This window comes from Microtus pennsylvanicus, chromosome 13 (assembly GCF_037038515.1).
Source record: "Microtus pennsylvanicus isolate mMicPen1 chromosome 13, mMicPen1.hap1, whole genome shotgun sequence".
Taxonomy (NCBI): Eukaryota; Metazoa; Chordata; class Mammalia; order Rodentia; family Cricetidae; genus Microtus; species Microtus pennsylvanicus.
Genome location: NC_134591.1, coordinates 43,745,623 through 43,887,590, shown reverse-complemented (window position 1 = coordinate 43,887,590; position 141,968 = coordinate 43,745,623). Strand labels below are relative to the sequence as shown.

General features: G+C 48.5%; 4 protein-coding genes across 15 annotated transcripts; 1 reads left to right on the top strand and 3 right to left on the bottom strand.

The window, feature by feature from the left end:
- The first annotated feature begins 20,905 nt into the window (after positions 1–20,905).
- On the top strand, positions 20,906–38,739 carry Cpt2 (carnitine palmitoyltransferase 2). Its single transcript, XM_075947204.1, has 5 exons — positions 20,906–21,226; positions 27,490–27,570; positions 29,659–29,765; positions 34,669–35,973; positions 38,146–38,739. The coding sequence occupies exons 1-5, from the start codon at positions 21,075–21,077 to the stop codon at positions 38,475–38,477; spliced, it is 1,977 nt and encodes a 658-aa protein (XP_075803319.1). The 5' UTR covers positions 20,906–21,074; the 3' UTR covers positions 38,478–38,739.
- A 9,515-nt stretch (positions 38,740–48,254) lies between these two features.
- Positions 48,255–54,631, bottom strand: Czib (CXXC motif containing zinc binding protein). Its single transcript, XM_075947202.1, has 8 exons — positions 54,437–54,631; positions 54,135–54,218; positions 52,792–52,848; positions 52,291–52,372; positions 52,093–52,124; positions 51,112–51,189; positions 49,496–49,561; positions 48,255–48,508 (listed from the first exon to the last, which is right to left on the bottom strand). Exons 1-8 carry the CDS (start codon positions 54,440–54,442, stop codon positions 48,431–48,433), a joined length of 483 nt encoding a protein of 160 aa, XP_075803317.1. The 5' UTR covers positions 54,443–54,631; the 3' UTR covers positions 48,255–48,430.
- Positions 54,632–56,522: 1,891 nt separating this feature from the next.
- Magoh (mago homolog, exon junction complex subunit) lies at positions 56,523–63,272 on the bottom strand. The gene is made up of 5 exons (XM_075946006.1): positions 63,095–63,272; positions 60,265–60,323; positions 59,615–59,725; positions 57,980–58,062; positions 56,523–56,742 (listed from the first exon to the last, which is right to left on the bottom strand). Exons 1-5 carry the CDS (start codon positions 63,180–63,182, stop codon positions 56,643–56,645), a joined length of 441 nt encoding a protein of 146 aa, XP_075802121.1. The 5' UTR covers positions 63,183–63,272; the 3' UTR covers positions 56,523–56,642.
- A 2,221-nt stretch (positions 63,273–65,493) lies between these two features.
- Positions 65,494–136,732, bottom strand: Lrp8 (LDL receptor related protein 8). 12 transcript variants are annotated; one of them, XM_075947167.1, is made up of 20 exons: positions 136,350–136,732; positions 135,523–135,642; positions 106,858–106,980; positions 98,689–98,817; positions 95,497–95,877; positions 94,593–94,718; positions 93,507–93,629; positions 90,347–90,466; positions 90,149–90,274; positions 87,364–87,538; positions 85,224–85,451; positions 84,008–84,126; positions 83,643–83,782; positions 82,143–82,284; positions 81,063–81,215; positions 79,842–80,066; positions 77,360–77,428; positions 73,177–73,349; positions 72,072–72,248; positions 65,500–70,025 (listed from the first exon to the last, which is right to left on the bottom strand). In XM_075947167.1, the coding sequence occupies exons 1-20, from the start codon at positions 136,459–136,461 to the stop codon at positions 69,987–69,989; spliced, it is 3,000 nt and encodes a 999-aa protein (XP_075803282.1). In that variant the 5' UTR covers positions 136,462–136,732; the 3' UTR covers positions 65,500–69,986. The 12 variants fall into 12 exon arrangements, with proteins under 12 accessions (XP_075803286.1, XP_075803289.1, XP_075803292.1 ...); XM_075947170.1 differs by having other exon boundaries at positions 72,072–72,132; XM_075947168.1 differs by lacking the exon at positions 93,507–93,629 and adding an exon at positions 91,623–91,661 and having other exon boundaries at positions 136,350–136,731.
- Positions 136,733–141,968: the final 5,236 nt, after the last annotated feature.

Below are 141,968 nucleotides of genomic sequence, written 5' to 3'. Positions count from 1 at the left end.
CTTCATGCTCCTGGAGATTAGTCAAGAATTGCTATCTGTATTCCAGAGACAGCTGGGAATAATTAGCCTACAAAATTTTTTTAAAATTACTATTAATTTTTATTTTCTGTGTATGAGTATTTGCCTACATGCATAACTGTGCACCATGTGTGTGCCTGGTGCCTGTGGAGGTCAGAAGAGGGAGTCAGATCCCCTGGAACTGGAGTTACAGATGGTTGTGGGCTATCATCTGGATGCTAGGGATTGAACCCTGGTCCTCTTCTATAACAGCCAGTGCTCTTAACCACTGAGAGACTTCTCTAGCCCCACATCACAAAATTTATATAGCAATAAAAAAATCACAATAAGTTAAATATTTGACTCCTCAGAGGACATAAATGTTACAACATATTGTTATATTTTCCTCACAAATAGTTCATTAATTCCTTCTAGCTTTTGGGCTTTTTGATTGGTTTGGTTGATGCTAGGAATTGAACCTAGGGCCTTCCTCAAGCTAAACAACTGAAATCCCTGAGCTACTTCCCAGATGCAGCCCACAAAGAAAGAAAGAAAGAAAGGAAGGAAGGAAGGAAGAAAGAAAGAAAAGATTAGTTTATTATGTATATAGTGCTCTTTCTGCAAGTATGCCTGCAAGTCAGAAAAGTGTACCAAATGTCATTACAGATGGTTGTGGGCCACCATGTGGTTGCTGGAAGTTGAACTCAGGACCTCTGGAAGAGCAGTCAATGCTCTTAAACACTAAGCCATCTCTCCAGCCCTGCTCTTAACTTCTGAGTCATCTCTCCAGCCCCAGACTATTGTTCATAATTGGCAAATAAAAATCATACGTAGGTATACACGGATGTTTAGTCTTGTTATTATTACTGCCATTGTTAAAGATTCCCATTGCTGTTTTACATAATAAGAGATATAATATTTCATTTCAAGTAAGGACCTTGCACTAGTTAGTTTTCTGTCATCTGAGCAGAGGGAACCTCAATGGAAGAAATGCTGCCAGAAGATCCATCTGGATGCAGGCAAGCCTGTAAGGCCTTTTTAAAATTAGCAATTCATGTGAGAGGACCACCCATGGGCCGTGAGGAGCAAGCCAGCAAGCAGTTCTCCTCCATGGCCTCTGCATTAGCACCTGCCTCCAGGTTCTTGTCTGATTTGAGTCCCTGCCTTGGCTTCCCAGGGTGGCTGTGATTCAGGATATGTAAGTCAAATAAACCCTTTTCTCCCCAAGTTGTTTTTGGGCATGGTGTTTCATCCCAGCAATGGAAGCCCTAAGACCCACCATTTTCATATGTCTGAGTTAAAGAAGTTACACACGCATACACAGGGAGTATATGGTGCGATAACAGCACACCTCATATTTGACACCGAGCCGAAATCGCTATCACCTTGTGACGGTACGCGCGGAGCCATTGTGCCCCAGCACAACACGTGACCTCGTGTTTGTGGTGGTGCGCCCCCTGCTGGTAGTGGAGAACTGCACCCAGCTCGGCACAGGGACTGATACCAGAGAACAGGTGCTGCTGTTGCCGGTTTACTTTTGCCCACAGTTCTCTACTATGTCATTATTTCAGAGTGAGCACACTCTACTTTCAAGACAATTGGTTGACTGTACATCAGCATGCCACGTGAGAGAGCCAGCAGCTTCAGTTCTCCTGAAGCATAGACACCCGTCCTTCCAGGTCAGAGAGCTCAGAGACATCCAGAAGCTTCTGAGGCAGCGGCGTGAAGCTGCAAGCCGCCACCACCCGGCCCTAGAGTCTTATCACTTGAAATTCTTTCTGCGTAGCTCAGAAAGCACCCTGTGATGCGATCTCACATTCCTTAGCAACTCTTTGAAGATACTAACTTCGGAACTCACCAGACTCCTCTGTATGATGGATGTGGAGAAAATGAACTGACTCTCCCCGAGAAGCCACACCCACGTCAGAGTATGACTTCCTGCCCTGAGTCGCTCTTTCTATTAGACCCTGGGCCTAGATAAAAACCTCGAACCGTGCTCCGAACTGGCTCATCCTGAAATTGTTCTCTGTGACAAAGCCAAGGCTTTGGCATTGCTTTAGTGGAAGTCTCTGGAAAGGGTGCTACAGGTTGTTTGGAAGTAGGGACAGTGTGGAGCTGTTTCTCTGACTGGTGCCCTGCCTTTGTTGACAAACAGTAGAACTGACCTCCAGTCCCTGCCAGCTCCACTGCAGTGGTCTGCAAGAACAGCCAGGAGTTGGGCACTGGCTGTCAGTGTTCTCCCCCACCCCCATCTCTTACTAAAGGCCATCTGGAGACAGCTAAAGATGTTCCCAAGCAATCACGTAAAGACACTGTTTCTAGTCTCACAGACTGTCTCTCTCTCCCTCTCTCCCTCTCTCCCTCTCCCCCTCCCTCCCTCCCTCCTTCCCTCTCCCTCCTTCCCCCCCCTCTCTCTCTCACACACACACACACAGAATGTGAGAGAGATTCCTGAAGGATGCCAAGACTCCACACCATGGGGTCTTTCTTCAGACTATAAAGGTTTCCTGCTCTGACTCACCTTTGAGTTTATGCCAAATATAAGCGATGGCGGGTGACTTCTTCGCTCTAGCAAGTTCTGGATCCATGTGTCCTCCCTTGGGTGGCCTTCACCTCTTCCCTGAGACTCGCTGCACTGCTCTGAATGCCCTAAGAGCCCTAGGCTCCCACCTCTCCCCCGCACCTACCAGTTGAAGGGCAGTGTCCTCCACGTACGTGCTACACAAACACCCTTCCAGTTTAAGGAGAAGTGTCCTGCTACAGGTCCAAGCTCATAGGGACAAAGAAACCCAGGACTACTGATGGAGGAAGGTCATTGGTTAAATAAAAAGAAACTGCTTGGTCCTCATTGGTTAGAAGATAGGTGGAAGGAGTAAACAGAACAGAACGCTGGGAGGAAGAAGAAGTGAGCTCAGACTCGACAGCTCTCCTCTCGGGAGCAGACGCCTCAGCAGAGACGCCATGCCCCGCTCCTGGGCAGATGCACGCGATGAAACAAGCCGCCAGGTCAGACATGCTGAGTCTTTCCCGGTAAGACCGGTGCACACAGATTATTAGAGATGGGTTGATTGGGATATCAGAATTAGCCAGTAAGGGCTAGAGCTAAAGGGCCAAGCAGTGATTAAATGAATACAGTTTGTGTGTTGTTATTTCGGGCATAAGCTAGCCGAGCAGGCGGCTGGGGTGTTGGGGACGCAGCCCCGCTGCCGCTCCAATTACTACAGACTACCTTGGCCCAGTTAACGCCAAGTTCTTCGGAATTCTCTGGAAAATGGAGTCTTCGAGGCTGGGGAGGTGGCTCCGTTGGGCAAATGCTCGAGAACATGACTTCCATATCCAGCCGTCATGTTAAAAAAAAGAATAAAAGAAAAAGCCAGGTTGTTTGTTTCTGTAGTCACAGAGCTGTGGACGTGGAGAATCCCTGGGGCTTGCTGACCACTAGTCTAGCGTCTGTTAGCTCCTGTTGCAGTGAGAGACCCTGTTCCAAACACTAAGATGGAGGAGCTAGACAGATGGCTCCACTGTTAAGAGCACAGGCTGTTCTTCCAGCGGACCCAGATGTGATTCCTAGTCTCTACATCTGTAACTCCAGTCCCAAGGAATGCAACTCCCTCCTCTGACCTCCTTGGGCATTGCATACATCTGATGCACAGATACACGTGCGGACAACACACTCGTGCACATAAAAATTTTAATGAAAAACAATGGTGGAAAAGATTGAGAAAGAACCCCCCAGCATCAACATCTGGACTCTACGCTCATGTCACACACACACACACACACACACACACACACACACTGGAGTTCACTAGTGATGTGGACTTTCTGACAGACACAATGTATTCTAATTTCACAAAGACCGTCATAGAAAACCAGAAGCAATAGCCAGATGGAATGTAATGGTCCACCCTGTAACCATAGCACAGGGAAAATCAGGAATTTGAGGCCAGCTTGGGCTAAATGGTGAACAAGACCCTGTCTCAAACCAAGTTGTAAGTAAGCTCTTAGGGACAGCGTGAGACATGCAGGCTACGCTGAAGTTGGCTGGCTATGGACAGGGTGGGGTGACCACTCCTGGCCTCTGGCTACTATAGAACTAGGAGCACATGGAAGCTTATTTTCTTACTATTTATTGCTCATAAAATTGGTTGCCACCAACCGTCATGCTCCTTGCCTGTCCCTGGATCTCCTGGTTGTTTAGATTATGGGATAAACAGACTGTGGGTGGGTACAGAGAGAGACGGAGGCATCAGAGACAGAGGAAGAGACCCCTCAGGAGTCCTTGAGGGGACCCCATCTTCCATCTCCTCCACTCTGTGAGGCACACACGTGCTTTTCAAGGCAGAGAGGAGCCTATTTTCTGAGCATTGTAGAAAGTTTTCTGCATCCGCTTTTTAAAAAAAAAAATTCCAAACATCCTTTTCAAACTCTGTTTAGTCTTTTTATAGCTGTGTTTGGATAAGTTGAACAAATGAAACGTAACATCCAACTTGGGACCTTTGCTTGATCACTGATGTTCTGTCTGGGTAAAATCTTAAAGCGCACTTGGCGAGTATTCTGAGAGTCTCAAGATTGCCCTTTCTGTATCCCCACTCTCTCACCTGCTGCCTCTTCTTGTTCCATCTACAGCAGACTTCTCATCTCTGCAGCCCGCTGTGCCCTTTCTGGAGCCTTCCCCATGCCCATTGTCTGGTGTGGCCCCTCCTACCAATACAGCTGGTGAACTCAGCAGTCCACTAAGATTCAGCGCGCTTGCAATCCAGTATCCAGGAAGTAGGATGTCTTAGTTAGGGTTTTCTGTCACCGTGATAAATACCATGACCCAAAGCAACTTGAGGAGGAAAGGGTTTATTTCAGCTTACACTTCCAGGTCACACTCCATCTCTGAGGGAACTTGAGCAGGGCGGGAACACAGACTGAAAACTGAAGCAGAGACCATGAAGGGGTGCTGCTTATGGGCTCGCTCCTTCTGGCTTCCTCGGCCTGCTTTCTTGTACAACCCAGGACCACCTTTCCACAGTGAGTGGGCTGTGCCCACACCTATCAATCATTAATCATATCAACCAGGAATCAAGAAAGTGTCCCACAGGCTTGCCTGCAGATCAATATGGTGCGGACATTTTCTCAGCTAAGGGTCTCTCTTCCCAAAAGACTTTGCCTGTCTCAGGTTGACGTAAAACTAGCCAGCGTAGGGAGGAGGGTGAGTTGTCCAAGGTCATCCTTGGTAGCACAACAAGTTCAAGGCCAGTCTGGTCTGCCAGAGGTCCTGTCTCAACTTCCACCCCTTGAAAAAAGACAATACCAACATTGCCGCTTTCACTGGGTCTTCATGGACACCTCAGAGAATGAAATATCTGTCTCCTCTGCACCCACACTGCCCTTCACTCCCCACACAGGCGATCACACTGGATATTCACTCACTCTGTCTCCACAAAAGACTGCAACTACCTCAGAGCAGGAACCTGTAGGCCACTATCTCCTGGGTTGTTTACATATTCAGAAGTAGAGACTTAATTTCCTCTGTAAAACAGGAGGAGCGCTGGCGAGAGACGCTGGGCAGCTCAATGGCTCAGTGGGAAAAGCACTTGTTGAACAAGATGGGGGACCCAAGTCTGGATCCTAGAACCCGTGTGAAATCCCAGAGAGTTCGGAGGAGAGTTGGGAGGTGGGACACAGGAGAAGCTCAAAACCTGGAAGGTGAACTCTCCTGGTATAGAAGACCAAAGTGAACAAGTGCCCCTTTCTCAAAGTGGAGTGGACCCAAGGTAAGTGCACACACACACACACACACACACACACACACACACACACACCATACAAACACACATACAAAAGTAAATTAAATACGCAGGAAATACTGCCGAAGAGATATGGAGGGATTTAGGGAACTGTGCTGTGCTGGGCGTCAGCAAACTCAGTTGGAATGAACTGGTATGGAGGATTTTAACTACGTTAGAAATCTATCATGATGGTACAGTTCTGTATGCTTAGTGAATGAAATACGTGAGTAAAGAAACCACAATAGCTGCTCCGTGGGCTAAAAAGTTAAAGCTGATAAACCCCTAAGGTTGTCTCTTAGGAAAGCAGAGAGAAGCAGAGTTCCAGAAGGGGAACTGCTACCTGGGAGCGGGGCGGGGGGGGGGGCGGGGGGGGGCATCTGTGAACCGGGATGGAGGACTTTGTAGTGTATAGCAGGTACTTGTTGAGTAGGGACTGAGAGCCTAGAAGCTAGCATAGGCCTTGTTACGCTAATAGGCACCACAGGCATAAATTAATGTCCCTTTCACCAGAGGTGAGAAGTCCTTTTAGCAGGTAGAAGCTATTTTCCCAAGTCCCTCTGGAGGTGCTGGCTTTTATCTAAATGCCAGACTTTGGGAAAAGGGATTTTTTTGGGGGGATCACGTACATAGCACTCAGAAGATTGAGGCAGGAGGATTCCAAATTCAAGGGCAGCCTGAGTTACTTTGTTAGACCTTGTGGCAAAACTCAGAAGAGGAGTAGGAGGGACAGGAGGGAGAGGAAGAGGAGAATACGGCGAACTGGGGGGGGGGGGGGAGGAGGAAAAGAAAATGACGGAGGAGGAAGGGGAGGAGGAGGAAGAGGAGGAGAAGGAGGGTGCTCTCCACTTCTGTGTGAAAGCAGCGATGTCTAAGCACACAGAGCATGTGTTGTTCCTTTGCGCAGGACACATTCCCAGAAGCCTTTGCATTCCTCGTTAAAAGGCGAGGATCGCCATAACCCCCTTCCCTTTTTCCCCGCCTCTCCTGTTGTCTCTGCACACCTGTACCTACCTGCTGTCACCCCTCCCCCATTAAAGTGCACCCACGTGGGACCACCGCATGTCTGTATCTCCTTTCCCCAAGTAATAACCCCGCAGACAAGAAAGCCAGTCCGAAAATAGGAACAACAGCATGTACTTCAGAGAGTGATGTAAAGAACAAGTGTCTGCCTTCCTCCCCATGCCAAGTTCTGAGGGAGTAAAGGGGAGCTCTATGCCACTGTCCCAATGGCTCCAGGGTACCAGTTCACCATCCCCTTTTGACCTTCTCCATCCTGCTCCTCACTCCAGGAAACTGACCTATGAACACACCCAGAGGCTGCTTCATCTTCTGCTTTTGGTGGGATGCAGGCCACAAGGGCAAGATTAAAACAAAGAAGAGAGAGGAAAGTGAGGGCCACCTAAGGCTGGGGTGTATTCTGAACAAGGTCATGTTATGCCCAAATCCGCGAAGTCCCCGCAAAAGCAAACAAGGAGACCGAGTCCCGTATGTAAAAGCAAAGAGCCTTTATTTTAATCAAGTTTGCAAACTCGGTCTTTCTGCATGTCCCACGTATTGGAATAAAGGAAGAGCCCTGAGCTCAGCTAGAGTTGGGTTTTTATAGTAGTAAAGGTGGGGGTGAGGGGCTTCTGAGGTTCAGGACCCCTGATTGGCTGACATTTGTCTAGGGGTGTTCTGGTGAGGGTGTGCTGGAAGGTGATCCTATCTACAGTGGTTGGAACGTTAGGCATTTCCTTTGGATGGTCTGTTTTTGGGTGGTGCTCGGGTAATCTGTTTGTGGTTCTTCCTGCAACCAGATATTGCTTCAGGGTAAACTACTGAGACTCAGGCCTCTTATTAAATTTGTCGATGGCCGAGTTCTACTCTGATAGGTAATAATGGTTGGAAGTAAAGAACTTCCTTTGGGTGACCTGCTCATACTTAGCTTATCATGGCTGGCCCCCCCAGTCACACATGCCCTTCCCATGCAAGTAGCCGCTGCAGAGGTGGCCGCAGGCTTTGGTAATGACAATGCCTGTGTTACTAGCCAGCTCAGGGACTCCCCATTCACAACTCTGACAGCTTCCCCTTTGTTCAAGGGTCCTTACATACACACTTTGAACACACACCTGTTCCCTGCCCACTCCACCCTCAGCCAAGAAGGCACACGTTAATGTCCTCCTTGAACTTGGTGGGAGGGGTTGGGGGAGGGAGGCAGCCAGAGAATTGATCCTGCTTATTCTGGGGGGCTTTTCATGAGTTTCTGCCTTACAAGCATGACTACGGAACTGTGAGAAGAACAGATCGGGTGGGAGATCTGTTCCTGGTGGAACAGGGCCGATGGGCCGCTGAAGTCTCCCTCAGTGGCGTGTGCGTGTGTGTGTGTGTGTGTGTGTATGTGTGTGCGTGTGTGTGCGCGCGTGCGTGTGTATATGTGCGTGTGCGTGTAGTGTGTGCATGCGTGTATGTGCGCGCACATGTGTGTATGTGTGTGCGTGTGTGCAAGCGCACGTGTGTGTATGTGTGTGTGCGCGCGCACGCACATGCGTGTGTATGTGTTAATATTGTCTAGGTGGAGAGACAGACAGGCACAGCATGTCTCCCGCAGATGGACTGTCTCACAGCAGGACTCAGCTGGATGAACCCTGGCTTGCTCTGATAGTTCATTTTATATGTCAGCTCGGCTGGGCCACAGTGCTCAGATACTTGATTAAATATCATTCTGGATTCTTCTGCAAAGGTGTTTGGGGTAAGGTTGGCCTTTAAATAGGTGGCCTTTGGGAAAAGCGATTCCATAAATCAGCTCGCCTGCCTCTGCTACAGGTTTTGGACTTGCCGGTTCCTTGTGAACATCAGCCTCTCTCTACACACAAGTGCATACTCTGTTAGTTCTGTTTCTCAGGGGAATCCTGACTAATACAACAGGAGATCAATTAATGATCTGATTAATCACAGTATAGTTAACCAGCCTGTCCTCTGCCCCAGGCCCAGTGTAGGGAGTGTCCAGTTAGCACTTGCTCAGCATCCATGGAACTGTGTGCTCTTACACCCCCCTTTTACGGCAGAGGAATGGGATGCAAAGAACTGAGGACCCGGCAAGACCACTGCTTACAAGTGACTGCATTCAGGATTTAAACCCACGCAGTTCCATTCCACGGCCTTTGAGTTTCCTTGCTGAACAAGCAGCTGACCCAGAGTCTCTTTAGAGCAAACAGCCAAGAACAATCCCTCACACAGACAGGAGGAAAGAGCACGTCGCTTAGTGTCCCTTCCCTCTGGGAGCGTTTCCTGTGGAAGTGCATCCGGGGGAATAGCCTTCTGCAAGCTCTTAGCATGTTTTCTGCTTTCTGCTTTAGGAAGCTTGAGGTGTCCAACCTCCCTTTGGCTGTGATGGATGGTACAGCTGCATTGTGAGCACTCAGTAGTCCCACTGCTCCTGGACTGTCTGGATGACATCAACACAAGATACTTAAAGAGAATTTAAATGCGCAAGGGCTAACTAAACTCCCACAAGCACTCACCAAGATTCTGGTGTGTATAAACAGCAGCTTGATGGGATACTGCTGGTGGCCCATTGCCCAGGATTTCTGTTTACCAGCTAAAGTGGTGCCACCTTGTGGCCAGACTGCAAACACTCTTTGCAAAGGGCTTGGCTAACCCCTTTGAAATTGCATCGTAATTAACTTCCATTTAAAATGGGAAGAGCGATATATTTTAAGGCTGAAGACACAACATCAGAATTTATTAGTATTTTATACCGCATAGTTTTCTATTTCAACAATTTAAATTTGAGTCAGTTGCCGATGCACGTGAGGGCCATGATTTGGATGGGTGCCATGCATTGGAGCTCAATGGGACTTTAGGAAGGAGAACCTAGGAGGCTCCCCAAAGGAGCACCGTGAGATCTGGACTTGGAAATAGTTTTCTAAATGAACACCCAGAATAGACAGCAGAAGCTGATGTGGTACCACACGGTCATAATCTCAGCACTCGGGAATTGAAGTTAGAGGTCATCTTTCACCACATAAGAAATTTGAGGCCAGCAGGAGCTATGAACTCTGTCCTGAAAAAAAAATAGACAGCAGAGAAAAAGGACGGTCCAGGTGCGTATGGAGATGCCAGGCCCCGAGAGCAGAGTGGACAGGAGAGTCAGGCAGGGCCAGGTCAAAGAGGGCCACTTGTACCATAGAGAGGACCATAGAATAGAGGGTGCTGAGTGATGGAAGGGCCTGTGTCTAGGATGACTGGGAAGTATGGTATCTGACCCAAGGAGAGAAGAAACCACAGGGAATAGAGACACTCGTTAGCAGACTGTTGCAGAAGCAGCTCGCTATTTTTCAGCTATTGACTGAGCCCCCACTCTGTTCCAGGCACCACTCTCAGTGTTACAGTCACAGACAGTAAAACAAAAGACCATGACTCTCGGGGAGTTCATGTTTCAGAGGATGCAGAGGGCAATGGCAACAACAAGGCAAGACCAGAGACCAGAGACCTTTCTATATGGTGATGGGGAAGGTGCTGGTGAGAAGGTGAGCAAAGGCCTAAGGGAGCAAGTCCAGGGATCCCAAGTCCTGGCCGGAGGCACGCTGGGCAGAGAGAACAGCAAGGGCAGAGCCCACCCGGTGCCAGGAGGCAAGGAGGCCAGTGTGACTGAAGCAGAATAAAGTCAGGTAAGGTGTGTGTGTGTGTGTGTGTGTGTGTGTGTGTGTGTGTGTGTGAGAGAGAGAGAGAGAGAGAGAGAGAGAGAGAGAGAGAGAGAGAGAGAGAGAATAGATTGTTAACATTTAGGCTTTGTGGACTTTGTGGTCTCCTGCAAATGACCATTTAACTTAGCCATCGTAGCACGGAAACAACCACAGATTATGTAAAAGAATGGGGGGAGGCTGCAGAGATGGCTCAGTGGTTAAGAGGGCTGCTGCTCTTCTAGAGGTCCATTTCAGCACGCGTGTCAGGTGGCTCACTACCACCAGTAACTCCAGTTCCAGGTGATCACATGCCTCACTCTGACCTGCATGAATGTGCACACACACATTTGCACGCACACACAAACTTATAAACACACACATCCACACACCCATATACACACTCATTATGAAAATGAAATGATTCTCTTTTTGTTTTGTTTTGTTTTTTTGACACAGGGTAGGTGGGTTTCTCTGCCCAGCTTTTTCTTTTCTTTTCTTTCTTTCTTTCTTTTTGTTTTGGTTTTTCAAGACAGGGTTTCTCTGTGGTTTTGGAGCCTGTCCTGGAACTAGCTCTTGTAGGCCAGGCTGGTCTTGAACTCACAGAGATCTGCCTGCCTCTGCCTCCCAAGTGCTAGGATTAAAGGCGTGCGCCACCACCGCCCGGCCAGCTTTTTTCTTTTTTTAAGAGTATGCAGAATGTGCCGGGTGGTGGCACGCACCTTTAATCCCAGCAGAGGCAGGCAGATCTCTGTGAGTTCAAGGCCAGCCTGTTCTACAGAGTAAGTTCCAGGACAGCCAGGAGTGTTATACAGAGAAACCCTGTCTCAAAAAAGCAAAAAATAAAATAAAAAAGAAGAGTGGGCAGGACTACATTCCAATACGACTTCATATTCAAACATGGCAAAGGAGCAGAGTGACCATTAATCCACAGGGTCCACATGGGAGCCATTGTAAGGATTTAGTGTTGCTGTGAGCTGGGGAGCCACTGATGACTCCAAGTAAAGACTGGACCTGCTCTGACATTTCATTCTTCACTTTGGGGGCTGGGTATGGGCAGATGGTTGGAGGGACAAGAAGGGGAGTTGGGAGTCCAGCTCCACTATTTCCTGTCTGAGTGGAAGTGGGGAAGCCATTGAGCACCTCAGGGCTTCTATTTTCCTCATTGTAAGCTGAGGAACTAGTAATAGCCATGTCACAGGGCTGGGGTGAAGAGGAAAAGAATTAATATATGTAAAACACATAGAAAGTGCCTGGCACACATGATATTACATAATGTCCCCTGCCTTTGTTGATGTACTAACTAACTAACTCAGACAAAGCCATTGTGATGGCCTGAACTGGTCAAAGGGATAAGAGATGACTTGAGGGGCTGGAGAGATGGCCCAGCACTGACTGCTCTTCTAAGGGACCTGGGCTTGATTCCCAGCACCCACATGGCAGCTCACAACTGCCTGTAACTCCAGTCTCAGGGGATCCAATGTCCTCTTCTGAACTCTATGGGCACTGTATGCACGTGGTGCATAGACACACATCAAAACCCGAACATGTATAAAAATAAATAAAGTTGGTGAGAATTCCTTTTTAAAAAGAGACTTAACTCTGGACATGATCCCATGGAACAGCAAATAGAACTTCCTAAAGTATTGTCTTTGAGATGAAAACAGGAATTCAAGACTCTAATGCTTTTACTTTTTTGCCTGAGTCACCGGGAAAATGGAGTCGCTGTTCTTGTTTTGTTTTTTAATCTGTGGGAAAATCAAGACAGTGGTGTCTATCAGTCTGGTTCAAAGGAGCACACACTGGGAGCTCAAGGAAGGGAGTCTGAACCCTTAGAGATGACTGTGGTGACATGGCCAGCGAAAGCTGACAATCAGGTCTGTCGTCTGAACAATCACTGAAAAGAGGAAGGGGGAGATGTACTCACTGGCAATGGATTTCATAGAGGAAGAACTCATTTCTGGGAGCTGGGCCCCACAAGCTGGTAATCCCAGCTACTTGGGAGGGTAAGACAGGAGAATCACAAGTACAAGGCCTGCCTGAGCTACAGACTGAGTTCCAGACTAGCCTAGGAAACTTAGTGAGAACCAGTCTCAAAATTAAAAAATAGGAGAGAAGCTGGGCGGTGGTGGCGCACGCCTTTAATCCCAGCACTCGGGAGGCAGAGGCAGGCGGATCTCTGTGAGTTCGAGACCAGCCTGGTCTACAGAGCTAGTTCCAGGACAGGCTCCAAAGCCACAGAGAAACCCTGTCTCGAAAAACCAAAAAAAAAAAAAAAAAAAAATAGGAGAGAACTTGCCTAGCATGAATAAAGTTGTTGGTTTAATCCCCCGTACTGTGTAATCGGAGCTTTTTGTCCCAATGACCTGGTCCCAAATAATCAACTAGAGACTGAATATGAATTATAAATGCTTGGCCGATAGCTCAGGCTTATTACCAACTAGCTCTTACAATTTAATCCATCCATGCCCCAAGGCTCATGCCCTTTACCTTTATCTCATTTTGTATGTCTGACTCATTCTTCATCTGGCTGGTGACTCCTCTCATTCTGCCCTTCTTCTTCCCATCATTCTCAGTTTGGCTTTCTTGCCTAACTTTATCCTATCCTGTTCAGCTGTTGGCCAGTCACTCTGTTTATTAAACCAATCACAGCACAAATCTTCACAGTGTACAAAGAGATTTTCCACAGTAGTAATGAAAGCAAAATTAGCAATGGCTTTTAGCAACACAGAGGACGGGGTGGGGGTGGGGGTGCAGGTATGAAAGCTTGGTGGAATCGGGCTGTACAGAGGATGGAAGGGCTGGGGCTATAGAGTATTTGCTTAGCCTGTGTGAGGCTTTGCGCTCAGTCCTTAGCACTGGGGTGGGGGAGGGAGAGGAGGAGGTGGAAGCAGAGATTGGCACACAAGGCATAGAGACCTTGAGAATGAGTGGCTGGAAGGGAAAGAGTAACAACAAAGCCACAGCTGGAACAAGGTGTGAGACCCAGAGAGAGCTGCAAGTGATAATGAAGTAAATGATTGCCAAGGGCCTGGCTAAGGCCTTTGAACCTGAGAGGAGATCAGGAGGGTCCAAGGGTGTTGCTGATGCACAGGTCTCTGAGACTGCTAAGGTCTGTGGAGGGCCGTGTGTCCCGAGTTCCTGCTCTGTGTCACTGAGGGATGCTGGGAGCAGCACCCATTCAATGACGCCCGAGGCATGCTGCTATTGCTGCAGACCTCCTGCTGCTGCACAGTTGGTTTTACATCCGCCTGGTGTCTGTGGACCGCACCACCTTCCACAGTCACGTCTGTGTGACTGGCGCAGAGTGAGGGTTTGGGAACACCTGAGGAAGTGAAAGCAGGCGAGCTACAGGAAGGCAGCAATTCCAGTCAGCTCGACAGGACGGCCATCTTTTCCTGTGCCGCGTTACAGAGCACACCCCTCCTGTTCGCCTTTCCCTTCCAGATGGACAGATTGCTAAAATGACTTCAGAACTCAACCATGTTTGATACAGAAGCCCAGGTGGTAGTCCGTCAGGATCCAGAACTCAATGTGACAATTCTCAAAGGCCATTAACTGTTTCAAAGTTGCAACGCCTGGGGTCTTCTGGAGGAGGTTGTCCAGTGATGGAGGAAGGTCATTGGCTAATAAAGGAACTGCCTTGGCCCATTTTATTGGTTAGAACATAGGTAGGTGGAGTAAACAGAACAGAACGCTGGGAGGAAGAGGAAGTGAGCTCAGACTCGACAGCTCTCCTCTCGGGAGCACACGCCTCAGAGAGACGCCATGCTCCCCGCTCCAGGGAAGATGCACGCATGAAGCTCCGACCCAGGATGGACTTAGGCTAGAATCTTCCCGGTAATGCTCACAGATTATTAGAGATGGGTTGATCGGGATATCAGAATTAGCCAGTAAGGGCTAGAGCTAAAGGGCCAAGCAGTGATTAAAAGAATACAGTGTCCGTGTAATTATTTCGGGGCATAAGCTAGCCTAGTAGGCGGCCGGGTGCCGGGGACACAGCCCTGCCGCTCCTTATTACTACAGTCCAGAATGGGTCACACATCCATATCTTTATACGGCTGACTCTGGAACCTTATAGAGTTTATTCAGCAGGGACTCAAAGCTCAGTCCCACCACTCCATGGTTGGTCTACTCCAGCACTATTCCATTTCCTGTCTTTCAATACGAGGCCAGTTGCTGAAGAACCAGAAAAACAGATTCTACATAGGGGAAAGGGACTTAATACTCCTTTCTGATGAGGGAAGCATCCTGGGAGGGTTGCTGCACAAGGATCCAGTTATATGAATATAGGTACAGTACTTAGCAAAGGTGGACAGTTGATACTTTTTACTTGCCTCTTAATACTTGAAATCACAAAATGGCCAATATTAGTTGTTAGTATGATATAGCATAATTAAAAGGGTAAATATTTCAGTGATTCTCAAATGGTAGTGCTCATGAGTCATACGGGAATCTTGGTCATCTGTGGATTCTGCAACAGTAGATCTGGAGAGAGTGATGCCTGGGGTTTTCTATGTATTTGTGTAAGACTGGATCTTACTCTGTGGCCTTGGCTAGCTTAGAACTCACTTGATTGTTTGTGACAGGGTTTCTCTCTGTACCATGTACTCCTGGCTGTCCTGGAACTCATTCTGTAGACCAGGTTGGCCTCGAACTCAGGGATCTGCCTTCCTCTGCCTCCCGAGTGTTGGATTAAAGTTGTGCGTCACCACTGCCAGGCCTGAAACTATTTTAACCAGACTGGCCTTGGCCTTGCTCGGACATTTCAGCCTCTACCTCTCAAGTGCTAAGATTGCGTGTGTCCCAGTCCCTTCCCAGGTGAAGGTCTGCAGTTCAAGCAAGTTCCCAGGTGACTCCAATCTACCAAAAGTACTGACTACCAAAGGTATGAGTCACAGAACCCTCAACGGGAGTATGCTGACACTCCTCCCCACCAGTGTGAACAAGTCTTCCCTAACTGCAAATGTTCACTAGGTCTCAGAAAGGGCTGGGGATACAGGTGGGAAGGACTGGTGGAAGGGGTTCCATCTACACAGTCAACGGAAAGTCGCTATCCATTCTGGTGCAAACCTTCCAGTGTGGCTACTTTAATGTCACCTGTGCTCCTTCTTCCTGTAAACACTCTGCCATTGCTCTGTCCGCAATCCTAATCAACTCATTTCCTGGGCCCCAAAGTGAACACTGGTGGAATCATACTTTGTTTCGTCTTTGGGACCATAGGAAGAGAGGGTAGACATTGTTTGTCTCCCGCTAGGAAGGGAGTTGAGCAACAACATCCTGGTTCTAGATCTACTGCTGAATCAGAATTTCCATGGTGCAGTGCAGGCATCTATGTTCGTAGGCAGCCCAGACAATTCGAGTCCTCTGAAGCTGAGAACCACTGGCCTGGGGCCCGGAATGCTTTCTAACTCTGATCTCTAGATAATTCCAATTTATTCACTAGCTGATGTTTGAGCTTTTACTCCCTGTCAGCCACTGACCACGGTGGGGACCAACGAGAGACACAGCGAAGGCAGGTGGCACGTGGGACAGACTTCCCAGGCACGTGCTGCCTGATGCGCGAGCCCAGGATGATTGGTCCAGAGCAGGAAGGAGAGCTGAGCACGGTGGTGTCCTAGTGATCCCAGAGCTGGGGAGGCAGGGGTGGGTGGATCCCTGGGCAAGCCCCAGGCCAGTGAGAGATCCTGCCTCAGAAACAGCACGGTGCATGGCTTCTGAGACAGGATATCTGAGGTGGACCTCTGGCCTCCATGTGCATCCACATACATGTGCGGATACAAACAGAAAAAGAAGAGCAGGAAGGTGTCTCTGTAGGAAGCGAAGGTGGGATGGAGTTAAAGAATCTATTAGCTCAGAACACAGAATAAAAGTGACCCAATGTTCTACACACTGGGATAGTCTCAAGTTCACTCAGGAAGGAGAGCATATTTGACAGAAGAAAATAAAAATGAGATCATGAAAGGCAGTAAGCTTAGATATGGAACCTCGTTTTCCATGTTAGGGTTTTAAGAAAACTAAATGCTGGCAGGGCATGGTGATGATGCAAGCCTTTATTCTCAGTACTCAGAGGCCAGCCTGGTCTACATAGCAAGTTCTAGGACATCCAGGACTACATAGAGAGATCCTGTCTCAAAAAACAAAACAAAACAAAACAAGTTAAATGCTGACCAATAGCAAGCACAGTAAACACTAGCTAGCCCTCACATTGCCATGATTTCATTATTATTGTTACTACTGTCAGGTTTATAATTTAGGACTATTATACAGACAAGATACAGAATGAGCTAGAAGGGGACCCCTGCCCGTGTGTGTGTGTGTATGTGTGTGTGTGTGTGTGTGTGTGCAATCCACATGTGTTCAGCTACTCAAGGAGGCCAGAAGAAGGTGCACCCAATCTCCTGAAACTGGTGGCTATAGGCCTCCTAATGTGCTTGCTGGGAATTGAACTCTGATCCTCTGGAAGAGCAGCAAGTTCTCTTAATCTTTAAGCCATCTCTCCCGGCCCAAGGATAGGATTTTGAAGGAAAGACAAGAGCTACACAAGAAAGAAGGGGACAGCAAGAGCGCTCTGGGGCATGAGACAAGTGTGCCTAAATTACAGAAGGAAGATTAGCTGGGGTACTTCAGGGACAGCCCAGCTGGAGGAAGTGAGTGAGGCTCCAAGGGTAGCTGGAGGACAGGGGTCTCCAGCCCTTTCACTATGTAAACAAACCCCAAACCATCCACATCAAGTCTGCTTTACATTTATCTGTCAACACCTCCGCCACTCATTTCCAGGTGACACATGGTCCCTCCCCCGTCTCCCAGCCATCTGCCTACTACACCATAGTGACAACCATGGGGCTGGAGATGTGCTCACTTTTGTTTTGGAAGAGCTCAGTTCATACACAAGTTCAGGAACCCACAGCCAGAGAGTCCTGCGAGGTGCCAGGGCCCTGGCCCCGAGGTCTTCTCACTTCCCTCACTGCCCTCTCGCCCCTCCCCACTTCCGTTCCCTGTGGTAGTCTAGGGTCAGACATTGGCCAGCTCAGAAGCACATACTCGATGTGCACATTGGGTCCCCTGGACGCTCTGTTTTCCACTGGAGCCCTGTAAACTGAGCTCCGCATGCTCCTGCTTTTATTCTCTAGCAGTTGCAGGAAGCATGGATGCCTGGTATCAAGCTCAGGTCTTCTGCAAGGGTAGCGAGTGCTCTTAACTGCCGAGCCATCTCTTCTGACAGTTCAGCATCTTCTGCAAAGGGTTGGAGTACAATACAGCAAATCCTGCCAAGGCAGAGAATGCTTTACCAACCAGACTGTCACCGCTTTGCTTTAAGCAGTATTTGCTCTAGGTGAAGCCTGGTGGAACCTGGAAACTCGGAAGTCCCGCAGATTCTAGGTGCCACTTCCTCTCATTTCTTTGACTACTTTTTTAAAATATTTTTATTTATTTATTATGTATACAATATTCTTTCTGCGTGTATGCCTGCAGGCCAGAAGAGGGCACCAGACCTCACTACAGATGGTTGTGAGCCACCATGTGGTTGTGGGAATTGAACTCAGGGCCTTTGGAAGAGCAGGCAATGCTCTTACCCTCTGAGCCACCTCTCCAGCCCCTTCTTTGACTACTTTTGAGTTCATTTATGCTGTGTTTGGTCGTACTTTGCCAGCTGAATCTTCTTGTTGAAATGTGAACTCTTTCTTCCCCTAGCCAGTTAAAGTCTGCTGTAAGAACTTTTTGTTGATGTTGTTTTTGTTGTTTGTATTTTTTTCGAGACAGGGTTTCTCTGTGTAGGTAGCTTTGGACCCTGCCCTGGAACTCACTCTGTAGACCATGCTGACCTCGAACTCACGGAGATCTGCCTGCCTCTGCCTCCCAAATGCTGGGATTAAAGGCATGTGCCACTACCACCAGGTTCAATACAAATACTTTATTCTTTGAGGTTTTTTTTCTCTAAGAAGATAAACTTTCTTGATCCTTACCCAGAAAAATGTGGTCTTCCTACCTCCCAGCTCATGGCATCCTTAATGCAGTACAGGGCCATCCCTAAGTAAAAGGTACACAATGCGTGCCCATAGAAGGGCCAAGGCTAGACCCAGGTACATAAATGCAAACGAGGACCCTGCCCTGGAGAAACTAAAAATCTACTGTAAAAAGTGGATAATGAAATAACTGATTATACGGCTATGCTTTGCCTACACCATAGAAGCGTGGGGAAAGCTGGAGAACCACAGAGGGGAGGAGTCACTCTTGCCAGATCAAGGGTGAGGGTGGAGGGGAGGAGTCACTCTTGCCAGATCAAGGGTGAGGGTGGAGGGGAGGAGTCACTCTTGCCAGATCAAGGGTGAGGGTGGAGAGGAGCTGCAGAGAGACTGTCTGAAATGGGGGGGGGGGGGGTGAAGACTAAGAGTGCATCAGGCAGTGATCTAGGAGAAGGAGGTTCCAGGCTACCTGACAGCTATAGAAAAAAGGGCACGGAGTAAGAACAGGGGTGGGAACGATGGGGGATCAGCGCTTCCACCGCAGAGGGCTCCCACAGATATGAGGGCCAGAGAAACACGCAGGGACAGAACACAAAGACCTGGGTAACAACCTCGGTTAGATTTGTTAGATTTGGCTAGCCAGGCACCTATGATTTTCAAACCCCTAGTTTAGTCATTTGATTCATTAGACTGCAGCCACTTCCTTCTACTAGGTCCTTTGTTTCTTCCTGGTCCTCTGATCCCCGTATCTCCACACAGGTCTGGATGTCTATCCCCCACAGTTTCCAAGGCTCTAAAAACGACAATCGATGCTTTTTAGAAAGGATTGCATTTTCTCCCCCACAACACGATATACTGAACACAGGGGAGGCTGATGCTTTGGACCTGCACCAGAAGGATCTGTTCTCTCCTCAAGGGGCAAAAATAGATGTTAAGCCTTTTTGAATTCTTTAAAAAACAATTACATTGTACTATTTTATGTATGGAGGTCAGAGGACACCTCTTCACAAATCAGTTTTCTTTTCCACTATGTGTGTCTCAGGGATCAAGCTCAGGTCATCAGATCCGTGGCAAGGACCTCTACTCACTGAGCCGTCTCACCAGTGTGACAGTGAATCGATCCTCCTGCCTCCATCTCCCCAGGGCTGGGATTACAGGCATGCACTATCACATCTGGTTGGTTTTAGTGATGCTGGGTATCGAACTCACAGCTTCATGTAGGCTAGGCAAGACTCTATCCACTGAGCTACATCCCCGGCTGCCATTATTTTTGAATTTTGTACTTATTCTTCAGTAGATGAGTGTGAAGCTGGTTAGTGTTCTTCCTGTTCAACTTGTGGTCTCTTAACTGAGGACAGAGCTGAGATACAAACTCAGGTCCCCTGAACTCCAAATCCAGCGCTCTTTTGGGTGTGTCCCAGCTCCTGGCTCCGCCTACCTACTTCTGGAGCAGACAAAGCTGCCTCGGATCTGCAGTGTCCTGGCCGAGGTCTGGAACAAAAGGAAGGCTGTGCTCCCGGGATAGATTTCTGCTGTAATTCAAGTCGAAATAATTCTGTATTCTGCTACCTCACTCTCCCTTTTTCCTGTAAAACAAACGGTAGCAGAACCAATTAATTCTTCAGCTACAGAGGAGATAGAGACCAGGGGGAGGGTATATGTTCCTTGTCTGTGATGGTTTAGTGACAGATGTTCAAATTGAGGACTCTTCGAGTCAAAGTTGGAAATTTCAGGATCCTCTCTTAAGGTGGGTTGAGCCTAGAAGACACCCAGAGCCAGAGAACTGGGGTTTCCTCTTGGAAGGGAGCTTGTTTTTGTTTTGTTGGGTTTTTTTTTTCCTTTGAAAAATTAGAGCTGAAAGGGATGTTTATTTCCCGTTTCTGCACATTCTTTTTCCACCCTTCCGTTGTTTTAAGACAGGGTCTCATGTAGCCCAGGGTGGCTTCAAACTCTCTGTGTAGCTGAATGTAGCCTAGAACTCCTAATTTTCTGCCACTGCCTCTCATGCAGATAGCAGGCGAGCACCCCCCAATGCTTGGCTGAATAGTCTCTAAAACGCCGCCCAGCGGGCAGGACAACAGAACACAATTCCGAAGCCACTCACTTTGAAGACTCCAAGCTCGGGCAACACAACGTGGACCTAGTATGAACGAAATATTTTGCCTACCAAATTACATTGGTGAAATAAGTACAGCTATTCGGTAAATCTAGAACCGTGGGGAATATGTTGATCGTGTTCTTAGGAGACATAAAGGTTTGGAATGTTCTCGGTCTCTGGAGATCAAGCCTTGACTAGTTTAGGTCTGCCAGATGAGAGGTTTCAGCGTTTCTTTTGCTCTGGCTCTGATTTCTATCCACTTCTGTGAAAGGAAAGGATTTCTTCCAAGCTGCCCCAGAACAAGAAGCCAGACTCGGTGTCTAGGGCCGGCTTCCAGCTCGGGTGGGCGGTGCCCGGTCGTGGGCGTGGTCACAATGTGGGCGGGCTCTGGGAGAGGGCAGCGTATTCGCGCCGCCTCCTGTCTGTGCCCGGAAGTGCCCGTGTGGGCCGAGATGAACTAACTGGACGTTAAGTCCCCGACCCTGTGTCACCGGCCTTGAGGGAAGCGGCCTGCTTGCTTAGGAACTCCCTCAGCCGCCGCGTTCCCGAGCCGCCGTTGCCGTCCGGGACGATGATGCCGCGCCTCCTGCTGCGTGCCTGGCCCCGCGGCCCCGCGCCTGTTCTGGGAGCCCCTAGTCGGGCCCTGAGTGCCAGCTCGGGGCCTGCCGAGTACCTGCAGCACAGCATCGTGCCCACCATGCACTACCAGGATAGCCTGCCCAGGTGAGCCCAGCCTCCTGGCCCCCGCCGCAGGCCTGACTCCTGGCACTTCGGACTTGCACTGAACTCTTCCTCCCTACCGCTCCCCCCACCCCCACCCCGCCCCCGCCGCCCCGACCTCCCGTCCTGTAGGCAGACACGTTCCCTGGTTTGGAAGGTCGGAGACTTTGAGAATTCCCTGGCTCAGAAGACTCAGAAACCTTAAGGTCCCCTCCGCAATTCTCCCGTCTACAAGTTTCAACTTAGATCCTACAAACTCCCTGGCCATTCATCTTTTAGATAGTTTTCCTGAGCCGCTCACACTTTACCGCCTAACAACTCGGGTAGCTAATTCCTAACACTGGTCACCCTCAGGTCAGTTTCCACTATTTGCCTTCTTTGCCCCTTGCTGAGACCTCTCTGCCCACTCCTCTTCCAGTACCCTGCGCTACACCTTTATCAATTTCCACTCCCCATCTTGACTTCGAAGGTCAGCCCTAACCTAGAAACTTTCCATCTCCACGGACCCTTCCTCAGCACCCCTTTGGGCGGTCCCCAATACCTCATCCAGACTGCCTGACCTATCAAAACAGCCCCAATAAGTGTCCCTCTCCCCCATAGTCAGTACTTCCTTAAATCATCTGGTGTCGAGTTTCTTCTTTGATCTTTCAGCTATGATCTGGGTTGTCAGATCTACTCCAATAATAGGAATTGCCTTCACTCTAAGCCAAACCTAAACTGTCTTCTCTGCACTCACTGTTTGTTTCCCGAACCAAGCGTCAAACCTGTCTCAAAGTCGCTTCTCACTGCCCTTCTGGCCCAACTGCCAGGGGTCCTCCTGTCCAGGAGCTGGAGATCAGGGCTTCCTGCTCCATCCAGGAAAAGACAAGCATTGTCCCACGGTATTATCCCCTGTTGTGGGGTTTGTGTTCTCCCCCACACCCAGCAGGTATTTACCCGGGTGTCATCTGCCCACCGAGCCGTCTCAGCAGAGCATGCAGTGTGCAACCCTGAACGACAAACTGCAGCGAGGGTATCTTAACTCAGCAGGAGGCTGGGGGAAGAAAAAGGGTCTTTGCAGTTGTGGGCTGAGGGGTGTAACCTGGCCTCTCCTGACCAGCCTGTGTGCACTGCACCAGTATGTAGGGGAAAGGTGAGGACTCGGGAGGGCCGGTTTTCATTGGCTGAGTCAGATAGTTCTGACTCTGAGGCCTGAGCCTCACCCAGGTTTAAGATCAGATGGATTGTTGGCAGATTGGAGTTGGAAAACTGTTAGGGATGTTCAAGATAATTTAGTTCCGCCCACAGCACAAACATCTGTAAGGTCCTGGAAGTGTTACTAGCCAGGTGTAGTGGACAGTGCCTTTAATCCCAGCACTCAGAAAGTGGAGGCCGGCTGAGCTCAAAGCCAGCCTGATCTATGTAAAGAGTTCCAGGACAGCCAGAGGTACATAGTGAGAACCTGTCTTGAAAAAAAATTAAAAACCCACAAAACCCAAAAGAACACATTATTACTACTCCCCCCCCCCCCCCCATGGAGCAAGCAGCCAAACTTCCTGGTGCCTCATGGAGTTAGAGGAGATGCTTTCTGTATCAGCAATTCTGGGCTAGTAAAATGCATTCTCTTTGACTGTCACACTTGGCAAGGAACCCTGCCCTTGACCTCTGGTGGAACTTTGTTTCAGATTCCGTAACTGCCACAGTCATCTGTGAGGTGAATGGCAGGTCTTTGGCCTGTTCAGAGGCCCTTGAGATACAATGCCAGGGATGGGGGTCATTGTCACTCCCCTGTCACTGCTTCCTCTAGCCTCACTCGCCTTGGACTCTTTCTAGTAGGAGCCCTTGGATTATCATTTGCTTGGTTTTTTTTGAGTGTTGTTGGTTTTGTTGTTTCTGTATATACTAAGTTGTCTGTAACTTATGGCTCAGTGGTTGAGAGTGCATGCTGCTCTTCCAGAGGACCCGAGTTTGACTCCCAGCATCCACATCCAGCAGCTCCCACCTGCCTGTATTAGATCTACAGTTGATCCATAACAAATGCCCATTTTCTGTCGCTTTTCTTTTAACCACCTCCAGTGATAGCAGGCGTTCAGCACAAGATGGGCAGAGAGGCAGGAGAGGCGGGATTTACCTGGCCACTAGGGTAATGGGTAGAAAATAATTTGTGAGCCCCAAAGGCATGTCTTCCAGGCCAGTCTTCTTGACTTCCAGAATAACTTTACTCCTAACTGAGTCTTGAGAATACTGTCCCAGCTATAACTAGGTCCCGTATGCAGGGAAGGCCCTTAGAGCTGTGTTCCTGTAGGAAGAATGCCAACGTCCCTGCTCTTGGGAGGCAGACCAGGTTTGAGAGCAGGTGACTCGGTACCTTACCCAGGAAGAAAATCTGCTTAGCATTTTCCCTTCACCTTTATTCGGGCAAACGACTATTAGATGGGGCTAGGGTGGAACGGGACAACACTAAGATAAAATTGCTACGAGTATCTCTCCAGGCCCTGGCTTTACCTCTTCTGAGGCCCGGTGAATCACCCACAGGAGCCAAAGGAACTGCTGTGTACTGGCAGCCACTGGTGTTTCTTGAGCAGTGTGGAGGAAACCAGGGTGGTACCTAAAGACCAAAGTGCTCTCCATCTTGATTGTGTTACCGGAAGAATGGTTGGTGAACACTCTATAAAAAGAAAATTGTTATAATAAGGATCTTTGTACATGTTGTGGAAAGTCCAGTTAAACTGGCTCAGGTAACCCGAGATGGATGAGCTCACACAGACTCAAGGATCCACACGGTGCAGTTCTGCCTTCTTGCTGACCTCTCCATTTGTGTGATTTCATTCTCAAGCAGGTTTCCTCCTCAGGGTTGTACAGAGGCAGCCAACACGTGAGCCATAGCTTACACCCAAACCTCTTTCAGGGGGCTGTAAATCCACACTCAGGGTGGGTCTTCCCACTGCACTTAACCAGACTAAGAAAATTCCTCACAGGCGTGCCTGAAGACCAGCTCAACTCAGTTTCTCATTGAAATTACTCCCTTGTGACTCGAATGTGTCCAGTTGACAATTAAAAACAGTCATTATGAGCTGGGTGGTGGTGGCGCACGCCTCTGGAGGCAGGGGCAGTTGTATCACTGCGTTCGAGACCAGTCTGGTCTACAAAGCGAGATCCAGGACAACCAGGGATATTACACAAAGAAACCCTATATTGGAAAGAAAAAAAATGGGTTCTGGGGGCTCAAACTCATGTCCTCACGCTTGTTAAGCAAGCAGTTTCTTGACTGAGTCATCTTGCCAGTCCAGAATTCACTGTTTCCAAGTATATAATTTTTGGCATATTCATAGCATTGCATGACCATCACCACTGTCAAATTCATTTCTTCACCCTTCCCCCTCAAACTCTGCCATTAATTCAACACATCCCACCCTGCCTGACACCCACTATATCCCTTGATTGTCCTTCTGGAGGGTTCGAAATCAGGATTGTCGACTGTCAACATTCATACGTTTTCCAGCCTGCCATGCTATGTCTAAAGAGAATAAACACAGTTGCCAAGAGCATGCTGCTCTCAGTTTCACTCTTATTCCTGCCTGGAGGATCTGTAAAGACTGAAATGGTTCAGTTAGAGTAATAAACGGTTGGGATATATACAGTCCAGAGAAGACGTGAATGTTTAGGGTGAGGGGAGATGGGGGAAGATAGATGATGTCAAAACCCCTGGGATTAGGGGACAGAGTTTTTAACTGTATCTTCTATATAATAACAATTTCAAGCATCCATTACTGGTCTCACAGTCTGGTGAGGAGAAAAATAAGTAAGAAACGCCACTAAACTAAAAAAATAAAACTACTTATTTGTGTGTGTAAACACAAGTGCACGCCTGTGCTGCATGGGCATTCCTGTGCTGTGGTGCTTATGTGGCAGTCAGAGGACAATTGCAGGTCCCTGAGCATCAAATCCAGCTCAGGCGTGGCGGTAGATGCCTTTACCCACTGCGCTCTCTTCCTGGCTTCTGCCACTAAATCTGGTAGAGGTAAACCCAGGAGAGTGGGTTCCTCTTCTGGGAGGAGGCTATTCTTGAGAGACTAACTTTGTTATAATACCATTTGAAGTGGCATGGTGGCTCACCTCTGCACTTGGGAGACCGAGGCAGGAGGGTTGTTGTGAGTTAAAACAGCGATGAAGCAGGTTTGGCCTTTTGTGGACCCTGTGTTGCTACCTTCTGTCAGGCAGATGACCTTCAAGAGTCTAGTTTTCTGCCAGGTGCAGGGGTGCACACCTTTAATCTCGGCACTTGGAGGCTGAGGCAGGTGGATCTCTGTGAGTTCTAGGCCGCCTAGGGCTATATGGTAAGATCCTGACTCTGAATAATAAGAAAAGTCAAACCTTCTCAGACTCCCCAGCCTCTAGAGTGTCAGAAGTTTCTCTTTGTAAATGACATCACATCGCCTTGTATTGCTGTAACAGCATAAAGCAGACTAAGGCTGGGTGGAAGAGAAAGTAATAAGCTAATTCATCCAACTTAAGCTTATCAAAGCCTTTCCTGTGTTGACCCATGTACCAGTAGTGATCAGGGAAGAAATTCTACAGGAAGAATTCCAAGTGGAAAGGGTCTTCTCTCTAAGATAGCATTACCAGGTTGATGACTTCATACTCAAGGACACCATGCTAGCGGCTGGCCTGGCCCTGGCGAGAGTGTTTATTCAGTGCAGAAACTGGCAGATGTTCCAAGTCAGGGTCTATCCCGGGAGCGCTCCTGGAGCGAGCCCAAACAAGTCTCTCTTCCTCTAATTTATTTTGCTTAGGACTTTCATCACAGCAACAAAAGCTCCTATATTATGCAATTAGTAACTCAAAATAGTCATTACTCTGAAAATGTCCTTATTGCGCTGAAGAAAGTTCAGTCAGGCCAGAATTGAAAGAATTGATCATTCAGAAGTTTTTATTAAGGGCTGTTTTTAAGAAATCACTGTTGTCTCTGATTTTGCTTAAAAAGAAGGAAAAGCTTTCCTTAATACCTCTGGTGTTAAAGCCTAAGCAATATAAGTAGTACATTTTGTAGCTATGAGCAGTTGAGGTGGTATTTGGAACTTCCTGTAAAAGTCAGTGCCTGAAAAAAAAAAAAAAAAAAAAGTCAGTGCCTGAATGGTTACTTGGCGTATCTAAGTTCATAATGGCTATAATAATTTGTATTCATTTTTGTTATTAAGTTGTAGGTAAACATGCATTAAAAAATAATTGAATGCAGTGTAATATATCATAAATCGAGCTATACTTCGTGGACAATGGTTCAGTTTTCCTGAATGACTGATACAGTTCAGTATTTTATATATAAGCATAACTGTTAATCTCATCTTGGTAGAAGTAAAGTAAGCTATTGTGTTAATAAAACTATTGAAATGGGGGAGAAGAGGCCGTGCTGTCTGCTCTTCATTTCACCATGGACCAGTATCCTCGTCATCATAGCCATGACTGGGGAATCGACTGCTAGCTAGTGAGGCAGCAGAGGGCACCCTTGCTGCTGCTTGAGAACATGGTGATTCCTGATTGGATGCTGGTACTGGGCATGGCACAGTGGTAAGTTTCTACCTTTTGATGTATGTAGCCTCCATACTGGACTGAGACAGGGATTCTCCGTGTCACCTTGGCTGTCCTAGAACTCTGTATATAGTCTAGGCTGGCCTTGAACTCAAGGATCTGCCTGCCTCTGTCTCCCAGGTGCTGGGATTAAAAGCATGAGCCACCATGCCCAGCGTTTTTTTTTCTGTCTTTTAATTCTGTCTTGTGAAATGCACAAGAATGTTTTACAAGTAAAGCTTCTTTTCTTTGCATCCTGGGTGGTAGGGGATGTATGTGCCATCAAAGGATAGGTTTTAGTGCTGTACACACAGTGTTAGCAGTTACTATAGCCATGACCCAGAAACAGGAATGCTTGGGAAGCCTCTTTCCCATTTTGCATCTGTTATTATCACTAAAATATTTTACAGTACTTAGAATAGACTTGACCGTTGATGCAGTGGTAAACTCCTCAGTTCTGTTATTGCTCGTTTATTTACTGGGTGCTGGGGTCAACTTAGGACCTCATGCTTGGTAGGGAAGTGCTCGACCACTGACCCGTGTCCCAGCCCATCCATCAGTTTTGTCTTCTTACTTACTGGCTTTTCCTTTTTGGTTTTTTGTTTATTTGTTTGTTTTTAAGGGGAATGAATTTCTCAGTACCTGCTTTACTAGTTGGCTTGTATCGCTTCTTGGTGTCTTCCCATACTGTCAGCCTCACACTGACTTTGCTTTTCCCCCAGGCTGCCAATCCCCAAACTTGAAGACACCATGAGAAGATACCTCAGTGCACAGAAGCCTCTCCTGGATGACAGCCAGTTCAGGTAAACACTGAGAATCCCGGGAACCATTTCTAGCAGGCAGCATTCATGGGAGGCTAGCAAGTAGTGGTCACAGACCAAACTTCAAGGGACCTCTGTGACCTGACAAGACCTCCAGAACCTAGAACCTGGTTTATGTATTTGCAAGATCAGGAACTGGGTCTTCATTCACAAAGGCCTAAGCAAACTGGGGTGAGAGCCCCTCTAACTAGACTCAGCAGGAGGTGGCTTATAAGATCGAGTGGCATGTTTGCGATTTATCTTGGAAGGCATATCTGCCAAGCTGGCTGGTACTGATCATATACAAAGGGGCCTGTGTGCTGGGGAGGAAGGTCCGTAAAAGACTGCATGGTGGACCAGAGCCTGCTTGCTGAAGACGTTTACTGCGCCCCAAGCCTACCCTTTTAGAACCTCAGAATGTGACCTTATATGGAAATCAGTTTGTTGAAGATGTAATTAGTTTAAATGAGTTTCTTCTGGGATTGGGCAAGTCTCTAATCCAACTAGCTGATATAAGAGGCGAACCAGTGACAGCCATGAAGGACTCAGGTAGAGATTGGAGTATTGTGTTCACAAGCCAAGAATAGCAAGGATTGTTCCCAACACCAGAAGTCAAGAGAAGGGCCTGGAGCAGATTCTGTTCCGTGGTCTGCAGAGAGAACACCATCTTATCGACACCTTGGTTTTGTGCTTCCAGCCTCTAGGACTCCCAGAGAATAAAACCCTGGGGTTTTCTGTTTGTTTTTGTTGTTGTTTGATTAAGGGTCTTGGTACATAGCCCTGGATGTCCTGAACTCACTGTGTAGACCAGGCTGGTCTTGAACTCACAGAAGTCTGCCTGCCTCTGCCTCCAGAGTGCTGGTATCAAAGGTGTGTACCAACACGTGTGGTAAATTCCTATTGTTAGAGTGTTCTTAGGAAGCCAGCATGTCATGGACTCTGAAGCGAACCTTAGGCATTGTTAGAATGTGGACCACAGCAAAGCCTTGTAGCCTAGTATGATCGGTGCTGTTTCCCACACTGGGAATTTTCTGAGATTACTGGTATGGTCTTTAGAGTACAGAGCCCTTGACTGCACAGTGAAAGAAACAGATGAATTGTTCATAGTCTAGCCTCTGCTTTGAAATCATCGCCTACCGTTTCTCTTAACGTGGCTTCCAGTTACTGCATCATGTTTTCCTCTACCCTAAGACCTAAGCTCTATGGCTTTTAAGTCCTTGAGATGGCATCATTATCTCTCTTTTATGCAGGTAGAAACTGAGACCTGGAGAGATTAGGTAACTTGTCTAAAGTCTCCCAGTTTGAATGTGGTAAAGCTGGGGCTCAAACTTGGCTCCTTCTGACCCCAAAGCTTTTCCCCATGCCCCATCACCACCTCGTGGACAGGTGGCTTTGGGAGGGACATTTTGAAAGGAAACGTCTCAGTTCAGGACCCCCAAGGCAAGTTCTTACCACCAAGGAAATTTATTTGCCCCAGAAGGACAAAGGGCAGGGAATAAGAGACCAAGACAGGAGGTAGAGGATGAGGGAAAAGGGAAAGGGGACAAGGGAGAGGGGCAGAGGGACAAAGGACTGTCTCTGCATAGAGAGGAGACAGATGTGGCACACAGGAAAATGACAGTTTATACAGGGAAAAGAGGAAACCCCGTGTTAGGATGTGATGTTTAATTTTAACTGGGCATGTTGATTAGGTGAGCCAAAGGAGGCTTTTGATAACTGGACTTGAATACTTTGATAGCTGGACCTTTGTGGTCAGCCTCAGGAGAAGGAAGTGGCTAAATTAGGGAATAGACCTTGGGGTCTAGCTTTAGGAGTGTCATCTAAGGGTTCTCAGCAAGGCAGAGGGAATGAGGGAGAAGGACAAGGCCTGTCAGAGCCACGTGCTGGAGAGGGCTAGTGTTCTTCACTTTTGATCTTCCCGGTTCCCTTGGTGTGTTCACCTTAGGCTAATCTGTGTTCTCCTCAGAAACTTCCTTATCTATTCCCAGGTTCTGGGATATTCTGTTGGGGACCCAGACTGTGACTTCCTGGCCAGGAACCCGAAAATCATGTATTCCCCACTGGTTTTATCTGTTTTCTTGGACATTGCAGGAAAACAGAAGAATTTTGTAAGAGTTTTGAAAACGGCGTTGGGAAGGAACTGCATGAGCATCTGCTTGCCCAGGACAAGCAGAATAAGCACACCAGCTACATCTCAGGTGGGTAGGGAACTGGGCGCCATCGGGCCACAGAGGCATCTTCTCAGCTCCTCCCCTTCCTGAAGTATGTGGAGGGAGGCCCTGTCTTCGCTCTACAGAGGGTTGAGACAGAACTTAATTGGGTCTTTGCCCTGAAAACGATGAGAGTCAGTCCTGTTGTCGTGAGGGTCATTCTGTTCCTTCCCTGGCCTACCTGTCCCCTAAAGCCTCATCTCAGTAACTCTCTGATGCAAATCATGCTTCAGCCAACCCGCCTGCACCTGGCTCCCAGAACTCCAGCACTCTTCCGCCATGTTGTTCTTGTTGACATTTTGTTACTGGCAGACACTTCCTTTGTGGTCCAGGCTGGTTTTTGAAACCAAAGTTCTCTTTGTCCTCCGTTTAAAGTTAGTGATGTCCACCCCTATTCTTACATGTTTTTAAAATTTAGGTTTTTTTTTTAATTAAAAAATGTTTTATTGGCTGAATGGTGGTAGTGCATGTCTTGTCTTTAATTCCTGCACTTGGGAGGCAGAGGCAAGTGGGTTCAAGGCGGGTCTGATCTACAGAGCTAGTTCCAGCACACACACACACACACACACACACGCCCAAACCTGTCTCGAGAAAACAAAAAGGAAAAGAAAAAAAAAGAGATTTTTATTGTTTTTGAGATCCAGGTTATAATCCTTTTTGTAATCCAAGTTGGCCTCTGCTTTGAGTAGCTGTCATAATGTAGTTTCTTAAAAATTATACATTTGTTTATTTTTGGTGAGGGTTTGTGTGCCCCAGCATGCATGTAGAGGTGAGAGGGCAGATTCCAGAAGCCAAATCTCTTCTCCTACCATGTGGGCGCCTAGGGCCATTTCAACTGCCAGTCTTGAGAGCAAGCTCTTTACCCACTGAGCCATTTTCTTGGCCCATCGTTTATAATTTATCTAGTACACACATACAGTTTGAAGAACCAAATAGGAGGCTAGAGAGATGGCTTAGCAGTTATGAGCTCTTACTGCTCTTGTACAGGAACTGGGTTTGGTTATGATTATCCATGTGAGGCAGCTGACAGCTACTCGTAGCCCTAGTCCCGGGGGACCCAACCCCTTCTTCTGACCTTCTTGGGTTTCTGCACACGTTTGGTGCACACATACGGATGCAGACTCATGGGTTCCTGCACATGTATGGTGCACACAAATGAATGCAGACTCACGTGCCTATACAGTTTTTTAAAAAATCAGATTGTGCTATCAGTCTTGTTGGGATAAGCAGCAGCTGCCTGACTCCCTCTAATTTATTACTTTTCACTTGACTATTGATTTATTGATTGACACAGGATGTAGCCCAAGCTGACCTTGGATTTATGATCCCCTGCTTCTGCCTCCTGAGGACTGGACGTCAACACATCCAGCTTTAATTCTTCAGATCCTTGTATCTCTACATTATACACTAGGCTGTTTCTTGACATCCCATTAACAAAGGTTACACACGCGGGCTCCCTTACCCTCATCTGCACAATATAGTTACAAGTTTGGTCACCTCTGTGTCTTTGTTCCTGCTGGCATAATCCTGTACGTGCTGTTGTTGTCTGGTCACGCGGCCCACTAGGACTGTTTTTCCTTTGCCAACTTCTCATTTCTCTGGTTTATAATGATCTCATACTTTAGTTTTCTGTCTTTCCTTTTCCTTTCTTTTTCCCTTTTTCTTTTACTTTTTGTTTTGGTTTTTCGAAACAGGGTTTCTCTGTGTAGCCCTGACTGTCCTGGAACTAGCTCTGTAGACCAGGCTAGCCTTGAACTCACAGAGATCTGCCTGCTTCTGCCTCCTGAGAGCTGGGATTAAAGGGTGTTTAGTTTTCTATATGCTTCATTTATCTCTTGACTCCTCCCAATCTGTCAGACTGTCTTCTGTGTGCATGAGAGCACCCTCACTTTCTATCAACTTTAATCTTATTATTTTGTTTTTTGTTTTTTGAGACAGGGTTTCTCTATGTGTAGTGCTGGCTGTTCTGGAACTTGCTCCTGTAGACCAGGCTAGCCTCCAATTCAAAGAAAACCACCTGCGTCTGCCTCCCAAATGTATGCGCCAGCCACCTTTAATCTTATTGGAGTCTGTTCCTGGACTTCTAGATTGTTCCATCAGATCTGTGAACTCTCGGCCTCTGGTGAAGCTGCATTCTAAGCCTCTTTTTCATTTTTTATCTTTTTATTTTGTTTATCTTTACCATTAGCCGTGACATCTATGCAGCCTTTTCCCGTGTTGGAACTCTGGTCTCTTGGACCTCATATTTTCCTTTTTTCATTTTTCTTTCACTGTTTTCGAGCACTTTGCCTTCTGGGACCAGAACACAGAAGGCAAAGTCTTAGAGCTGCCGGAGTGCTTGACTGATGGACATGCTTTGGCTGGGAAATGGATTTTGAAAGCTGTTTCCCACTGTCTTTTAGCTTCCGTTGTTGCTGTTAATGAGTCTGATGCTATTCAGAGCTTGAGCCTTTGGCTGTTTTTCTTCTGTGTCTCTGGAAGCTCCTAGAATTTTTTTTTGTCCCCAGAGTTCTGAAATTTCACATAATGTATTTGTTGTATGTCTATTCCTACTCATTTGTGCTATCACTGACTGAAACCTATTATGGAAATTCAAGTTCTTCTATTTTGGGATAGTGTGTTGTTTTCTATATTTTATTTTTTCTCTTCTATTTAAAACCTCTTTCTGTTTTTTTTTTCCTCTTTCTGTGCTGATTTGGAGGTACATGTTCTGAGCCTGGTTCTCTCCTTTTCTTATTTCGCTAATATTTTTCATCTCTTATTCTTTTGTTCTACTGTCTTACAAGTTTATTTTATCTTCCAACTTTTCTGTTGAATTTCTATTTCTTCTCTCCCCTTCACTTCTCGCCTCTGCTCCACCAATTCTTTTTGGTTAGTATTTTTAAAAACATTTTAATAGTTATCGTGTGTGTGTGTGTGTGTGTGTGTGTGTGTGCACGCACATCCAGATGCCATAGGAGTTGGTGCTCTCCTACAACATGGGTCCATGCAGGTCATCAGGCATAGCAGCAGGTGGTCTTATCAAGTCCTTGGTGAAGATTTCTGTTTTAAAGTTTATTTTTATATTTTTTTAAGTTTTCTACCCTTATCATAATCTCTTTCCTCCAAGTTCATTTCCCCTCTTGCTTGCCTCTTTCTTTAGATGCTGCATCACCTTTCCTTGTCTCACAGATGAGTGAGCTGTTATCTGGGGGAGGGTGGGGCTGCTCAGTTTAGACTGTACTGTTTGTGGTTCAGCTGATGTCTTGGGTGTCTCTAGTAGTCACGCCTGACTAGATTCCCCAGGGAATCTGTGAGCTCAGTTTTGTGTCTCCCAGTTTATCTGTATGGAGAGAGCAAAGTCTGTATTCTGCAAGAGTGAGGCGGGAATCACCGCGTGGTTGGCAGAGATATAAGGACAGCATTTCAGCCAGGTCCTCTGGAAGGCCTGCTGTGTAAACTGGATGGTTTCTTGTCTTGCCAGTGTGAGATTGACTTTCTTACATCTGTTTGGGGCATTTCCAGATGTCTAGACATCCTTTCAGCCTGGCTTTCCTCATTCTCTTGATCTTAATGTTGGCTTGTTTGAGTTTTTGTAATACTAACTACCCAGAAGGCTGAAGAACTGCAAATTTGAGTCAGCCATGGCAAGAGTGAGACCCTGTCTAGGTCCATAAAAAAGATACACACAGAATAACAGTTGTTTTTTTGTGGGTTTTTTGTTTGTTTGTTTTGTTTTAAACAGGGTTTCTTTGTGTAACCCTGACTGTCCTGGAAACTAGCTCTGTAGAGCAGGCTGGCCTTGAACTTGAAGAGATTTGAAGAGATTCACCTGTCTCTGCCTCCCCTGTGCTAGGATTAAAGGTATGTACCACCACTGCCCAGTAACATTTGCTTTTGAGGGTGTGGGAATTGGAGCTCTCACATAGGCCTCGTGGGTATTCCTCAAAAAAGCCAGGCATGGTGGCACACACCTTTAATCCCAGCACTTGGGAGGTAAAGGCAGGTGGATCTCTGTAAATTCAAGGCCAGCCTGGTCTACATAGTGAATTCCAGAATAGCTAGAGCTATGTAGAGAGACCCTATCTCATAAAAAATTAAAAGTAAAATAAAATAAGAAATTGAAAAGGCTTAGCAGAGCCTAACCTAGCTTATATATCCTTAAAAGAAATGAGAGCAGGGGGCCGAAGAGATGGCTCAGTAGCTAAGAGCACTGGTTGCTCTTCCAGAGGACCCAGGTTCCATTTCCAGCACCCAGATGGCAGCTCACTACTGTCTGTTACTTCAGTTCCAGGGGATCTGATACCTTCACACCGATGCACATAAAATAAAATTAAATAAATTATTAAAAAAGAAATGAGAACATATGTCCCCACAAAACTTGATTATAAAAGTTCGTAGGAATAGCATGCTTAACTACGTGATGAAAAGCATCCAGATGTCCATTAACTGATGAATGGATAAGCAAAAGGTGCCATAGCCATATGATGGAGCGTTTCTCAGTAGTAAAGGTGCCATAGCCATATGATGGAGCGTTTCTCAGTAGTAAAGGTGCCATAGCCATATGATGGAGCGTTTCTCAGTAGTAAAGGTGCCATAGCCATATGATGGAGCGTTTCTCAGTAGTAAAGGTGCCATAGCCATATGATGGAGCGTTTCTCAGTAGTAAAAGGAGAAGAACCGATGCAGCTACAGCCTGGGTGAGCCTCAGACCATTACGGAGAGTGACAGAATCCGAATGCCTAAGACCTTGTGTTGTGCGATCCTCTAATCTTTCACACCTTGTTGTGCAACCAAATGCAATCGCCTGCTTGAAGTTGGTTTGTTTCCTCTACCTGAGCTGGAATTCTTTTCTTTCTTAAATTTTACTTTTGGGGGTTGCCTTAGCCTTTTATGTTTTCTCTTTTTTCAGGCCCCTGGTTTGATATGTATTTAACTGCTCGAGACTCTGTTGTTTTAAACTTTAATCCATTTATGGCCTTCAATCCGGACCCGAAGTCTGAGTATAACGACCAGCTCACCCGGGCAACCAACATGACTGTGTCCGCTGTCCGGTTTCTGAAGACACTTCGGGCTGGCCTTCTAGAGCCAGAAGTATTCCACTTGAACCCTGCCAAAAGTGACACCGATACCTTCAAAAGACTCATACGTTTTGTTCCTTCCTCCCTGTCCTGGTATGGAGCCTACCTGGTCAATGCGTATCCCTTGGATATGTCCCAGTATTTTCGGCTTTTCAATTCAACTCGTTTACCCAAACCCAGCCGTGATGAACTCTTTACTGATGCAAAGGCCAGACACCTCCTGGTCCTAAGAAAAGGAAACTTCTATGTCTTTGATGTCCTCGATCAAGATGGGAACATTGTGAGCCCCTCAGAAATTCAGGCACATCTAAAATACATTCTGTCAGACAACAGCCCTGTGCCCGAGTTCCCCCTGGCATATCTGACCAGTGAGAACCGAGATGTCTGGGCAGAGCTCAGACAGAAGCTGGTGCATGGTGGCAACGAGGAAACTCTGAAGAAAGTGGACTCTGCTGTGTTCTGCCTCTGCCTAGATGACTTCCCGGTGAAGGACGTTACCCATTTGTCTCACACCATGCTGCATGGCGATGGCACAAACCGCTGGTTTGATAAGTCCTTTAACCTCATCGTAGCCAAGGACGGCACTGCCGCCATCAACTTTGAGCATGCGTGGGGGGATGGTGTAGCGGTGCTTCGGTTTTTCAACGAAGTGTTCAAAGACAGCACTCAGACCCCTGCCATCACCCCCCGGAGCCAGCCAGCCGCCACCAACTCCTCTGTGTCTGTGCAGAAACTCAGCTTTAAGCTGAGCGATGCTGTGAAGGCTGGCATCACCACCGCCAAGGAAAAGTTTGATGCCACCATGAAAACCCTCACCATTGACTCCATTCAGTTTCATAGGGGTGGCAAGGAATTCTTGAAGAAACAGAAGCTGAGCCCTGACGCGGTGGCCCAGTTGGCCTTCCAGATGGCTTTCCTGCGACAATATGGCCAGACAGTGGCTACCTATGAGTCCTGTAGCACCGCAGCCTTCAAGCACGGCCGCACCGAGACCATCCGTCCAGCCTCCGTTTTCACGAAGAGGTGCTCCGAAGCGTTTGTCAAGCAGCCCTCCAAGCACAGTGTGGGTGAGCTTCAGCGCATGGTGGCAGAGTGCTCCAAATACCACGGCCAGCTGACCAAGGAAGCAGCCATGGGTGAGGCATGGGCAGGGAGCACACTGGGTCTTGTTGCCCTCTGCGAGCCTTGCTAATATTCCACCCGCAGCTGATCGCTACCCTTCACTTGGTTCAGTCCACTTCTCAGCTCCCAAAATGTGTTTGGTTTGTTTGTTTTCCTACCCTAGCTAGGTCTCAACAGCCAGAGCAGCCACTAGGGATCAGAATCTGCTTCTGAGCAGCTATGGAGAACTTTCTCCCCATTTCAGGTCACTTTCAGCTGTTGTTCTCTTGCCCCTTCCTGGTCATGGATGCATTTTTGGCAGTTTAGGGTTTCTAAGTCTGCCCTCTTACTTCACTTCAGCTGCAGTGTTGGCTCTGTAAATAGGTCATCTTAGAAGCTCATCACAATTTTTTAAAAAGATTTATTTATTATGTATACAACATTCTGCCTCCATGTATGCCCGCATGCCAGAAGAGGGCGCCAGATCTCATTACAGATGGTTGTGAGCCACCATGTGGTTGCTGGGAATTGAACTCAGGACCTCGGGAAGAGCAGCTGGTGCTCGTAGCCATTGAGCCGTCTCTCCAGGCCCACTCATCACAGTTTTAAGGTCAAGAATTCAGGTCCTGGAGAGGATCTCATAGCCTAGTCCTGTTCTGTAACCCTTAACAAAGCCCTGAGACTAAGAGGCACCCAAAACATCTAGTTATTCTCCATTTTGAAGTCAGGAAGCTAAGCCATTGGCCCAGTGTTATACAAGGCTGAGATCAAAACCCCGGCTAGATGCTTTTTCCACTTTGTTCCTCACAGTTAGTCTTTTACATGGGAACTTTGAGTTTTACCCCAGTTTTCTCCGCACCCCGCCTTTGTACCTGTGTGCATATGTGTTGTTGAAGAACAAATCCAGTATGTGTGTATGTGTGTGTATGTGTATATGTGTTTGTGTATTGTGTATGTGCGTGTATATGGGTATATTTCTCTGTGTGTGTGTAGTGTACCACGCCTGTCTGTGCTCTATGCGCTACCATACAGTTCGTAAACCAGGCAAGGGGCCGGAGATTGAAACACACAAAGACACACAGACAGAGAGACACGGGTCATTCTTGAAACAGGAATGCCCAAAGAATGCCCCTTTATTGTGTACCAGAGCCGCTTATATAGGGATCCTTAACTGATAGCCACGCTCCAGTCAAACCCACCAGAAACCACTCTCCAGCCATCAGGAACTTCTGAGGGTCTTGTGCTCAGAGCAGCTGCAAGCATTACAAGTTGTTTACCAGAAATTCAGGATCTGGGGGGTTTATCGCTCCCAACATGGGTGTATTGTGTATGTGTGTATGTAGGTGTATTGTATATTTGTGTGTATGCATGTGTGTGTGTGTGCATGTGTGTTGTTGAGGAATGAACCTAGGGCCTTACCCATTGAGCTTTGTTTCAGTTGTGAAGTCCGTTGTTCTCTTCACGTCTCTCCTACCGTCTTGACTGATTGGCTGATTCAGTCTTTTTGTTTATTTTCTTAGATTTATTACTTTATATGTGTGAGTGTTTTGCTTGCATGTATGCATGTGCACCATGCACATTCCTGATGTCTGTGGAGGTCAGAAAAGAGAGTTACAGGCAGTTAAGAGCCACCATGTGCATTCTGAGACTTGAACCTGGGTCCTCTGCAGGAGCAAATTCTCAACAGGGCTAACGCTCCAGCCCTTGTTTGTTTTTGAGACAGGGCCTCTCTATGTAGTCCTGGCTGTCCTGGAACTTACTATGTATAACAGGCTGACCTTGAACTCATAGAGATCTTCCTGCCTCTGTCTCCTGAATGTTGGGATATTAGAGATGTGTGTCCCCCACGCATGGCCTTTTGTCTGTTTTTAAAACGTGGTTTTTGCCATGTTGTCCATGCCACCCTTGAACTTGCGATCCTCCTACGCCAGCTTCCCAGGTTCTGGGATTCCAGGCGTGTAACAAATCAGTGTTTTGGCATCATGCTTTCACTTAGGCTCGTGTTTAGCCTGTCTATTGACAGCTGAGAATATAGTTTTTAGGCATTCTGGAGTGACCTGCTCTATGCTGAGCTAGAGGCATGTGTGCAGGGGTAGAAAAGAGTCTTGTCCCACTTTTGCGTGAAAATGGTTCCTGCCGTGGTGGGGGCTTTGCTTCTGTCCTCTTCACTGGGGAGAGTCTAAGGCTTTCCATTTTGTCTCCGACAGGCCAGGGCTTTGACCGACACTTGTTTGCTCTACGGTATCTGGCAACAGCCAGAGGGATCACCTTACCCGATTTGTACCTGGATCCTGCATACGGGCGGATAAACCACAACATCCTGTCCACGAGTACTCTGAACAGCCCCGCAGTGAGCATTGGTGGCTTCGCCCCTGTGGTCCCTGATGGCTTTGGCATCGCATATCTTGTTCATGATGACTGGATGGGCTGCAATGTCTCCTCCTACTCAGGACGCAATGCCCGGGAGTTCCTCCACTGTGTCCAGAAGTGCTTAGAAGACGTGTTCGACACCTTAGAAGGCAAGGCCATCAAAACTTAGCTTCTCGGTGGGTGAAAAGCCTCCATTCTTCCTCATCATGAACATGGGTGTCCATGTAGCCGGTAGGTACTATTTTGTGTCTAACAAAGGCAGTACCAAGGTGCTTAAACAGTCAGTGCTGCAGGTATGTGCTGGAAGATTCCAGCTGAAGATCATGAGAGATTATTGCCACTTAAAGCCCTTTGTTCAGGAGACAAGGTTTGGAAAACTAACTCAGTGTATTTATTGTTTAAACAGAAATAAAATTCAGTTGTTGCTTGGAGATATGATTCCATTTTTTCTCCCCCATCTTGTTTCCTAATTCCTCAATGAACTTTGCAGCAGCATGATCAGTGGCCTGGGGACCCCAGCCTTGGGGTGACATGGGTCCTGTTTATCTGTAAGCTTGCTCCAGTCTCTGGGGTGCAGTCTGTTTGAATGCACTGCTTCCTAAGGCATGGACTAACTTGCTGCTCCTGGCAGGCCAGCTGCAATAGCTCTTCACATGGCTTAGAAGACTTCTTGATTTTATTCCTTTCTAGCCAGATGAAACATTCCAGTTTTTTTTAATTATTTTTATTTGTTTTAATTGAGTGTCTGTGTGTGGCTATGTGCACATGAGTGTGGTGCTCACAGAGGCAGAAGTGCCAGACCCCTTGAGCCTGGAGTTACAAGCGATAACGAACTGTCTGATATGGGTGCTAGGAACTGAACTTGGGTCCTCTGGAAGAACAGCACGTGTTCTTAACCTCAGAGCCATCTCTTTATCCCAGGAATTCCCGTTCCAATAGGCATGTGTTTCGCTGGCGGGAGCCTGTGTGCTAATTTAGGTAGCAACACATGTATATATTTTGTAGTAGAGAACCTATCCACTTAGGGGAATGAGCACTACTTTTTTCACTCCCATTTGTTAGGATGCTGCTGTAACATGAAGGAAAAATTTGCCGTGTGTGTGTGTATGTATGTCTTTTGTCTGTATATAATCTTACTGTCTCCAGTAGCATCCTACTGAGTTCTTGGTACAGCAGAGATTGGAATTCTGATACAGGTCCCTTATGAATTACTTCTTATTCATTCCCTCATTTAATCTTCTTTCTAGTTTCCATGGTGAGATGTTCATATCAGGATTAGCTATACCTTGGGTGAAGTTCCTGGCACGTGGATGCTCTGCATGGTCTGCTGGGATTTTTGCCCATTCTTACTTGTTTTCTGGGGAGCTTCTGATTGCATTTGAATACCTAGTTTCCTGTAGCATTGCTGGTTAAGACTGATGCGGCACTGAATCATGGAAGGCTGAAAATTATACTTAACGCTTAGGTTCAGGGGGATGGCATTGCAGTACCCCTTGGTGCTTGCTGATAGCAGTGCCCAGTGTCCTTGTCACTTTCCTGAGCCTTTCTTCTTGTCTTAGACTCATGATAAAATGGTGGCTTGGGTGATGAAGTTGTAGTTCTTCTTGTCATTGTGATAAAAAGCAACTTGAGCAGAGATTTGTTTGGCCCTTGGTTTGAGAGGGTATGGTCCATCCTGGTGAGGACAGCTGCTGGTGATGTGGTCGCAGGGGGATGGGCCGGAAGTTGAGACTGAGCTGTATAGGCCAGGGAAGACTGGGGTAGAGTGGGGTGGTGCTCCGATCTCTGTCGGGTAGAGAAGTGCCCATTCCTGCAAATAACCCCTCACCTATGTGCTATAAGGAAGCCCAATAAACTCATTAGTTCCTCACAGTGCATTTTGGTGGAATTGTGCTTCAGTTTGTCACTGGGACCTTGGGAGAAGCGGTTAGGTAGGGTGGCTTACAGTTCCCTGGGACCTTGAGAGAAGCGGTTAGGTAGGGTGGCTTACAGTCCCCTGGGAGTGCATTTTAGCAACACTTGGCATAGTCAGCAGGATACAGGAACATGGGGTGATTTGGGGAAGAGCAATGGTATCCCTGATGTGAGGAGGAGATCAGCAGATGAAGTGGAATTGTGTGATCGGGGTGGGATTATATATATGCTAGTTTGAATGTAATTGGCCACCATAACTCACAGAGAATGGCACTATTGGGAGGTATGGCCTTGTTAAAGGAAGTGTGTCACTGTGGGGGCAGGCTTCTAGGTCTCTTGCTTAACTTCACTTCATGTTACAGCCCACTTCCTGCTTCCTTCCGATCAAGAACCAGTCTCCACCATGTCTGCCTGCACGCTGCCATGCTCCCCACCATGATGACAATGGACTGAACCTCTAAACTGTAAGCCACCACCTCAATTAAATGTTTTTATATGTAAGAGTTGCTGTGGCCATGGTGTCTCTTCACAGTAATAAAAACCCTAACTAAAACAGGGTATTTTGTGGAGGATTTTTTTGACATGGTGGTGTTTTCCTTTGTGGGAAGAGTGGTCCAGGCATGAGCAGTGCAAAAATTAGCGAGATATGTAACTAAGGTGTGGCCAGCAGGGCAGAAGCGGTCAGTGCATGAAATCCCAGGATGTCAGGCTTCCTCCAGGCGGTATGGAGTGCTGTGCCTGCCTGACAGGCAGGGTCTTGGCTGGACATATGGAGATGTTTGAGACCTGCAACAGGCATTGCAAGCCCTGTGAGTAACACACCAGGGATGGAGGTATCAGCAAGCAGTTGCTATGGTAATAAGAGATCTATGCGAGGCAGGGCAAGGACAGTCCAGAGGGAGACTGGGGATGTGGGGGCATGGTGACAGTAAGAAAGGGACATGAGTCTCATGGCTTTGGCATTAGCATTGCTGACTCAGCAGGAATATTGGATAAAACAGATAGGAAAACGGAGGCGTTGATTGAATGTTTTCTATGACTAAGGAGCCAAAAGAGGAAGAGGGCTAGTAAACAGAGCCCCTCCTGGAACCCCCAAACCTGGGAGGAATATGGTCACAATTAGGAGAGAGTGGCCCATTAGCAACCAAAGATACTCCATGAGTCTGACCTTTGAGAAGGGAAAATCTTATCGAGCATGCAGACAGGGGTCTAAACAGTGTTCTGGTGTAAAAGACCGTGATAATCAAAGGCTGTTCCACACTGGAACTGCTAGAATAGCTTTAAACAGACAATGAAAGAATCTCCGGCAGCCTGGCTTGTGAGGCTGTGACATGGGAGCCGATGGAGATCAGTCCGAGTGCTGCAGAAGCAGAGAAACAGAGCACTAGAAGCACACGTCAGTCCTGAGACAAGATGCATGGCCTGAGGCAGTACGAGGGACTCGGTCTCCATGGATATCAAGGGCCAGAGGATAACAGAGGAAGGCCAGGCTCTATTGAGGGAACCAGGTATGAGACAAACAGTGTATGATGCCCAGTTGACCAGGGGATGTGCTGGTTTTGATGCCCCTTCCCCTCACCTCCCTACTTTTTGCACACGTGCATCTCCCAGGGTGACCTCCAGACCCTCGTGAGTGTTGTGTGGAACCTCATTAGGCTGCTTAGCGTCCCGGTCTCTTACACACAGCACGCATTACCTAGTCTGTTCCCACTCTGTGGTTTGAAGGAGAAATATCCTCCTTTAGTCTCCAGCATTTGAATATTTGGTCCCTGTCTTAGTTAGGGCTACTATTGCTGTGAAGAGATTCCATGACCATGGCAATACTTAGAAAGAAAACTTTTAAATAGGGTGGCTTGCTTACAATTTTGGAGGTCCAGTCCATTATCAGCATGACAGGGAGCATGGCGGTGTGCAGGCAGATGTGCTGCTGCAACTGAGAGTCCTACATCTTGACCAGAAGACAGCAGGAAGTCTACTGATAACACTGGGTGATAGCCTAAGCATACGAAACCTCAAAGCCTGCCCCCACAGTGACACACTTCCTCCAAAAGGCCATACCCACTCCAACAAAGCCACATCTAATAGTGTCGTTCCCTATGAGATTATGGGGACCCATTATATTCAAACTAAAACATTCCACTCTCTGGCCCCCATAAGCTTATAACAATATCATAATGCAAGATTCATTTAGTCCCTTCAAAAGTCCCAATAGTCTATCACAGTCTGAACATTGTTCTAAAGTTCAAAGTCACTTCTGAGATTCATGCAATCTCTTAATTGCAATCACCTATAAAAAGCACATCACGTACTTCCAACGTACAATAGCACAGGATTTACATTACCATTCCAAAATGTAGGGACAGGAGCATAGCAAGGAAATACTGGACCAAAGCAAGACCAAGAACCAGCTGGGCAAACTCCGAACTGCATCCCCATGTCTGCTGTCAAAACGCTCTTCAGATCTCCAGCTCCATTCCGCTTTGTTGACTGCAGCACACGTCTCTCTCTTGTTCCGGTTCCACTTCCTGTTAGCAGCTCTCCTTGGCAAGTATCCCAGGACTCTGGCATCTCTAACATTTGGGTTCTCCAAGGCAGTCCAGGCTTCAACTTCACAGCTTCACACACCGCCTCTCTACTAGACCTCCATTGAGGGACACCCCTGACACATGCCTGGCCTCAGCAGCCTTATTCCATATCTCCTTTCTTCTACCCTTAACTCTAAACCCGAATCAAGTGCCAAAGCTAAATTCTGCTGCTTGCTGGAGTTGAAACATGCGCCCTCCCCCCCCCCCCCCACATGCAATTACACCTTCACCAGCTTTTTGTCTTTCACTGACTAAGCTTGGCTGTGCTTGGACTTGCTCTGTAGACCAGGCTGGCCTCAAGCTCAGAGATCCACCAGCCTCTGCCTCTGAAGTGCTGGGATTAAAAGCATGTCCCTCCCCACTTGGATCTAAGTTTTTCTTTAGTTTCTTTCTACGTGTTGGAAACTTAGCTGGGTGGGATCTTGCCCTTTAATCCATTTATTAATCTGTTTATCTCCTTGGACATAGGATTTAGCTCCATTCCACTCCTGGTACTCTTTTTCTCCTCAAAATTTACTTTTTGTGATTGCTCAGCTTTCTCCTTTTCATTATAAATCTTCATTAGCATTACCACTAATATCCACATGACAGAGTCTGTATACTAGGCTGTTTTGAAATTTCTTCTGCCAACAAATTAATCCAAAACTCTCCACTTTAGCCTCAGGCAAACTCTTTGGAAAAGGTCAAAGGGCAGCCACTTTCTTTACCAGAATATCACATGAATGACCTCTAGGCAACATAACTCAAATTTTCCCTCTAAAACCTTGAGTGAGCCCTACATAGTTCAAATAACTCTTAGCACTGCTGTCTTCCATGCTCCTACTAGTATGTGTACGGCTCTTTAAGTAGTGTTTAAAGCATTCCACTGCTTTCCAAACCCAAAGTACCATAATCTAAATTCCTCCAAACAAACACATAGGCCTATCATAGCAATACCCCAGTCCCTGGTACTAGCTGCTGTCAGCATCCAATTGGTAGCACTGTTTGGGACATTTAGGAGGTATGGCCTTGCTGAGGACTGGCTTTGAGGGGGAAAGGATTTTCTCTCTTTGCTCCATGCTTCCAGTCCAAGATGTGAGTTCTCAGTATCCAATTCCTATCACTCATTGCTATGCTTCCTGCCCTGTTGGACTCTTATCCCTCTGGAGTCGCCATAAAGTCTGCTGCAAGTTGCCTTGGTCATGGTGTTTTAGCACAGCAACAGAAAAGTAACTAATAGAACTCCCTGGTCTCGTCACTGTTGTACTTGATTGTGGCCTGAGATCACTTCTGATTCCCGGGCACTTTGATTCACTGGAGGCCACAGATCTATCCTAAATGAAATACTGTGAATAATTCCTAACTGGCTCTAAATTTAATCCGCATCCATGGCTTTCTCCTTGTGTTAGATTTTCTTTCTGCTCCGAACCATTTTCCCTAACTGGAAGGTAGTGGGCAGAATCTGTTCTTGTCACCTTTCTTTAAGGAACACAGGCCAAGTTCCTTTTCTGCTGTTTCCCACTTTAGGCAAGAGGCAGCTGCTAGGAAAAAGGTTTTATCTTTACATCTGAAAACAGCCAGATTCTTCTAGCATGTCAGAAGCAGTTGGTGACGGGCATAAGTTTGTTCTTGATGCCAAGAAGGGCTGACGGGTCTGAGTCAGGCTGGCTCCATCTGGAGGCTGCAGGGCACTGACAGCTGGGGTCCTGGGCTGGTTCCAAGTGGGTACTGGGTCACTAGAGAATAGAGTAGCCTGTTTGCTTTCTTTTTCTCCTCTTCCCCTCCTCCTCCTTTTTTTTTTATTTTTTTTATTTTTTTAAGACAGAGTTTCTCTGTGTAGCCTTGGCTGTCCTGGAACTCACTCTTTAGACTAGGCTGGCCTTGAACTCAGAGGTTCACCTGCGTGTGCCTCCTGAGTGCTGGGATTATGGACATGAGCCCTACCGCCAGGCACTCCTGTCTGCACACTGATCCTATCATTACTGTTTCCTGTTGTTTCCATGTACTGAGGTTCACCCCATGCTAAGCATGCCGTCAGCATCGGGTCCATACTTGCGGCAGCCCATTCCTCTGGGAATGCTTCTGCTAGACAATCTCAGGCTCTAACCTGGGAGAGGCACGTCTGGTGGGCATGCAGTGAAGCCGGGAAACTTGTGTTTTCAGCAATTTTCTCAGTGGGAAAGACTGGTTGAAGAGACACTGCAGCTAATGGCTTATGTTCCCCCCCCCCCCCACACACACACGTTCCCAAATGTGTGAGCTCCGGTGTAACATCCATTCTAAGCATTTAGAGAAGCCCTTGGGAAACAATGCCAAGGGGATGTGTAGATGCATAAAAGGTGCCAGGAAACAAACAAACAACAAAAATCCAGTGCCAAGAGCCCTGCAGCTTTCTGGAGGGCTGGACTGAAGGCCACCTTCCTTCCCTCATCCCCAGGGACCCACCAGGACACCACCTGGACCCATCCCGGGCTCACCCCCTGGCGCCTGGCTTATTGAAGAACTCAGACTGTGTATGATGACTGCCATGGCCAGCCAAGCACAGCCCCGGGTGTTTCTCCTCACACAGAGAAGCAGACGAGGCTGCTGTACACAAAGCAGGCAGCCCAACATGCCACAACCTTCACACTGTCCGTCACAAAAAAACATGTTTAAAGATGGCACTTAAAGAGCGGCTCAGGGATAATTTAAGGGCAGACTGAGCACTTTTACTTAATGTCCAAACAAAAGCCAGTAGTGGGGAGCAGTGGGATGGCTCGGTGGATAAAGGTGCTTGTCACTAACCTGATTTTGACTCCCAGGAGCCCACATGGTAGAAAGAAAACACATAATTACAAACATCCTTTGTCCTCTGTACATGCATCATGGTACACGTGTGCCCTCCCGTACACAAACTTCAAAAAATGGACTAGTAAGGTGGTGGTTCCGTGGGTAACGGCACTTGTAAAGCTGATGACCTGAACTGGATCACTGGAACCCACGGTGGAACCAGAGAGCCGACTCCTGCGACGTGTCCTCTGACCTCCACAGTCTGCTCACACCTTTATCGCCTCAGACTCGGGAAACTGCCTTTTATTTACAGCTAGCACAGTGAGTAGGCCTGGTAACAAGCGGGACTCAGACACGCCGTTTGGGCTAATCTCATCAAGTAACACACTCCACAGCCGAAACTGTCCTCATTTTTCACATAAAGAAAATAAGGTCCCGAGATGGGAGGCACTTGCCCAGGATTCGCAGTGAAGCCGATGCCGAGGCCAGTGACCACCCCCCTCGGCATCAGACACCATAGCTGACAAGCCTCGGGAGGAATACCTCTGCAGGGAGTGAAGCAGGGCTCAGCCTTGCCTCACTGAACATTTGTCCCTGCACACACTGAGCTAATAATTAACATGTTCATTTGCAACACCACCTGCCAATTTCTTCTTCACATCAATGGGTCTGTTTGACCTGTTTATCAATCTATTTAGCTACCACAGAGCTAATACCATACTAGCTTAACTGCCACTTCTCTGTACACTGTGCCATGTGGGACATAAGTCTGTGAATCGGGGATTTCAGAACTGACTCAAGTTTAGTTCCACTAAACAGTAACTGCAATTTCATTTAAATTTATACATATAAATTTTTTGAAAATGAGTGTCTGAACATCAAATCTTCCTATCTGTCATCATAACTTAGGTCTTTAATGTCTTTCAGTGATGCTTAATGTTATTCTCCATTGTTGTAAATTCCTTTAAGATTAAATCCTAGCGACTCTGAGGAAGTAGTGTATTTTCTTGCTGTTACGTTTCTTTGTGGTACTGGAGAGTGCACCCAGGGAGTCATGCATGCTGTGCAAGTACTCTGTCCCCAAAGACAGCCTACCCTAGGCTGCTATTAGAAAAGGCATCTTTTCTTAAATTATGTTTTGCTTAATGTATTGAAATGCCATTTATTTCTGCATAGATCATAAATCTAGCACCTGTCAACTCTTTTGGACTTTTTACTAAGTTCTTTGCTCTTTCATCACTCTGGTGGGGCCCAGCATGTGGAAGGGAGGCAGTGACAGGGGGAGTCCTCACTCCATCCTGACCCCAAGGGGAACACTTGAGTGTCTCATCAATTACTGAACACAACACTTGCTCTTGGTGTTCTCCTGAGTTTTAGTTGGTTAAGAGTTTCTTTGTTGCTGTTTCTGTTAAATGAGTATCAAATGATACCTGTTTGGCACAATCTGTTTCATTTTTCCTTTACTTCTTAATGACTACTTGGGTTCCCTCACCTTCTAGAACCAAGAGATCCCTTTAATATTTAATGTTATGAACTTAATATAGAGACGACAAACAAGAAAGGCTTTTCCCAGTCCAGGGCTACAGCTTGCTTCTTGGGTAGCCTATGACTTGGGGGAGGATGGAAACCCTGCTCTGTCAGGGGCATAAGTGCTCAGAAAAAGAAAACTCAGGGGCTTAGTAAATACAACATAGTTGCCAGACTTGAAAGGAAGCAGGGTCCGCCCCTCCCTACCATGCTCAGATACAGCCAGTTTTGTCAGCTCCCTTTGTTAGACCCTCTCTGCCAGCCTGGGGATGGCATGCCTTTTTCTACTCTCAGAAGTGGAAGAACATGGACTTGAGAGATGAGATGGCTTAGCAGCTAAGAGCACACACTGCTCTTGCACAAGACCTGAGTTTGGTGCCTAGAACCCACATTGGGTGGGTCACAACACCCTCTTCTGGTCTCTGAAGGCATCTGCACTCACACCCACACACCTACATATAAATACAAACAAGTATACAAAATTAAAGATAAAATCTTTGTTTCTGCTCCAGTAGAATACTGGAGAAATACAGTCTGTGTAACAGGTTTTCCAAATGGTGGGCTCCCACGTATCCTCATGGCCTAGTACTACACTGAGCAACTCTGCTGTGTGGGGAATCTTCGGTTCCAGGAGACTCAGCAGGCCATGAAGCTGTCTTCACTCCAAAGAGTTGTCTGGAAGCAGATATGGGCCATGTGGATAAGCCAGGACCAGCGAGAGGTGCTTCAGGGATCACAGAGGCTGATTCCACATGAGGAAGAACTTCCAGGTTGACTCTGACAGGAAGTGCTCTATCATATCACAGCAAATGAGGAGGCTAGCCATCAGCCAGGAATGTGGAGTGGAAGGATACTTGCCTGGAGTGAGGTCTGGGGTGAAGTGAGCTGCTAACAGATGCCTGGGTTTACTGGAGAGCCATGGAGATCAGGGTGTGTTTTAGTTTGGGGCTGCTGGGCTCACAGCATCATTCCATAGGCTTCTCTGCCCTTGGTGCCACTTGGCCTTCAAGCCTTTGATCTTGTAGGTGGACCTGCCTATTTCCCAAGAGCTGCCTTTATAAGCTGCGTGCTCCTGTGTATTTTGCAAACTGGCTCAGGTGCAGAGAAGGCATGAGAAAGAGAGACCTCCAGAGTCCATTCGTATTTGTGGAGGGAGTATTGCACACACTACCTTCACACACCAGTGGGGCTTTATTGGTGGGACTCAGAACCGTGACAAACCCCAGCATGCAGACTGTGAGGGCTGGTACAGGTGCTAGGAGATTGCGATGAGAAGCCTCCGTGGGATTTGCTGCTCAGGGCCCTTTTCTCCTCTCAGTTCTTCCGGTCAAGTTTGTAGGAACATAATTCAGCACTTCACAAACTGATGGGTGACCTCGAAGATCCCCACAGACTCCTGAGTCTTCTCGTCATAGTCTGTCCAGTCCTGTGAAATAAGGCAGCATTAGCCTCTCAAGGCAGAACGGACAGTGTGGACAGTGAAGACCCAGGTTCCAAAGCCCAATGCAGGCTCTGACTCAGCAGGTCACGACCACAGGAAACCCTTGACAGAACAGACAACTCAGGCCTGAACTCCATCTCCCAGTCCTATACCAGGCAAGTTTTCATGTTACTTCCTCAAACCTAAGTTCAGCCCTTGATTTATTTATTTATTTTTTCAAGACAAGTGTTCTTGTGATCTGTGGCTGTCCTGGAACTTGCTTTGTAGACCAGGCTGGCCTCAAACTCCTCTGTAGACCAGGCTGGCCTCAACTCAGAGATCCACCTGCCTCTGCCTCCCGAGTGCCTGGATTAAAGGTTTGTGTTACCATCACCAGGGTTTTGAGTTCTGCCCTTTATTTAAAAATGGAGAAAAGAGACTTGAGAGTGAATGTTGAAAGAATGAAATGGAACATGGAAACATGCTTAGCACAGAAACCAGCAGTTACAAGGAGCCATGCTAATAGAACTGGTGTCCTTCCTTCACAGCTGGGACAAAAGACTTGTCTATCTGCAGGGCTGAAACAATACTATAGGTGATCACCACAAGTGCTTCAACTACTGCTCCCAGGGAGACGGGTTAGCCTCCTATGAGCACCTGTCCCAGGTTTTCACCAACGGGTAAAGTAAATACCTCTGTTTATGTGTTTAAGAACAGCATATTTCCTACGTAGCTCACGGCCACCAGCACTGTAACTCAAGCCTGAATGAAGCTTATCTACTGTGCATGTCCCATGTCAAACACGTTCAGCCTTCTCGCATGTACACACATGGGACTGCACTCCAGCACTGTATGTAGAGCCATTTAAATAGCAGGTTCACTAACAAGAAGCACCCAAATTCAGACCTAGCTCTCCACTGAGAATCCCCGTTTACCAAAAAAATAATTCCTACCAGGTACCATATAGCACCTTGCCAGATCCCCAAGTCTCACCTTCTCTTGCAGATTGATGTCACTGAAAACTGTCCCTGACTCCACACCTTCAGCAGCAAACCCGGCCTGCAAGGGACAGGAAAAGAGAGTGAGGCTGAGGAAAGACAGCGCCTGTGAAGACTAGCCCAGGGCTGGGCTTGCTAGCAAAGCCTTCACGATGAAAGCAACTGCAGCATAAGCAGCGGCTCCTGACAAACCCGAGCTTCTAGTGACTCGCACTCCACGGTGTATCTAAGTTACAGCCCTGGCCTAGAAGACTGCCTTTGCTTCCTTCTGTTGCTGCAATATCATCATGATCCAAAGGCAGCTTGGGGAGGAAGGGTTTACTGCTGTAGCCCATGGCCCAGGGAAGCCAAGGCAGGACCCTGGAGACAGGAACCAGCAGAGGCCATCTAGGAAGACTGCTTCTAGCCCGCTTGCCTACTTTCCTTTCTCTTCTCTTTTCCCCCCTTTCTCCTTCCTTTCCCTTCATTATTTCTTTTTAGAGACAGGTCTCACTATGGAGCTCTGGTTGACCTGGAACTTACTATGAAAACCAGGCTGGTTTTGAGCATACAAAGATCCATCTGCCTCTGCCCTGCAAATGCTGGGACTAAAGGCGTGTGGCCATGTCTAGCCTCAGCTATCTTCCTTATATATCCCGGGCTCACCTCAATAGGCAATCAGGACAGTTCTTCAGTTGAGGCTCCCTATTCTGGTGATTCTGGTTTGTGTTAACAAAAACTAGCCCAAAACAAAGGCAGGAGTGGGGTAAATTCTCCATCACCTCTGTCTGTTAAAGGACCTGGGTACACACTCCACTCTTCTCTGACTGAACCTTAGATTTTAGTTTTTGTTTTGTTTGATTTTTCTGAGATAGGGTCTTCTCTACACAGCTCTGGCTGTCCTAGGACTCCCTATGTAGGCCAGGTTGTAAGAGTCAGACAGACCTGGGTTCAGTTTACAGCCCTCTGCTTACTAACTAAAGGACCCTGGCAAACCGCACTGTGGTAGTTTGAATGTATTTGGCCCCCATAAACTCATAGGGAATGGCACTATTAGGAGGTGTGGTTTTGTTGGGATAAGTATGGCCTTGCTAGAGGAAGAGTGTCACTGTGGGGACAGACTGAGGTTTCTTATGCTTAGGATACCATGCAGTGTCCTCTGCCTGCAAAATGTAGGGCTCTCAGCTCCTCTAGCACATCTGCCTGCAGGTTGCCATGCTCCCCACCATGATGATAATGGACTAAACCTCTGAAACCCTAAACCAGCCCCAATGAAATGTTATCCTTTATAAGAGCTGCTGTGGTCATAGTGTCTCTTCCCAGCAATAAAACCCTAACTAAGACATGCGCAGTCTCTGACATTCCCTTGTATGAAATTAGGATGAATCACTCCCTAGGGTTACAGTGAGGATGAAATGAAGTAACATGTAAAGGAAATAGGCATGGAGCACAGCATACAGCAGGCATTTAATAAGTGACAATTACTATTCATAGAATTCCTGGCTTGTGCTATAGCTCAGTGTAACACTGAAGGGAAGAGTAAGATGGAGAATTCCTATTTCACAGTTTCTATAAGAAGCAAAGTTCTGTTACTACATTCCCTCCCCTGAGAGTCCTCTTAAAAATACAAACCTGGGGCTGGAAGTCAATTGGTTCAAGGCCACGACACTCAAACTCTACTATTGTCTTGAACTTCTCATTGTCTTCAGCCTAGAAAGGAAGCATATTGGGGAGGCAGGCCCAATGGGTCCCCAGGAGACCCATGCCCTCTGTCCTTTCTGCTATGTGGATCCTTACTGGACCCATGAGCCCAGAACAGGACCCAGAACAACTTAGCCCTTTTTAAAAGAAGCCTGACTTGGACACCGCTCCCAGGAGGACCTTCTGTAGGCGCAGTTTCTGTAGAAGAAAGAGTAAGGGTCCTTGGGTCGGCCTTCCTGCATGTCTAACAGAGCTGAGGAAAACCTACATGTTCATTGTGAGATCTGAATCACATAGGAAGAGCTGATCACAGTTCCATGAAATGTAAATGATCAGCACCCAGAAGACAGTAAGAATGTCATGTTCCAAAGGCTCCAGACCATCCGTATGGTCCGAGTAGGCATAGCATGGCCTTTTGCTAACCATCTACTATGCCATGAGGACAAGGGCTGGGAGACTGAAGAGGGTGCCTCTTAGGAGGTGGGTGGCCAAGAAACCCATGCCTACTTCACCCATGGGCTCAGTGACTACCCAGGACCATGCCCAAATTTTCAATCCACTGTACTTCAGGAAAACACTGCAATACCACGCAGTGTATGGTGGGCAAAAGATGGACAGAGCCAACGAACAAATAAGTACATTAAAGAGCATGCTCCCTGCAAGAAGGCATGGTGGCAAGTGCTTGTCATCTCAGCATTCAGGAGGCTGAAACAGGAGTAGGCTGAGGTTGAGCCAAGTCTGAACTACCTAGTGAGACCTAGTCTCAAATAACAACAACATCAAAAGTTTTAAGTACATGGGACAATGTCCAGTGGTTTGGCCACTCTGATGCAGCTACTCTTGAACCCACTCCTCCTAACCACCAGTTCAGATTTAATTCGACCACCCCAGTCACTACAGCAGGGAACTTACGTTGTAAGACTTGATGGTGCTGCTCAAAATTTCTGAAATACAAAAAGGAAAAGTTGACTTGAATCCATACCCACGCTCCACTCAAGGAAAAAGAGTGAGCTGCCCAGGTTTTAGCACTTCAGCCCTGTGTCTACCCCGGACAACAAAAGTCTGCTTCCAGTCAGCCTGGAAGAATCTGGCCATCATCGCCTGACCTACCAATGGAGTTTTCCCGTGCACACAGTTTACACTTCTGGACCATGGAGGCACTGCCACGGCCACCTTTCAACGCCACACTGTCCTGACAAGAAACAAACATAACCTCTAGTTACGTGCCAGCTAGATGCAACGGTCCCAGAGATCGCATCCCTGTTATCCAGTGGAAGAGACCAAGACCCACAGAAGTGAGTCACTTGCTGACAGATGTCAAAGAGGGTTGGGGTAGCTCAGTGGTAGAGCGTGTTTAGGATGTGCAGAGCCCTGGAGTCAGTTCCTCAGCACACCTGGGGTGGGGTGGGGCAGCACCCTAAGGAGTCTTTTTGTGATTGAGAAAAAAAGGTCCCCCTTGATTTTGAACTTTGCCTCATATCCCAAAGATGCCTGTTGTTCCCAGTGCTGACTACAATGGTGCTTGCTCTCGGAAGTCACCAAACCAAACCAAACCAACCCAACCAACCAACCCCAACTCTGCCCAGGAGTATGCGCAGTAGGGACTATTACCATCAGTCGGATGTATTGCCACTTCTCTGAAATCTCACCGCAGTTGCCACATTTCATCTTGGGGCAGAAAAAGAATATTAGTTGAGCAGTTGGCGTAGTTACAAAGACACCTCAGGAAGGGTGAGTACAGTTTAGTGTGAAGCAGGCTCATAACCTACCACAGCCTTCTATCTATTTGTTTTAGATAGGCTCTCGCTATGTAGCCCAAACTGTTTTTGACCCTGAGATCTTCCTGCCTCTGCTTTCGGAGTACTGGGATTCCGAGTGAGTGCCACTATGTCTAATGTAGCCTATTTTCTAGGCGAGTCTTAGCGCATCCTACAACCAACCCCAAGGAGGACACGAGCAGACTTATCTCCAGTCAAGGAACAAGTTGTTTCTGGTGCCGTCATCCCTACCCTCTTCTAAAATACGTATCATTTGGCTGGGAAGTCCAAGTCACAGAGCCCTGAGCAACTGTGCCTAGCTAGGAGCTTTGCATTTAGGGTCCTAAGAGTGCTGGGGTTAAGCTTTCAGCATTTTGTTTTTTCTTTTCTGTCTCCTTTCTTATTCTATTATTCCTTCAAGTAAAAGAAGTTCATTTTCCAAGTGAGCCCTGGAACTCATGCTCTAAAACATTTGGAAACAGGAGCTGTGGATGCAGAGGTCGAGCACTTGTCTAGTACCAAGGGGATTAAATGGTAATAAAAGGATCAGTAATGACTTCCTGAAAGGCAAGGCTTTGGATGGGTATGTGAGTGGCTGGGATAGGCTAGGAAAATAAAGCAGAATCTGGAACGTGAAAAGCCTCACAGTTTGGACCTCTATAGAGCACACCGAAACAAAGGGCGGTCAACTTTCACAATAAGATGAGCCAGAAAATAAAACAAGGTGAGTTTTATTCACCTTATTAAGTAATCACAAGATCCCCTCAAATAACATTTTGTTCAGTGTCTGTTTACACATCAAGAGCTGGGGAGACTACACAGTGGAAGAATGCTAACGTACGGCCCTAGATTCGGATATAAGCCCAGGACTGCAGAGGGGGAAAAAGACCAAGCCTCACCGTGGGAGGAGGTCGCCCATCTGTAATCCCAGCACACGGAAGGGAAAGGCAAAATCAGTTACCTTCTGCTACATAAAGAGCAGACGAGATTATATGAGACTGATATAATTAATAAAAATAAAAGCTAAAATACCAGTCTGAAAAACCCACTTATATGCCTGATTAACTACCTAGGGACCCAGCACAAGAGAAACGCTCCCAGTTCTATACTGAGATCACGGCTTGGCCTGAGCCCTACGACGCCCACTGCCTCCCGATGCTCCACCCTTTCCCAGGAGGGATCCGCCTTCCGCCTCACCTTCAGATACCACCGGAAGTCCTCACCCACTGGCCGAAGGTTGGTGACGTTCTCCAGCGTGGCTTTGAGCTGCAGCGCGATTTTCTGAGGAGAGGGCGGGCCAGGCTGAATGCACAGCCGCGCGTGCGCAGCCGCGTGCCCCGCTCCACCCCGCCCCTCCCAGCTCAAGCCCGGGGGCTTCAACGCGAGTTCATTCCTTTCACCCCATCCTGGTAGAGCTCGTGACTGTCGGGTCCTCGCCGCCTTCACCCCACCTCTGACTCGGCTACCGGACCCTCCGGTGGCGAGTCCCCTCCCCTTACCCCCATTGCTGTCTGGCCCACGTTTTGCCGCTGTGACCTCTGCTTTCCGGCCCGTCGTAAAAGGCTGGCACCGCCGCGCAGCCTCAGTGCGGGTGGGCGGGAATCGGGGCGTTGGCCAGCCGTGTAATCCGCCGGGGAGAGCTTTTCTCGGTTGGGTGCGCTGGAACCCGTGGAATCGCTAATGCCAGAGATAGTTCCTGCTTCTCAATTTGTGCCACCACCAGGCAGGCAGGGCATTCTGGCTCGAAACCTCTGCTAGACCGCTCTAGCCCCTCGGTTTTCTTTCCGCTTCCTTACTACCCTGTGGTACTGAGTCGTCTTAGGTTGCAGCCTCGTGGACTTGGCGTAGTGGCCCTCCGCTAAACTGCTCACTCTGTCTACATGCCGGATCTGATGCTGCGATCTTTCCCACAGGGCTACACTGTGTCCACCTCCTCGTGGTCAGTGTCCGAAAACAGCTGGTTCACCCCTACGGTCTTATTCTATCGTATCTTTTCCCGACACTGCAGGAGCCCGTTGGCATCAACATCCGAAAATGTCATCCACTTGAAACTTTTATAACCTCGTCTTCGTTTTAATTTTATGTGTTTGCGTGTTTTGCCGTTTTGTACATGTGTGCACCACATATGCATGCGGCTCCCGCCGAGACCAGAAGAGGGCACCGGATCCCTCAGTAACTGTTGACTGTGAGCCACCATATATATGGATGCTAGGAATTGGATTGGGGTACTCGGCAACAATACTCTAAATCGTTGAGCCATCTCCCCACTTGTGTCTTTTTTTTTTTTTTGATTTTTCGAGACAGGGTTTCTCTGTAGCTTTTGGTTCCTGTCCTGGAACTAGCTCTTGTAGACCAGGCTGGCCTCGAACTCACAGAGATCCGCCTGCCTCTGCCTCCCGAGTGCTGGGATTAAAGGCGTGCGCCACCACAGCCCGGCTCCACTTGTGTCTTAAATAAAAAAGTCTTTTTCATCTCAATAGTCTGACATCCTACCTTGTCAGATACAAATGATATTCCTAACTTGAAGCAGCAGAGTGAATCATGGAGTCTGAGAACGCTTTTGGGACCTTGTCTAAGGTGGGGATATCTCTTAAGGATGATGTGTATTTAGGTTCATCATGTCTCTCAGACACACGCAACCTATCATGTCCCTTCTCTCCTGGTGCAATCTACCCAGCTACTTGCCTAAAACCATGAAATTTATGTAACAGCAAGAGAAAACTATCAATCCACGTGCTGAAGTTTTCCTTCACACTGAAATACAGCATCTATTTAAAAAAGAAAGAAAGAAAGAAAGAAAGCCTGACCACAATGCAGTTTCATGCCCGAGAAGCTAACACTACCTGGCTGTGAAATGTATCCTAGTGGTGGAACACTTGCTTAGTATGTATAAATCCCAGTCTTACACACACTATATGTAAATCCAACAGCCAATATTCAAATAATTTCTTTAGTGCTGTCAACTTTAGTTTTTTTAAATCATGACCCAGTTAGGGTCAAACATTGTATTATTTTGTCTGCTTTAGTGGAAATAAAATCCAAGACCTCATGAATGGTAGGCAGGCGCTTTTCTAGTTGATTTGTCTTGTAAATATCTAGGTTCCTTTTCCCTTGGAAACTGGGTGTGATGGCACCAGCCTGCAACCACAGTACTTGGGAGACTGATCCCAAGTTCTAAGCTATCCTGGGCAGCAAAACGAAGGGAGGCTCTCTGTTAAAACAAACTTGTCCTGGAATCTCCTTTCAATACTGCTGAGATTCCCAACTCTTGTTGTATTAAAAAAAATATTTAGTATATGTGTGTTCACCAGCATGCGCCCATGCCACAGCACAGGTGTAAAAATTTAGTCATTTCTTGCCTTCCACCTTGTTGAGGCAGGGTCCGTTTCTGCTGCTGGGTGCTTGCTTAGTCCAGGCTAGCCGGCCCATGCAGGTCTCAGGGATGGAGATGGTGGATGTCATGTCAGGCTTATGTAAAGTTAAAGCTTTACTGCCAGAACCATCTCCCTGGCCTCATTGAATGTTTGTATTTTACATGAGAAATAATTCACACATTAGGTGTTTAGAAAAATAACAAAAAGTAGATGTTATCACATTTATTAAAGACCATCATTTATTGTTTATAAAAATTGCCCCAATATACAGAAAAAATTCCTAATTATGGTAACTAAAAATTCCCACCCCCTCATGTCCACAATATCCAATCTAGATTGGTTTAATCTTGAAATGTAATCCAATAAGGCTGAAGACTAAACACTTCAGGTCCTGGACAAGATAATAAAACACTCGTAAGCCTTCCGGATCCCTAAAATACAAAAGAAAATAAAGATGTTTAAGAAGCAGAGGAAAATTGGCAAATAAAATAACCCTGATTACCACAAAAATGTTCCTTATGAAGGTATTTACAGTAGTAAACCCCGAGGAAGCACATGTCCACTAAGAAGGAAAGGGTCACTTATTAAAATAAAGTAAGTGTGCTGTTTTTACTGTGAAAAACATAAAACCAAGGGGGAAACCATGATTTCTAAAACAGATTCTGTCTTATGCTTTTTTAAAAAAGTTGGAAATCTAGGTCAGTGGTGGAGCACGGCTCTAACCACGTTCAATTCCCAGTACCGCAAACAAACAGCCACCCCCTCCCGATTCTTTGTAACAAATAGATCCCATTCCATGTTATAATTCACACCACTGGCAACATGAATCTTAAAATTTAGATACGAGATTTCAAATTTCACGGAGACTAAGACAGGGTAGTCTGAAACAGTCAACACTGAGAAAGTGTTCAGTCAGTGACCAACATTTGTTTGGCCTTAATTTTCTCTTCTGGTTGCTATTATGCATTCCTCAGTGTCATGGAGAAGCAGTAACTGAATGAACCACCACAAGTAAAAAAAGCAGCCTTTGAAAACACAATTGGCCTGAATCCATAAGCTATGCATTTTTGGGTTCAGCCATGAATGAAGACAGTCAGGTTCATGAAGTTCCCAACTATCATATACATGTTCAGATGGTTTTCACTGCTGTTATTTCCTAAATGATATAACAGATATTCACAGAGTTTGGTTTTATAAAGATGATTTAAAGTATATGAGAAGTACACAGGCTCTGTGAAAATATGACACTATTTTAACTAAGGGAATTGAGCATTCAAGATTCTGGTACCAAAATTCCTGGAACCAACCCTCCATGATACTGAAAAACAAGTGTAACCTGAGCCCTATGAATGAGGAGGACCATGCTGACTTCTGTCTTGTGTCTGCACCACATCTTTCTATGCTGGCCCCATTTGACTGACATTTTCTGTCCTTCCTTCCTTTCTGTATTTTGTTTTTTAAGACAGGGTTTCTCTGTAGCTTTGGAGCCTGTCCTGGAACTAGCTCTTGTAGACCAAGCTGGTCTTGAACTCAGAGAGATTCACCTGCCTCTGCCTCCCAAGTGCTGAGATTAAGGCATGTGCCACCCCCACCCCACCCCCCCGCTGACATTTTCTTTTTACTCTCTAACAACAGACACTACTGGATATAAATATCATATATACTTACTTAGACTGGTTGACATCAATAAGGGAACCAATTTTTGATGTTGTAAAAGAAATGTGTTCGTCGCCAATGACAATTTCAAGCTCCTAGAAACATTAAAAAACAAAACAAAACAAAAACAAAGACAGCACTGGGTCATTAATCAAGCACACAGGACAAGGCTCGTTCAAACTCTGATATTCATGCTTGCATCTACCAAGCCACCTCTCCAGCCCTTTTCTTCTTTAAAATAATATTTACTTATTGGTGTGTGTGTGATGTATGCATGTAGGCACAAATCTCAGGGTACATTCTAGAGGTCAGAGGACAGCTTATAGGAGTTTCTCCTCACACCTTTATGTGGGTTATGGAGAATGAACACACGCTGCCAAGTGTGGCAACAAGAGCCTTTACCCACTGGTCCATCTTGATACTCCCTACTTTATTAAAAGAAGCACAAGTTATACCTGTATCCCACTCTACACTTTGGCATCCCCTAAAACTGGTGTGTATTCCTGCTACTTGCTTTTCCAGATTTAGCAGCATACTTTTAAAATAAATGTCCATACCTGGTAATATATATATATATTTCATTCCATGTTTTTTCTAGGATTTATCCATGTTGATCTACTCAACAATTTAAATGCACTGAATGTGCTGTTTCCTTACTGAAGCAGACTTAAGTTCCCAACTTTTGTTACTAGACATGATGTGGCAAGAACGTTCTAGGTCTTGGGGCTGAGGTCACAGTAAATATCTGTGCTAGTCCTGGAGTTGGGTCCCCAGCTCCACCAAAACTAAGTATTTTCCGCTCTGCCAGCTCCTATCCAAATGGTTTCCTAATATGGCCACACTGGTACTTTTTTTCCTGCCATAGGTGTATGAATTCTTTCTATACTTTTGAAGACCTGGGTGAACCTTTAGAAAATGTGATGTCCTAATTTTTGCAGGTTACAAATGCACCTGTAAATCTGTTCAATATTTGAGTTCAATGTTTGTTCAATGTTTGAGTCTATAGACTGTCTATTTATATCCATTGTAACATTTTGCCCCCCACGTGGGGTTATTTTTTTATTGCCTTATAGTTCTTTATATATTCTGTAGAGACACTCCTTGTTAGATATATTTTCCAAGATTCTTCATCCAGTCTGTGGCTCTTTTCAACTTTATTTAGATGTCTTCGGTAAAACAAGTTTTAAGTTTAATGAAGTCAAATTTACAAATCTTTTCCTTTAAGGAGAGAAAGTTGTCTTTGTTTTTTGAGATGGGTCTCACTATGCAACTTTGGCTGGTCTAGAACTCACAGAGGCCTGCCAGCCAGTTTCCGATGTGCTGAGACTAGAGGCATGTGCCAACATGCTCAGCACAATTTACATTGTCAAAGAACCCCCTGGCTGTAGGGTAGAAACACAGAAACCAGAAGAATGGAGTAGAGTAGTAGCAGTAGAGGTAGAATTATCTTTTATTTTTTAGTTATTAAAAAAGTAACAGCGCTGGATAGCTGGCTCAGTGGTTAAGAGCACTAGCTGCTCTTCCAGAGGACCTGGGTTCCATTCCCAGCACCCACATGGGACTACCGGTTCTCCCTCCTGCCCCGGTGTCCCACAGAGCAGCGGTCTGCATCTCCTTTGTAAGAAGTACAGTCAGCAGAGCACTCACCTGCCGGCCTACTCGGTCAGGAGGGGGCCACAGAGCATCGTCTTCTTTGGTGATCTCACTGTCATCAATGATTCTCTTCAATTCCTCCATCACACTTTTATGTACATAAGCCTAAAATCAGGTTTAAAATGCATTAACGGAACACATGAGCTTACTGAGATATGAGTATGCCTAAATTTTGGTCATTATCTCTTACAAGCAAGAATACTTACAGTGAGCCTCAGATTTAGTATCTGGGCTTTAATTTCCTGTATATAAATATGGCAGACTACACAGTCCCATGGGCATTTATATTCAGGGTCTAAAGAACATACATATATGTCAGGTAGTATGCGCATGCCTTATTTCCAGGGTAGGCAGAGGAAGGCGAATATCTGAGTTTGAGGCTAGCTTGGTGTGTAGAGAGAGTTCCAGGACAGTCAGGGCTACACAGAGAAATCTCTATCTAAAAACAAACAAACAAAACACCCAAAACAAAATAGTAATAAAAAAAACCCCAAAAAACAAAAAAGAGAACCAGACAACAGCAAACAAAAGAGAAAAGAAAAAGAACTGAGTACTTGTTTCCCCACTCTTCATTTGTCATCACTACCAGAGAGAGCACAAACACAGCAGAACAAAAGGCTCTTGAGTGAAGGAAAGCATCGTACCTCCTTTCTGATCATGACATCATTCTTGTAATTGCTGTTGTTGGCATATCGCAGTTTTCCTGTGGGGGCAAAAAAAAAAAATGATTGCAATGTACAACAAAACATGATCAAAGAAAGCACCAGGAGCCTACTAACAATATTAACTTTGCCTACATTATACCCAAGTTCAACCTGCTTCACAGTTGTCTTTTCAGTATTCCACTGTAAACTACCAACCCACTGAAGGTGCACCTGACACTGAACTAGAGTTGAGGCAAAAGCTACTAGGATGTGGCAAAAGAACACAGGCAGGCTCTTTAACTACTCTGGCAAATAGCTTTTTGCAGGTCAAGGACCTCAGCTGTAAACAGGAATTGTAAACTGCTAACTTACCTGCACAGAGAATCCGCACAGAGAACACGGTGAGGCTCAACTGGGTTGTGAAGCATTTTGAAAACTGTAGAAAGCTGGATACACAAATACACACACATACACACCCATGCGGTCTCGAGACACTGATCAATTACTGCATACTTTTAAATTGAGCACATATGGTTCCTAAGGCCCTTTGTGCACGTGTACAACCATCAGGTCAGTTTGGGCATATAATGGAGATGAAGAAGATTAAAAACGACAAAATCACCTGAGCACACACCTTTGATCCCAGCACTCAGGAGGCAGAGGCTGGTGAATTTCTGTGAGTTTGAGACTAATCTGGTTTGCGTGGCAATTTTGGAACAGGCAAGGCTACACAGTAAGACCCTGTCTCAAAAAAAAAAAAACCCAAAAAACTAACAAAGCAAAAGAACCACAATGTATTGTTGTAGAAAAAAAATCAGAAAACTGGGGAGAAGAAGCATCTAGTTTAGGCTGAAGGTCTGAACAGGTTTCATGCATAAAATGACTTTGAGTGGGTGGGATATGGGAAGAATGTACAATAAGATGTAGGTGTGGGTTAAGGGACCAAAAAAAGACAAGATGGTGTCCTGAACAGAATTCACATCAAAGAGACTGGAAATTAAAAAGTGCTTGGGATGTGGCAGGCAGAAACGACGTAGTGTGGGATGAGTATGTGTAGGGCTGAGGCTGGTAAGCAGGAAAGGAACTCAGTGTGGCCGTTGCCATGGTAAGGGCTTTGAATTTACCAGGAAGGAAGAGAGCAGCTATTGACAGTGTCCGAGACCTACAATAATACAATTACACAGGCCTGCTGCTACATTTTCTTGTCCATCTTACAGAGAATGAAAAGGAAAAGATTTGAGTAGAATTGTCCTTGCCACCTCACCACACTGCAACCTTCCCAAATGTTACCAATCAGATACGTTCTAATTGTCACCAACAGTATCCTAAATCTTCTCCACATCTATAGCCCTAGTTGTCAGAGTCCCAATCACCATCTCTTATGACCTGACAACCACCATCACTCTTGCCTACTCTGTGCCCAAGAGCTAGGATCCTTTTTGAAGAACAGATCACACCTTTTCTCTTAAAAGTTTCAAGTTGTTTCCTGCTGCACCTATTCATGCCATGGCCTATAAACACCTACATGGCAAGGCTCCTACCTAACACCGTCTCCTGCTGATGTGTGAGCAATAAAAACTCATAGAGAGAAATTAGAGTTCAACCCGAAGGTCAGAAAAGCAAAACAGCCAGCCACCGGCTCTTTCCTCTACCTCAAGTGATCCTGCCTCCAAGAATCTCAGAATGAGACTGAGAGCAGTCTCCGCGCCCCCATCCCCCCCTTTTTTTGAGACAGGGATCCTTAGTAGCTATGGAGCCAGTCCTGGAACTCGCTCTGTAGACTGGGCTGGCCTCGAACTCACAGAGATCCACCTGCCTCTGCCTCCTGAGTGCTGAGATTAAAGGCGAGCGCCACCACTGCCTGGCTTCCTCCTGTTTTATAATCCTTTCTAGGGCTGGAATTAAAGGCAAGCACTGCCCAGTTTCTATGGCAACTAGTGTGGCTACTGGGATTAAAGGTGCTACCACTGCCTGATCTGTAAAGCTGACCAGTGGGGCTGTTTTACTCTCTGATCTTCAGACAAGCTTTATTAAAAAATGAAATGCCACTAAATCCTACTATTCTCCCTAGAATTCGCTATTATCCTTCAGTTATCACAATGGATCCCTAAAACATGCCTGGCTCTTTGCTGTCCTATGGCCTTTTCACTTGATACTGCTAGAGAATGCTTTTTTTTTCATGAGCGTCACGAATTGATCCCTTTCAATTATGGCTCAATTCAAATACCCACTCTTCGGAGTGCTCTCTAAAAGCGACATTATTTTTTTCCTTTCTTTTCTCTCTCACTCTCTCTCTTTTCCTTTCTTTTGGTTTTTCGAGACAGGGCTTCTCTATGTAACAGTCCTAACTGGAACTAGCTCTTGTAGACCAGGCTGGCCTCGAACTCACAGAAATCCGCCTGCCTCTGCCTCCCGAGTGCTGGGATTAAGGAGTGCACTACCACTGCCCAGCTCGACACTATTTTCTAATCAGTTCTCACTATAGGAAATAACTGTTTATAGTTTCTTCCAGTACTAAAACACATTTTCCACGAAAGAGGAAATCTATCTTCGTTGCTCTATCCCCAGAGTGGAACACAGCCAGGTGTAAGATGGACATTCAATCAATCTTGGTTGAAATGTAAGCAATCCGGCTTTTTTAAAGTTACTAAGGAGAAGCTCCAGTGTATGGACAAAAAGAACCAGTGAAGCAGAAAAAAGAACGCTCCTTTCACAACCCAACAGTACCGGTCTCAGCCCCTTCCTTCACTTCGCCACATTCGCGAGCCCCGGCTTCTGCGCCCTCCCCCAGGTCCCGTCCCTCTCCCGGCAGGCGCGGGGTCGCTCTTACCATCAGGTCGGAATTCAAACTCCAGGAACTCATGACCGAACTTGCCTTTGTGACCCACGTAGTAACGCAGGTAAAAGTCACTCTCCATAGTTCACAAGGGAAATCAAAACCGAACTTTAGGAACAGATCACACTACTATGATCGGCGCCCTATTGGCGCTCGGAAATGACGCCAAGCCACCGCGACGCGAACAGTTTTTCGCTCTCGGGAGGCGGGAACGAGATTGCCACGCCCCCTCGTCCTGAGGCGAGATCAAGATGACCGCTTCCCCTGGCCGGAAGTCCAGTGTTCTGCTAGGGGCTGGGCATCCGTGAGGGCGTGTTCCTTCACGAGTGCGTCAGGAGACTTTTACCTATAGAGTTTAGACCCAATACTCCGACAGAAGTGAGTCGAACGGGGCTATTCACACTCTGAACCTCCGTAAAATGGGACAAAATGGTTCCCCGCCATTGAGCTCGCTGCGCCCTTCCCCGCCCCCAGTGTCTGAGTCAGGAGTGGGCTTTGAGGGCGAGAGTAGTAGCGAATAGCGATGGTCTAGTACTCAAAAGCTTAATTCAAAGGGGCACGAATTTGAGACTAGGGTCTGCATACTAAGACCCTGTTTCGAAAAAGTTTTACTTTTGTTTTTAATTGTTTTTTGAGACAGGGTTTCTCTGTTTTATGGCTCTGGCTGTCCTGGAACTCGCACTGTAGACCAAGCTGAACACGAACGCACAGAGATCCACCTGCCTCTGCCTCCCAAGTGCTGAGATTAAAGGTGTGCGCCACCACCGCTTGCTTGGCTTACTTAACTGTCTTTTAAGAAAAACTGTTTTCAATGATTCCTTCCCCAAACCACAACGTTGCCTGGAGCTTGCCTCCACTGCCGACGTTCCTTTCTGCCATTTATTTTACATACAGGCAGGGTACTGCTACATGGTCAGTACTGAGCTGAGACTTGTAACCCTCCTAATCTTCCAGAGTGTCACCGCCCAAGCACAAGTTCACAAGTTGCCTTTCATCTCCTGTCTTCCAGGCTAACATCTAGGATAGGTGTTGTGGGTAGATGTTATAGATGTTAAAATGGATGTCGGGTTCCCATTCTTAGTAGTGATACTCAGCCCTGGCTGCGTACTGATGGACTCCCACATTGACGCCTCCAAAAATACCCAGGCCAGAACTAACTAGGCATGGTGGCCCACGCCTTTAGTCCCAGCACTTCAGAGGCAGATCTCTGTGAGTTTAAACCCAGCCTGGTCTACACAGTAGTTCCAAGCCAGCCCCTCTAATAAAACAAAACAAAAAAGTAGGTGAGTCAAACATGGGAACCACTACCCAAGAGGTCATTTTTAAGAGTCAAAGTTGACCTCTGAAAGTTTTCAGACTGAGAATTTTAAGGTTGAATAGGTCAAAAACAATAAAAGCTCTAATTATAGGAGATTGACACACATCTTTACCAAATAAACTATTTCGCCATTCCCTCACCTACCACCGATATGGCTTTTGAGACAGAGTCTCACTGTATAGCCCTGGCTGGCCTGGAACTCACTATGTAGGCAAGACTGGGCTTGAGCACAGATATTCACCCACCTTTGCCTCTGGAGTATTGGTATTAGAGGCATGTGCCATCACTATGTGCAGCTCCTACTGCATTTTAGAAAGACCCCTTTGGCTGTCATATAAGCTAGACTGGAAAACTGAAAGCCGAGAAGTATAATACCTTTATGATAGGCAGTTGTTAAAGTATCCACGAGGGTAGTAATACGATGATGACCCCTGTGCAGGTAATAACAATGCAGATTGAAAAGTGAGTGGATTTGAAATCAAATACCATAATGCAAAGGGTAGGCAAAGGGGACTAAGTTGTGGCCAAAGCTGTAAGGAGAAAACCAGAAATAGGGTGGTGTTTACACTAAAATAAGAGTACTCCAGGAAGCATGGCCTAGTGTTAAATACTGCTCTTAGGTCAAGGAAGAAAAGGACTGGAGGTGTCTACAAGATTTCAAATAAGGGAGGCCCTAGATGACCTTGGTAGAAGTCACCTCAACGGCATGAGAGTAAGTGGCAGCTCAGAAATATTGGGCAGCAGGTAGGGAAAAATAATAATGGTGATGTGGAGTTATCTAACCCAAACTGACGTGAGGTTGCTTCCTGGAGGAGATAAACCTATTTTAGTACTTAATAACAAGTAGGAAATCCTAGGCAGAGACCACTACACATGGTATTGCTCTTTAGGACTACTAAAAAGACCCGTACGTTACCCATTTCTTTATAAAATAGGAGTGGATAATACTGAAGATATTATTTTATAGGATTATTGCTAAGATTGAGGTGATTTGTGTAAACCATTTGGTATACATTAAGTGATAGCCCACACCTCCCCCCATTAAAGCACCACAATGAAACAAAACAGATTTTTTTAAAAAATGAATTTAATCTCTCTAGAAACAATGTGCTGATTTTACAAATGTCCACATTTGGTTTTCAGTTCACCAAGATGATGTCAGTACAGCTAGTGAAATGGAGCACACCTCCTTCAGCCCCTCGGCCTCTAGAAGAAGCTAGATTGCCAAGGGTCTGCATACAGAAGCTAGTGGAACTCAGAATGACACGACAAGAGCAGAAATGGTTAGTGCGACCCAGCATTCTATATGCCCTACTATTATACCAAATGTGGCGATGTGGAGGGTTTGAGTTTGCAAACCAGTACTCTACCCCTCACGTTCACAGCTTGTATAGAACAAAATGCCATTTTAAAAGTTGGTGGTTTGTACAGTCTTCTCTTGTAGTTTTTGTAAAAAAAAAAAGTATCAAAAACCTTGTCTTTAAATATATATGTATATATAGTTATACAGGTAGCTTTTTTAAAATTAGTTTTGACAGCACAAAATGTTTGCAAATGCAGTTCTTAAGACCGTGCACATGGTGCACAGTCTGAGTGACGCTTCCTCTAATTAACTGAAAGGCTGGAGCTTTCATTTCCTCCACCTTCTAAATTCTTCATATCCTGCAAACTCCCAAATACCCTAAAAATACCGTGTAAAGAGACTCTGACACTCTATCTTCATGCATTTATGGAGAAGAAAACTACGTCTTTAGAAGCTGCTAACTTACTGATGTTCTGTGAAATGGGGAGTGTGTGGTGGGATGGGAGTGGTCTTTGCATTCCTGTGGGATTAGACCTCTTTCCTCGTACTCCCAGTAGCGCCTCACTACTGTGACTGGGGGATATTCTCTCCAGATTCTGTATCTCTATCATCTTGTCTTCTTTCTCACAACTGAGAAAAATCTAAAAGGTGCTCGACAACATGGCATGCTTCTGCTGAAAATCCCACTGTTAAGACATTAGTTTTCACTGACCATTTCAAGAATCTCAACTCAAATAAATAAAAAGAAGTCAGCATTCCCTGTAGCCACTGAGAAGCCTAAGGTGGAAAAATGTCATGCCTTCAAAGTGCTGGCAGTAAGTTTCCCATGATCCCTCGTACACAGTAAACAACGAAAGAAAGGTCTGCTTCATTAAATCAGAGTTACTTTATAAAGTGCTCATGCTGAACTTGTCTTTCCAAGCAGTTCCACTTCTTGTCACCTCTCCTTGAGCTCTGTAGTCCAGGTATAATGGACCACAAGCTGTCCCTAAAGCCCGGCTGCGAACCCCTGCCTCAGTCTCAGCTCTGTCTCTGCGACCAGAAGCAGCCTCAACACCGCTCTTTAGTTAAGTCTTCTGTGAAGACCCGGTTTTTCATATTTTCAGGCAAAATGACCCATCTTTTTTGTTATGCCCTGGCAGTATTGTAAGTGAAGTCTACTTTTTTTTTTATCCATATGTATCTTCCACTGCAGTGAGCTCTGAAAGGGTGAAAGACATTTTAATTGACCTTTGATGTTTGCAATGCCTAGCACACACATAGCACCTAGCAGGTAGTTTAGAGATTAACTGAAGGGCTCAACAGTATTAACTGCCATCAGTTTAAGTCCCATCTCATCATTTTTACTCCTTGAAGTCAGAAGCCATTTCAGTCTCTCTGTGTATACATACACACACATTCTGAATAGTAAACCAAGTTCTAGTTTCTTGTTTCAGAAAGGCCATTTCTGGTAGGCCTGTCTCAATCCATTGGACAGTCATGGGAGAGGGAGCAGGTTTGATAGCTTGTTTCAGGCAGTCCAGAGTTGTCTTTGGAGAAGGGAGAACAAAAGGACTGGCCTAGTTGGTTGAGTGATTCATCACTGAGCATCCTTCTGGCTGTTACTGGCTGTGGCCACAGATGCACAGTGGCAAAAGGCAACATAGAATTTGAAAAATACCTCAGAATGAGGCTCAAAGTCTTCAATGATAGGAGGAAGTGGATCTCCTCAGACTGCTGCTGATCTGCTGCTGTCCATGTACTTGTCTGTTTGTTGTAGGTTGCATCTATAGCCTCTGCTTTCAGACTGTGGTTGAAGCATATTCAGGGAAGATGGTATTTATGAGTTGTGAATTTAATCATCTTTTGGAAATCCTAGTCGGTGCGTTTCAACCTTATTTTGAAGTCAAGGGTCTGACTGAAAATTGGGAAACTATGTATTAACTACTCTTAGTTATTTCAGTTCCTTTGGAAGCAGATTTTTAAACGAGTTGCTTGTTTTATGTAAAATTTTGATGCTTTCACTTTCACCATTTTTCTTCAGTTAAAATTGACTTTCTTTTCCATCCTTGAATGAATATAGTGAGTAAGCTCCATAGGAGTTGGCCACCTGCTTGTGAGACTGTTTGCAATGGGTCCGAGGTCAGCTGCATTTATCCAATGACTGTCTCAGGACCATCAACACGTGTATACCAGAAAGACGTCGTCAGAACACAGCAACTTTTTTTTTAAAGGTTAGAAAACATATGAGTGACATAAAGTAAGCTCCTAGGAACAGGATGGCAGAACTTCAGATGATCTGCCTGAAATTCAGAGGCTGTCAAGTTCGTGAGACATTCAAGCCAGAGGGTGAGAACAGGAGACATTTTAACTGTCAAGTTCCAGGTATGTCAAGGGTGGATACATATCCTCTGCTCCCACCTAAGCCATACTTCCATGTTGCACTTGACCTGATCATTTAGCTGGAGTGAACTAGCAGAACAGCAGAATCACGGAAAGACCATACTTTGGAAGAGAGAGCTAGTGGGGACTGAATTCCTTTTGGGATTATGGGCTTATGTTTCAACAGTGAATCCCATGGACAAAAAATGGTATTTCTCTCCACCCCACCCCCAAGGCTCAGAAAAAGTAAAGGTGATGTTCACAATGAAAAAAGATCTATATAAATACCCAGAGTTTTCCTTTTATTTATAAAGCAGTAAAACAAATCCTTGTGTGGACACATTCCCAATATGCTATAATATCTCCCATGGTATTTCCTCCCCCCAAATATAACTTTGGATGTGGTCACATTTTTGGACTTAGTTTTATCCATGTGAACATTTGACGGTAAGAAACATGTTTATTATTTTAAAATATTTCCCCTACTTAAGAAAATGGTAGAAAGTAAGGGGATGGAGAAATAGAGATGTAATCAAACCTATTCCAAAACCTTTGTCCTCATCCACAGCTACTCAGAGGTTCAGTGCCTGAGCCAGTTCTTACAGTCAACTTTGGAATCCTAGAAATGTCTTCACTTAGCTCTAGAGCAGTGGTTCTCAATCTTCCTAATGCTGCGATCCTTGAATACAGTTCCTCATGTAGTGGTGACCCCCAGCTATAAAATTATTTTTGTTGTTACTTCATACCTGTAATTTTGCTACTGTTATGAATCGTAATGTAAATATCTGTGTTTCCCAGTAGTCTTAGGTGACCCTGTGAGAGGGCCATTTGACCCACAAAGGGGTCGTGACCCATGGGTTGAGAACTGCTGCTCTAGAGGCTCAGCCTTCAGGAGCTTCAGAGGAAGCCAGCCTGAGTCCCCACCGAGAGCTGAACTTTAAGAGGACTCGCTGCGCTCTGCTATTGTGAGCTCATGAGGGCTTCTGGCACTGTGTATCAGTGGCATCTATATCAGAAAGCCTAGGTGGGTGTCATGGCAGCCATGGATGAGCTCAAAAGCTTCTTACTGGCTCACCAAGGCCACGGGAGTACCAGAGGTGAAAAGATCTACCTTTCCTGCCACATGTCTGCATGAACTGTGGCATCTATTTTCTGAATGAAGTTTCTGACGGTGTCTCTGAAAACTAGATACCCCTCTCGTGGACTGTTTTAAAACAACTTTGTTTTATGTATTTGAACTATAGTCATAAGTGTGCCTCTTCTCTACAGAGTTTTTTCTTCCTCTCATACAAACATACACACATAAACACAGAGTCTGTGCAGTGGGCCAGTCATACCAAAAATAAATACTTTCACTTCTCTAAATTATTTATAGAGCTAACCTTACTTTTGAAATATGTTAATAAATAATCTAAATGAGGAAGGGAGTTGAAGTGTTCTTTTTATACTTATGTTGATGGATAGCCACAAAGCATTTTATTTACAAAAAAAACCCCAAGTCCCTCAAACCTAAAAAAGCCCTCAAATCAAACATCCTCTGTAAATATAGTATTCAAATGATGAGTAAAGTTTGTACCATTGGCCCCCGTTTGGTTATATACATCATGTTAGTCACTCAGCAGTAGCTGTCCCATGAATTCCTCATGGGTAGTGCAACCAGTTAAAAAGTGTATAAAACATTATACATATAAAAACTTTCACATCCTTTGGATGTCTGCAGTTCATCATAACTTTGTGGTTACCTTTTCGCAACATAAATTTAAAAAAAGTTACACGCACACATTCATACACACTCACACAGACCCATATATAGAAATAGCATTCATCCAGTCACACACCATCCATCCAAAGGGAGTAGTGCATAGGACTGAACTCCATGAGGCACGAAGTGGGTGGTCCCATCCTCAGGGCAGTCCATCATCTTCAAGACTTAATGCCACTCGCTGGGGAAATAGAGCAAGAAATCATCATTAGATCTATAAGAGGCAATCTTTACTGAATATCAACAAAAGTATCAGACACAGTATTACTTTATAGAGATTAGCTCACATAATCTTCAACTGCCAATGACAAGATTTATCATACTTATTTCAGAGATGAGAAAACTGAGGCTCAATTATACCACTCTGGATCACACAGAAAATGGCCAAAGTTTGATCGCATGTCTGTGCAGCTCTAGAAATGTAGCTTTCCCCCATCATTTTGTTCTCTCCTTCCAGAAAGAAGGGCAGCAAAGATTTAAACTTAGGTTCCTTATAGTATTTTAAATTGGGTGAACTTAAGAGGGTTAACTGTCAAATGTTAAATCTTGGTCAGTTAGCCACCTGTCTCTAAAATACAAATCACAATGAAGTGGGTACCATGTTGCACCCCTCTTACGTGATATAAGAGCATTGGAAAGCAATATAAGTAATGATATCTAGTTCCCAGTCCTCGTTTCCAGTTATTGGATGTTCAGTTCTCTTCTGCCTCAAATGGCTGACCAATGGCTCTGTTCTCTTCGGGGTTAAAATTCTTTCCTATACTGATGTAAAAGCTGTTGATTTATATCTCGTAATGATCACAGTTCTGTATTAGTCTCAGAGTTCTGGACAGGAAAGTTCCTACACTTATTTTTAATTAAGTGAATCCCTTTTCTCTCTTTCTGCTTTCTTTTCTAGGATACACATCTAACATTCTGTATCGTGCTCACAGAACCTTGACTGCCACTTTTCCCATTTCCTGGGCACCTCCTTGGATAGATCCCAGTTTCGTTACTTTTCTCAAGCTATTTGGGGATTGCCTTCCTTCACTTATCTAAGCCTTAGTTTCATCAACTGTTAGTGAGGTTAGGATCTACTTCACAGGGTTGGTGAGAAACCAGATGAGATAACATTTTTAGGGTTTTTACATGCTACCTAGCAAGTATGACATCTGAAGTAGCCTAGTCAAACCTAACCAGCGTAAAATAAGCATTTTCCATTTCTGAATATGCCACATATGAAGAAAAGAAAAAAAACGAAACCCCATTGCCTTTCAAGTTAATTTTTGGTTCTATTTAATTTCTCCATGCATACTTGGTCATGCTTTAACTAACAGTGATATTTTCAAGCCGCCCTCTTTATTCTCGCCCACCTTATCTCTCGGCCAAAGACAGCCCTGGTAGTGATGGCAGAGATATAGGAGAAAAGGGCAGAAGAAGACAGGTGTTGGAGAATTCTTATTTTCAGAGCTTCAAGGACATGTAACCAATGACAGAGTGGAAAGAACATGGGCCTCTGTGCACACTGCCTGGAATTTAATCTTGGTTCTGCCACTTTCTGACCATGATCTCAGGGAAGTTATTAAAATTCTATGTTTCTCAGTTTTCTCAACTACAAATGAAGCTAATAATATCACCTCCAAAGGTAACTGAAGATTAAATGAGAAAAAGACGTGTGAAACACTGAGAGCAGTGTGTGACACATAGGAGATGCTTGCTCAATCCCACTTTGCTTATTATATTTTTCTGTTTCTCTGTGACTGGCAATTTAGTGTAGGCTGATTGTAATTTGCAAAGTGCTTTTAACTTTATAGTCTCAGGAGGCAGAGAGAGTGGCTTGTCCCTCTCATTACACTAGGAAAGGTAAGTAGACAAGACCCAGGGCTATGAAACAGTGGGACTGAGAGTCATCATCTCTGTGCCTTCTCTGAGCTCTAAAAACCTGCTTGTCTGCACTGTTCTCAGTTATGGAGCCTTAAGGTCACCTGCTAACCCTCACAGCACTGATCAACTCTGTTTCATACATCTCTCCTTTACAGTTTGCTCCGACAGCAGTTTGTCTACCACACATTCAGTACATTCCACATGCCATTTCTTCTGTCTATGGCAAGCCCATTCTTCCTCTGCCCCCATATCAAGCTTACAGCTGTAACCTTTCAAAACCAAAAAGCCTTCCAGGATTTGCTGTCTGCCTAGGTTTAAGGCCCTCACTCACCAGCCCCTCAGGCTCAGAGTGGCACTGCCCTACCTTGGACTTGACGACAGGCAGCTCGGAAAGAGGGTTCTTCGGGAGTTGGTGCAGCTGTGACCTTGGTTCCCCCGGCAAGACAAAAAGCTCCTTGAGGGCAGGGGCTGGGTCTTCCAGGTCTCTGGTCTCCCCAAGACAGGGCTCTGCCCACAGTGGGCGGTCAAAGCTGCTGATTGCCTGACAGGGGGATGGACTGGATGACCTTTGAGGTCATACTCAGCCCCCTGACTCTGCTGTATAACAATGACACCTGTTCTAACCACTCCATAATCCTTGTTCCCCAACAGGCCATGCTCTTTTGTGCCTCTCAGCCTTTGTACATATTTCTGTCTGGAATGTCATTTCCATTCTTCCTTACCAAAAACTACTATTTTTAAAGATAGTTCATCTGTTGCTGTGAATTATTATGTATCCCTGTTCCCCAGACAGAATTAGCAGCTCCCTGTCTGTGCTTCCATACCATCCATTCATTCAGTATTTGTTAAAAGCCATCTGGGCTATGCTAAGCTCAGGAAAAGAGACTGACCACATTAGACTTGCCCTCAGAGACCTCAGGGTCTAGGTTAACCACTAAGCAAAAGATAGGTGGATTGTGGATGGAGAGGCCCAGCCAGGAGAGTGTAGGAAAAAAAGCAAGCCTAGGAAGGCTTCCTAAAAGGGTAGATTTTTCAACTTTCACCCATGACACTTAGCATCTCTAACTCTCCCACCAGCTACTTGGGAAGTAATGCAGTTCTTTATTAATTCTGAATATTTGATATCTAATGTGGTGTTTGGTATTTAGCTGGCATTCAGAGTTTGTTGGAATTCATATATGTATAGATTAAATAGCCAGTTACCCTTCTGCAGAAAGATGTTTGGCATCTTAACTGCCATGAAGGGCCTCTAGGTAAATGGTGGTCCTGATATTCTCATACCCCCATCACCTGCTTCAGTATGTCTGTGTTCTCCCAGAGCCAGAATGGTGCTGATACGTGGCAGGTTCTTGATAAGGTTAAAGGAAGGAAGGAAGAAAGGAAGGAAGGCAGGCAGGCAGGCAAGGAGGGAAGGATAGGGTGAGAGGACAGAAGGGAGGGAAGGAACTCTCCTACTGAGGAATACTTACTGCAGGATAGACATGGCCAATCTGAGCAGTCCTCCCTATATGAAGCTCGTCTTCATCTTCTTCTTCTGTTGTCTTCCTGTACACTGGGTTGTCAAAGTTCATGCTCTTGGTGTTCTTCCGCTTCCAGTTTCTCCAGATCAGGTACCCACTTGTACACAGCAGGGCTATCACCACTGGAAGGAAGAATACATCACATTAAACAACTGGGATCTCTGGCCCAGCATCAAAACAGATTTTGCCACCTATCCAACTTTGCTGCCCTTTGCTCCCCAGCACTGTTTCTTTATGCTCATTTTCTCCTGCTTGAAAGTCCTCTCGAGAACCAATGTTTTCCTTTATTAATTCTTCGTCTTTTGAGATCCAGCTCAAATGAAGTCTTTCCCAACTGCTCTCTGGAAAGACTCTGCTGTTCCCTTAGGTGTGTTCTTATTTTTAAACATCTGTTCTCCCAACTGGAATGAGCCTTTGAGGGCTGGGCTAACTTTTAAAAAACCTGATTTTTAAAATCATTTTATTTCTGTGTATGTATGTGTGTCTGTGAGAGTGTATACATGTGCAGATGTGTGTGCAGGTAACTGTGAAGACCAGGAAAAGACTTCTGATCTCCTGGAATTGGTATTACAGTTGGTTGTGAGCTATATGACATGGATGGTAGGAAATAAACTCCATTCTTTTACAAGAGCAGTAAGCACTCCTAACACGGAGCCATCTCTCCAGCCTAGGCTGTGCTTTTTTCTCTCTCTCTCTGTACCATGTCTAGCACTGAGAAGGTTCTCAGTGACACATGCTAAATGGCTGAGAAATGTTTGCTTACACCTGTACCCTATGCTGCTGCTTCTCTGGAACGTTTTTTTTTGTTTTGTTTTGTTTTTTTTTTGTTTTGTTTTTTCGAGACAGCGTTTCTCTGTGGCTTTGGAGCCTGTCCTGGAACTAGCTCTGTAGACCAGGCTGGTCTCGAACTCACAGAGATCGGCCTGCCTCTGCCTCCCGAGTGCTGGGATTAAAGGCGTCTCTGGAACTCAAGAAAGTCACTCTCCCTCAAAAATTGCATGTCTTCCCAAAGCTAAGGCTCCATCAGATGAAGAGTGTCTCTAGAAGGGGATAAAGAAGGACAACATACGTCTGAGATGAAGGCTTTAGAGCTAGGACTAAGCACTTAGTCCTTGTTGGACAGATGGGGAAGTCAAGTCCCATCACCATAGAGAACAAAGAAAGGAAAGGGCATCGTATAGGTTCAGGGCCAAGGCCTAGGAAGGAACCCATGCTCGATTCCAGCTTGAGGGACAGGTCCTTCTAGAACTGGTGGGAGTGCAATCAAAGAGTTAGATCAAGATGATGGGAATGAGAAGAACTCAATGCCATGTGGGAACTGCAGAGGTAACCCAGGGTGGCCTACAGGAAGGGAGCTTCCAAGACTGTGCCCACCAAAGTAAGTAGTGGTTCTGAGCTTATCAGTGGAAACTATTTAGGATGCTGTAGAGGAGTTTCTGTTTGAGTAAGAATACTATAATTAAAGATAGCAATGAGGAAAATTTAGAATGTTAAGAGAAGCTGGCAAAAAGACTATAAGAAATAATGTACTTCATCAAGAATCAATATTTAAAAATCAATAATTTTCTTTTTAATAAACAGTAACACATTAGAATGCCAAGTGTGGTAGCTGACATCTATAACTCTAGCACTCAGGAGACTGAGACAGGAAAATTATCATGAATTTGAGGACAGTCTGGACTACATAGTGAGCTCAGGGAAGTTTGTCTTACAGAGTCTCTGCAACTCTATCTCAAAAAAAAACCACCCACCTACCCACACAAACAAACAAACAAAATTTCCCTAAATAAGTAACCAATTAGAAAATGTCATGGAACAGCTGTACAGTGGTAGCACACATGCCTTTAATCCCAGCACTTGGGAGGCAGGAACAGGTGGATCTTAGTGAGTTTGAGGCCAGCCTGGACTGCAGAGTGAATTCCAGGGCAGCCAGGGCTACACAGAGAAACCCTGTCTCAAACAAACAAACAAACAAAACAAAACACAACAAAAACCAAAAAACAAAAAACGTCTTGGAAATAATAAGTACATTCATAATGAATGGCCCAGTAAAAGTTGCAAAATACCTGAAATCACCTAACAAGAAGCAAGCAAATGTGATATGATCTATCAAGTTCTGCTAAAGGACATAAGTGAAGGCTTAAATAGAGATGTCAGGTCCTAGATGGGAAAATTTGATACAGAAAAAATGTAAATTATCCTTATATAAATGTATATATCCAAAGCATGTTCAATGAAAATCTATCATAAATTTTACAAAATGGAACAATTATTCTAAAGAATAATCTAGAAGAGAAGCCAGATAAAAGCATTTAAGAAGATGTTTACAAGAATCATATTTCATAAAGTGTTGCTAGTCTATGGCACTAGACAGATAATAAGTGAAGGGACTACACAGGCTAGCATGTATAGGCATGAGTTTACAATAAAGATGGTGAGAAGGAAATGATGGATCCCTAAATAGAATGGTTTTGGAGAATCTATACATATATATTAAAAAATAGTCATGAATTAGAACTGGTATATCCATTAGAAAAGAAAACAGAGTTAAATCTCTACCTCATGCCATATTCTAAAATAATAAATATCCAATCCCTGAAAAAGAATTTAAATTAGAAGAAGAAAATATTAGGAGACATTTTAAAAATTCAGAATTAAGTGGGTCTTTCTAAGCAAGACAGAAAATCCAGAACTCACAAAAGATTAACAGATCTGATATTTTAAAAATGTAAAAATTTATGAATGATAAAAGATACTATGAGCAATTTAAAATAAAGTATCAGAATGGGATAAAATATTTGTTTATATCATTATGTTTTAATATTTATTATGTATTTCTACAAATAAAATAACAAAAATAATGAGACTGAGTGGGCAATTTAAACAGAATAAAATGCAAATAAATGGCCAGGAAGCTTATGAAAACCTTCTTTTTTTAAAAAAAAATATTTATTTATTATGTGTACAACATTCTGCTTCCCACACACCCGAAGAGGGCGCCAGATCTCATTACAGATGGTTGTGAGCCATCATGTGGTTGCTGGGAATTGAACTCAGGACCTCTGGAAGAGCAGTCAGTGCTCTTAACCTCTGAGCCATCTCTCCAGCCCCTGAAAACCTTCTTGTAGAAATAATACTCATCTTTGCCCTTCAGATTAGTAAACATTTAATATTGATTCTTTCAGGAGAAAGCACACATAGATGGCAGGAACAGGGTCACTCAAAACAAACTAGAACGTAGTCTCTCCACCATCTTCTGTATTGAACATCTTCCATGCCTTGCCCACTCCTGACTTTGCTCATGCTGTCTGTACTGTTTGGGCTGCTCTTGATTCTTCATTTGGCCAACCCAGCTCAAGGATTATTTCTAGTGGGAAACTTTGCCTGTCCTCTTCCCTTTGAGACCAAGAGCTTCTTGGCATTCCTACCCAACTTAGTAACAGCTTTACTCTTAATGATTTGTGTCCCTTAGATAAGAATGCTGCTTTTAACATAACACTTATTTATTTGGGGGTGGGGTGGGCAGTGCATGCTACAAGGGAGGGTATGTGGAGATCAGAGGACAAACTACAGGAACCGACTTTTTCCGCCATGTGACTTCCAGGGATAGAACTCGGGAAGTCAGCTTTGGTGGCAAGTGCTTTCCCCACTGAGTCTCCTTGCTAGATCACAGACTCACAGGGCAGGACCAAGTCCTTTCACTGCTTTGACTTTCCTTAGTAGAGTTTGCCACATAGTAGCTGTTTGATAAATGTTTATTGAAAATCAAAGAGAAAGAAAACAAGACAGGATTATTTATTCAAGAAAAGACACACAGTTTGGCTTATCAGTTAGCAGACATATAATTCCCTGTCATGTACCAGCCATTGCTAGGAGCTTGGGAGAGTGGTGAGCAAGAGACACCAGCTTGGGTCCCAGGGAGTATTCATTAGGTCTTCACACAGTGCGAGTGTGAAGGAGGGGCAGGGAGATGCACCTGGATGTTCACATAGGGCCAGAAGCTGGAGAGCACTGTGTGCCGTGCAAGAACCCAAACTGAACCAGGCAGTACGCAACATTCTTTATCCCTCCACTGTCTTTCCCAAAGCTTGGGAAGAATCCTTTTACCGCCATTGATTGGGGCCACACTCACCTATGGGCACGATGATCCCAATGACAGCAGCAGTGACTGTTGATCCCATCTGACTGCCTTCATTACCATCTGTAAAACACCAGCATTTAAAGAATGATGCTCTATCACTGTGAATCTCAGCCCTCACTAGCCTCAAGCTGTAAGAACCATCCAACCTGTTTGTTCTCACTCTAAAATGATGATCCCAGCTATTATGTAAGAATCCAGTCTTACTAAATTTCATCAAAATTCCTGAGGAAAATTCAACAGAGGTTATTTCTATTTCATACAATGGCAAACTAAGTTTTGATAAATGCAGAGTAGGACTTGAACTCTGGACTCACACCCCACGCCCTATACTCTTTCCATAGCATCAGGATGGTAGGAAGCTGGGAGCTGTGCGTAGCCGGTGATTGCATAGATCTCCTTGTTGCTGACAGGATCAGCTGTCTTTTTCAAACAAAATTCAATATATTGTCTCCACTCTTTTTGGTGGTGTGCCTGTTATATGGATTACCAGCTTGTTTTCCTAAGAGGTTAAAATAAGATACACTAGAATGTAGTAGAGTGTAATCAGAAGCATAGGCTTCCGGGTCAGGCTTCCTGGGTGCAGATTCTATGGCTCTTACTCATTACCTGTGTAACACTGTGAAAGTTAATATAATATTAGACACATATGTACATCATATTTCTTTATGTTAAAATACATAATACATGTAAGGATTAAATGAGATAATTTATGTAAGGTACTTAGCACAATCTAGCTGGCCTTGCCTAATTCAAGAGGGTAGTGAGAGGGTAGGAGTTGTTATAAGGTATGCTAGCCAGGCATGGTGGTACATACATATAACCCACCACCCAGGATGGTGAGGAAAGAAGACCTTAAGTTCAGACTAGCCTGGGCTACATAGTAAGACCTCCTCTCTCAGTAAAGGGTTCTTGTTGTTATTGCTGTTAAGGCGCATAAAAGCACATTCTTAAACCAAAGAGTGCTTGGAAAATATACTGTATTTTAAATACATTTCCTTTGCTAACTTACAGCCATCTTCCCTGTGACATCTGTACCGCACTGGACCTGGGGTCCCAGGAGAGCCCTCTGAGGTGTGAGAGGAACATCTAGCCACATTTGCTCCACATCAGGTGTGAGTGCTCCCTGGCAATGTCCCCAAACTCATCCTCTCAATCTCTTTCTCCAAGTCACCTCTGGCAAATCTGACTGATCAGAGAGCTGTGCTGCTGGCACACTAAGTGGAGGGGCTGCAGAGATAGCTCACATCTGGATTCTGCTTCCCAGTACGTGGAAAGCCAGGCACGGCAGCGTGTGCCCACAGTGCCAGCACTGAGAAGGCAGAGACGGGAGGAAACCTGAAGCTTGCTGCCAGCCAGTTTAGCTCAGCCAGTGAGCTCCAGGTTGACTGCCTCAAGAATGAAGATGGAGAACTACTGAGAAGACTCTGGAGGTTGACCTATGGCCTCTACATGTACCACACATGCACACACGGGCGGGGTGGGAAGAAGCTGACTGAAAGCCCTGTGATGTGCTAGAACTTCCTGGGGCCTATGAGGACTGCTTAGAGCTCTGCCCCAGATGAGAGGAAATAGAATTCCATCTCCTCTGCAAACTCCAGGGTGAGTACTCTATTCTTAGAATCCAGCTTCTGCTGGCAAAACACACCTCATCTGGAGGGTGCCACCAGGTTGCCTGGTTTCTGGGCCAGCATGTATGGAAAAAAAAATGTGAGGGATGTTTTAGCTGTTAAAATGAACTCCCCTTAGAAATTAGGTATTTTCTGGTTAATGAGATAGAGCAGTTCCAACAGAGACAACAATTGCTTCCAATGATTTAAGGAGTGGTGAGCTTAATTATTTTATCCAAGACTTGGAAACAGGCACAAACAGATCATAGTTATGGATGTTACTGTCTGGGCAGCTCACCACGGCTACTGGGAACTCAGATTAGAGCTTTCCAAACTTGATGACTCTCACCTCAGGAACTCACAAAACTGACATACACCTAGCCAGCAGGCACTTCCATTGGTAATGCCTCTTTTGCCCCACCCCCTCTTGAGGCTGGGTCTTACCATGTTGCCTTGGTTGGCCTGCAACTCTCTATGTAGAACAGGCTGGCCTAAAACTCATAGAGATGTATCTGCCTCTGCCTCCTGTGTGCTAAAATTAAAGATACGCACCACCATACCAGGCTCCTTTGCCTTTCCTGACCATCTTGAGAAGCGAGTGGGGGCTAGCTTATTATTTGCTCCTTTTAGGGGGAGACTCTGAGGCTCAGAGATGGAATTAATAGTCTGCCTCCAGGCCCTTGAAAAGTTATGGATACCCAAGTTTCCTCAGTCCCAGAATAGCCCTTTCTCGTCATTGCTTCCTCCTAAGAGGCGTACATTACTTAGTTCTGGTAAGATCCCCCTTCCCAGCCACTCCCAACCTTCATCTTGGCTTCCATAGGACTCCCCCAAGTCATGAAAAAATGGAGAGGTGATTTCCTTACAGTGCTGGGAATGGTTGCTGGTTGCAGGGCTTAGGGTAGACAGGCTGATGCTGGGAGCCCTGGGAACACTAACTGAGTTTGGGACAGCAGCTGTCCGGCTTGGTGTCTCCGTACTGTGGTTCTGGTAGGTAGGGTCTTGGATGGTTGTCCCAGGGGCTCTGGTAGTGGTGGGTACTGTCCTTGTCATGGCAGAGGCTAACGTTGTAGTTGAGGTAGTCTGAGGTGCTGGAGGGGAAAGACCAGGGAGATTACTTAGTCAGAGCAGTTCGTTGCTTTAGTGCCTAAATTATTGCTGCTGTGCGTTACATGGAGGGACTCATCCTCTGGGTTTAGCTCAGATACCACTTCTGTGAAACTTTCCCTCATCCCCCTGAATGGGCCATGATCTTCTCTTTAGCTGAATCCTGAATCCTAGCACTTCACTTTGATTTGAGGAGTCAGTGAAACAGTGCTGCAGAAGTAAGTGTGGAAGAGGCCTCTGCAAAAGACTAGAGGGAGCAGAAATCATACAACTCTACAAGCATTTTATCTAATATATAGTTAGATCATTAGTGTTAATTCTTCGCATTAAACAATTAAACCTGAACATTATAAATGATGCAACAGACTTAATGTTCAAGCCAAAGGCCTTGGCTGTACATGCAGATGGGAAATCAACCCTGTTTATGAGGATGAAGTGGTATCCCACCATTAGTTACAAGGGCTTCTGTGCAATGTGCTGGTCTAGCTTAGAAACAGTCAGTGGAGATGGGGAGATGGAAGGCTCTTAACTCAAGGTTTTCTTTAGTTTATATTTATGGGTATTTTGCTTATGCACCATGTGCTTGCCTGGTGCCCTAAGAGGCCAGAAGAAGGCATCAGGATTGGATCCCCTGAAACTGGAGTTAAGGATGGACATGAGCCACCATATGGATGCTAGGAACTGAACCACAGTCCTCTGCAAGAGCAACAAGTGTTCACAACCACTGAGCCATCTCCAGCCTCATTAACTTGATGTTTTCAAGGGATTCCAAAAACTTCCTGAAAGTTGAATTTAAAATACTTTATGTATATGTGCATTTTTCTGGGAGATGGGAGAACCTTAGAAGACTCCCAGGGACTCATGCATTCAAGGAAGGTTAAAAAAGAGGAATATGCAAATGTGACAAGCAAACAGGGCAGACAGAGGAGAACCAGGAGCACACTGTGTCCTAGAAGCCAAGGGCAATGTCTGTCACTAACCTCGGTAGCATCTCTTCATGTCTGGGCCCAGCCACATTGTGTCAGGACAGGCACATGTGTACTTGGGGGAGTGGCTGGAGATCTGAGGAGCAGGAAGGCACAGGTATTCACACCCGCCGTTGGGCTGGGTGCTCAGTTCACAGGCATCTGCAGCTGATGGCAGGGGAGGGGCAGACAGACAAAATGTTGGGACACTGACAGGCCATGCCAGGTCCTCTTGTCTTCCAATAATGAGATCCCACCACTGGACTTGCTCGAAAATCTTTCTCTCCTTTTATATGGGCATCCACCAGCACAGTACTTGGTACTTTATTCCTACTCTCATTCAGTTCTTACAGTTCTGACAGATGAGCCCATGCTCAGAGAACAAATGTACAAATTACAACTCAAGGAATTTGGGAGGCAGACTTTAAGTTGCGGTATACTGATTCCCAAACTAAAGCTACCCCACCCTTACTGTTTTTGTCTTGATTTTTATTCCTCTAAGTTTCATGTCATATCTTTCTTCTTTAAATTCCTAGAACTAGAATCAGGCACCACAGTTATTTCCTTGCTCTTCTTTGCTGTCCCTCTCAGCCCGGCAGCCAGTACCTGTTCCAGTTAGCAGTGATTGAGGAGGAGACAACCTAGCAGTAAGATGACTACATCTGTCCCCAGTGAGCCACCTGCCTTGCTGTAAGGCCTCAAGACACATTATTTTATATTGCTGAAAAATGGGTGCGAGAAGTAACAAGAAGCTATGTGTCCCAACAGAAGGAACTTTGCAATCAGGTGATCTGAGTGTATATTTTTTTTCTTCTACTTGCTAACATTGTTTTATTTCTCTAAGCTTCAGTTTCTTCAATAATTGAATGAGGAAAAATAATAAGCACCTGTTATAGCATTAGCAAAACTAGGAAACTTATGTGTTCATTTCTTCCTAGCCTTGCTTCACACAGAAGCTGAAGCAAAATGCTTTACAAGAGGAATTATTGCATTCCTGGAGAGGCTGGGTCATGGCATGAACAGGAGGAAACAGCCTGCCAAGTGGCAGGAGAGGACACAGGCAAGGCACCCAAGGGCCACGGAAGACTTACTTACCTGTTGGCTGCTTCAGCTCATGGGAGATTACAATGTCATGCGGGTTATTGAGGTTCTCAGCCAGGATGGAGATTTCTAAGCCATTGAGCCGATTTGCACTGAAAATGGCCTCATTCTCCAGATCTGTCCAGAATACCCTGTCCTGTGGAATACAGATGTAAAGGGTGGGGAGCCCAGGATCCTAACTCATGATCCCAGTCTTAGGACCTAGCCCCAAATCAGTGATGGGAAGAACTGACCTGACAGCTTCCCAGAGAGACCTACCCTGCCCACAGGTTCTCAGAGGACTCTGCCTCTGATGATGATGCAAACTCACCTAGCTTCCTTCTATCTTAGAGGATATTTGACCAGAGGACCAAACCTACCTATAGCTACCTATAGCTGAGCTAGGCTTACTTCCTGGAGCCAAAAGAAAACCAAGGTTGGATTTCTATAGCTAGTACCATTCCTGTGGCTTGGAACTAAGATCAGAAGGAATGTGTGAGTTCCTGAAGGTCAGCTGCTATTGAGCCTCCTGGGAGGATACACACAAGTTTATATGGTTAGTCCATAGAAGCTTGGATATGCATCTGTAGGCAAATTCACAATTACAGGTGCAACCATGCATCTTGTCCACAGATCCAGATACACCCCACGGGTCTATCTGTCCTCACAAAGACATACTCATGAAGTTCCTCTATTAGTGTGCATACACATAAAACTAACACAGGAACATACACTTTTACTTTGGTGTATTTATGTAGATACATGCACATACACATTCTTTATACACATGCATGTCCAGTACACTTGAACTGAAGCAGGGGCTGCATTTGGAGGAGATACTTTGCCCACGAGTTCAAGCAGTACAGATTGGAGCTGCTCGAAGAAAATACTGCCATTGCCTCCCAACTCTGCCTTCCCTCGATGGCAGGGTTAGTTTTGGGAAGAGCTGGAAGAGTGTAAGAAATTCTGGTAGGTTTTGGCTTCCTTATTTCCCAAGAAGAAAGGAAGTCAGGGTTAGGGCAGATGGGCTTCTTGATCCTCTCTTCTCGAGAGCTTGGCTAGTGTCTGATTTATTTCTGTAACCCCATGATTCAGCAAAGGTCACCACAGAAATGAGCTGACCTGCATAGCATCTGTCAGGACGTGACCTATATGAAATGATTCCAAGGAAACACATATTCCTTTCCCCTTCCTCCTTTTGTTAGGAGCCTTCTTCATAGGAGATATAGTGCTAGATGCTAAGGACGTGGAGAAGAAGCATCTGTACTGAATAATTTACCTGTGACATTCTCTGAACGAGGCTCTTGGGGAGAGAGAACACAGGAAAGACTGCCAGGCAGGCTGGGCTGCAGAGCCTCTGTGTAGGTGGCTCTCAGAATATATACAAATGTGTCATTTGGCTTCCCTGTTCTTTTGTTTCCCTTTGGACAAATCTCAGGGAAGCATCCTATTTGAACAAGCCTTTTCTAGGTTTCATATTCCCAGCAGGGTCATACCCACCCTCTTAGGGCTTACCTCAAATACAGCTATCCCAAAAGGGTGACTCAGGAAGTCAGGGGAGAAAATCAGCATCTTTCTGTTGCCTCCATTGAAGTCAATGCTGGACAGCTGGTGCAGCTTGGAGTCCACCCAGTACAAACGCTGGCTCAGCAAGTCTTGGGGAGGAGGGATCAGGTCAGACACCAGTTACTACAGCTGCATCTCTGCCCCACTGAACTCTTCTCTACCCACATTCCCAGGCCTCACACTGAACTTAGCCTGAGGGAACAAAGACACCTGGCCTCCATGACGGGACAGAAAGAAGACTCATGGGACCCCTAACAGTTGTCAGGATCAATTCTAGTACAGGCTCCCAACTCAGGTAGATAGGCAGGGCTCACCCAGGGTGATTCCATTGGGCCATTCAATATTGTCTGAAACCAGTGTTTGCCGGTATGCACCGTTGAGCCCAGATTTCTCAATCTTTGCTTGGAATCCCCAGTCAGACCAGTACATGAACCTGAAAGATAGAAGAGCCCACATTTAGCTTCTTGTTTGGGACAGTTGGGGTGGTATGAGTCACAAAGGATAGGTGATCCACTGAAGAGTTGGGGGTTATATTTAATGGGAAACCTCCGAAATCCTTTGGAACTATCTCTGTTAGAACTAACAGGCACTTTAACCTTCATCTCGTGAGAGCCCGGGGAAGCTCGGCTCACCTCTAATCTACCCAGTCTCAGCTGCATAGCCTGTATGCCCAGCCCTGGAGCACCTGTGTGGGCAGGGTCCCTGCAAACCTCTCCTGATTTACAGAGAAGAGAGTAAACTACCATCCTAACTCAGGTCCCTGCTCCTAGACCCTCGTTCCTACTAGAGACCATAGCAGCCCACTGGTACAGATTCACCCTTCCATGAGACTGCTTTCAGTAGCTGACCTCAATTTAAGAGGGTTTCTTCTTCCTTCTTAGCAACCAAGGACAAGGAAAAGGAACACTTCCACTGGGGAAGGAGCAAGTATTGTTTTGCTCAGGATTCCTAAGCCCCCACCCAGGTGTGGCCAGAATAAAGCAGCCGAGGTGGTAAGGAGCCCACATATTGAGCAACAAGGGTGGAGAGAGGTGAGGAGTTAGGAACAGATCAACCCCAGTGACTTTAGTCTTAAATCACACTGATTGTGCTGAATGCATGGTTATGTGACTCTGCCATAGGGAGACAGATTCGGGATTATGAGGGAAAACCCCACTGTATAATGGGTAGGTGGTATCTCACAATGAAATAGACTTCATGAAGAGTAATGAGTTTTCTGTCCCTGAAGAAGGTTAAGCAGCTGCCAGATACCCACCAACAAAAGCCTGCAGGGCCTCTACCCCAGGAGCTACTCTCAAGAATCTCTAGACCTGTAGTGCTCCAGGATGTGCCATTTCAGTGAATGAGCCAAGAGTCCAGGGAGCCCTCTGGTAACTAATGGCCAATGCCTGAGCTGGAGACAAGTGGGATGAGGGCCATTTGGACTTCTTTCCCTGTGTCTTGACAGCTTCTTGAGCCCTTGACAGTTCTTAGACACATGAAAACAATACGTATGCCGGTGAAATGGAAAGTCTGAGTGAGGATACTCACCCTCGCAGGGGGTCAACGGCAATGGCTCGGGGCTCACTGAGTTCACGACTGAAGAGGGTGCATCGGCGGCGGCCATCAAGGGTGGCCACTGAGATGGTCTTGTTTCCTGAGTCTGTCCAGTACATGTGCTTATGGACCCAGTCCACCGCCAAGCCCTCTGGAGAGTGCAGCTGCTCATCAATGAGGACCACCTGCTCGTCCGGGATACTGGCCTTGTCCATGGGGGCGCTTAGGAGAAAGCAGGGCTGGCCATGGGCAGATGCTCCACCCATGGGCCCATGTGGAGCTGCCTTTGCAACCCTCCCCATTTTGTCTTCTCTCTGTGCCATGGCAGTGGGTTTCAGAGGAGCCTGGCTAAGCTCTACTCAACACACTCCTTAGCCACCGGGAAAGGGCACAGGCCGAATCAGCTAGTTTCTGGCCTGGCGGAGCTCAGTTAATGGGGGAAGAAGTGTGCAGGCAGATGCAATGCAGTGTGGAAGCTACAGCAGTGGGGAAATGGAGACTGCATCTTCCTGCAGAGTGGGAGAAGCCTTGTGGTTGAGTTCTGAAGGACTAGATTACCAGGGACACAAAAGATGAAGCCGGACACGAACGGACCAGTGTATACAAGTATAGAAGCAAGCATGCTCTGGAATGATGCAGTGTTTGGTGTGGTGAAGCTGGCTTATGGGATGTAAAAGTGGAATTAAGTGAGGCAAGAACCACATTCTCATAGCTGAGTATACTGCTAATTAGATTTTATACTGGAGCAAGAGTGAGACAGGCAACTGAATGAGTTGAAGGACATAGCTAGGAATGTCAGCTCATTGCGACACCTGTGAAATGGACAGGTTTGGAAGGAAAGGAATGAAGGAAGGGAAAGAGATGGGGGGTTATGACATGCAGAGGTGAGATAAAGAGGATCTGCAGGAAGTTGTGTGGTGCAGAGAGAACTGACTGCATAAACACACAGGGGCATCAGTAGCAGGACTTTGCTTCCCAAATGCTGTGCCTACAGGTCGTCGTTCTCTCCGTCACCCCCATCATTTCTCTTCATGTTATCACTGCCATCTGTCCACTGCCATCCATAATTCTGACATTCTCTTAAGTCAGACCGAAAAGCACTCTTAGATGGCCCATAGACACCTTTACTCAATGCGTTCCAAACTGCTCATCCCCATTCCTGTCCCTCCACAGACTGTCCAACCCCCAATCTCTGATCTCCTGTATGCCCCCCAATAAAAGAGCAGCACAGCTGATAAAAACCCCAAGCCAGATTCCTGAGACTCCCCAAATTAACTCATGAGTTAGTCTGGGTAATGCCTCATTCAGCCCCAGACCCAGTCTCTCATCAAATTCTGCTTGCCAGTCACATTTGTTGGCTAGGCTCTAGCTGCTTCTCTGTATGTAAGGCATGAACTCAGTCTGTGTATGTGTGCTGTGGGAGGCAGGAATCTAGCTGTCAGTTCGTTACACTCAGCAGTTTGTTTCTGTCTTCTCATCTACTCACCCACCTACCCATTCTATCCTTCTTCGATGACTCAGTGTCTACCCAATGCCTGGTTATCATAAGTCCTGCCAAGTAGCTCTCAAAAGTTAAAAAAGGGGGCATAAACTGTCCAAAGGGGCCCAGATCTAAGAGAGAACTTTCTCAAGTATCCAATGATTTTTCCTAAGTGCCAGAGCCCACTCCTGAATTCACAGCCAGTGATCGGAGTACCCCAGTGACAAATGAGGTACTATCACCCAGGAAGTTTTCCCAGCTACCAAATTGGGTCAAAGGTTTTCTTTCTACTTTCGTCTCATGACTGCAAAAAGGTGGCTCGCTAGTTATATGTGGGATCCTCCCAGCAGAGATCAGATCTTAGTCATCTTGAATCCCTGGGGTCCACAATATAGATCTAATCCAGATTTGTAGTTCTCCATGGAGAGCATTTTCCCTTTTCCTCTGTCCTGTACTTCACTGTTAGGCCACCAGGGGTCAGATACAGTCTAGGATGTGGGCTCAAAGTCCTGGTACTTCTACTGCCACTGTGATTCTGTATCCCTTCTCAAGGCCAACTCAGTCTTGAGAGGCAGAGGCCGTGCTTCCTCTTCTGTGTAAACAGCCCCTCCCTTAAGTCTCTTATGACTTAGCTGCAGGGGGCATGCCACTTACCTGTAGATCTTGCGGTAGGAAAGGTCACACCAGTATATTCGATTGGTAGCTACTTCCACGTCCAGTGACACGACATTCTTGAGCATGGGGATGAGACGCGAATAGTCCCGCTTCACCAGGTCTATTCTTCGTACCTCATGTCGGTTGGTGAAGATTAGGGATGGGCTCTTGCCAACTGCCATGCAAGGAAGCAGTGTCAATGGAGGAAGCAGGGAGTTCATAGAGACCAAGTTTCTGCCACTAGTTAGCTGGATGAGGCCTCGTTTTCCTATGAAGTAGGGATGATGGTCCTACCTCACAGGCTAGAAGGGCAGATGAAATAATGAGTACCAACACACAGCAGAAGCCCTCTTCTCCATTAGATACAAACTCCCAAGTCCATGACTCCTAATGTCCTCAGGGCTGCACAGAGGCCTTTTGCAGTGTAGCCCCATTGTCTGTCTAGCTTATCAGTTTTTCTCCCATTCTAGATTCCAGCTAAACTACCTGCATTCTGCTTTTCCCCAGCCCTTTCACTGCCCCAGGCCCTTTTCAAGTCTTTCCCTTGTTCCAGAGTGTGTTTCTTTGCAGTAATCATTACTGTTTCTGCTTGGGGCTCCACCTGTCATCCTGCAAGAATGACCCACCTGAGCAAATAAAATAAAATAAAGGTCCTAGAAAGATAGCCCAGCGGGCTGGGTTAAGTTTGTTGAGCCATCTACAGAGACAGGATATATGTGGCATCTGACAAGATCACACACATGCATTGTACAGAACACATAACTGGTCATGTATATATCAAACCTATTTTTAGATTCTAGAGTTAAGACTTAGAAGATCATGTGGGACCTAGATATTCGTGACTTCCACCTGGAAGGTTGCTGTCCCAGAGGTCTTCAAGGACCTTGCACTGCCCACCTCAGCTGGTTTTGAGATGTATCAGGCAATTCTCAGGAACGGTTGCCATGTTTCCTGATACACATTTCTGTCAGCCACCTGGTCCCTGTCTGTGCATTTGTGCCAGGCTTATGGGGACAGGATGGGCCCAATATAGAGCCATGTGGCTGGGGCTGTATCATGTACACACAAATACACAGTGTGAGGATGGAAACTGTTTCAAGGCAGAGGGGTACAAGGAAAGTGGTGATACAGACGGCAGGGAAAATGGGGCTCAAGTACAGGAAGTATCAGATGGAAAGCTAAGTTCTAGGCCTGCTCTGTCCCCAGTGAACCAGAACTTCTCTCGCTCCAAGTAACAGTCATGACTTTACCTTTCTGAAGTGACCAGCTGGGTTAGAGGGCGGCTTGTGAATTGTGATGAGAACTGTGTCAGCAATAGGGACCTGTGTGTTTATGATCTGAGCGTTTTTTTTTTTTTTTATATAATTGCACCTTAGCTATTCACATGTATGGATCTGGTATGTATATCTAGTATGCTATTTCTACTGTACTTATATGGACCACATTATTCATCATGTCCCATATAGAAGACAAGACAGGTTACATGTGATGTATGTATAATGTGGGTGGTATATTTTAGGATTTATGGATCTGATGTCAAGGATTGTAGCTACTGTGTTATAATCTATGTGTTCTATGAAGTATTTATGTGAAACTCCAGACTTCTACTGAACTGTCTGTGTAATGCGTCCATGTGGAGAGCTACAGTTTCCTTATACTCAGCATGTCCAATGCAGTCTACATTCGTCCCAAACCTGCCTCTCACTCTTTCTCCTATGCTGAAATAGTAATTCATTTTTTGTTTTTAAGTTATTTGTCCCTGCAATCTTCTGGCTCATTTTTCTCTAACATCCCACTGTAATTCATAAGCAAATCCAGCTAGCTGGCCTTCAAAATATACACACATCTGTTGCTTTCTCAATATTTCCGCAGCAGCCGTCCTGCTCCACGCCTTCCTCCTGGAGCACTGCGGTAACCTGTGGCTTCTCTCTGGCCTTCTGCAGGCTCTTCTCAGCAATGAAGCCAGAGGAGTTTCCACGTTACATTTCCCTTCCACTCAGAACCCTCTGAGGGCTTCCCTTAGACTCAGGAGTCTTTACAACCATCTGGAAGGCTTTGGGGAATGCCACGTCACCTGACTTCACCTTTCAAGAGTCTCCTTCCAACTGCACCAGCTTCCTGGCTGCTCCTTCAACATTCAGTCACACTCCTTCCCTCAGGCTTTGGCATTTTCTTTCCTTTCAGCCTGAAATGCCATTCCTGCAGCTAACTGCTGGGCTCATCCTTTCACCTCCTTTAGGTCCTCACACAAATGCCCTTTTTATTTAGTGAGGGCTTCCCTGACTATTGTTTAAAACCATAACCCACCACTCTCCGAGACTTTTCCATCATTTCCTTCTTTGTTTCCCCTTAGCCCTTACTTGCCACCTGCCATACACTGTATTTTATTTAACCATCTTATGTTTTGTCTGTCTTACTCATTAACAGGTGTTTTGTGCTGACTGAATCTCTAGTGCCTACAGTGATGCTTTTGCACTTAATATAAAGAATTAAATAATTACTTCAGTTGACTGACTAGATCAATATATAGATTTACACAAGTCATGCACTTCACGTGAACCAGTTGTGTGGTCCACACTTGTGCCTACACATTGTGCTGTACAAATGGAGTCCCCCAGGCTCTAACCATGCCTGTGGGTGTTAGCGTGCAGTGCATTGTGCGTGTGATGTTCACTTGTGTTTTGAGCACTGTGGGAGTGTGTGTTTAACCACTCCTCACATAGGTGGCAGTCAGGTGCTTCATAGACCCTCCAGAGTTGTTCCCTCTTCCTTTGGAAGTCCGTACCTACAGCTTTGCAGTTCTTGGTCAGTGCATCCATCTCATAGCCAGGGTGGCATTCACACTTAAAGTAGCCCTTGTAATTCACACAGATTTGGCTGCAGGCATCTGGGTCCTGGCATTCATCAATGTCTGTGGGAAAGACCAGAAGTCAAAACCGGCAGGAGGATCTGTATCTGCTTGGGCAGATGGGGGAAGGCTCACCGCCACAGGTCTTCTTGTCCAAGAGCTGGAAGCCTGTTGGGCATGTGCACTCAAAGCCAATCTTGAGGTCAGTGCAGATATGGGAACAACCGCCATTATTGTGCAGACACTCGTTCAGCCCTGGGGAGGGACACAAGCTGCTGAACTCTGACAGGCAGGGAAATGGCGCAGAGCAAAGCAAAGCCTTGGGGCAGCAGACTCCCACAGAACCAGGAAAACAGGAAGCTGCACGGAACCTTTACCTCTTTGGCCAGGTGACTGGGAAGGAGGAGGATCAGATGGCAGGTTTCTGACTAGACAAGACAGGGTCAGTGGAACAAGGAGCACACAGGTCTTGTCCTCCCAGGCCAGAGCTCCATCCACTGCCACACTAGAGGTAGCTAGGCCTTTCCTGGAGCTCTGGGGTCTTTCACAAACACTTTTTAAAAACAGTTCCTTCTAACCTTTAAGCTTAAAGCTTACATGTGTAATGTTCACCCCTTGAGAGACCTCAGGAATGCTTTCTGAAGGCCTCTGCACATCCGTGCTCAGCTTAAGGAGCCTGCTTCACTCCAAGGCAGGTGATGCCACTCTGGAATGGTGCTGCACAGGAGCTGCCTCATGTAACTCTCTCCTCCTCCCAGCTGTGCACCGTGGGGTTGGCTGCCGTGCAGGGGTCCCTCAGATCTCTGCCAAGTGCTGGCTTCTGGTCCCCTACCATATGCATACTTTCTCAAGGCAGGGCCCAGAGTTAGTCTGCTGGTCAGGAGGAATAATGCAGAATGCCCTTACTCGCTACAGCTGAGTCTTAGGCCAGACTTTCTTTCACACGTGCCTGTGGACGAATCAGGATTCTCCTACCAGAATTTACACAATGGAGCGTTTTCAACTCCTCTTTGACCTGACCATTCATCTACCTTGCCACAAGCCTAGACCAGGATTACCACGTGCTGAAAAGAGTGAAGGATGTCAAGAGGTCACCTGGATCTGGTTCCCTCATTCTCCACTCCCTCACCACCTTCTGGAGGGTTCTAGGGGTTCAAGGTTTACCAAGTTCTCACAGCATCTCCTGGGCTTAGAATCACAGAAAGTTAATTCCACAAGCCAGCGGAGAGTGCCACACCACCCTTCTGCCCACCAGGTTCATGCACTGTCATTCCAGCCAAGCGAAGCAGCGCTGAGTGGAGCCAGCTGTGGCCATGCATACAGCTGGATTGAGCTGCCCACCCCAGGCCATGCACAGCTGTGGGTGTCCCCACCTCCAGCTGGAGCCATGCTTAGGGAATGTCCCCATTACCCCTGGGCCTCCTCCTGTTTCCCTGGAATGTTGATGCAACTGAAAAAACAAGACCACAGCAATCCCATGACTTTGGGGGACTGGAAGTGGCTCTGTCAGGCCCATCCCTGGGAAACCCCAGGCTTCTGGAGGTGTCTGAGCCACAGGAGCTTCAGAGTAGTCGCTGGGAGATCTCCCGCTGGGAATCATTCTGTCTCTGTCACCTGTCTTGAGCTTTCCTATTCCACGAGCTCCATACATCCATTTGTTCTCCCATTCACGCGCTGCCTCAGTCACACACCCACCGACCCACTTCCTTCCTCTTTCTGTAGGTGGTAGCAACTCCACAGTTGTGCTTACTAGACACTTAGCCAAATGGAATGAATTTATAGGGAGGTGCTGCTCAGGAAGAGGTCAAAATGACTGTGACTTTTTGATGAAAGAAGGTACAGAGTACCCCAAGGCTAACAAAGGTTGAGAGAGGAGAAAAGCTAGGAGGCTCCAATTAGTTTATCCCTGACCACCTTCTTTAGCAGGCCTGAAGAGAGACTCTGTTCCTCTAATTCTGTGTAGCCTGTAGGTAGAGCTAGGAGAGGAAGGAAGAGGGAGAGTGTTCTAGAGGCCTGAATAGCATTTGACATCACCTTCCCTGGCACAGTATACACTTGCATGCACACACCTTCATGCATACACACACATACCCATACTAGCTTATGCAGAGGCATAGACAGGTCTGCAGGCTCCGCAGACATGGGAATGCAGGCACAGATGCAAGAATGCAATAGTTCAGAAACGTGGGTACAGACGCTGGTCTCTTCACCAGCATGGACAAAAAGAACACACAGACACAAACGAGCACGTATTTCTCATGAGCATGTCATGCAGAAGAGAGTTTGGTAGGTTAGCAGTCCCTGGGTAACTGCAGCTCCGAGTGTGGGGAAGCTAAGTTCAGCTAGTTGCTCCTGTTTCCCTGTTCCCCTTTCCACGAGGCCCTTCTGGATCTTTTCCAGGCAGGGCCCGAGGGCAGAAGAGTGTGGGTCTCCTGCAAGCCCAGGTGGAGGCTCAGAAAGCTTTGCTTAGCTACTCTTCCTTGCAGTCAGCCTGGTTTCATTTGAAATTTTCAGAGCAAAGAGGCTGCTCCTGGGGAGCTCTGGGGAATGACGTTCCTCTGAGTACCCAGTAGGGGAGGTGTTGGGCAGTCTTCCTGGAGAGAGGACAAGGAGGGGCCAGCCTAGACTGTTTTCAGGGCCTCCTTTGTCCGGTTCTCTGGAATTCTGTCCTGACATAAGCAGAGGTGACTCACATCTCTTCTGTGCTTGCTAGTCACCAGCTAGCCAGCTCTCCCTCTCCCCCTAGCTTAAACTGCACATCATCCCTCGCCCTCACCCTTGCCCAGGTTCCAGCTTCTCAGAGTTCAGAATGGTGACACTGCCTGCTGCTGGGAGGACCCTGCTCCCATCCAGGCCTGGCCTGGCAGTGATGCTGGCTGGGATATACTTCTAACGGGCTTCCTTGCTTCTTCCAACCTTTGACTCTGCAAGGCGTCCTACCAAGGGCTGGAAGAGCTCAAAGACCCAGGCCATGGCTAGATCAACAGGGCAGGGACATAGAGGAAGAGAGAAACTTGCAGAAGGCACACACTCAGTTTGTATAGTTTGTGAATGGCAGAAGCGAAGAGGTCAGTTTTAGAAGCAGCCTAACCTTTGAGCATCTAGACTTCAAGGGAAAGGCCCTTAGAGCTTTGCAGCACGAGATCCTCATGGCAAATGGCCTGATGTGAGGCGGCAGGATAGATAGCACTGGGTCTAGAGGGTCAGAAGAGGTACTAGGGCCTCTATCCTGGACGCCAGGAGGGAGCACAGTGAGAACATTAGTCCAGCTGTTAGGTGTAGATAGGTAGCATACCACACTCTTTCTGAGGCTCATCCGACCAGTCCCGGCAGTCCCTCTGACCATCACACACTTTCCCGCCGTCCACGCACTCTCCACTCTTACACTGAAATCTGCGGGGACCCTCACAGGTTGACTCTGTCGGGCCAGACAAGAGAGTGGACAGTGCCTGTGAGACAGTGGGTGGGAGGGCAAGGCTGGGCAGGGTCAGCCAAGGCCCACAGAAAATGAACAGAGTTCAAGCACCAGCCCTAACTCTCTTAGGGGACCTTAGGACAGACCGTGGAACCAGGGCCTATAAGAGGCTCTTCCCACAGGACAGACCCTCATTCACCCACACAGGGGTCTTTGTCTATTCTGGGAGTATTAGGTCCTGGGAAAGACCGTGCAGCAGCTCTAGAAGGACTTAGTCTGGGCTGACCATCTCCCAGGGGGAGCGTTGGCCCACATTGCCTTGCTGCCCTCTAATTATTCCCCATGGCTAGTGGGTAGGGCCTCTATTTCGTCAGGACAAGTGGTGACCAGCAGAGCCACGTGAGAATGAGAGGGACTCTTTGGAGGACAGGATTCAGTGTCCGCTCAGTCTGAGAGCTAGTAAGGCAAGCCTTGGGTGCAGACAAATAGCGGGGAGGCTAGATTCCCTGCAGTAATTCTCATGTCCCCTTAGCCCTCTTTCAGCTTTTACAAAATCCTTAATTAAAAGTTCACTTCTTGGGCTGGCGATGGCTCCGCGGTTAAGAGCACTGGCTGCTCTTCCAGAGGTCCTGAGTTCAATTCCCAGCAACCACATTGTGGCTCACAACCATCTATAGTAGGATCTGATGCCCTCTTCTGGCATAAAGGTGTATGTGACGATAGAGCACTCATATACATAATAAATCTTAAAAAAAAAAGAGTCCAGTTCCTGTGCCCCAGAACCCCATGGGAAGAAATTACAGTGATAATGGGCAAGTAACTGATGCTGAAGGGGTAAATACATCTCAGAGACCAAGGAAAGAACACCCCCATTTCGGCTCTGTCCAGGCCAGGGAGGGCCACAGGGCCTTTCCTCAGGCTGAGCTTCCATCCTCAAGAGGGTGCCAACCTTCTTGAGCAACGCACCCTGCAGGCAGCCGGCTTCATCACTCCCGTCTGGGCAGTCGTGTTCCTGGTTGCAGCGCTTGATAGCAAGGACACAAGTCCCATCCCCACACTGGAACTCATTCTCATTGCAGGGTCCAGGTGGTGCTGAAACAGGGCAAGAGGAGGTCAGGACCAGGGTGGCGCTAGGAAAGCTGTCCCCACAACCTCATGCCACATCCACCCCGTTAAGAATGGAACAGCGACCGAGCTCAGGAGGCCTCGGAGGACACTTAGTCAAAGCATCTCTAGTGTACACACGGGGAGACTGAAGCTCAGAGAGGGGGAAGGCCTTGCCAAAGGTCACACAGCATTCCAGTTTCCTGTTTCCCTGTCCACCACCACCTCAGCACAGACGTGTGGTTTCCATTGAGTCCTGGCGCTCATGACTTAGTGATTTGGTTCACTCAGTCAACCTTTCCTGAACCTGGCACTGTGCTGGGTGTTGGTGGGGAGCCCGCAGACTACGAGCCCCTTTCCAGAAGCTCAGGTGCAGAGATGAGAAATGCACAGAAGAAAATGCCACAGTGTGAGTTGTGCCTGCAGGAGAGGGCAGCAGGGGTCTGCCAAAGTCCTGGAAGGGACCCACTCAGCTGGGACAGTCAGCAGAATCTGACGGGCCCAGCATGTAGGCACTCCTAGGACAGAGGTCTCTGGGCAGAGGTCCCTATAACAGGGACGGGCAGCAACAGGTGCACATAGCAGAGACAAGAGGTGCCTGGCTTCTGGGGTCAGATCTGAGCTCCATTCCTTAGCAGCCATGTGACCTCCCGCAAGTCACTTCATTCTCCCAGTGTAAGTCTCTGTTAAAGCAGGGTATGTACTCCCGGTAGGAGGGCCATATCAGCAGGCTCTGGGTGGGACTGGGAGCGTAGAGGGGGCTTACAGCAGTCGGCCTCGTCAGACTTGTCCTTGCAGTCGCGGTCGCCATCGCAGCGCCAGCCCAGGTGTATGCACTCGCCACTGCGGCAGGTGAACTGGGCCGTGGGGGCGCAGGCTGCAGGCGTGGCTGTGGTCTCCTGGCCCGCTCGCCCGCAAAGCTCGGCAGCCTCATCCGAGCGGTCCTCGCAGTCAAACTGGCCATCGCAGACCCAGCGCTCAGGGATGCAGGTACCAGCTCCTCCACATCGGAATTGGCGGGGCGGGCAGGCCGGGTCCGAGCAGCCGCGCTCATCACTGCCATCACCGCAGTCATCATCGCCATCACACACGAACACAGAGGCCAGGCAGGAACGGTTGCTGCACTGGAACTCATGCGGGGCGCACACTGCGCAGGACAGAGAGCTGGTCCAGATCCCATCCCTCATGACCCAGCCCAGCTCCTGCTACTGGGGTTACAGGGTGTTCTGACCCTCGCCTATAGGCTGGAGTAGGTCCTGTTGCAGACTTGAAGGGGGAGCACGGTATGAGAGACCGCCACTTGAAAGCAGGGGCCTCAGTCATGCTAACTGACCTTGAACCACACTTGCCTTCCCTGAACTTCGGCAAATATACAGAATTTCTGCCCTGTAACCAGAAGCATGGTGGGGCTGCGAGAGCTCTAATGCAGCAGAGCCCTATTGTCCTGCAGGATAGGAAATCATCTGTAACATGACTGACACCAGATGAGAGGAGGGCAAGGGTTTGCCTACTGTGGCAGAGTTGGATACATAGCTTGCCAAGACTACAAAGTCTCCAGCCTGGCATCTACTACCCTGGTCCCTGCTCCTCACTCCTGAACACACCCAACTATGGCCACCTGGATGATTTACTAGGCCGGAAGCACACAGCTCCCCTCCACGGTTTTGTTAAGTTGCGCCATCTCCTGGGAACCCACCGCTGCCCACTGTTCCTTTTAGTTCTCAGTCAGCCTTCTTCCTGTGCCCGGGTCCAAATTCCATCTTCACCCAACCCAGGCTGCTTGTTTCCTTGCTTGGGAAATCTCCTTCTGCCCCTGCCTGTCTAGTGCCGTTCACAGCCACCCCACGTCAGGGTTCCAGGTCCTTCACACCCCATTATTCTAAGGACTGGCAGAACCCCTGGCAGGATGTGGGTGTGGACGAAGTCATTAAAGAACAGGTCCTGCCCTATTGGGGTTCTGGGCTTCCTCTCCCTGGTAGGCTAGCCTGGAGTCCACAGGAAAGGCCTTGGGGCCCAGCCAGCCCAGGTGCTAGTTTACAGCTAAGAGAACTGAGGCTCAGAGAGGCACCTCGCTCAGGGGCGCATTGTAACAAAAGATCCAGAACTCAGGTTTGGGGCATTTTCTTCCTACTCTGACCTCTCCCAGCTTTCCTGTTGCTTGTTTTCCCTCACTTTCTGGAGTGTCAGCTGTTTTCAAGCATCCATTCCCTCCTCCATCAAGCCTCCTCCCCTCTTTCACATCTTCAACCTTTGGCCTCGGGACAGAAATGGGTGGGTCAGAAATGCTGTGGCTATTACATTGTGGTGGCAGTTCCATATCTCTCCATATGGGGGCGCCCAGGGTCCATGTTTCTATTTTTTCGGTGCCAAGATGTCAATTTTCATTTACTGAACATAAAATAAAGTGATGTCTTCGGTGTTACAATGTAGGCAGACCTTGTCATGTTCTCCTGACAGCTGTACTAAGTTTCCGACAGCTGCATTTTCCCCCTTCTGGGTTTTTGGGATGTGGGGGCATCAGAGGGAAAAGCATTCCCCAAGATCCTGCTGCTGACATCCTCCTGCCCGTCTAGACACTTTACATACCCAGGGAGAGAAGAGTCTGTCTCCTGAGAGTCCTGACAGGAAGTGCTTCTTAACACTGGATTCTCAACAAGGTTCTGAAGCTGACAGTCACTGGAAGATCCCACTACTAAAGCCCAGGGACCCCACTCCCTACATTCAGAGAACTGGCGAAGGGAAGGTTCCTTTTCTGCCCAGGCCACAGAGAGCCTGATAATCCTTTCTAATACCTTCAGCTCCTGTAATTAACAGGAGATGTCCCTGTCCCAACATGTCCTGGTCAGGTACCCGCCCCCCACTCCTTGCTATAGTGGCTGCTAGTTGTATACTGGAAGCATCATTTGATTATAAGGATGGGGGTGATGAGAGGAAAGGGTGACTGGCATGGGTGGGAAGTTCTCACAAAACTACCACAGCTGAAGCCAGTGCCAGCACTGAGGCTCTGGAGTACAGACACTCGCCAGGACCCCTGCCTCTCCATACACTTCTTCAGACCCCTCAGCCCTCACATTTGGAATCTCAGAAGCCTCAGGAGGAAATGGCCTTGCTCCTGGACCAGGAGGCATGGCCAGGAGAGACTGGGTGGGGTGAGGAGATGCTCTGAGAGGCAGTGGTGGACAAGTGCCTGACATGCACGCTCCTGAATTCCAGCCCAGGCCAGTCTGTAGTCCCCAGGGGAAGATTATAGGATCGCCTTATTGTCCCCTTCAGAACCTTACTCCAAACCTGGCACATAGCAGGTACCCAGGATAACCAGGAAAGCAACATGAGCCGGACCATGTCTCCACCCCCAAACCTTGCTGGCCTGCTCTCTGAGAAGGAGATAATCCCGTGTTTGAAGTTCAGCCATGTGGAACGGTCCCAATGACCACGTCCATCTGTCCCTGCTGAGGCTGATGGGAGTATCTTCTCTGTATGTGATATGTGCCCCAGTCTGAGACTCGAGCAGCAGTCATCCTTTACACCCTAGGCATCTGTCAGCACACGCCCTGGCACCAGACTCCACCTTCATACAGCCCAGCCTTTCGTTCCCCTGCTCTTGCTTGGAGATCAGTTGACTTGTAGAATGAATGAGCAGATGTCAGACATGGCAGAAAGCTGTGTGTTAGACCTGACTTTGAATCTCAGTTCCAACCCTCAGTCTTGGGCACGTTTCCTCCCTGTCTGAGCCTCAGTTTCCTCACCCATGAAATGGGGATGGTAATGGCTCTTCATGAGGTGGTCGTGAGGATGACAGAGGAACATGTCTAGGGGCCCAGCCGTTTCTAACGTTCTCATTGTTATTCTTCCCTTCCCACCTACCAGACCCCATAGAGAAACAGGCTCCTTCCAAGAAGGGGTCCCCCACTGCTGAGGGTGCCCGACTGCTTGGCAGACAACGGGGTTCTGGACTCACAGGTAGGACAGCCAGCTTCATCCGCTCCGCCCTCACAGTCCTTCTCTCCGTCGCAACGCCACGAGGCAGGGACACACTTGTGGCTGCTGGGTCCACAGCTCAGCTTCTCATCGGGACACTCTTCTCTGGCTGCAGAGACAGACATCCGGTGTTCATGGCTTAGCTAAGGGATACAGCACCAACCAGTCCTGCTGCTTGGTGTAAGTCCCTAGCAGTCCACTAGGGCCATCCTGCCCCCTGTCTTTTCATTGGAAGCCAATCTTCTCTAAAGGCGTCCTAAGTCCTAAATCTGACCCCACCCCACATTGCCTCACCTAACACTCTCTCATGCTCTCCTAGCCTAAGTCTTTTTTTTTTCCTTTTTACTCTTTTGGTTTTTCTCTGTGTAACAGCTCTGGCTGTCCTGGAACTCACTTTGTAGGCCAGGCTGGCCTCGAACTCACAGAGATTCACCTGCCTCTGCCTCCCAAGTGCTGGGGTTAAAGGCGTGCGCCACCAGCGCCCAGCTTCAAGTCTTTCTTGATCCAAGGGCCCTACCCATCTTCCCTTTAAGACCTCACAATATGGAGCTGCTACACCCTTTTTGTGTTCCCACTGTGTGCCTTTGGGTAAGGTATGCCTAACAGACCTCAGTGTACCTTCCAGACCAGCAGCTCCGTGATTTGAACCCATGGGTTTGGAGGGCTCATCAAAACCGTAGAAGCAACAATCTTAAGTCTCTGTAAGACGGTGCCAAGCCCACCGCTGAGAACAACCTCCACGTGCAGGGCCCAGCGGGACTGCACAGCTATAATTACTGCAGCCGCAATCAGAGGCTGACTCAATCAGGGGTCTAGAGCCCCAGGGTTGATTCTCAATTTGGAAGAATGAGAACCCTATTCAGGACCGGGGGGCAGCTCTTACTCTGAGCTCTCCCTGCTCCACATGACAGCTGGGGCAGATGAATCTTCGACCTTTCTGGTTGGCTCCCTGCTGCCTTCTCCAGGGCGCAGGCGTCCCACCTTCAGGTCTCTGGCTTGAGCCAGGCACAGTGCTAGACATTTCCATTTCATCTTCATAATAACCCAGCAGGCTGAGGGTTATGTTTTGGCCCCCAGCATGAAAAGTGAGGATGTGGGCTCTGAAGGCTCACTGCCTGGGTTTGAATCATGGCTTAGTCATTCACTGGCCACGTGACCTTGGTCTAAAATATTTCTCTTTGTTTCAACCAAGTGTAGATGATGCTATGACCCGCTGCATAGGATGGTTGTAATGACCAGATTAATGTCTGTAAAATGTTTAGAATGTATCCATCCTAGGCTCAGTCCATGTTCCCCATTATTATCATCTACACACACTGGATGAGACTCAGTCTTGTTTATCCATTCAGTGGGTAAGATTGAACACTGCTGCGTAAGCCCTGAGTGTCTGTCTCCATTTCTCTCTCTCTCCTCTCTCTCTCTCTCTCTCTCTCTCTCTCTCTCTCTCTCTCTCTCTCTCTCTCTCACACACACACACACACACACACACACACACACACACACACACAAGAGTGACATGAAGATATGGCAGCTGTGTCTGATATCAGCGCTGGAAACTGTTCCGTATGTTCAGAAGAATGGTAACTCATGTCTCACTCTGATCTGTTTCCTCTCATCTCATTTCCGTGGCTGGTGGTGAGAGGCCACAGAGATGAATAAAAGTGGGCCGAGACAAGAAAAGGCACAGGAAAGTGGGTTGGGGCAGGTGTCTAAATCAAGGTCCCCAGATGATACATACTATGTAATGAGGAAGAGCACCTTCAGTCCCATGTGAATCACAAATGTGGACAGATTTGGAACACTTGCCATGAATAAGGCAGTCCAATGGGAACATGGAATTCATATATTCACTCTACATGAAATAACTGTCAGGTAGGGCTCTGGAAAGCACCAACATTCAGTGAGCTCTTAAAATTCCACTTGACGGTGGGGGAGTGGGGGCTGGAGAGATGGCTCAGTGGTTAAAAACACTGGCTGCTCCTCCAGAGGTCCTGAGTTCAATTCCCAGCAACCATCTATAGTGGGATCTGATGCCCTTTTCCGGCCTGCAGAAATGCAGACTGAGGACTCATACCTAAAACAATACATACATACATACATACATACATACATACATACATACATACATACATAAAATGGCCACTTTTGCTGGGTGGTGGAGCACACACCTTCATTCCCGGCACTTGGGAGGCAGAGGTAGGCGGCTCTATGAGTTGGAGGTCAGCTTGGTCTACAGAGTCAGTTCTAGCACAGCCAGGACTACTCAGAGAAAAACCCTGTCTCCAACCCCCCACCCCAAAAGGCCACTTTGGGTTACCATCTGGAGTGACAAAGGGGGATGGGCATCTGGAGATGGCTCTTCTGTCACCAACACTGGAGAACCCTGAGCGCTTCTTGATACTTTAGACCATGAAGCAGTTGGAGCTGACCAGCTGTCTCCAAGAACGTACTCTAACCAAGAGGCCTCAAGTCATATTGGCTGATCTAGATGTCGAAAGCCAAGGAATTTGCATTTTTTAATATTTAATTTTTAAATTTTTTATATTTTTCTTCATGTGAATGTGTGTCTGCTACATGTGTGGAGGTGCTGGTGGGAGGAGGACCCAAACTCAGGCCTTCTGGAAAAGTAGAACACACTCTTAATGGCTGAGCTATGCTCTAGGACCTGGAACCTGCATTTAGTAAGTTCTCTTAACCCAAGCACTTCTAGGTAAGAGCCAGAGCTAAAAATCTTCACATGGAGGATATGGCACACCTCATCTCTTTGTAATACCATGGCACCCTAGCAGTGATACAGGTGTCCAAATGTTTGCAAACCCCTGAGAGAGCAGTGGAGTGGAAGGACGAGGCAACCACTAAGCACTAACCCAGAGCGAGTGCTTGGAGAACTAGGCCTCACAGAGTTGAAAGGGCCACAGTTACAAGCACCTAAGTGGGTCAGACTATGCCAGGCAGAGGAGTTTGTTCCCCACTCCACTTCACCTTTAGGAGACAATTAAGTCATGTGCCCTCACCAGTGGGGTGAGTGCCCTCTTATAGAAATGGATACAAACAAAATGTGGTATATATATACAATGGGATTTTTTTTTTCAGCCATAAAGAACAAAGTTACGCCATTTGTAGGAAAGGGAATGCAATTGGAGATAATCACATTAAGCAAATTAAGCTAGACTCAGAAAGACAAATATTGCATGTCTTCTCATTTGTGGTTCTAATTTTATATGAATATATAAAATTAAGTGTGTGTATATGACATTAAAATAGAAGCAAAATTATCTAGAGGAATGAAGGAGCTAACAGGAGAGGGGAGGGAAGAAGAATATGTTTAACACGGTATTTGTATGATACTGTCCTTATGGAATACAGTACCATGTACATGAACATACACAATGAAAATTATATATAACATAAATGCTCGAGGTAGCCTCCATGCCCTCTGTTGTGAAGGTCTGGGTGAGAAGGCAGCTCTGTGAGGAGTGGACCTCACTAGACCCTGTACATGTAATGGAACTCTAAGCACTAGGTTTCTGTTATGTACAGCTTAGCCAGGCCAGTCTGTGGCATTTAGCCAGAACCAACCAAGATGCCCAGCATGCCCCTCACCCTAATCCTGGAAGGAAGAAGGCTGTGAACAGTCCTAAAGTTCAGAGACATCAAGTAGCTCACCCAAATGTGCACAGCACATTAAAGACAGAATCTGGGTTCCTCTGACAAAAGCCCTGTCCTTCCATCAAACCATGCATGGCAGAGACACAGCCCCAAATTCTCTTTCCCCATGCCTAGGTGACTGAAACAGCCTTTGGCCAGATGCGCCACCTCCGGAGGCCTGGTCCTGCAGCAGGCAGCCGATTGAACTTTTAATGAATATTTATACAGTTAACAGCATAACCTTTCAACAAGGACAATGATTAAACAATCTGTCTGCTTCCTTTCTTTATAATTAATAAGGCATTTGCTGTATCCCTAAATAGACAGTTCTAATTACAGGCTCTCAAGGACCCAGCAGTGCCTACTACTGGTTCCTTCACCCCTAGAGTGCCAAGGCTCTTTGGAATGCCAGGACAAAAGAGGCCAAGAAGACCAAGTTGACAAGTGTCTCCTGGAGTGGTATTCCAGGGCCCAGAGAGAGGTAGGTGTGTCAAATGCCTGTCTCTCCTGAAACCACACTGCCTGTGCCTCTCTTGTGGTACAGCTCTTCCCCAAAACTGGGGCTCCAGGCTCCAGGTCAGGCCTCTCCACTGCGCAGCTGCAGGGACTGCTGATGGGCATCTCCCAGGCAGAGAGGAAAGCCTGGAGCGTGTAAGTTGCAGGCTGAGAATCTTATGGAGAGAGACGAGCTGGACCTCCATCCCAGGTCCATGCTGTACAGCCACTGCACAGGAGGACACCGCTGCTTTCCCAGCACGGCTGGAGAGGTCAGTGAGATTCTCAGCTAGCCTGTCCTTGCTCAGCTAGGCTGAGTGACATGGCCATCTGATGGCTACTCCCAGGATCCTTGAAGCCAAGACCATAGGCAAGTTGGTATAGGTGAAGGAACCTGGATCTTAGAGTCAATAAACCTAGGTCCAAATCTCATTTACTAACACTAAAGTTCTTAGGCAAGGCATTTAACTTCTATGCTCCCTGGGTCTCCTCTGCTGCAATTGGGGTTTGTATGAGGCAGTGTGGAAGTGCCTGTTCTCAAAAGCCTGGAATACACTGGAGCTCAGGACACAATTGCTCTTCTCTTATCTCATGCGATGAAAATGTAAATGACCTATGGGGAGGCTGGTATCACCCCACGGGAGTGCACAGGGGCTCCCACCCCCGTACAGCCTTTCTCTCTGGGACAGATGCTCCCAAGGGGCACTTTTGGCTTGCTGTGCAAGTGTCCCAGGCAGAAGCAACTGCACTGCCCCCTCACAACACTGGTGAGGGGCTTAAAACTCCACCCTGAAGCAACTGAAGGTATTTACTAATTTCCTGAGAATCCTGTCCCAGAAATCCAAACCCACAGGTACTTTTGCCAACTCACAAGCTAATACATAAAGAAACAAGGAAAATGTTTGTTGATAGTACCTAGTGGCTACTCACTGGTCTGTAGTTTTAGAGACTTGAGTTTTAGGAACAAATGGGGATTACCTGCTCCAAGTGGACCATAGCAACCACCAGTGTCACTTGACTGGGCCCCTGCATTAGGAAGCACCCTGTCATCCTGAAGGAGCAGAGTTACACTAGGCTCCTTCACACAGCATCAGGAAAAATGGGTGATCTCAGATCTCTAGGCCTGTACTCCCTCATCTATAAGAAGCAGGTGAGCAGAGGTGAGCAGTAAGGGCCCCTTCTAGCTGCTAAGATGCAAGGGGAAAATTCACATGCAGCATGCAACACCCAGATCTGTAGCTCATTCCCCTGAACCACTCTCTCCTCTCCCTGCCTGCCTGCACCCTCCCCACAGATGCCTGAAGGTGGGTCAGAGACTGCTCCAATCAAGAGAGCTATAATTAGAGCCCAAATGATACTTTCATTAGGCAAATGTTCTGGGCTTTCCCATTGTGACTCTGGCTGTATCTGATGAGTACCTATCCCAGGTCCCTCTGCTTCTCACACCCCAGCCCATAGTATTTTAATAGCACAAAGTTAGTGTCCTGATATCCTAATAAACTGTAATGTTGGGGGCAGAGATGCTGCGGTCCATGAACAATAATAAACAACACTGGCACTTACTCCAGTTCTTGTATTTTTCTCAGCGGAGTCATACACCCATTATAAGGTAAATAGCACCATATCATTTTACAAAAGGAGAAACTGAGGCTCAGGAAGACTGGACAACTTATATGAGGTTTCAAGGCAAAGACCTGATCCAGCTGATTCAGATCTCAAACCTACTACACTCTTCTATCTATAATCTTTCTGTTAGGGGTGAGGAGTAAGGCTCTATCCTGGGAGCTGGCACAGTCCCAGAAACCTGGTAGGCTATGGAGGTTGCTATGGCAACACCAATTAAATGGACAACGGGTTGGCTGCTGGGTTTTCATTCAGTTGGGAAGCTGTGAGTAAGCCTGCTACCAGTCCTGCCGCCCCAAATTCTGCCTGGTCTTCAAGGTCTTCTCTGGCTGACTCTTCCAGGCAGCCCTCCCTAGTGGCAGAACCTGTGGCCATTGCTTCTGACCAATGCAGTGCTTCAGGGAGTAGGGATCCTAGACTTTGCACCCCCCTGGACAAGGGCAGAAAGTGGGTCTTGGACTACTAAGAATTTAGGAATCTTAAAACAGGAACATCTATGGGATTCTAGATTGGGACCCATACTGGAGGGCATGCAGCAGAGACAGGTTCTCACAGCAATTGCCTGGGTAATCCACAGGGAGCTGGGCCTCTTCAATCCCAGCTGCTGCTCCCATGAATCTTAGAAAGCCTGAAAATCCTGTCTTTTGTCACTGGAGAGGTGCTTGCCACAAATAGGCTATTTGTGTGTCTGTGAGGTGGGTCTATCAAGTTTTCGGGCTCTAGCTGTTCAGCTGTTAAATATAAGGAGGCCTAGGAATCAGGATGAGTGGGCAGTGTGGGTCCAGCACAGACCACGAGGTAGGAAGGCAGTGAGGACTGGCGTTTTGGGGAAGAAAGACAGAGAAATAGGCAGGATGGGAGAGAGGGTAGCAGGAGGGAGGCTGGAGGCAGGAAGCATGAGCAGGAAGGGAGGGAGCCCAGGAGAGGGAGGGGGATAGGTGAGTAGGCCCCAAGAGAGCAAGGAGAAAGCAATATCACGAGAATGTGGAGAGAAGGGGAGCAAGACAGCCCTCCTCCCCAATAATGTCCACAAAGACCCTTAGGGGAGGAGCTGCAAACCACCCCTAGAAACTCTCTAAGAGACACATGACTCTGTCCCTTCTCGCTGAGCAGCCATGGCCAACTGGCCACACCTGGTCTGGTCTGGGGAATCCACCACCCTCTCTCTAGGCTGGCATGAGGATGACAGTCACAGGCAAGTGTGGCAAGGCTTTGTTCCTTGGCAGGGCGGGAGAAAGCACTGGGCTTCCCTCTGCCCACACGCCTCCAGGACAGCATGGAGTGGCATTTGGTATGGTAAGGAAAGGATGGGGCCTGCAGTAAAACTGGGGAGGGCTTGGCAGCTGCCTAGGAAATGAGGGGCCCTTTGTCTGGGGTTGGGGGTCTCTCTTGCTCTCCCTTTCTCTTTCTGTCTTGGAAACTGGTAGCTCTGTTGCTAGGAGACAAGGAAACCCAGCTATCATTAGCGGCAGCCTTAGATGGGACTCTGGCCTCCATTGTCCTTGTCTTTACCTCTGGGGCAAATGTTAGCCCCAGAGAGGGGCTCCTGGATCCCCCCCTAGTCCCACCATCTCCACGTGCTTCCCCCAGCCTTTTGTCTCAGGCTACAGAAGCGCTGCCTCTGGACCGCTGGGTCTTCCCCCTCCCCCTTCTCATCTCCTTTTTAATTTAACAAATGTCAGGGAATGACCTGCCAGGTCTAAGTTTGCTTTGAGGATTAGAGCCTAGAAAAGAAATCCCGAGAGACAAAGCAGTCCTGGAGCACCAGCTATGCCACCTCACCCTGCTTCCTTCTGCCACCACCTAGCTAACCATGAAGAACAGGCCTCCTGGACTCAGCTCACCCAACACAGAGGGAAGAGCTGGGCCCTGAAGTCCTGGCTGGGTGGCCACGGACAAATCACGCCAACTCTCTGAGCTTCAGCATGCCCCTTTTGAAAAGGCAGAAAGTAGTAGTTCCTGCCTCTAGAGGCTGCTCTGAAGATAAAAGGATGACAGCGTACAAAGGGCTTAGCGAGGTGTGGCACACAGTAAATGATTAACAAGCACCAGCTGCCCTTAGTGCCACTGGAATTACAATTGAGATCCTCAAGAATGAGAGCAGGGGGCCCGGAAGATGAGCCAGGGCTGCTTCGGAACAGCATTTGGGGGCTGCTTCTAACTCCTGGTGCCGCAGGAATAGTCAAACCTACAAGGGTGCTAGAAGAAAGGCGGGACACAGGCGACCAGTGAGCAACTAAAGTGAGCACTTGACTGCTTACCAGGAGCCTCCCACTCCCCAGAGGGCCCGGCACAGAGTATCCTCTGACCGTCTCACGTGAGCCCAACAACTTGCCAGCACAAAAATGCTGGTGAGGAAACTGAGGTCCAGGGCAAGACTCACCACAAGTGGCCTTCGACTCATCAGATCCATCAGGACACTCCTCTTCGCCATCGCACTTCCAGCGCTCCGGGATGCAGTGGCCGTTGTCACAGGTAAAGTCGCTGTCTGCACAGGTCCTCTTGGCTGTGGGACGAAGATACGAAAGAGCATAAGGGTCTGCTGAGCATATAGAATGCTTCTCTAAGACAGAATCAGGCGACAAATGGGTAGCTGGCTGTGCTCAGCCTAAAAGGTACACCCCAAACCTCCCACAGGGTCCGTAAGTAGGAAGCTCAAGTCCAGCAAGGCTGGCACCACCGCTTCCCACCACCCCACTTCTCAACTCCTCCCTGCCTACCACATAACCAGGCCCCTTGGAAAAGCACTAGGGAGCCCATGATCATGAACCCTAAAAGTCAGAGACTTTTGTCTTCACCTCCCTATACCACCACATAACCAGGCCCCTTGGAAAAGCGCCAGGGAGCTCATGATCATGAACCCTAAAAGTCAGACTTGTCAACATCGCCTGCATTCAGCTTCTAGGCTTGGGTTGGGGGTCCAGGAGTGGTGTCAGGAAAGGAGCGCTCTGCACAGGGGCCAGCAGGCCTGAGTTTGTGTCTTGGCTATTCTGCTTTGCCATGTACTCTCAAGTCAGATACTTTCCCTTCTCTGCCTTTGGCTTCTTTGTAAGGAAAGGGAAGGGGATTCTGTAAGACACAATCTTTATTTATTTATTTTTTTTACTTTTACACGCAATGGTGTTTTGTTTGCATGTCTGTGTGAGGGTGTCAGATCCCCTGGAACTGGAGTTACAGACAGTTGTGAACTGCCATGTGGGTGCTGGGAATTGTACTTGGGTCCTCTGGAAGAGCAGCCACTGCTCTTAGCTGCTGAGCCATCTACCCAGCCCTCAAGATACAATCTTTTGCACATAGTAGGTAGTCACAGGTCAAGAGGTCCTAGAACTGGTAGGGATAGTGTCCTTATGGAGCCTGGGAGTCCTCTTCCTGAATGACAATGGCACTAAATATGTTAGGGCCATCTGGACACTGCCCCTTTCTAGGGGCTAAGTCTTCCTCCTTTTTCTTCCCTCTCCAACTTCTCAGTCGGTCCACCCTGATTACTGCTGGTCCCTACACAATATTAATACCACGGTACTCCGCTCAGGCTGTCATCTGAAAACCTTCTCTCTAAGTGGTCCTCTATAGCTTGCTAAGCTTGGTGCAGATGGTAGTTGTTTGGGGCTCTTGGCTGCACAGGCTCAGTCCTGCACCTCAGTTTTGCTATTGTGAGCAGAGCCCCAGCAGAAAGAGGTGGGTGAACAGGGCTGTGTTTCCACACAATTTTGTTTTCAAAGTCCAGCCACAGGCTGCTTTTGGCCTGTGCCCTTAAATCTGATGCCCTCTGCTCTGTGTCCTCGCTGATTCTGTGGTCTGGTGTGGCTTGCTTTTCTCCTGCCCCTCCACAACAGGTACCATGTCAGATTCCACATAGGACCCAACTCAGGGTAGACCCCAGGAGGACACCAAGCCCATGTCTGGCCTCTCTACTCTTACACATCCAGGGCAGGGCTCCTTCCCCTTGGGATGCACTTTCCATGACCTAAGGATTTTTTTTTTTTGGTTTGGTTTTGGTTTGGTTTTCCCATCTTGTGATCCTCCAGTTGCCTAGCAGGGTTTTGGGGGGAAGTGACTGGTTTCTTTGGCTCCACTCCATGTCTGTTTTGCTTTTCCATGGCATCCCTTATGGTGCATCTGTATTCTGAAGAATTTTTTTCTTCATGTCTTCTTAAGATAGATGCCTCTTTTTTTATTTTTCCAGTTCTCTCAGTCTCTGCTGGATGTTTTACTCAGGAAACCCTAGGAAAAACAGCCTGATATTTCCCCACTTGACATAAGCAGAGTCCCAAGGAAAGCTATTAAGTTATATGCCCGAGATCACATGCTAAGTGAGAGCAGATCTGAACCTGTCAAGTCAAAAACCTGCTCTTTCAACCAGCACAATCCCTAAACGGTGGCACAGTGTGTCAGAAAAGCCCCCAAATAAGTTGAGGAGACAGTGACAGACCCAGTATCCAATAAGCCTCTGCCCTGGGAATACAGAGAACAGGACAGCAAGTCCAAGATGCTCAGATAAGGGGGCAAGCCTGGGACTTTGCCTGCCAAGGAGTGAGACAACTCGCACGAGGTGATGCAGGGACTCAGCCAGCCAGATAACATCCCAGCATTCTTTCTGGACATTCTGGGAACGTAGGGGAGAGCTTGGTCTCTCCCTGTATGCTAAGACGTGACAGACATTGGGCATGGAAGCCATAGCAATCAAGTGTTAGAAATGACAGTTTCAGGGCCGGCTGGCCCATGGCAGACTTAGGAACAGACTGTTCCAGTATCCTGGTCATTTTCACCCCAAATCCTAGGAACCCCTCATAGCTATCCTGGCGGCTGTGATTAATCCTTTCACAGAGGAAACTGAGGCCTCAGAGGAGAGTGGGTAGGCGGCGGAAGAAGGGCTGCAGGGGTCTGTGTGGCGGCTGCCAAAGGCAAGTAAATCCCTTTCCACTAGGATTTGCAGCTACCAAGGTATTGGCAGGTAAAGAACAAAGATTCCTGAGACAGATGCCCCTCAAACCTCGGGGACCTTGTGGCAAGGCAACCAAGCAGCACAGAGGCACTTTCCCCACAGGTATATATACCCTTGCCATGTGTCCAAAAGTGTACAGCAGAAACCTGGCCTACGGTGACCTGGGCTTGGGTAATGGACTACCCTGGAGAAACTGAGGCAGCACAATCACTTTCAGGTTTGAGACTAGACTAAACCACCTTTGAAGACGCTGTTTTAGACCTCTGAAATCACATAGAAGGACCTGGCACAGGAGCTTAAGATGAATCCTGGCATGTCCACCTCTTCACTAGGGGACTGAGAGCAAGTTCCTTCTGTCTCTGAGTCAGTAGGGAGGTGGCTATCTTGTGTAGCACTGCCCCAGGACAAAAGGCAAAAAGAGCTCAGAGAATAAGCTCAGCATCCTCAGGTCTCTCCAGTGTAACCAGGCTAGTTCAGCCCTGCCACAGAAGAGGCCAAGCAGTCGGTCAGGGCCATCATTGCAGGCCATGCCAGATCCTACTCTCCTGGCCTTGGCTTTGGTTCCCAGGGCAATTCCCCAGCTGGGCTCCAGGCTGTGATTCCCTGTTTCCAGGGATTTATGTCCCTCTGTGCCAGTCTGCCCCTTGTACAATGCCCACCTCTGTGAGCCCCTGTACTCCACACTGCAGGAGTGATACATAGTCATCCAGGGTCTGCGACATCATAATCTGGTGCCATGGCAACAGATGGACTGCTACAAAGGACTTGGGATTCCACAGGGTGGCAAGGAGGGGCCTACCCCAGGGAAGAACAGAGGACAGTGGGAAATTCAGGACAAAGGAAGTGGGAGCCACTGCTATTTATAATAACACGAGCAAAGGAAAGCATCAGACAGTTCATGGTCAAAGGACTCTTCTGCCATCTGTGGCTGTGTGACCTTATTCAAGATATACTACTTCTCTGAGCCCCACAAAACACAGGGTTGCTATGAGGGACAAATGGGTTGGGGTGGCGCTAGGGATCTGAGCACTGAGACACAAAGGGAAACATGGTTGAGGAGGGTAAAGTCACAGCCCCGGCCCCAGCTAATGGTCTGTGCTGCTGGGTTGTCAGTCAACACATGTGGGTGTGCTCCTCCTCAGGAGATGGAGGCGTGGTGCTGATTGGTCCTTCAGCAGCTCTCAGCCCCTGGATGATCTTGGCAATTATTATGATCCCTCATCACTCCCACTTACCACCCCCAGAGGCATCCTTCCCCAGACAATGCATAGCCTCAAACTGAGGATCTCACCCACGCACTCCTGCGCAGAGATGTAACTTCCGATACTCCAGCTGCTCATCACGACCAAGGGAATATCCCACCAAGCCAGAGTTCCCAGAGGAGTGACAGCTCAAGATCACAGCATGTAGCTGTGGGAGGCTACACTTGAGCCCAGGTATTGATATCCGGGCCAGCTGTGCAGCCAGGAAGCCTGAGAGACCTTCCTAGGCCACTGGAGGAAGACTGTGCCCGAGGAAGGAGGTGCCTATTGAGGATGGGGGTGGTGGTGAAGGGTGTTCTGGGAAGGGCTAACAGGCCTGGACTGGAGGAAACAGCACAGTCTGTAAGGTACTGGGGTGAGACCGTGGGGCGGGGGGCAGCAAGTATCACAGAGCCTGTGAGTTCTACCGGGCTAGCAGCCAACTTGCTCTGCCTGGCATAAAAACTGCCCTTTGGAGGCTCAGTTTGACCTTGCTTGAGCTCACCCAGGGACCCACTCAGTGCCTGGCTAAGCACAGAACTGCTTATCCAGCAGCCAGGGAGACCCATGGCTCTGTTTGCTTTGCGATTCTGTAAGGCTGTGCAGCATGGACCAATGGCCCCTAGCAGAGGAAGAGAGTCAGGACACAGGCAAAGAGCCTGGCAGCCATCTGCTCATGCCTTCCCTACGGAGAAGCCCCCACAAAAGTCTGCAGCAGACACCTGATGGGCTGTTTCTTCCAGTACTTCCCATTTGGTTTAATGAAGAGATTTCCCCCTTCTGGATGCTATGTATATTAATGTGGCAAGAAAAGAAAGTCCAGTGAGCCATATCTGGGAAACGCTATGTGATCCGAGCTCTTGATCTTAGCACCAAAGAGAACAGGACTCAGTCATCTCATTGCGGGCCTCTTCTACTAGACCAAGGATAACAGACGTTCAAAGAGCAGCCAAGATGAACTCAAGGGTTATCACTGGGGAAACGTAAGTGCTCAAATCAGGGACTGAGTCCAGCCACCTGGGCCAGGGAGGTGGGAGACATCAGAGCTGCTGATTCTGTCTTCCCTCTGAGCTTCAGAGAGAGGCAGAGCAGAGCCCAATAAGAAAGGTGGAGTCTAGCTAAACACTGCCGTGGAGTGACCTGGATGGGTCCCTACCCATGGAAGGAAGAAGAAGCCAAAGACTTAAAGCTTCCACCTCAGAACCTGCCCCGGGGACTCAGCTGCTTCCACTTCCTCTCTCAGGCCTAGGCCAGCACCGGGTGGCCTGGCTCTGCCTGCAGCCAGCCCTAAGGCAGCTGGGCCACTTGTACCCTGTTCGGGGAGATGAAAGGGCTGCTCCCCACACAGTTACCCTTCTGCAGAGCTTGCCAGGCCCTGGGGTTGCCAAGGCGACTGCTGCCAGCAGAATGAAGATCCGGGGTGGGGGCAGGGGGCGTGCCAGCCCGCCCCTGGCCTACTAACCTGGCAGGCAGATTTAAATGACAGCCCAGGAAGCTACTATTAAACTGTCACCCCAGTCAACAGGACGACAGACCAAGAGTGTTCTCTGGATGGAGCAACAACACAGCAGGAGCGAGAGGGGGAGGAGACAGTGGCCTGGAACAGCCTGCACCCCCTTCCAGGAGGCCCTGGCCTGCAGGCTTGTCCACCCACTGCCAGAAACAACCTCTCAGGCTACGGTGGGTCCTGGCATGGAGCTGCCACACAGTGCAAGCCCTGGCAAATGTTATTCTTCACACTTAAGCAGAAAAACCCTTTTCCCAAGTGCAACTCCAACACAGAAAATCGATGAAAATGGAGCTGCCATGTGGAAACAGGGCAAGAAGTGAGGAATCCCACCTGCTGTCTCCACAACAGTCCTACAGAAACCTCAGGAAACTCTGGGCTGGGGAGCTACTTTGTGGTCCAGCAGCCCTGGGTTCAGACTCTTACCCCTCCTCAGGCATGTGATGTTCCCATAAGCCCTGAGTCTAAAGATCCCATGGGTCTGACATTTAAAACAGCTTCCCTGTGTCTCAGACACCAACTCCCTAAGGATTCCTGGTCTTCATGCTTCATACCCTAAGCTCCTAGGGCCAACAGTCACTGCCCGTCAGAGACATCAGAAAACAGAGGATGGCATCACCTACATCCCTGTTTCCCTGGGTCCAGGCAGCCATGTTCTGACAACCCACAACTCCAGGCTCTCAGTGGTACTGCAGACTTCCTAGAGTCCTGACACACATCAAGCATGGCATGTAGCTCAAGCCCTTGGCTCTATGCTGCCTAGCTGGCTGCAAGACTTAAGACACCACTGTCCATCAGCAGGTGACATTCAAGACATCTGAGCCCTTTCTCCTCCCACCTGGGGAGAATGAGGAAGACCCCAGAGTTGCTGAGGAGGCCAGAGACAAGTACAGAGATCCTCTCATGGTGGGGATCACTTACGTGAAGTCCTCTTTGCTGTTAAGTTGGTAAAAGTGTCCCTGGAGTTTTCCCAGTTGTCTCCTCTTCTGCCCCGTCCACTACAGGTTACACATTCTACCCGGAGTCAGACACAATGCCCCCAAACACCGAGGCAATAAAATGAGGTAGGGTGGGGCCAGGAGGCCAGAGGGAGAGATCATGTGGGAGACACCTGCAGAGATACTCTCATGGAGGTGGTGGAACCGGGCCTGGAATGTCAGGATCACCTGGTGATCCATGGCTGTGGCAGACATCAATGTTACTATGTGAGCATCTGGTACCACTGTTTCCCAATGAAGAGATAGATCTTCCTGCCGTCTTCTGCTGGGGACCTTAGAGGAAGGAACCATCCATCACAGGAGACAGAGAGAGTTCCAGAGAAAGACTTGAACAAAACATCACAGCAGGGTTGAGTCAAGACATGAGCCCATACCTCTCTCCCTGATACAGGCTCTCTCCTTAGTATCCTCAGCCTAGAAACTCCTCAGAGAGACTCTAGCCCCACATCCCTAACTAGCAAGGTGGCTCTTCCACTCTGGGTCTTAGTGTCCTCATCTGGATCAACCTTTCAGGGCTCTGTCCAGCTGATGTTCTGATGAGTGACTTCAAGACACATAGAGGTTGTGATCTTTGGTGTGCTCCAAGGCCCTCCAAAGGGTCACTCAGGGCTTCCCACAGCCAGCTCCTCTTTTCAGCTCCATCACATCCCTGTTGCTCTCAGACACTCGGCCTGGCTGTCACCAAGGGAGGTCCAAGCTCTCTCCGGAGTATGTGGGACTCCCAGTCGCCACAGGAAAGATGAGCAGCGCTGAGGGATAGATAACAAAGGCATCTTCCTGTCTCAGTGATTTGTAGAAGCGGGCAGCAATGGGCCAGTGACAGCTGGGGGTGGGGGAAGGAGAGAAGTGGATAGGATGGGATCAGCAGGGGTCTTGGGCTGGTTCCTGCCAAGGACCCAAACCCAATGTCTGCATCCTGCTTGGAGGCACAGGTGTACACCTCAGGAACACCATCTCCTAAGGAGCAGATCAGCCGCATCCTGGAATGTGGACTTGGCACTAGGATTCTAGGTCCCAGAGAAACAGAGGAAAACCCAAGGCATCCTCAAAGTAGAAGCTTCCAGAGAGCAGGCAAGGTTGGGAAATCCTTTTAGACCAGGGATTCTATCTAGCCCAGGGTCTTGTCTGGCTCCAACTTCACCATCCCCACTGGGGCAGAGGATACCTGACTTGTCTCAGCCTCTTCTGGCCAGGAACCTTCCTACCTAAGCCCAGATAAGTCACCTGAAGCCTCTAAGAGGTCTGTGGTTGTGCCTGCACACACACACACACACACACACACACACACCCTCACATTTGGGTACCTGTTCTTCCTGCCATAAGCCTCCTGGTAGTTCTTCTGTAGTTCAAAGGTTCTAGATTGCACTCTAGCCTTACTCTGACAATCTGCTAAGGGACCCTGAGCAGGCTTCTTTAGGGTCTAGGCCCTATCAGCTGCCAAGGGAAAGCCCAGAGTTCCCAGAGCAGAACTCGGCAGCCAGTGCCAAGGAAGCCAGGATACAGGCGCCCAAGGATCCCCAATGCAAAGGAGTGAGGGATGGAGTGACTCACCTCTTCCCCAGGAAGTCACCCCTAGGCAGTGGCTGCTGCCGCCCGGGAAGAAGATACACTCTTCACCATTAGGCTGGTAGTTGGAAGCATTCCTAGGAGCCCAGAGGACCATTCAACAGCAACACGTGTTCCTGGGGTATCTGCTTCCTCGAGCTGGACCTGCTGCCTCAGTGAGTGTACCTCTATGCTGGGCTCTCATTCTAGTTAGCAAGCGTGGGACAGACAGGATCCAGGAGCCTGTCACCCCCAGATCACACTAGCCATGTAAGGGACCTCTGTTCATCTGTGCGTCCAGTTTAAGGTATGGCTCTGAGAAATTGCTGGGCCCTGTGGCAGGGATGCCTGCTGGCTTTGTGTGTGTGTGTGTGTGTGTGTGTGTGTGCGTGCATGCGTGCACGTCACCAGGCGTGTATGGAGATATGAGGATAACTTACATGAGTCCATTCTTTCCATGGGTCCTGGGGATTGAACTCAGATCATTAGACTAGATGGCAAAGTACTCTTGCTGAGTCTTCTTGCTGGTTCTACTGGCTTATATTCTACTGAGGATAGGGTTAAATTAACCCTGGGTCTCTCTAGTCCTAGCCTGCAGGATGCTGGCTGTGCTCTGGAGCCTTTGCTGTCTCCGTGCCTTGATCTCCCCATCAGTGGTGTGATGCACTGGACAAAACGAGCTTCACGCTCCTTAACTTTTAGATGTGTTCCCCACTGCCAGGCCCAGGGCAAGGCAGGCAGAGAGAAGAAACTGTGGCTTGGTACCCAGGGCCTCACTGTCTATACTGCTTTGGCTCAAGATATCAGGAGGCAGTTAGAAACCAAGGCCAAGGTTCCTCCTAATCAGAAAGACTTTCTTCCCCTGTCCTGCCGACTCTTATCTTCCTCAGAGGATGGTCAAGGGACTGTTCAGGGCCTGAAGGCTCAGATGGACAGACACATATGCAGCTCAGGTCCCACGAGGTGCTAGATGGAGACCAGGCCACATAAGACGCTCTAGTGGAACTTGGGCCTTGGAGACTACCTGGCTCAATCCTCAACTTTGTGAACATGAAAATGATGCCAGAGACACCGGGGCCAACCTGAGGCGGAGTGACACCCCCAGCACAAACTTAGCAAAGCAATTTCTCCTTCACAAGCCCCGACAGGACAGAACTAACTGCAGCTGGAGAGGGGCGAGTGTGGGAGAGGGGCCAGCTGATAAATGACCTGACTTTGTACCCCTTGCACCCATATTTAAAACAGAGTCAGAACTCTTGGAGAGGGTGAGGAGAGATGGGTAGAATCCCAGAGCTCACTGGCCAGCCAGTCTAGCCAAATAGTGAACTCTGGGTTCAGTGCCATCGGGTGAGAGACGCTTTGCACTGCACCTGCGCTCTCTCTCTCCTCTCTCTCTCTCTCTCTCTCTCTCTCTCTCTCTCTCTCTCTCTCACACACACACACACACACACACGAGCCACATAACCACAGATCTAGCTCTCCATATCCCAAGACACAAAAGTACTACAAAACACACAAAATTACACTACTCGGGCCCACTGAGCCAGAATGTGGGCACTGGTCACAGAAAGTTTCCAGTGTGGCCTTCGGAGACACTCACTGGCAAACTGCAAAACCCCAGAAACCCCTGTCATGGGATCTAACACAGGTGCCAGGAGCAGCAGGCATAGCCGCCCCTCCCCCACCTCAGGCACAGGAATCCCCCCACTGACATATGGCCAATCTGTGCAGGCCAGAGGCTGAATGCTGTCCCTCCTGAACAGGGAGGGACTAAGTTCTCAACAGGAGACCCCCACTTTGTACAAATGGATTCTTCACCCTCCTTGTTCTTTGGCTCTGGTCAGAAAGATACTCAGGGAAGTGGCAAGGAGCCAAGAGCTGCCATAAAATGACTTTAACCAGCAGACAGGCCGGTAATAGGTTTCGGTGGGAAAAAGGCAGGAGCGGGCGATTCATTCCAACTTGCTATGCGATAAAGAAAATTAAGGCATAATACTGAGGAGGCAGCGGCTCTGTTAACCTGTGTGGAATACCGATTACTTCAAGCGACTCAAATTTGTTAGAAATAAAAAGAAAACCCCGAACGAGTGTGATTGTGGCCCAAGGCTCATCTGGATTAGGCTGTTTGTTTGCCCTGGAACCCTAATGATGGGAATGAGGGAAAATTCCCCGTTACCTGGGAGACCAATATGCCAAAACAGGGTAGGGGGGAAGGCAGGCCCATGCGCAGCCACTGGTCTGCTTTGACAAGTGCTAATGATAGGAGGAATCCCCAGGTTCCCTCCAGGAGAGATGGGTGCAGAGACTGTCATGGCCTCCCTTTGTCCTGTCCTTACGGTACTCACTTTCCCGGGTGAAGCATCCGGGACGACCAGCTTCATTCAAATCCTGTGTCAACAGAAGAGTCTCAGATCTCTACTGCTGGAAGTCAAAGAGTCAGGACGGAGGGAAGGAGGGACACTTGCTAGGAGCCAGACACCAGCCAGGTACTGATGAACCCCACAGTTAGGGAAGACTTTGACGGGGGCGCCTGTCCAGCCAGAGGGCAAGCAGCAGAGGTAAAGTTAGTGACCAGGGGCTGCTACAGCACAGGGCTCAGCAAGCGCTGAGCAAGACACAGGCTCGGTCGGAATAGAGCCAGATGCCCAGCACAGTCTCCCTACTCACAGACCTTTGGCCCACACATCGGCTCTGCTACCTGTTCTTAGTGATCCTTATGCAAGGTAAAGATACCAACTGCCTCGGGCCTGCATGTTCTCCAGGAAAATAGCCCATTGTGGCTCGCATGGAAGTGAAGCAGCCTACCCTGCAAGCATTGCCTGCTTCAGAACAAGTTCATTCCCCTTGGTCTTGCTCTTCAGTTCCTCCTGGCACAGAAGTCTGAGAGTCTAGTCTATTGCCTGCGGTGGTTAACCTCCTGCCAGGAGCAAGTTAAAGGACCCAGGGCTTAAATTCTGTCTCTGTCCCTTACTGGCTGTGTGACCTCATGCAGGTTACTTGGCCTGGTATATATGAATTAGATGAAGAACATGGGCTGAGACTTGGTCCTGACAATGGAGTGGTGACCACCTCATTGCTCCTTAAGGTGTATGGAGCCTATTACATATAGTTCCTCACTTAGTTTGGTGCTGAGAATTGAACCTAAGGCCTCTTGCATGCTAGGTAAGTACTCTACCACTAAGTGACAACTTTCTTCCTTCCTTCCTTCCTTCCTTCCTTCCTTCCTTCCTTCCTTCCTTTCTTTCTTTCTTTCTTTCTTTCTCTCGAGACAGGGCAGCAGGTCACTTTGTTGCTCAGACTGGCCTTAACTTAACCTCTACTACTATGGCGGGCTTATGCAATGCTGGGGGTTGAACCAGGGGCCTTGTGTGCGCTAGGCAAACACTCTTCTGACTGGGCCACCTCTCCAGGCCTTACTTAATTCTTACAACTATCACACAGCGAATGAGTGGGCCTACTAGGTCCGGTGTTCTCCAGTAGTTCAAAGTGCCTCCTTTATGGAATAAGAACACAGGAGCTACAGTGGGCGTTCTGAACATGACCCTGGTCAGTTCTGAGAAGTAAGAGCGGTACTCTTTCAGGAACCTCTCCGAGCCATCATGAAAATCTGACAGGATAAAAGATGCCTAAGGCACACATTTCTGGCCAGGGCAATAGCCTATTAGAGCGGAAAAAGCACCACACAGGGAGCCCAGGGCAGTCCTGTCCCTCCGCCCTGGCTCTGTGCACGGACAGGCCTGACTTGCCCCATCTATCAAACAAAGCACAAGGATTCCTGCCCCCTTCCCGATGCCAGTGTATACCTGCCAACCCTATTTCCATCCTGCCTTCTGCCCAAACAGTCTGTGACCACCACCTCTGCCAGGAAGACCCAAGCGGCCCACTGGGCAAACAGCCCGGCCTGTTTCACTCTGTCCACAAGACAGGCCTGAGGCTGGACCACACACAGGGAGGTATGTTAAAATGGACATGCAGGTCCTCAGGCATGGCACACAGCACACAAACATGCATGTACAGAGATAACTCAGCTACATGTGTACTCATATGTGCCCCAAATACCAAACACACTGAGACGCACATGCCACACTGGGCACATGCTGCAGCACACGCCACATACCCACACACACACACACAGGTGGCTGCCTGTGATGCTCACACACTGCAGAAAATACGCCGAGATTTGCCTGCCTCTCCTGTGACAGCCAGATGGTAGGATTCTCCCACTGGGCTACCATTTAATGCTCTAATTAATTAAAAAAAAATCTAGGTACCCAAGACCTGGATTTGTTCCAAATGTCTCAGGCATGGCCCAGCCAGAGGCCAAGGAAGATAGCAGGACTTAGGGGGAGGGGGCACACTGTACCTAGCAGAGGCCCCATCCCTCACCTTGCTAACAAGAGGGCAGGGGCCACCTGCCCCTGCAACTCAGGACAGGGAAGGACTCCATTGTGGTTTCCCCGTACATGACATTCCTGTTTTTGCAGGAGTAGGCGCAGGGGGCGGGGGAGCAGGACCCTCAGACTGCACTAGAATGTGAAGGTGTTTGCCGACACTGAGGTGAACTGGAAGCTCATAGGCAGATCCAAAGCTGTCTTTGCTGAGTCCTCTTGTGTAGAAGACACTGATGGGAATGTGCTTGCTCCTCAGTAGTCTGCTGTGGACAGGGCTGAGGCTGAGCTGAGGGACCCCTAAGCCCCCTGCCCTGAGCTGCTATACTCCAGTGTAGCAGCAGACTGTAAGCAGTCTGCTAACCTAGATCTTCCAGGAGGCCAACCCCTCACCCTCTACCCCCACCACTGCCCAGGCCATGAGGATGGGGAAGGGTGTAGGCAAGGGAGACCTGAGCATCCTTCGCCCTCCAGGCCTTTCCCAATATGGTCTTTGCTTCTGAGCGTTTGGGAAACGCTTAGTAAATTTACCGCCTCACTTATGAGTAATCTGCCGTCAGGAGCTCTGCGTAAGCGTGGGGCTGAATTAACAAGCCTTAATTAACGTTAATGTTGTGACACATCTCAACCTGAATGGGGAAACCCCCCATATCCTGTACCCAAGCCCCTGCCTGCATGCTCCTGTTCATGTGGGAGGTGAGAGACTCAGTAGGGGCTCTTGGGGATCCTGAGGGACAAAATGGGGACTATTGCTAACACAGGATTAGGGAGGGGGATGGGTTGGGGCCTTGAAGACGGGGGGGGGGGGGTTTAGGATGCCTGAAGCCTCAAATATCCATTTCCAATAGAGGCTCACACTGCCCTCTGAGAGCTCAGAATCTCCTAACTCATCATGTCATATGCCGTGGTAAGTTTCCCCACTTTTTTTTTTTTTTTGCCTCACAGAGTAAGGCCACTAAGTAGCCATGGTCCACTGTGCCCACCAGTTCTCTGAAGTGGGGACCACCAAGCACCCACTGTGCAGACAGGACACCTTGACACTACGAGGGAAGGTGACCCGCCCAGCTCTCACGCTCTGTGACTGTAGTAGAGTGGGTCACAGTGTGCTGGAGGGAGGGATCCCTGCCGTCCATTACACTCACTGAAAAGAGCCCCTTGAGGAATCATAGAGCCGAATATTAAGGGGAAATGTTAGGCCCCAGGGCTACCCTGGGTTATCCCGGGCCTGGCCACAGTGTCTGTGGAGTGACTTTGAAAATGACATGCGAAGGGAGAAGGAGCTCTTGACAGTGAGTGGGGGTATCCAACCAGAGTGGGCCAGGATCCTGTCTTCCAGCCACTGAGGCTTAACTAGGCTGTCCCACCACCCCAGGTACCCAACCAGAGTCAGGCTCTGGGGAAGGGACCGCAGTGGTGGGAATCCCTTGCTTAAGACTGACACCATCTTCCATTCCTTCTGGCTGTCCTCAGGACACCAGCAGAGACCTGGCATGAGGGAGACACACTGTAATTTATCATTAATGACTCATCATTAATATTAATGAGAAGATGCCCATGCCCACAAAAGAGGCCCAGGGCCTTAGCCCTGCACACATCTTGGGTTACCTGTAGTTTAAGGGCCTTGTACTCCATCCTAAGTTGGACCCCACTTTGGCTCCAGAGACAGGAGGAGTCCTGGTCTTCAGTCAGCCAGAACTTGATGCCAAACACCTGCCTGGGAACAGGCTGGGGCTTGAACAGACTCTACCTCCACAAGAGCATCGGGAGCCCTTGTTAGGCCATCGGCCCTCAACAAGCCCCAGCGCACCTCACCCTGCTCGGGAGCGACCCCCCCCATGCACACCCTAGGAAGCCACTCATCACGTCTCACCACCCGCATCTCCTCTGTGAAGAAGGAGTAAAAGCAGAGCGAGCTCCACAAGACACATGCGAGGACGGAACGCAAGGTGAGGGTGCAGTAGAGACCTCTGCCAGCAACTGGGGACCCAACCCTGCCAGGGGTCACTAAGAAACTGGGCGGGCTAGAGGGAGTCTTCAGATTCACGGAAATGCTCTAAGAAAGCAAGATCAGCAAAGGCCCCTGTGGACCCTGTGAAAAGCTGGGACCCCTGAGGCCTCAGGACAAACAGGAGGAACTTTGAGAGCTGAGAACTGCATTATCATCTCAGGAGCTATGCAAGCCAAGAATCCATTTATCCATCCACCCACCCATCTACACATCCAACCAGTATGTGTACACTGGACCCTGTGTGGCCACTGGGGGTTGGGAGAGAGGGGAGAGCCATTCTTGCCTGGTGAAACCAACCTAAACAAACAAGATACCCCAAAGGGATCAGATCAATTCTAGGTCAGGACTGTCCACTCTTTGCGGAGCCTACAAGAAATGCAAGGGGCCTCCAGCCATGAAGGCAGCTCAAGGAAACCCACCACAGTGCACACCAGTGTTAAGCTCTGGCCCGAAGGTACCCTGCTTGAGCCCCCAATGCTCTCTGTGATCCCCAAGTCCTTCCTTAACCAGAGCTCAGTCCCTGTCCCCAAAAGTCCCTGCCCATCCCCAACACCCAGTGAAAGGGAGCAGCATCTGTCCTTGGTGTGCAGGGGCCAGGGCACAGCCAGCCAGGCAGGTGGCAGGCTCACCCCTTGCCCGCTTTCCTGCCCCACAACATCCATGTGGAACCCACCCCCAAGTTCCTGGGGAACAGGCTCAGAGGAGGCCAGGCAGCCAGACCACCAGCTGCTTCCCTCCCTACACAAACCATGGACACAAAGCACCCTCCCCCAGCTCTGCCCGCCTGCGGTGACAGCCTCTTGGCACCAACTCTCCCCTCCTTCCATCTGTCAGGAATCAGTGCAGACAAACTGTGAGAACCAAAGAGGAAGTAGCAACGCTGCATGGACCCCCTCCCCTCGCCCTGCCTTCCTAGCACTCCCGTCCCCTTTCCACCCCTTCCATGTGTCTCCCCTCTTCATCTGTCTCCATGGTCCCTACAGATGAGGACACTGACAGTGGGCATACAGAGAGGACAAGGACAGGTTACCCAGCAACACCTCTTACAGCCACCATGACATCTTCCTTTCTCCCCAACCATCAAAGGATGATGGGATTGAGAACTCAGTGTTCCCATCTGTGTAATGGGTATAGTAATTTCTTTCCAGACCACCTCCCAAGGGCTACCATGAGCTTCAAGACCACATGGAAAGCCTTGGTCCGCCGTGAAGCCTCACAAGAGACAGATGGCCAGTGTCTTTAACGTTTTCTAGGGTTTCAGTGCCTTCCTCAGAGTTATGAGGTCACAGCAGGACTTAGATGGATAAATGTCCTGCAGAGTGCCAATAGAAACAGGACACAGAGGAGCCATAATTGTGACAGGTGAGCAGGGCAAGGGTGGGAAACCAAAAAGCCATCATATACTGTGCTGGAGGCAGATTTGTGGCCAGTGTCCTGTACACAGAGCGCTCCGGGATGCTGTGCTGGAGGCAGATCCATGGCCAGCGTCCTGTGCTCCTCAGAGCACCTGGGATACTACTGTGCTGGAGGTGGATTCGTGGCCAGTGTCCTGTACTTAGAGCACCCGGGATGCTGTGCTGGAGGCAGATTCGTGGCCAGTGTCCTGTACTCAGAGCACCTGGGATACTGTGCTGGAGGTGGATCTGTGGCCAGTGTCCTGTGCTCAGAGCACCCGGGATGCTGTGCTGGAGGCAGATTCGTGGCCAATGTTCTGTACACAGAGCACTCCGGATGCTGTGCTGGAGGCAGATCCATGGTCAGCGTCCTGTGCTTCTTAGAGCACCCAGGATGCTGTTCTGGAGGCAGATTCGTGGCCAGTGTCCTGTACTCAGAGCACTCCGGGATGCTGTGCTTGAGGCTGGTTCAAGGGCCAGTATCCTGTGCTCAGAGCACTCTGGGATGCTGTGCTGGAGGCAGATCCGTGGCCAGTGTCCTGTACTCAGAGCACCCGGGATGCTGTGCTGGAGGCAGATCCGTGGCCAGTGTCCTGTGCTCAGAGCACCTGGGATGCTCAGCCCTGGCTCTGGTTCTCTCTGCATCCTCTGAAATGTGGAGTAGACACCAGCATTTTTGTTTCCAAGGGAAGCCATGCCCTGCTGGCTCCCCAAGTATCTGGGGAAGTCCTGCTGCAGGGACTTCCATAAGGGGTGGGGGAACAGCAGTCTGGGCTTGTGGGGTGCAGGAAGGCTGGTTCAGCGTCCAGGGGACCGAGGGCTTCCTGAGATGTGAGACTTTTACTTTTAACCCTGGGACGGCTCTGAGCAGACCAGAACAAGTGAGTTATCCTCATGCGGGGTGGCACTTGGCAGTGACAGGCAATAAGCAAACAGAACTGTCACTGGAAAAGCAAGCCACCTGTGAAAGTCCCTGTGGAGGGGAAGCTCTGGTTTGACCCCAGCCACAACTACAGGTGGAATGTCATGGCTCCCCCCGTTCATAGTGGCAGAAGTTAAGGCTCACTGAAAACACAGAAATCCCACAGTGATCCCAGGATAGGGCCCAAGGCACATAACCAACCTAGGGGGTCATTGGAGGGAGGAAACCAGTCTCCTCCATGCTCCCCTGGGACTCTCAGAAATCCTACGCCCAACCGCAGGTGCCAAGGGAGCTGGCATGCTGCGAGAGGTAGATGGCACACCAGGCCCAGGGTCACCCTCCAGTTCCTACCTTTCCCTGAGAATGTGCAGTCTGTGGTCCCCACACTGAGGTCAGAGACAGACCCCCAGGAGGATGGGCCTCCCTGTACTGGGGCCTTGGCAGGGCAGAGAAAGGAATGCAGAGCAGCCCGGAGTGAGGCTGGAACAGCCTCTGTAAGCAGAGGTTTCTAAACCAGCTGGAACCAGAAGGCAGACCAGCTGGACCTCCTGAGGAGGTGTCATAAAAAACTGTCTTGACCCAGTGGGCAGTCAGGAGTCCCCTGTCCCCGGTGTTAGACGCTGGCTGCTGAGAGATCCCTATACATGTTGCACAGAGGCTGCTTCACTACCCAAGGGCAGCTTGCTCATGCAGTGCCTCGGGACTTTCTTGGGACATTCTCTATAAGGCCAGACACAGAGGTCTCCAGTGGTGCACAGAAGGGAACAATTTAAGCCTCTCCCTTCAGCCTTCTCCATCCCCAAAGGTAGAATGGTGGGGCACGGCAGGGGACAGAGGATGGAGCTGAGGCAGTCCTTCAGCCCTATCTGTCAGAGGACTGTGTCCTCTCTAAAGGGCCCAGTGTCCTTCCCTTCCTGGGCACATCTAGGGGCAGGACCAGATATGTAACATCCTCTGCACACCACACCACCGGTCCCTGAGGCTCTGCGCTCATTTTTTGACAAGGTTCCTGGAAGGACTCTAATTAAACTGGGCCAGTAAGTTCCAGTCCAGGGCCACAGGATGAGGGGCACTAAAGAATCGTTCTGGGGGCTCCCTGACTCCTCCCACCCCATTAGACAGTCAGGGACAGGATAAAGACAGGGTTAGGGGATGTTAAGGATCGTTCCTGTCCCTACTGCTTCTGTAAAACCCCACTGTCACCTGGAGGTAGCTTGTGATGGCTCAGTACACAGAGAGGTCAGGTAACCTGCCCAGAGTTGCTCAGCTCCAAAGTATTGAGGGTTGGACTTGGCCTCGCTGGTCACATCTGGGCTCCCAACTAGCCATGAGCTAAGCAGAGATGGCTAGGCAGGCCTGGGAAGGAGCTGAGGCTGAAGTTCAAATGCTGCCCATAGTGGCTCAAATACTGCTCTACAAAACCCTCCCCAGAGTAAAGCCACAGATTAACCCAGGTCCTGCAAAGTCACAACAAAGTGTAGCTTTCTGGGGGGAGGGGGAGGGAGCAAGAAAGAGAGCATGCTCAGCACAGAACTGTGGGGGCAGGAAAGACCCCAGGCCAGGGAAAAGGAAGGAAAGGCAAGCCCTGCACTGACGGTACAGAAATAAGACTGACTTACAGTACACACTGTTTCTGGTGCGTTCCATGAGATAGGAATTACTTAATCCTATTACTGGACAGTCTGGGGTTCATGTTGAAGGGACTTACCCCAGGCTGAGGCTGGGACTCGCTGAAACTGTACAAGGGACAATGGCATTAGTACCAGTTTGCACAGTCCCTACTAGTGGAGAACGCAGGTGAGGCAGGCGGCAGGAGGAGACACATGGCCTTTCATAGGCGGCCAATATAAAGTCTGCTCTGGCTAGCTCACAAGCTCTAAAAAGCCACCCACGGCAACTCAGCAAAAGTAAACAGGCATAAAAAGCTCCAAGTATGATGGAGGAGATGGCTCAGTAGGTAAGACCATTTCCTGTGCAAGCATGAAGACCTGGTTGAAACCCAACACCCTTGTAAAAGCTGGCCATGGCAGCACATTCCTTTTAACCCCAGCCTTAGGGGCAGAGACAGACAGATCCAGGAGCTAGCCAGCCAGCCTAACTGAAACAGTGAATGTCAGGTTCACTGAGAGAACCAGGCTCAAGGCAAGAAGAGCAATAGAGGAAGAAAACCAATATCCACCTTTGGCCTCTGCATGAACACGTCCTCACCTCCACTCCCACCTGTCACACACACACAACATATATACTCACACACCACACATACACACATGCACACACACACCACACACACGCTACACTTTTGAACATGATTTCCTCTTTTTGCGTATAGTTCAGACCATGTCCCTTGGGGTTAGGGCCCATACTGTTGGCCCTCATTGCTCCTGCTTCAACCTCTGGGCCTGGGCCTTCCGAAGCTCCTTGGAGCCCTCACACGCAGGACCTAACCACGATGAACTCCAGCTTCTATGAACACCCTCAATTTCAGGGGGGGAACAACAGAATCCTAGAGGATTCGGGCTGAGAAGAGCCTAGAGGTCCCCACTTTCAAAGAATAGAGATACCCCTCCTGCAAAAGGTTCAATGACCTGCCAAATGGCCACTTGGCAAGATGGGCCTGCAGCCTGGCCCCCAGCTATTGATAACTGCCTCGGTCCTCAGGGAGAGCCAGATAGCGCATCGCAGGCTGGGAATAGAGGCTGCTGGCACCTCTCCAGTGACAAACAAATCCCAGCCACAACAGCCTGGAGAGGCTTTCTTGGTTTGAGCCACTTTGGCAGAGGTAGGAAGAAGAGTATCACCTTGGTTTGTCCAGAACTGTCACTTCCCTCTCGATTACTCCTGCCCTCAGGCACACACTGTAGGCCATGGCCAAAAGAAGGGACTTTTTTTAAATTAATTTTTTAATACACTATATTTTGATCATATTCTTTCCCCTCCCCCAAATCCTCCCAGATCCTCCCCGTCTCTCTACTTACCCAACTTCATGTTCTCTCACTCTCTCGGAAACAGACAAACAACAGAAAACTGGGCTTTAAGGGCAATGGGCAGCAGATGGCAGATCAAGGTCTAGGAAGGGGATGGAGGAGGGCTGGCTTGAATGCCTTTGGATTCAGGACATCAGGAAAGCCCACGCTGCCTCCAGCTATTCAGCCAGGCGGCTTAACCTGGGCCTGGTGGGATCTTCCTGCCTCTCATCAGCTGCCATGTCCCTCATGTCACCCTGGACCCACTGGGAACCAAGGTTCCTGGTGATCCAGCTCCTGGGGCCACCTAGAAGCAGCTGCCCTGGGCCCCACTGCAGTCAGGAAGGGGAGGCCTGCTGAGGGGCTATCGGAGTCCAGGCAAATGACCTCCGCTGCTCTCCCAGCAGCGCCCTCTTGCTGTGCCCTTGGCAGAGGACAGTCCTGATAGTGAATTCCCTGGGAATCAGGCTTAGGAAGAGCTGGGAATGTTCACCCGCTGGTCTTCACACCTCCATGCTGTGGCTGCTTCAGGACGGTTTGAGGGGCTGCTGAGCCTCATCGGTTTTTTTTTCCCTCCACCACCGTACTTCATCCAACCCAACCAGGATCTTATGCAGGAGGGAACACGATCTAAGGAGCCTGGACCTTTGGGCTGAGTTTTGGATCCTCTGCTCGGATACTCTCTCTACAGGCTTAGGCCAAAATATAGTTCAGGGTAGTCTCCCATCCCCCAGGATAGCTCCAGTCATGAGCCCAAACCCAGGCAGGAGCTTGATGCTCAGGGGACCCAGCAGTGCAAATAAAGCAAGAACCAGTGAGTGAGGAGGGAAAAGAAGTTCAAACAGGGAAGCTGCCTGCCTAAGTCGCACAGTCAGAATTTGGGACAGGCAGAATAATCACCACAATGCTAATGCGTCAAGAAAAAATGAAGCGATAGTTTGGTTCCATTGTGGGTTTTTGATGGGTAAGTGTCCTTGGGCCAGAGCATAGTTGTCCTTTATTTCTGCTCTGCGTAGCCTAGATATGGCTACTTTGTCTGTGTCACAAAGCTGGGACACGGTGGCTCTGCGCTTAGGGTATAGAGAGGTCCTTTGGGCTGGACTCTGGGCCATTAGGGCACGCATGGGTGTTGCTAAGGTGGGAAGGTACATGATAAAAAACGCTTCCGCTAGCCAAGGCCTTCCCGAGACTTCATCGTCTTTGTTTGTTTCAGTTTTAAGTATCTTGTTTTGCTTTTTTGTTTTTTTAGTTAGAGTCTAGCTGTAAAGACCAGGCTGACCTGAAAACTAAGATATTCTTGCCTCAGCCTCCCAAGTGCTGGAGTTACAGACAGCTCTATCTACAGAAGAACAGGTCACCACATTAAGGACCACCCTCCCAATACAATCCAGTCCATTAAAACAATGTGCATTTACGCTATACTACTGGCATGGAAGGCTATATGTTATGAGGAGAAAACAACCTGAAAAATAAGACCTCATTTTTGTTTAAAAAAATACTTTCATATAATCAGAAAAAAGCTATTTCCATGAGGAGAGATAAATATATAAATATAACCAACTTAAGTGTTACTTCCAGAATTTACAGTAACAGACCAAGCCCTGTGGGGCTCCTGTGTTTGAAATCCCTCGTCAGGACATTGGAGCTTATTTACTACCATCATCTGCCTCCCAGGTGCACGTCTGTGGGGCCACACTGGGTGTGACGAACCGGTGGCAGGAGGCCGACACAGCATTGGGGATGGAGGCCCGTGGCCCGGGTAGGGTGGTGCTACAGGACCACTCCTGTGGACTTTGCATGTGCACTGTTCCAGGAAGGCTTTGGCCTGTTTGTCCTGCTGTGTTCTAGAAGGCAGTGTTTGGGGCTACAGACATGGCTCAGCAGTTAGGAGCATGTGTTATTCTTGCAAAGGACCCAGGTTTGATTCCAGCACCCACATGACGGCTCACAACCATCCATAACTCCAATTCCAAGGGATATGACACCCTCTTCTGACTCCCACAGGTACCAGGCACACACGTAGTATACGTACATACATACACACATACACACACACATATATATATACATACATACATACATACACACACACAGAGGCAACAAGCCATATATGTAAAATAAATAAATCCAGAAGGTTATAGGTAAAGGCAGTTGGGTCACGGAAACTGGGTGAATGGTGCTGGGTGACTAAGTCATCAGAACATTCAAGAAGCCTGACTGGACCCCAGAGTCCCTACTCCCAAGGTGCCTGGGCCCAGCTCTCCCAGCTGTGGGTCCTGGACTGGCCCCCAGTGAACAGAGACCAGACCAGCATGGTGGTGAGAAGCATGGAGTTGGTGTTTCGCAGGTTTCCCCTGAAGCCCTCAAATTTCTTGGGCCATTCCAGTCCCAGAGTGGGTGCCATAGCAGCTTGTACCAGGAGGGAGAGTTTAGGGGCTGGTGATTAGAACAGGTGCTACCAGGGGGCCTAGCTAATGGCCAAGGGCATCCCAGGGCTAGTATTGCTCCGGAGGGAGCCAGCACAGACTATGATAGCGGCAGAGATGTCTAAAATGCTCAGAAAGGGAGGCTGTGGCACACGGGTAAGTCAGACACACTGTGTGACTGATGTGTGTGAATAGATCTCTCTTCTTTTCATCTGCAACAGACCCTGCAGCAGGAGCAAGTCGTACCCCTGACCAGTGAGGTGGCTTAGGGCAAGTGACTTTGGCTCTTGGCTTTTTCTCTTTCTTTCTTTCTTTCTTTCTTTCTTTCTTTCTTTCTTTCTTTCTTTCTTTCTTGTTTTGGGTTTTTTATTTGTTTTTTTGTTTTATTTTTTTTTGAGACAGGGTTCCACTGTAGCTTTGGAGCCTGTCCTGGAACTAGCTCTTGTAGACCAGGTTGGCCTCGAACTCACAGAGATCCGCCTGCCTCTGCCTCCCAAGTGCTGGGATTAGAGGTGTGCGCCACCACCGCCCAGCTTTGGCTTTTTCTTCTATGACACACAATCATCACACTGCCAGGACTTGGCTAGAAGTCTTGAATAAGACCCCGCAGAGAGAGCACTCAGAAAACCATGCACACAGAACGATCACTTTACTATGCTTGCCAGACGTCCTGAGAGGCCTGACAGGGCCCAGCCAGGGCAGCATATCCCTGCAGTCCCCTGTACCAGAACCCAAAGCTCTGAGGTATAGCAGCCATGTATCTGCCCCTCAGCCTTTTCCCAGCTCAGCAGGGACAGAAAGGTGTGGCAGGTGGGTGTTTAAGAGTGTGAGGCGGGGGAGGGGGGGCATGTGCTGTTCTTCCCCCAGTCCCACTCCGGAGCTGAGCACCGTATTTCTAGGAATGGACCCCTAATGATACGGGGGTCTGGAAGCCAGGAGTGTAGGTAAAGCAGTGACAGTGGGCTGACACTCCCTTTGGTCACCATCAACAGAGCACTCAGGTCCTCCTTTCTCAATGGCACAGCTAACAGAAGCCCATGAGGCTGGGGGAGGGGGGGCCTGTGCTGTGACTCCATGGGGTCTCCAGAGAAGGTTCCTCCCAGTCCCACTTCCCAGACCAAAGACTTGTATCCTAGGGAGACACTAATGGGAAATGTACCCTTTGACCCCATCAGGGTGGACAGAGCGGAGGCAGAGGCTGGTTTGCACTTGTAGTCACAGTGCCCAGGAGGTTGAGGCAGGAGGATTACTGTGAGTTCCAAAGCAGCCTGGTCTACAGAGTGAGACCATGTCTCAAGGGAGAAAAATATAAAAAGGAGGACTAGAAGGGGAGGGAGGGAGAGCGGAGGAGGAGGAGCCAAGGCGGTAGCTTTTAGATGGCAGAGCTCCAATCCAGAAGCATCAGGCCCTGCAGCACACAGGCCACGCCATTTCTCTCTGAGTCTCGTGTACTTTTAAAATGGGGGTAAGAAGAAAACAGACCAAAAGAGCTGAAGAAAATAAGCTGCTTAACACGGTCTCGAGCCTGGAGCTACTAGCCCGTCTCTGTTGTCGGAGCTCTCCAAAGGGAAGTGTCTATTCTGGAGTCCCTGGGGCCCAACAAGACCCTGGCAGAGCGAGGCAGAACCTGAGACTAAAGGGGGTTCTGGGTAAAGAAAGGTCCCTGGGAAAAGTGAGGGCCTAGCCTGACTTTCTAAAACACCGAGGGCCTTAGGGACAGGACCATTCGCCCTGGGCCAGGAGAGTGCACCCGACAGCACCTTGACAAGACCATTCGCCCTGGGCCAGGAGAGTACACCCGACAACACCTTGCAGGGTGGTTGTTCCATTCTGGGTCTCTCTTCCTCAGTCCCTGGGGTTCCATGGCTTCACCTGCGATCTCATTCCCCAAGGAGGAAAGCTTTCAAGTCAGCCGCCTGTAGGCAGTGAGGGAGGAAGAAGCCACCAGCCATGGGCCAGCTGCAGCCTCAGGAACTGAGGGGACTCTAAACCAGGTGGACCCATCGAAGGCCCAAGGGAGAGCCTTCAGCAGCACTCCCAAGGCCTGCTGGGACAGTCCAGTGGCTCAGACCTGGGCGTACAGCAGGGCAGGCTTGGGGCCTGCTGGCAGTTCCAGCAGTGGTAGCGGACACACTAGGAGGAAGAGAGACAGGAGTCTGGTCACCCAGGACTGCCCTTCCCAGTCCCAGACTACTTTCAGAGAGCAGCCGGGTCTCTCTAGATGCTTTCTGCCACCTCCAGGTCATCTTGGAGCCACCTCCCCTGTGGCTGGACATCTCCTGCCTGAAGTCACACCCACTGCTGGAAGCCATACCCTCTGCTGTAGCCTTCAGAACTTTGTGCCCTGGAGCAGGGCTTGGATGGCCGGCTGTGAGCAGGCTTGGGGGTTCTCTGCAGTTTCTCCCACCATGCTGCCCACTGCTTCTCAACCGCCTCCTGCTCACCAAACACATTATTCTCACTGAACCCCACCTCTCTGGGAAGGAGGGACTATTGTCACCAGGGCCATTCAACCAGTAGGGGACAGCTGGGGTTAAGGCTATATGATCCAAGACGACACAGAGTTGGAATTTCAGCTTTTTTTTTTCCCTCAAAGTCCCTTATCTCAGCCTGAGTGACTGGCAGAGAAAGCTTCTTCAAGGAGGTGACCCTTTCCCTGAACTCTCTAAGATAACAAAAAGCACAGGGGGAACAGGGTCCTGGAAGGCAAACAGCACACACAGAGGCCTGGAGGTGAGAAGCAGAAGGAAGGTGACTGAGCTGCGATGGTGGCCAGGTTCAGAGGAAGAGGCAGGAAGAGGCTGGAGGGCAGTGGGCACAGGGCCTGACAAGGAAGGCCAACAAAGAGGCCACTGTGCTAGCTTCATCCTCAGGGTGCTGAGTGGGAGAACAGCTTGGTCAGACAAGGAAACCAAGGTTCAGATAAGAACAGATCTCTGTCAATAAGATGGTCCATCCAAAGGGGGGGATGAAGTGGGGCCTGGTGTCTCACCTCAGCTGCACCCTGCAGGCCCTATGTGGGCTTCATGACAAGCCAAGACCTGTAGCCAAGCTCTCATTGTTCCTGAGACCACCACCAAGCAAGCTCTGGGATTCCTGTAGCCTGACCCAGACCAGTGAGTGGGCTGAAGCCTGGGAGGCTGGGCTGTACCTGCTCTTCACTGACTAGGATGGGTGGATGGATGATGGCAGCTAGCGAGGACAAAGGCAAGGCAGGTGGGTATGGAAAGGGTGCATCCCAATCTCCCACAAAGCCTTCCAGGAGCCCGGACAGTTAGGATGAGAAACGGAGGCCTGGCGAGGCTGTGCAGGCTGGGTGGGCTCCATGGTTGCATGCCTAAACGTACGGCAAAGCAATTTCACCTAAACACAAGCATTCCTTACCCCTCCGAGCGTCTACAAGGTAGGGATGACTCAGAAGCCTCCCAGGGTCAAGCATCTCACAGACTGGAGGAGCACCAAAAGATGCACACGGCCTTGGTGGCAAATTCTTGGCAAGTATGAATAGGTGTTGTGTTTGAAGGTCTGGGAGCAAAGGCCTGGCCAGAGATCAGAATCTCCACCTCTGCTCCCAGACACCAGGAAGCAACAGGAAACCTAGACCTACGTGAGTCCACAGTCACGAGTCCCACCCAACTTCCCCTGGCTGGAGCCCTAGGGCGGCAGACCTTTCCTCTGCTTTGATGGCACTTTGGGAACTGAAGCCCCAGCAAGCTTCCCTTCCCTGGCCCACCAGCTGTGGGCCAAGAGCCTGTTCTGCAGATAAGCATCAAGACTTAGAAGACCTCAGTGTGAGTTCCAGAGCCAAGGACAAGCTGCATGACTTAAGAGTCAGGTCACCTCTTTAAGCACAGGTGACCTCTATAGCATGCATGGGATCTGTGCCACCTTTTATGTGTGTTCGTTTGTCGAGACTGGATCTCACTATGTAGACCAGGCTGGTCTTGAACTCATAGAAATCCGCCTGCCTCTGCCTCCCAAGTGCTGGGACTAACAGCACGAACCACCATGGCCAGCCTGCCCTGTGCCACTGATTTTAAGATGACAAGTCCCGAGGGACTCTTGTAGAGCTGAACTCAGAAGTAGCCTTCTAAAGGAATCTGTCTCTGCTCCCTCCTTCCCTCAGCCCCTGGTACTATGAGCTATACCAGAAGTTTGGATTCATTGTGCCTACACTGCCCATGTTTACAAATGACAACCACTGCCCTTGCCCTGTTTTGAAGCCTAGAAGGGTACAGGAGGCTGAGCAACCAGGGTCCTTGTGGATAGAGAGGGCAGAAAGGGAGGTATCAAGAATGGAGTGAGTCTGGGCCTGTGTCCTGGAATAGGGTATCCTCAGTGTGTGTGTGTGTGTGTGTGTGTGTGTGTGTGTGTCCTGGAGCTGGAGTTGTTGAGACAGGTGTAGATGCTAGGAACAAACTCTAGTCCTCTGCGAGATCACTAAGTATCTTACTATTAGACGGTTTCTCCAGCTCTGTGGGGAAGAATTTCTAAATACTTTCCTCTCCCCTTCTTGCCAGCCCCATGAGACTCCCCATGTTCTAACGCATGACGGAGAGACAGGTTTCCTGGTGGGCACACGAGAAAGCAAGCTCGGTCAAGTCAAGCCGTGTGCCACCAATATCTGCTCCTACTAGAAGCCACTACACTTTCCAGTCCGGACTTCTGCCCGCTGACTGCCTAGGACTCCACCTCACCCATCTCAAACCAAAGCAGCTTCCAGCCAGCGTCAGCGCTCTCTTGTCCCGTCTCGGATTACCAGCCGCCCCTGTTCATCATGCCCACATCCTTATGAGAAGTAACAGACCCTACTCTGCACACCATACTCTCCACCACAGCAACTCAGGCCCCGAGCCAAGAGGCTGGGCAGGCAGAGTTCTTGATCAAATTCTGCCACACTGTGCTGTGTGACCTTGGGCAAATCACTCCGTCTCTCTGAGCCAGTATCTCTGTCTATAAAACGAGATGACAAGGAAAGCTCCACAAGTCTAGTGATTTAAAGAGTCAAGGGGACAAGATACAAGGTTTCCATTTCTGTGCCTTGTCCTCTGTGCACCCTGCTCAGAGAACCAGAACAACTCCCAGGCATGAGAGTCCCTCTAACATTTTTAGGCTAAGACTCTAGTAAAGATGCTTAAATTCAGGGTTCTGCTTGGCAACTCAGTAGCCATGGAGCAGGTAACTCAACCCCAGGAACCCGTTTTCATCTATAACATAAACCACTATGAAGTATTAGCACCCCACGGGCTGCAGCACTTGGGGGTCTCATTGATGTCAGTGGCATTGCTAGTACTAGTCCTCAAAACAGTCTTAAGACGTCGCCAAGGCAGCAGTTACAGGTCATATGAGAAACTGAGGCAGTCAGGCTCCACACGCCCAAGTCATAGGCTAGTCCAGAGCGGGCTGTCAGGCTGACTGGCGATCAAAAGGACTCCAGGACGGGCCAGTGATAAAAATATGACTAGGCAGGTGAAGGCATTCGCTGGCAGCCTGAGGAGGTTGAATTTGAGGCAGAGAACCCACCAAGTAGGAGAGCATCGACTCCCACAAGCTGTACTCTTATCTTCACATACATGCTCTTTTTGCATGCAACCCATCCCCCCAAAAATGTTAAATAAGAAAACACCTCAAGGCCTCAACAGACTGCTTCCAAGTGGGAGCGTCGGTCAGCATAGCTTTCCGGAGTGCTGGGCGTGTGCCACCTGGTGCCGTCCCCGCTCTGACACTCTGTGTGCTCCTACGGTGTGTGTGGGGAGGGGGGGCGAGGAGGGGGCGACCTGATCCCATACGCACAACACAGGCAGACACACAGCAGGTCTCAGTAATGTCAACTGAAAGGCCTCTTAGGTATATGTGGCTAGAAGAGTCTGGTCTCGGTACCAGGAACTCCATTCCTTTACCGCAGCAAAATGCCTGCTAATTAGGTTGCGGCCCCACAGCCACCTGAATACACGCCCACGCAAGAAGGAACTTCCATCAGTTGCTCAGGGTGTGCACTGGCCACGCTCAGCAAAAGCAGCGGGGCTCGCGCAGGGCCAGCCTACCCTGCCATTGCTCAGGTCGCTTCCAGGAAACTACACTCTTCCTCCTGGGCCCCTCCTTGCTGGTGGCCCCATGACTCACAGCCAGCCTGGGCTGGCAGGAGAACGCTGTCTGAAGAGTGACTCGACAGAAAGGCAGCGGTTGTGACCAGGACCGGAGCCTACCACGAGGAGGATGTGCGCGCGGGGGTGCGGCCAGGGCAGGGCCTAGAGCCGAGCCCCGTACAGCACACCGCCGGCCCCACGATTGGCCGTTCCGGCCACAGGCCTATGGGGTGGTCCTTGCGCAGCCAATCAGGGGCCCCGGGGAGCCCATTCATTCATAAAACAGAGCAGGGAAGGAGCCCCTCGCGGCCCGAACTGCGTGGAACTTTGAAATGAGCGCGCCCAGTTGGACCCAGGTTGAGGTTCCTATCCACGTAGGTTAGCGGTGTGCAGGGGCTGCGCTGCCGCGTCCCCGCCCACAGTACCAGGCCCGTAACCCCAGCACGCGGCGCTGGGCTCCACCCTAAGCAGGACACGCCTGCCACCCGGCTCCCGCCGACAGCTAAGAACCATCCTGCCCACAACAAGGCCGTGAGGCTGGGGCAGGTGGCCCCGTGACGGATACAGCCACGTGCGCAGCGGAGCATGGCGGCCCCCACGGTTCCCCTCCCCGATCGCCGTCACTCACGGCAGTCGTCCTCGTCGCTGTTGTCTGAACAGTCGTTGTCTTCATCGCATCTCCACACCGAGGGGATGCAGCGCTCATTCCGACACCGAAACTGATCCTCTTCGCACTCCTTGACAGGCCCTGTGGGGGGAGGGGGTTGTGAGCCAGATCATCCACTCCCCACCGCGAAGCCCCGGCTGCCGACAAGTCCAGCAGGTATAGGAAACGGAGATATCGGTGAACTCCAAGGCTCCAAGCACCTTAATCCGGAGGGAGGACAGGATGCCACGGGTTCCTCCGCTGTAGGGCCGACCGATGGTACAGCGAGACTCGACCCATGCTTACAGCCCGTGGATATACTCTGCATTCAGACACACTCATCCTCACACATAGCGCAAGTCAGATCCATGCAGACCAAGCTTATGAGGAGCTCCGCACACTGGCGACACACGCACCGGGCGCACGGGATCAGTCCCCTAGCAACCTGTCACTCTCCTCGGCCCGCAGGGGTCCCTGGAAACGCTTTGTAAGGAAAGGCTGTGTGGTTGCTTCGCTCATCATAGTGGCGGAGCGCGCGTGTCAAATGAACCAAACCGCTTATCCGAGACGCTGAACGACTACCCCCCGCAAAGTTCACGGGCGAGGGGGACCCCAGGGCCCATCCCCCAAGAGGATGCTCGGAACGGGGGCAGAGCTTCCGTACCCAGAGCGGCGAGAGGAGGTCCAGGGCAAATCCAGGGAGCTGGAGCCCCCGGAGCCTCTCTTGCCCGGCCTCGCCGCACAGCGCCCCCTCCCCCCGGCCGCGCTTTGTTGGCGGCTCAGAGCCGGCCGGGAAGAGCCGTACGCACCTTGGCCGCCGGGCAGCGGATCCGCTGCGGAGAGATGCTGGAGCTGCAATAGCAGCAGCAGCAACAGCCACAGCGCCAGCGGCCGGAGCGCGCCCAGCTCTGGGCGGCCCATGGCGGGCCCGGGGCTCCGGCCGCCGTGCCCCGCGACCCCCGTGCCGCCGCCGCGCCTCAGCCCGCCAAGTGCTTGCCGCGGCGCCGGAGCTGCCGCTGCCTTCGCCGCCACCACCACCGCTGCCGCCCGCCCCGGCTCCCCGGCTGCATTTCAAGCAGGTTCGGTGACGCTTGGCGGCGGGGCGGGCTCAGGCTGGGCGCGCGGCCCCGGCCCTGGGCGGCCGCCGCCGGCGCGCGCGCTCCCTCCCGCCGTCTTCTCCGCCCCACGCTCCGCCTGCTGCCGCCTCTTCTCCTCCCCCGCCTGTCCTTGGTCCCCCGTCCCCCTCCCCTCCAGGCGAGAGCCCCACGACCCTGCTCTAGGTGCGCTCCTGTTGCGGGCGCTGCAGATACAAGGACGGGCCAGGCTAGGCCCTTGGCCCCCTGGTTGCCCCGCGGAGGTGGCAAGCGGGTGATAGAAGTAGGGATGTGAAGGAGAGCTGGGGCTCCAGGGAAGGTGATGTTCCAGACGCACAGGCCAGTGGAGTGAACGCACCGAGCGGGGGTGTGTGTGGGGGGAGAGACTGAAAGCATTGGCAGGAAGAAGCTAGGGGTGCCAGGCAGAACCTGTCATGGCTTCAGTTCTGACGAGCGGTTGCTTTCCCTGGCCGTGTGCATCCGTGACTGTAACACGTTGGGTCTGACGCCCAGACTGTTATCCACAATCAGCCTTCTCCACGGTCCCAGGCAGAGAAGCAGGTCAGGGGCCTTGCTGGCAAGGCGAGGTAACCCTGTGGAGCCCCAGAGGCTGTGTCATCCCTGCCACCAGAGGCCGCACAACATCTAGGTCCTCTGTTTTGGCCCCACTAGCCTCGGCACAAAGAAGGTTCTACAGCCCCACCTCCGCTACAGAGCAGCTCTTAGACTAGATTTCAGCCACCTGCTGGCGAGCCTGGCCCAACCTTCAGAGAGTGAGATTCTTTGAGGGTGTCAATCCCAGTGTTAAATCGGCCCCCTCTCTTTTGAAAAAAAGGGTAGAAGCTGCGATGCCTGGACCAGAAAGGCACGGGGTCAGCAGACTTCTTAGTTTTATGTCTTCCCCGCAAAGGGTAGCCCATGACAATGGCTATGGGCACCCTACCAGAAAAGAACAAAGACCTTGGGAGACCATAAGGTGCTCCAGCCATCAACCCTTGATCATGTTCAGCCCCCATTCTGGATCTGGAAGTTCCGGCCACAGTAAGGTTCCTTCTGTTGACTTCATCAACAGAAGATAAGAAAATGTAACAACTGTAAGTTTAAGGCCAACCTGGTCTATAGAGTGAGTTCCAGGGGACAGGCTCCAAAGCAATACAGGGAAACCCTGTCTCAAAAAGAAAGAAAGAAAGAAAGAAAGAAAGAAAGAAAGAAAGAAAGAAAGAAAGAAAGAAAGAAGAGAGAGAGAGAGAGAGAGAGAGAGAGAGAGAGAGAGAGAGAGAATGTAACAAAACTTATGTAGCATGTACAGTGTGTCAGGCTCTGGCCAAGGCTCAAGGCTGCAGAATGGCCCTTCCCCACCCTCCCCACTCTCCCCACCCTCCCCACCCTCCTGATGCTTACATATTAATCAGAAGAGAGAAATGCAGAGGCAAAAAATGGGTTATTTCGGATCATCACAATTGCTGTGAAAATATAAGCAGTGAGAACATGGAGGTAATTTCGAGAAGGCAATCACTTGAGAGGAGGTGACATTTCTCTGACAGCAGGAGCCTGACCACACGAAGGCCAAGTAAAAGCCATTCCTGGCAGAGAGAAGAGCAAAGGAGCAACATCACGCTAAGCTGGCACCTAGTGACGGAGAGGCGAGTGCAGCAGGAGAGGCTGTGGGGGAGGCAGCAAGGCCCAGTCACAGGGTGGCTTTGGCTGAGTTTGGATTTTGTCCCAAGCACAATGCTACCATCTGTTAGGATGGAGCCCCTCCTGCAGGCCCAGATCCACCCACCCAGCCTTACCTCCCTTTTACCCTGCACTTGGAAAAGTCAGTCCCATCATTGGGCTCAGTCTCCTGGGTGAGAGGACAGGAAGCTGCTGAGATTGTTGCGTGAGATAAAGGTCAGAGGCAGCAGGTAAATAGGCTAAGAGCGCTGGCCTTGGGTCTGACTGCTGGACCTGAGCCTGCCCCTTTTCTCCCTGATCCTCTCTGACCATATGAACTTAGGCGCCTCCATGTCTGTGGTTCAGACTCCACACGTACAAGATGGGGCAGGGGCAGTACCCACCGCACAGGGTGCTGTGAGATTTCCATTAGATGCGGTTGTGCAAGAGCCGGGTACAGAACACAGCAGATGCCAAATGCACTTTAGTCAGTATTGCGATTATTCAAACGCCTTCCTCAAAAACCTCTGATTGCTCCCCAAACCTCAAAGAATATAAACGGCCCAGCCTGGAACTGTAGCTCAGTTGGTAGGGGCCAATAATTTGAGCCACTTGGGAGGCTGAGGCAGGAGAAACACAAGTTCAAGACCTGTCTGGGTACAGAGTTCAGGGTCAGTCCTGGAGGCCTCCACAGCAGGCCTCCTGAGTAGCCAGAGGCCGGATTCCTGCTCTACACACCTTCCTATTCTTCACTCTGCCCCCGAGAGCTCAGCTTCAGGCCTTGTCCACTTTGCACCCTCTGCCTGGAACATGCACCTGTGCTGGTCCTGTCCATCCTCAGGCCTCTGCTCTCATAGCCTCCCCTGGGGAAGCTTTTGTTCTCTCTACAGATATCCTCTGCTGTCCTTGTACAGAGACCTCAGATCAGGAGGGGTTCCCAATGCCTGCTTTGCCAGCCCTGGTGGCTTGCTCAAGGGTGGTGTGGCCCCCAGACATCTTCCTCAGGACCAGAAAGCCTGCTGCACACAAAGTAACAGGCTTCCCTCTGGTATTTTCCCACATGCTTAGTTTTGGTCCATCCTGCCCACCCTCTGCTGGTCTCCCCATCTCCGTGGTCTGGGCTCCACTTGTAACTTTTCAACTCCAGCAACCCCCCTTTCACTTTCATATCATATGTATTCTGATATTTCTTCACCCACTCCCTCAACCTCCCCTATTCCCCTTCACTGGCTCCTTTCCAGGTCCTGACCTGAACCCAAATTCACATGTGCATATGTACACATATATCCAAATCAGAAGCCAGGATCCACGTGTGAGAGCGCAGGAGGCGTTTGTCTTTCTGGGGTACCTCACTTAATGCCTCCCAGCCTCATTCTTCTCCCAGAAAAAAAACCCATGATTTTATTTTCCTTGTGTGTGTGTGTGTGTGTGTGTGTGCGCGCGCACACACACGCACGTGTGTGCAAATGCATGTGGAAGCCAGAGGACTCCTCCCACAGACGTTCTTCAGATGCCATGTACATTGACATAGGTCTCTTCCCAGCTAGGAACTTGCTAATCAGGCCGACTGGCCAGCGAGCCCTAGAGAGCCTCCATTTCAGCTCATTCAAGCATTTGGGAATACAACAAGCCCACGACACCATACCTGACTGCTTGTGTATGGGTTCTGGGATCAAACTCGAGCCTTGCGTTTGCAAGGCAAGCACTTTATCAACTGAACTAGTTGCCCTGACCCATAATTTCACTTTTCTATGCAGCTGAATAAAATTCCATGTGTATATCTGTCATATTTTCAAACTATCAATCAATAAATGAGCCACTGAACTGAACAGATAGTTTTCAAAGGAAGAAGTATAAATATTCAATCAATATTTTAAGGCACGTTCAACATTTTGAGCCACCAGGGAAATGTGAACTAAAACTACTTTGAGATTCTCACCGTCGTCAGAGTGGCCTTCATCAAGAAAACAAATGACAGCCAAGCTGATGAGGGTCTGGGGAAAAGGAGCCCTTACTCACTGCTGGTGAGGATGGAAATCTGTGTGCAGTGTCCTCAAAGAACTAGAAGACTAGATCTATCCTGGCTTAACTTTATCACACTCGTGAACATAACACGACTCTGCCCACGGCAGAGATGCCTGCACAGATGAGTGGGAGACACAACTGTGCTCACAAACACGGTGTCTTTTCCGACCTCAGTGTGGATGCCACACCATCACTGCTGTGACACATGTGGGAGGGAACACAGGCATTTGACCACCAGGAGGCAAAAAGCCCAGGGAATGTCTTGCAGGCTGGCTCCTAGGGTTTGTGAGCTCAGGTTAACATACCTGAAGCTCTTCAGAGGACGTCAGCACAAGCACACAGGGTGTGAGTGATTGCTCTCATTACTCCTGTGGTCACTGCTCCTGCCACACACAGAGTAAGCAGCTGGGAAGGACCCTGAGAAACCACCATTTACGTAATTGCCGTTGACTGCAGGACCTCTGGAGAAGGAAAGACTCTTGGCAGCTGAGAGATGACCGTGGTTCAAGAGTTGCTGAAGAGGAGGACAAACCTAGCTTCCATTTTTTGCTCCTCAGCCAAGCACTGTCAGGAGACAGCTGGGGATACCACTCCTCCGCCATTGCCTTCTGTCAATACTGGGGAGATCCCTCTCTTTCTCCAGATTTGCAGTCCCTGGCCCTAGCCCCTGGCAGTTGGATTAGGTGAGCGTTTCTCTCTGTCTTCTGTCATACCCTTCCCAATTAAATGAAGTTTCCCATTTCCAGGAGTCTCCTCAAATATCCTCCTCCTACGTCCTCTCTCAGGATCTGGGGCATGTTGGTCCAGAAACACTCTTTCCAGGAGTACCAAAGTCAGTGTATAGCCAGGCAAAGTGGCACGATCCCAGCACCAGGGAAGCTGGGCCAGAGAAGAGTGAGTTCTAGGCCAGCCCGCAGTACACACAGAGACCCTGTCTCAAAAGAAGAAAAGACAACTCTGTGAAATGACTCCATATTTGCATACAGCCTAAGTACACCTTGAGCACTTGGCTAAGCCACCTACAGCATATTTAGAACACCCAACACAGTGTGAACACTCCGTAGGTGTTCTGTTGTATTGTTCAGGAGCACCAACAAGGGGAATATCTGTATGTGTTCAGTAGATACACTGTTTTTATACAGTGTTTTGCTGTCCATGGTCAATTGACTCCGAGGACTGAAACTCATGCATATGAAGCACTACTGTATCTTCCTTAAATCCTCTCACGTAGTAAACTTGGCTTCACCCTAAGCAATAATCTCCATGAAATCACAGGTTTGATAGGCAGATTGCATTTCCAAACCCATTAACATGAAATGTGTGGCTGTGTCTGTAAAGGACAGCACCTTGTCCAGGGTTGCTTTGAGGCCTCCGCTGGCTCTAGGAAAAGGGGTGGAGCATCAGAGGCCTGACCACTCTGCCCACATAGAGGGTGTTCCTCAAGGTGTCTTGGAAGTGGCCCAGGTCCTCAGCACCCATGACCTATGTCACAAGGCCTTCTAGAGGGACAGTCAGCAATTTTTTTGTTTGTTTTTGATTCAGATTACTGTTTACTTAATTATCTTTTAAACAATCTAGTTTGTTTTCAGGTGTATAAGTGCTTTTCCTGCATGTGTGTCTGTGTACTATGGACGAGCCTGGTGCCTGTGGAGG

Bases quoted from the DNA above. Each gene is read 5' to 3' on its own strand.
- Cpt2 (XM_075947204.1), top strand. From the start codon at position 21,075: ATGATGCCGCGCCTCCTGCTGCGTGCCTGGCCCCGCGGCCCCGCGCCT. The intron at 27,571-29,658 runs GTAAACACTGAG...TGGACATTGCAG, and splicing joins CTGGATGACAGCCAGTTCAG to GAAAACAGAAGAATTTTGTA. The intron at 29,766-34,668 runs GTGGGTAGGGAA...CTCTTTTTTCAG, and splicing joins GCACACCAGCTACATCTCAG to GCCCCTGGTTTGATATGTAT.
- Czib (XM_075947202.1), bottom strand. The intron at 51,190-52,092 runs GTAAGTTCCCTG...CTTCCTTTCTAG, and splicing joins GCACCATCAAGTCTTACAAC to GCTGAAGACAATGAGAAGTT. The intron at 48,509-49,495 runs GTGAGACTTGGG...CTTATTTCACAG, and splicing joins ACATCAATCTGCAAGAGAAG to GACTGGACAGACTATGACGA.
- Magoh (XM_075946006.1), bottom strand. From the start codon at position 63,182: ATGGAGAGTGACTTTTACCTGCGTTACTACGTGGGTCACAAAGGCAAG. The intron at 60,324-63,094 runs GTAAGAGCGACC...TTGCCCCCACAG, and splicing joins GTTTGAATTCCGACCTGATG to GAAAACTGCGATATGCCAAC. The intron at 56,743-57,979 runs GTAAGTATATAT...TTTGTATTTTAG, and splicing joins ATTGATGTCAACCAGTCTAA to GGATCCGGAAGGCTTACGAG.
- Lrp8 (XM_075947167.1), bottom strand. From the start codon at position 136,461: ATGGGCCGCCCAGAGCTGGGCGCGCTCCGGCCGCTGGCGCTGTGGCTG. The intron at 73,350-77,359 runs GTGAGTGTGGCC...TCTTCCTTCCAG, and splicing joins TGGGATCATCGTGCCCATAG to TGGTGATAGCCCTGCTGTGT. The intron at 72,249-73,176 runs GTAAGTATTCCT...TCCCCCTGTCAG, and splicing joins TTGGCCATGTCTATCCTGCA to GCAATCAGCAGCTTTGACCG.